General features: G+C 45.5%; 4 protein-coding genes across 11 annotated transcripts; 2 read left to right on the forward strand and 2 right to left on the reverse strand.

Annotated features, from left to right (window-relative positions):
• Positions 1-5,848: 5,848 nt before the first annotated feature.
• On the forward strand, positions 5,849-33,741 carry LOC108934552 (ras-related protein R-Ras2-like). Its single transcript, XM_029256236.1, has 6 exons — positions 5,849-6,096; positions 27,294-27,381; positions 27,808-27,910; positions 29,522-29,630; positions 32,710-32,828; positions 33,496-33,741. Exons 1-6 carry the CDS (start codon positions 5,995-5,997, stop codon positions 33,581-33,583), a joined length of 609 nt encoding a protein of 202 aa, XP_029112069.1. The 5' UTR covers positions 5,849-5,994; the 3' UTR covers positions 33,584-33,741.
• A 5,368-nt stretch (positions 33,742-39,109) lies between these two features.
• Positions 39,110-85,782, forward strand: LOC108934711 (tubby protein homolog). 6 transcript variants are annotated; one of them, XM_018752764.1, is made up of 13 exons: positions 39,114-39,148; positions 39,248-39,338; positions 71,100-71,151; positions 73,586-73,748; positions 78,115-78,240; positions 79,391-79,531; positions 80,014-80,135; positions 81,323-81,514; positions 81,952-82,064; positions 83,504-83,618; positions 85,074-85,172; positions 85,307-85,478; positions 85,632-85,782. In XM_018752764.1, exons 2-13 carry the CDS (start codon positions 39,280-39,282, stop codon positions 85,763-85,765), a joined length of 1,488 nt encoding a protein of 495 aa, XP_018608280.1. In that variant the 5' UTR covers positions 39,114-39,148; positions 39,248-39,279; the 3' UTR covers positions 85,766-85,782. The 6 variants fall into 6 exon arrangements, with proteins under 6 accessions (XP_018608279.1, XP_018608285.1, XP_018608280.1 ...); XM_018752763.1 differs by having other exon boundaries at positions 39,110-39,338; XM_018752765.2 differs by lacking the exons at positions 39,114-39,148; positions 39,248-39,338 and adding an exon at positions 69,197-69,341.
• Positions 85,783-88,089: 2,307 nt separating this feature from the next.
• Positions 88,090-93,674, reverse strand: ric3b (RIC3 acetylcholine receptor chaperone b). Of its 2 annotated transcripts, none has more exons than XM_018752771.2 (6): positions 93,554-93,674; positions 92,384-92,613; positions 91,519-91,597; positions 90,396-90,489; positions 89,350-89,495; positions 88,090-88,578 (listed from the first exon to the last, which is right to left on the reverse strand). In XM_018752771.2, exons 2-6 carry the CDS (start codon positions 92,585-92,587, stop codon positions 88,094-88,096), a joined length of 1,008 nt encoding a protein of 335 aa, XP_018608287.2. In that variant the 5' UTR covers positions 92,588-92,613; positions 93,554-93,674; the 3' UTR covers positions 88,090-88,093. The 2 variants fall into 2 exon arrangements, with proteins under 2 accessions (XP_018608287.2, XP_018608286.2); XM_018752770.2 differs by having other exon boundaries at positions 93,460-93,674.
• A 25,070-nt stretch (positions 93,675-118,744) lies between these two features.
• On the reverse strand, positions 118,745-139,430 carry LOC108934533 (rhombotin-1). Of its 2 annotated transcripts, none has more exons than XM_029255959.1 (4): positions 139,222-139,430; positions 126,593-126,806; positions 121,986-122,111; positions 118,745-119,499 (listed from the first exon to the last, which is right to left on the reverse strand). In XM_029255959.1, exons 1-4 carry the CDS (start codon positions 139,241-139,243, stop codon positions 119,394-119,396), a joined length of 468 nt encoding a protein of 155 aa, XP_029111792.1. In that variant the 5' UTR covers positions 139,244-139,430; the 3' UTR covers positions 118,745-119,393. The 2 variants fall into 2 exon arrangements, with proteins under 2 accessions (XP_029111792.1, XP_018607951.2); XM_018752435.2 differs by lacking the exon at positions 139,222-139,430 and adding an exon at positions 128,912-129,007.
• Positions 139,431-143,528: the final 4,098 nt, after the last annotated feature.

The following is a 143,528-nucleotide window of genomic DNA, read 5'->3' on the forward strand; positions in this document are numbered from 1 at the left end:
CCAAAAAAGGAGGGGACGGAGGTCTAAACTCCCATGTGCCACAATGTACATGAATGATGGCGTACAGACCCCCCCCTTAAAATAATGTAGATGTGTGTCGTCCGTTCCTCCCCCCCCCCCCCCCCCCCGGCTTTGGTCCCCATAAGTTTGGACTATGTGAGGGGGCACTATGTGTCAGAAGTGACAACAATTATAGCTACTTTATGTGAGTTGTGTGTCCGTGCCGGTTCTAATCCATAGCGCCCCCCATGTGCAGGACTCTTGTCAGAGCAGTGAGTCGCTAAGGGCTTTTAGCCCCATTATGGAGACAAATCTGGTTATAATGCAGAAATAGACGAGCACTTAATGGCAGCTCTGAGTGAGGGATTAATAAGAACTTAGATCCCCCACCCTGGGCTGCTAAGGGCTTGGGGGGGGTGAGATTGCTGATGTTGCACATGCTGAATTCTCCTTCACTTGGGCAGCTGCTAAAAAAGTTGATCTTTTATGATCGTAGCTGTGCCCAGAACAAAAAAAAAGCATTAAGAAATTAGTTCAGCATCTTATTGCAGGTAACAGCCCACAATCTTTCTCTTTTTGTGTGACAAATATGGCGAGAAATCACTGCTAATAAACCTAATAATGGGCTGGGAGGCTGTAGAGCAGGGCGTTAATATCGCTTTTGGTGCAGCGCTTTCCTGGTGAACACAATTATTCGGCGTCTTCGCAAAGCATACTGTACTACTATGAGTTTCATATATTGCCAGTAATAATATTTCATGTTTTTTACCGTTTATCCTCATCAGTTCATGTTTTGTCTGTAACGCTAAACAAAAGAATGACAGCGGTCTTGGTAACGCCACGCTGGCATACTTGACCCCACTCGGCGATTGTTGGCTGTCAACTGCTGTTGAGTGGAAACACAAACATTGAACGGTGTTTCCAGTCATGTGACACCACCGTGACACCCACACAAATGGTAAACATTTCCTGGTGCAACCCAAAAACCTACTGAACTTCAGTGAAAAAAGTAAGTTTTTCTGGGCTGCCCTTCCTTCCTTGGTGGTGGAGGACGCTACTCTCGTTGATACGAGCGGTGGCTTTGTACGCAACACGTCCAACCTTCTTTCGCTGAGTCTTTGCCGATGTTCGTGGTGCAAGCAGAGGAAAGTGGGTTCTGCTTCTGGCCTCAGAGAGCTCTCAGAAGGTGCTCGATTTCAACTTTGTCGTCGCTTCCACAACATGTTTGGAACATACTGTATATCGGAATGAAAGAGCATTTCTCCAGGACCACGGTGTCAACAAACACATGTCCCGAGTGGGGTCGCGGCGAGCCGGAGCCTAACCCGGCAACACGGGGCACAAGGCTGCAGGGGGAGGGGACGCACCCAGGACGGGACGCCAGTCCATCACAAGGCACCCCAAGCAGGGTTCGAATCCCAGACTCGGCACACAGCAGGCACCAGCGAATCCTGCCGCACCACCACACCCACAGCAGTATATTCACCCTACACTGCTACAATAAATAGAAATGTAACGCGATTTAAAAGCGATAGTACAAAAAGTGAGTTTTGGTGCAATAATTTTTTGGAAAAGGGTTAGTGTGACTCACATTTACATTTATTCATTTAGCAGACGCTTTTCTCCAAAGCGACGTACATCTCATAGAAAATACATTGTGTTCATTACATTAGGAAAAAGAGACATAGTTGCAGACGTGTGATTCTTAAGTACAGTTAGTTTCCTTCACCAAATGTACCGACGTTCATCACACCCGACCTAATGTAGGTCGATATTGAATGTATTAAAGAAATACAGCAGCCGTACCTGGGATGGACTCCAATTTAAGTGGGGTTTCAGTAGAGACTGTCCGGGACCCGAGAGGACAATCTCTGAAGACCATATAAAAGCAGCTGGTGTCCTTCTGGATGGTGAGGGTTCGGTTCCCGTGGTCAGATGTCAGGCTTCTGGTATGTATTGGGTGGATATGGGTGGTACAGAGAATCCAGGATCCTGACAGCTTGAGGGGAAAAAGGAGTTGCAGTCCGGTGGAGCTGCTCGTATGCTCCTGTATCTCTTCCCAGGAGGCTGAAGAGGGTGGGGGAGGGGTGTGTGGGGTCGCCCACAAGTTGGGAAGCTTTGCGGGCACAGTGGGCAGTGTAGATGTCCTGCAGGGAGCGGAGTACCAGTGATCTTCTCAGCTGTAGTCACTATATGCTGTATGGTTGTGCGGTCGGAGACTGCGCAGATCCCGTAACGTGCAATGATACGGCTGGTTAGGATGCTTTCAATGGCTCCCCATGAAAGGTGTCGTGGCACATTCTCCCTGCTCAGCCTCCGCAGGAAGTATAGGCACTGTCGGGCTTTCTTTGCCATTGATGCAGTGTTGGTGGTCCGGGAGAGGTCATCGGTGATGCGCAGCCCCAGGAATTTGGTGCTGCTCACTCTCTCTACGGCAGAAGCCCTCACTCCCTAACTCTTGCCGGCCTTGAACGTAGAACTCTTGAGAGGCTCAAGCCCCAACTAGTGTTTCCCTGAGCTAATTTTACACCAAAATTATGAAAAGATCGCGAGCAGAAGAAGATGGAAAGAAGGGCTCATCCACAACCTAATTAAAGGCCTTCTTAGGAACGTCGGGGTCTTCGTCTGATTAATGACGTGCCGTTACAGCTCCGCTGTCCTCTGAGCCGAGCCGGCACGCGGATCCGAATGTCGCCTTGATTAGGGGTTTCAAGCACAGCCGCCTTACACATCGCCATCACCTCTTTCAGATAAGCTTGCGCCATCGAGGAAATCCTCGTACGAGGGTGTCATTCCGCTTTTCCCCCTGCTCGTGGACATCTCAAACAGCCAAGTGGAGCACTTGAGATCGTAGATGCGGGTTCTTCTCGGGCTACCGATGCTTGCAGATGTTCAGTGCAGGAAGCCCTTTGTGCCTCCACTCCATAGGGCTATAACAGAGTGATGCTGAGTAGTCTTACATACATGTTCAGGGCAGTTGAGTCCAAGTCAGCTCTTCAAGACCTCATAGGTCAAGTGTCTCATGTCCTTCTTCAGTCCCTCCATCAGGTTGCTGCTCATCCTCTTCTTTCAGGTAAAGAGATTTAGACACAGATGTTTCCATCTATTCCTTCTTTTCTCCAAAGTAATTTACAACTATTTACACATCTAGGTAATTTCAGGGTAAATTTCTTGCTCAAGAGTATCACAGCTAGCCATGGGATTTGAACCCAAACCTTTCAAGGCTAAAGGCAACACCTCTAACCACTAAGCACTAAGCTACCAGCTGCTACTGACATAGAGTAGGATTAATGAAGCATTATCAGTCTCTCTGATTCTCCACAGTTCTTGCCAGCACACATTTTATGAGTAGTTGCATTTAGAATTTAAAGTCTGACAAATAATATGAAGGTGATGATGGATGGTATGATGCAAGTTTATGGAGATGTTAACTAAATTAGGAGATTAGCTGTAATGTAGTAAAAGTTTATGGCGCAGACAGGAGGTCAGGAGAGAAGTGGGTCTGAAATAGATGTGTTCTGTGACCCTTCTTGAATGTTTGGAGGGATTCAGCAGTTCTAAGGGACGGGGAGTTCGTTCCACCACGCTGGAGCCAGAACCGAGAACCTTTTGATTGTGTGGGATCATCCGTAGCTATGGAACATTTCCAAAGCGTGGTCCCACGAAGAAGGCAGAACACACACGCTCAGGAAATCGGATGGAAGCATGAGAGGGCACGAAACACAGGGTGGGAATATTAAAAAACGGCAGTAGTTAGACGCAGGCTCACTGGAAGTGGTGACTGGATTTTCCTTTTCCAGGTTCTGAAAGAACCTCCCTCAGGAGCTTGGTATTTTGAGCCCTCAAGAGCCCTTTTCTCTTCATATGGAAATGTATACCCTATCTGACAGATTTCCTTCCAAACCCCAGTATGTCTGCGTGAGGAATTTTTATCTCGACTCGGGCTGTGTTTAAAATTTTACATCATGAAGAATGTTTGATTTCTTCAAAGAAAACGAGAAGCATGCGGCAGTCGACAAAACCAGATGTTCATCGCTGCTCTAAGAGGATGTGATCTCTCTGTACCTTTTTTTTTGGAGTATATATATAAAGTATATTATTAGAGTCCACCATTGGGTATTTACTTTCCCCTCTATTCCTACATCGTACTGAGATTACCCTAAGAAAGCGCCACTGAAATACAGTTTCTTATGTGGGAATCAAAGGAGCTCAAGGGAGGGATTCATCACTGACACCTGTGCCTTTTTATTAGTCCTCACACATCTGGCAGATGTGATCGTGAATCTGATCACTGCTTTTATTCTCCTACCTGGGACATTCATGGTGCTCTCTGAGTCCTCAAAGAGCGTTCAGCTTTCACATGTTCCAGAGGATTGTTATTTATTATTATTTCTTTATTTATTGGGTACCTTTGTCCAAATCCACTTCCTTCCTTCCTTCCTTCCTTCCTTCCTTCCTTCCTTCCTTCCTTCCTTCCTTCCTTCCTTCCTTCCTTCCTTCCTTCCTTCCTTCCTTCCTTCCTTCCTTCCTTCCTTCCTTCCTTCCTTCCTTCCTTCCACCATAGTGGTTAGTGCTACTACTTTTCTCCTAAGGTCACAGGTTCGAATCTTACCTCTGGCTGTAGAGCTCTTGAGCAAGATACTTACCCTAAAATTGCTCCAATAAAAACTTACCCAGCTGTATAAATGGGAAAATAAGTGTAAGTAGATCAACATTGTAAGTCATTTTGGAAAAAAACATCAGGGTCATGGTGGTCTGGAGCCTATCCAGGAATCAGAGGGCGGTCACCCCGGATGGGACACCAATCCATTGCAGGGTGTGTATACAGTAGGGTATTCTTAAGGTGAGTAGCACTGCTACTTTACAGCACCTGGGTGGTGCGAGAGAATGTGGGTTCAATCCTCGCTCGGTCTGTGTGGAGTTTGCATGTTCTCCTTGTGTCTGTGTGGGTTTCCTCCTGGTGCTCTGGTTTCCTCCCGCAGTTCAGGTGAACTGGCGGCACGAAATATCCCTTAGTGTGTGAGAGTGTGTGTAGCTACTCTGCAATTGGAGTCTTATCCAGGCTGTAGCCCCTTAGCCTTGTGCTCTATGATTCTGGGATAGGCTCTGGATCATCATGACCCTGCTTGTTGGATGTGTGGATGGATACTTCTACTGGAGAGACACTGTAATTCACTTTTGATTGACAAAGGAGTTAGACATTAATTTGTATTTTCACAAAACATAAGTCCAGTCCAGGGTGACAGCAGTCTGTCCTGAGCACACAGGGTGTATAAGGCAGGGTACCGGGGTACAGGATGGGGCGTTAGTCCATCACAGTGTAATATCACACTCTCTCTCTCTCTCTCTCTCACACACACACACACACACACACACACACACACACAATGAACAGTTTAGAGTCATGAGTCCACCTCAAACTGAGACTGAGCCACACTCGAACCCACATCCAGCCCCCCAGCCCCTGAAGTGTGATTCACCTGCACTGCCTGCTGCACCACATACATACATTATGATTCTTTGCTTAGAATATTTTTTGGCAAGCAACCTTTTAAACCCTTCCTTCTATTAATTTTTCATTTCAAATCTTTTTACAGCCAAATATAATTAAATAGCTCCATACGGGTCAAAGGAGGTAAAGTGTAAAGGCTTTGCAGACTGAAGGCCCTGCAGAGAGTGGAGGAGGCCAACAGGAGAGACCCTGGTGATGACAGGTGACTGATGAGTGACTGATAAGCGGTGGCCGCTGAGCTCTCCGGTGAACCGCCACAGGGGGGCGTGATCCGCGAGAGGGGGGGGAGAGAGAGAGAGAGAGAGCGAGAGAGAGAGAGAGAAATCACTCCCCTCGGCTCTCTGCCTCCTGCTCTTTTTTGTTAAGCAAAGAACCCGCGTGCAGCTGCTCCTCCCGCTTCACTCCTCCCACGGGCAGCCCGTGCGCGCACACAGCGGCGCGGGGTTGGAACGGCAGCGGATCGGCGGCGCGCCGCGGCCCCGATGGCGGCGTGGAAGGACGGCGCGGCGCAGGAGAAGTACCGGCTGGTGGTGGTGGGCGGCGGCGGCGTGGGCAAGTCCGCGCTCACCATCCAGTTCATCCAGGTGGGTCGGGGGGGGGCCGAGCGCTGCTGCCGGACCTGGCTGGTCCTGGGTCCGAGGCCTGAGTGCGACTACACGGCTGCCAGCGCTGGGTTCCATTCTTTTAGGTGGGGTTTTGAAAAAAAAAAAAAAAAAAAAACATCACAAGTTCGCGGGGGTCTGTGCGCGGCCGCCGCGGTGTGGACGCGCGTGACGGACGAACTGGCGCGAGCAGAGAGAGAGAGAGAGGTGACAGCGCGACGCGACGGGCTCGTGGGCTCGCGCGAGGCGCGATTCGATTGTGCAGAAGCAGAGGCTGGATATTAACGGATAAGCGCGAAGTGCGGCGAACAAACTCCGCTGTGCGGGAATGTCGGGCTTCGGAGGGAGGGCGGGTTGAACCCGGGGTCGCGGCGCGCGCTCTTGTTGAAAACACGATTGCGTTGGAAACGTCGTGGACTTTACTGTCCGGTCAGGTTTATAACGGGAAACGGAGAGAAAGTGTGTGTGTGTGCGCGCGGGTGCGCTCGCTCGCTTTCGCTTTCCCCCCTCATTATTACTGTAGTAACACCAGGAGGAATAACTGCTGCGAGTCGCTTCTTTTTCTTCTCCAATGTAGCGAAGAAGCGCCGCACCTGAGTCTGAGTCTCTCCGCTGGGTGTCGGACACACTGGACGGTGTTAAAGTTTAAAAGACCTCCGTGAGCTACTAATAGTACTGTTTAGAAACGAGGTGCAGGTGAACGGGTTCGGGGACCTGATTTATGATGTGTGGAAACCTGAGCGCTCTGCATCTCCCGGAGGAACACCGGTCGAAGAGCACCATGGCTGTATTTTGGACACAGCGGTCGCCTGTGGCCTGAATGTCCACGGCGGAGCCACAGTTAACAGGTTGTCCCTTGTGGTTTGAATGTCCAAGATGCTTCGGTTTTTTTTTTCCCCTCTTGGTTTGACCCCGTTTCTCGGCCCGCTGAGAGCCGGCGTCGAACCCGCGGCGGTTGGTGAGGAAGAACTCGGTAATGAGCGTCGCCTCCTGGATGGTGATCGATGCGCATCGGCGACGAAGGGTCCTCCTCTCCCAGGCCACGTGCAAAGAGAGCGCAAAGGGGATGGCGGGGTCAGCGTTCCGTTGCCATGGAGACTCTCCAACATCAGGTCATGAGATGAAGATGAATAATGGGGCTCCTCTGACATCATCAGCACTGACTCCCCCCCCCCCCCCCCCCCTTCAAGATCATGAGATCATGAACCTGAAGGCCTCATTCTCGACTTCAGCTGCCCGCGTTCGTCTCAACCAACTGTGTTTAAGGTTCGAAGAGATTAGGAAATGGCATAATTTCAGCATCTCGAGAGTGAAGAATTTGGACATTCGTAGTTCTCCGGTTGCTTCATTGTAGCTGTTCTGTAACTGTAAGTGTCTCTGGAGCTCAGAGACAGACAGTCAGTGTGATTTGTAAGTGTTTTTGGTTGGAACGTATCCATGTGTTACCCAACCCCCCACGCCAGACCAGTTGCCATCCATGACCTTATAACTTTATAGCTTTCTCGTACCTTTCTCCTGCACCGCTCCCCCCCCCCCCCCCACCAGAAGCCTCTGTCGGGATTACTGCAGGTGGAGAGTGTTTTTGGAAAACGGGGTGATCACACAGCCTGTGCGCCAACACAACAGGGAGCACATCTAACGTACCTTCAGCATCGATTACTGCCGATAGTAAACATGGTACGTGTGTCTGTAAAGCCGTTAAACAAAGATAGATGATTGTTGGGGGGGTACGTCTGCTGTCGTTCCAGTGCCGGGAGGGTCGGGGGGGGCGACGGGCTCCCTACACCCTGAAACAAGTGACTCGACCAGGACCGGCAGCAGGATTCGTGTGAGCAGAGCATCTGAGCCAACAACCTAAAAACCTGCTGCTGCAACTCAGGCAGCGTGACCTCAATTCCAGGGTCACACGATGAGTAGAGTAAAGTGAATGAAGTCGGCAGGGTGTGCGTCAAACCTGCCTTTGGTGGCGGGGGGGGGTACTGTGGTCTCCCTTTAAAACCTGAAAAATGTTGCATTCTGCCTTCCCAGCGATGGTGTTCTGGTTATTTAGCCCTGAGGTTGGAGCTCGGGTTCGAGACCCCAGCTGTGTGTCGGGGTCTTCCTCTCTTGGTTTGCGTGGGCAATGTGTTGGATTGATGATGATGATGTGTTTTTTTTTTTTCTTTTTTTTCCCCCTCCCCCTTGGGGGGGGGGAAGTGTGCCAACGGCGAAATGTTCCGAGGTCGCGTTTCCAGCGATAAGGTAGCGAACAGCAGACGCCCTTTGAGAAAAGCTATTTTCAGGGTCGGGGGTGGTTCAGTGCCGCTCTTGCGTGCTCATCGCTCGAAAGGCCGTGCATTTCCCGCCATGGACGGCTCGATGTTTGGTGAACGTCACGCCCGATTTCTGCGGAACGTGTTTGATGAAACGCGGGCCTCGTCCCGCCTTGGCGCCTCGCCGCGGCGTCCTTGAAGCGTCCGCGGCGTCGCGTGGGGCTACTGCCTGGGCGCCGTTTGTTATAACACCTGTTGGTTTCTCGCGTCGCTCGCTGGCCGTCTCCTCGCCTCGTCGAAATAAACAAGTCAACGTTCCCGCCTCAAACGGAAAACCCGGTTGACCGCAGGGCTTCTGGAAGGTTCTTTAGGGCGACGCGGCCGATCGGCACCGAACCGCGTGCCGATACGGACGGAACGTACAGATTCGGTCCGAGTGCCGAGTTTTCAAAACCCCTTTAATCCCCTCGCAGACGACACAAACTCGCAGGCCTTGTTTTCCCAAAGCACCATTATCTGTCCTTGACGTTCATGTTTTTATGTCAAATGTCAGCTGCTCGCGTTGGACCTCGAGATCGGCGGGACGTCCTTTAGGCCTAGAGCTGCTGGCAGGAACATCCTGGGTTCCCTCTGCATTATGAGTTTATTTATAATTAATTCCCCCCCCATTATTGTTATAAATGTTACCGATTGGTGAAATATCACTATGCGCGACATTTTCGTTTATTCATGTAGCTGGTACATTCCTCCTAAGAGACTTGCGATGATTTAACCATTCATAGAGCCGGGTAATTTTTACCGTATCGGTCGAGGTAGGTACCTTGCTCAAAGGTACTAGAGCCGGTGGTAGGAGCGAAACCCGTGTCCTTCGAATCCAAGATGGCATAAGTCTCTAATCGCTGCGCCACCTGCTGGCCCTCTGTAGTACAGATTAGTCTGTCAGGTGCGGCGCGCTTTGAAACCCGCACCGCTGGTTTCCAGGGACACTTTTTGACAAGGCCCATGGCGCGAGTCCTTTAACTGGAGGGCAGTAGGTGGCGTAGCGGTTAGGGTTGCCGCCTTTCAGTCTGAAGGTTGGAGATTTAAATCGCTAGTGCTGCTGTAATACTCATCAAGCGGTTTAGTCTGAGCTGCTCCAGTCAACATTTCCCAGCTGTACAAATGGGTAAATCACTGTAAATCACTACGTCGTAAGTTACTTTGCGGACAAGCATCAGTTAAGCGAATACATGCAATTGCCGGGCTCTGCCGACAAACGGCGGAATCCGAATCCGCTGTGCTGATTTTATACCGCATTGGTTCGAAGTACTTTGATCGTGGGTGTTGCAGCAGGAGTAGGGATTTGAACCCAGGTCCTTCAGATTGCATAGACCCAAACCAAAGACTCCCGTGCTCCTCCGTGATGATCAAAATGACGTCCGTCGCTGCTGAGCTCTACGAGAGCGGTGTCTTCCAGTCCTGGCCCTGTGCGTTTCCACTCAGTACTGCAGTACAGTAACATCTTAATTTTTTGGTCATCTCATCTTCTCCTGTGCTTCCCTTCCTTCGGTTTTCTCCAGAGAAACGTACTCTGATTTACCTGTTTATACGACAGGGTAATTTTAACTGTATCAGTTCTGGTTAAGAGCCCTGATCGAGGGTACTGCGGCAGGAGGTAGGATTCGAACCCAGGTTCTTCAAGTGCAAGACGGTACCTCCACCTGCCGCTCACATTTTTTGTGCAAATAAATCTAAACTGCACGGTAATCTCCGTATTTTCCCTGTAATGCGCACAGATGAATTATGATCTGGGATATTAATTTTTTTTTTATTAGTGCATTGCACCTTTTGCATTTCTGCCATTCGCAGTGTTGCACAGCGAAGAGTTTGACCTGTTGAGAGTGTGAAGTGCGTAGTGAGCAGGCGGGTGTGTGTGTGTGTGTGTGTGTGTGTGTGTGTGTGTGTGTGTGTGTGGCTTTTCAAAGTCCTCGCCTTCGTTCGAGGCATCCTGTTTACGCGCACCCAGCGCAGGAAGACGCGCCGTCTGGAGGGGCCTCGCTCTTGCAGCAGCCCTTCACCTCTGGTGTGAAAAGGGCTTCGGCGGCGCTCGCCTTCTTCTCCCAGACTTGAAAAGAGGGCCTTGGCGGCAGACAGGAAGAGAGAGGCCTCGTACCCGGCACGGCAAAGCGTTCGCGCAACGGTTTCGCTCTGAGGGCGCGTCGTTTGTTTGTCTCCTGCGTGTGAGATTTTCTTCTTTTTCCCCTCTCGCGCGTCTTCGGGATGTTCGCTCCTTCTGGATTCGTGTCCGAAGCTGCCGGGTTTCTCTGCCCCTGTTGAGCATCCGCAGATGGCAACGCGACAGGGCTCCCGCACCTGTGTTTAGGCTACGATCGGATGGGGGGGCGCTCCTTCGGGATGCACCGTGCGGTGACCGCGGCTGAGCTACGCACCGCGCGGACCCCCTTGCTGAGAGTCGTCGGCGTGCGAGACGGATGGGGTCACGGCGCCGGACTGGAGACGATTGAAGGGAGGGCGGCACTCTGAGGGTTTGGAGCCCGAATTCCGTGAGGGGTTCTAGGCCCATCTGGAGATACCTTAGATCCTCCACCTCCTTAGCATCAAGCCAGCAGGTGGCGTAGCACCTGGAACTGCTCCCTTAACCTCATAGGACCTGGGTTTGAATCCCACCGCTGCTCTAGCGCCCTTGATCAAGATACTCGCCCTGAACGGACGCGGGAAGAACACCGTTAAGTTGAAGTTGACGAAGGCTGTAAGTTGCCTCGGACGCAGGAGTCTGATAAATAATAGTTATGATAATGGTAACGCTAATAACAAGGACAGTTCCATCCACCAGTTCCTTGTGGGCTGAAGAGTTCCACCAACTTGAATGTGTTCCCTCTAAGCCCCGCCCCCAGCACCCTGTCCTCCAATCACTGTGCTGAAGTACTACTAATTTGGGGGGAAAGGTGTGCGGCTGCATCCGCTGGACTGGTGGGATGTGTCCCCTTCGCCTACCTCCACCAGCTCCCCCCCGTTCCACACCTTGCTGAGGCATTTAGGCGACGGGACCCTGACCTTGTGCTCTCCGCCTTCGTACCATGTCAGCCCACGAATGCCATAGTAGAGCTGTAAGGAAAACGAGTCTAGAACCTGCAACTGTACCTGCAGCCTGCATAAAATGAGCTTTCCTTCTACCCGTCGTGCCAAGGGACCCTTTCAAGCCGGTGCCAACGTGCGCTTATTTATCGCCTTTATAAAGCAAGAATCGATGAGCAACTCAGTGTGTTTTTTTTTCCTTTTACATTGTAACGCTTATTTGCCGAATGAAAAAACTTGTATTTTCAGTTTTTTTTTTCGGTTATATTTCCACAACAGTGAACTGCTGAATCTCTAAGGGTCTTAAACTCACCTCTTTCGCACCTATTTCTCCCCTGATCTCGCGGCAGCGAAGGAAATGAGTCCAGCGGTTTCTGGTGTGACAGTGGCTGCGATGGGCGGCTATTTGAGGGATGTGAACCAACAACAGGATGGTATCGCAGACACAGCCTGTGCTTCAATAATCTAAACCGCTGTAGGATACATTTTCGGGCGATGAGGGGCACAGTGGTTACGGCTGCCACCCTTGGATCCCAGTTTGAATCCCACCAAGGTAATTACCCTGAATTAACACAGTAAAAATTCCACTGGTGCATAAATGGGTAAATCAGTGCAAGTTTCTTAACGTTGGTGGTTGGGGGGGGGGTCAGGTAAAGAATAATGTAAATGCAGCGCATTGCGGTCTGCTGTGCTGATTGCTGACAGGGGGTGGACTGTTGTTTTGATACAGTATGTGGAGATGATGGGCGCGCTTAGAAAGCGTGGCGCGGTCGACCGCGTCCTTTACCCTAGCGGAGCCTCCTCTCAGCTCTCCCGTCCGCTGGTGGTGTTAGGAGCTTTAGGCCAAAGCCCTGAATAAGCAAGTGCCATTGTTGAGCGGGATCCGTGCGCCGGCCGGCTCCGCTCGGCGAACGCGCGCGGGTGACCTCGGGTGACCCCGAGCGGCGCGCGGGCGCGTTTGTCGGGACACGCCGCGCCATTTGGGAGCGGATCCCGCGCAGCCTTTGCCGACGGTACCGGGGTAAAGTGCAAGAAGAGGGTTAGGAGTCCTCCTCCCGGAAGGCTTTGCTTGAGACGACCGGTTTACGAGTTTGACAAGGAAACGAGACGCCGCGTCTCCCCAGCGCTTCTGCAGCACTTCCCAGAGATGGAGGACACCCGCGCGTTGCTTTTCTCTCACGTTCCTGTACAGTCCCTCCCATATAGGTGTTGCCCAGGGTGTCCGCGCTTTACCCTGGTACCGTAGGACGAAAGCCGTTCGTGGCACTGAGGTCACCGGTCTGTTAGGCCTTTGCATTTGAGACCGAAAAGCAGAGGGTGAGTTGACTGGGCGGCACGGCGGCACAGCGAGTGGCGCTGCTGTCTGTGCGAGAGGATGTGGGTTCGACCCCCGCTCAGCCGGTGTGGAGTTTGCATATTCTTCCCGTGTCTGCATAGTGACCCCCCCCCCGGGTGCTCTGGTTTCCTCCCACACTTCAAAGACACGCTGTTCAGGTTCACCCCTAGTGTGTGTTCCACGGATGTATGGATGAGTGACCCAGCGTAAGCAGTGTATCTAGCGAATGAAACCTCATTTAACCCAGAAGGGAATTCTTCTCGGCCGCAGCAGCATCGGGTGTCGGCATCGCGTACAAAATATATGCTACCGCAGTTAATCTTTCTTCCGTTTGAAATTCTTTTTTGTTTTAATAACGTTTAAAAATCTGGTTTGTTAGTCCTCACCAGGCGTTATTGCTCCCCTGCACGCTTCCCCAAGTAATATGCAATGAGGTGAAAAGCACACCATGTTGTGATTTTAATAAAGAATAATTAAATGGTGAAATAAATTTTACTAATCATGATATAAGGGAATTACAAGTAAATTATGGTGTGATAAAAGGTACGTAATGAAGTGTAATATTAAGTAAATTGTAATACAGTGTAATAAAATAGTAAGAACGCTGGAAATGACCAAAACCCACCCACAACATGTATGCTAATTTTTTTTTTTTTGTAGAAAAGTTAATTTTGCGCACAGCCGCTTGTTTTCCCTTCACGCCCGGAGAGACACGTCGCAGTTTTTAGATTGAGGCCGAAACCCCCGAAATGCTTCGTTTTGTTTCCGTTACGCCTGTACTGCCCCATTAAAGCACTCTGGCTCCATCTTCGCTGTCCTCCTTCAAGTCTTTCACGCCCCATATTTTTATTGAAACGTATATATTCTTATAGCGAATTTGCGAGGATGGACTCGGAATGCGGGCGCTTTCTGCCGCACCCTTTACCTACCCTACTTAGTTTGCTTGACTAGCCTAACGGGAATTCCGCAGTGATTGGATTTTTATTATAGGGTCCGAGGGGTCCGCACTGGTTTTGTTCGGAATCCGTTTGCTTCGTGGTCGTCGGGATGTTCGGAGGCACTTGCTGAATTGAGTTTGGAGGATGCGTGTGGGCCTGCGATTTGCCACTTATAATAAAAAAAAAAAAAAAAAAAAAAAACCATTTTACTCAAGTTCCTTGAATTTTTTATTTTTTAAATGGTACAAAATGGTGTGGATGTGATGTGAAAGGAGTTGTGTGTCTTGAACGCGTTCTGATGGCTCACGTCGAAATATCGAGGTCTGTTTTAATTCCCCCTCGATTCGCTTCCCAAAGCTGTGATGCGAACACGAATGTCCTTTTCACATCGAGCTTGGAGATGAGGTGTAAGATGCCAGAGCTGGCAAACATGCACGAGGTGTGTGTGTGTGTGTGTGTGTGTGTGTGTGTGTGTGTGTGTGTGTGTGTGTGTGTGTGTGTGTGTGTGTTGGGGGGCCCGAAGGTTACATTTTGCGCTGCATTCGCATTCTTGGCTCTGTGTGCAGACTTCATCGAGTCAGAATGGTTATTTAACGCGAGATGTAAGACTGAATACCCACGTGGTGGTTGGGAAAATTGGATTAGTAGCAGTACAATGAAATGTGTCATTAATCTCTCTGCTGAATGTGAGCTGTTCCTTCGAGGTAAAATGTTGTTGTGCGTAATGAATGTCCGCGTTATGTGTATTAAAGTTTGCGCGCGCCCTGCGACGTGATGAAACGGCATCGAACGTGGTGCTGTGCGGTACGCCGATTTGTCAGCTGATCCCCCCCCCCCCCCTCCCCATCACCACCACCGCTCACTATGGGAAGTATAAAACGCAGCCTCCTTCGAACCCGACCCCAGGTTCCCGGCTGCTGACAGCTGTCTCCGCTTGGCTTGGTCAGGTGGGAAGCGCTCAACAGATGAAGAAGCAGAGCCATCGTTATGGCGGGGGGGGGGGGGTACACGCTGTCGCTCCTTCCCCTGACGCTGCTAATTTGACACAGTGCTGAAGTGACCGGCGTGCCCCCACCCGAGTAGAGAACCACAAACCATGAGAAATCTGCACAGTGAATTAAGGGGCACGCATCCATGTGGGGGGGTGCGGTGGCGCAGTGGGTTGGCCTGGGTCCTGCTCTCTGGTGGGTCTGGAGTTCAAGTCCCCCTTGGGGTGCCTTGCGATGGACTGGCGTCTCGTCCTGGGTGTGTTCCCTCCCCCCTCCAGCCTTACGCCCTGTGTTGCCAGGTTAGGCTCTGGCTCCCCGCGACCCCGTATGGGACAAGCGGTTCAGATAATGTGTGTGTGTGTGTGTGTGTGTGTGTGTGTGTGTGTGTGTGCGCGCACGCGCGCATCCATGTGGTAAAAGCTATGGTAACCACATGGTAAAAAGGAGGGAGTGGGGGTGTCCAGAGACTCATATTTGATGGCTGTTTGAAAAATCTGTGCGCGGATTTTCACTTTACATAAGATTCCATTGTAGCTGCTGTCTCGAATTTGAGTTGCACAAAGCCCAAGTAAAGCCGTGTGCCTGCTTTGGACTGGCTCAGACCCTTTACCTCCACCCTATACCTCCAGGGTAGGCTCTGCACCCCCCATCAGCTACCGATGATGCACGGATGCGGCAGGTTCGTGTCGGACTGGCTCTCGTGCGATGAAAAGTGCCGCGACGGCTTACGTTTATATAATCGTACCCGTCTCGGTACAACGGGCTTATGTTACGTGCTCACTTTACTACAGCAGTGGAGGTATCTTATTATTTCTAATGGCTTATATCAGATGTTTCGGGACAGAGATGCTTTGCCTGTTAGCGATTTTTAATTCCATAACAGGTGGAACTTGATTTCGGTGCTTGTGTTTCCCGAGTGTGTTTTTGCAGTACTTGCTTAGTTCGAACCCTCTTTAAAAAGAATAAATTTTTTTAAAAAAAAAGCACAGATGAAATGCAGGCTGCGCTCTTCCGGTAGCTCTGTTTTTGAGTCGGAAAAGGAGAGCGGAGCGCTCACCAGTGAAGCACTTTCACGAAACGGGAACGGCGTAAAACAAACCGTCGGAGGTTAAGCGGCGGCTTTCATCGGAGTGCAGTATGATATAAATAACAGAAAGAAAAGATACTTTAAAAAGACACCTCTTAGTGTGGGGTTTCCCCAAAAAGCAGAAGAGCCTGCATGATGTTGCTTCTCCGGCTGCCGTTCAAACCACGTTTAAAATATCTGAAGAATTTGGAGCAGCGCGACTCTGTTGGGCGACTGGATATTTGTGATGAATGAATAAAAATATAACACGACACTAGGAGTTGGTGAATTTTTGTTTGGGAACTAATGATCTCCCCCCCCCCCCCCAGGGACATGGGGTCCAATTGGACCCCCATGGAACAAATGAACTCCATCGTGCAGGCGTAGTTATGCGTTTACGAACTATGAAATAGACCTTTCTTTACCGTGCAGACGTCTGGCCGGTGAGAAGCGTGTCATAAACGCGTGGACGTCGTGACCCGCCGAGCCGCTCTTGCCCACCGTCGATGAATTTGTTAGTTTGCTCAGAAATACCGCGGGCTTTTCAATCAGAGCGCCTCTCACCTATGCCTGCGGGCCATAAGCGGCCCACGTGACGGTAATTTTCTCTATGCTCTTGTAAAGTCCTTTCGAAACGATCGTCTAGTTGTGAATAGCGGAGGTGGATTCCACTGCGAGCGTCTGCCTCTCTGCTTGTTGGGAGCGTCATACCAGAAAGTGACTATTTGGGTGATGCAGTCTGACTTTATCGTGTCTAAGCGTGACTGAGACGCGCGCGGTTCGGATTTAATTAGTTTCTGACTGGCAAAACAATAACCGATTTGGAAATGAGCGCCCCGTTTTTCCTCATGTACATGCGAGAGACTGACGCGTGGGGGATCTCATATAGGCCGAACGCTCATTTTTACCGGATGATGTCGGTGTCGCAGGCTAAGAAGGGCAGCGCGTTGTCACGTTATGGCCTCCTCTTCCTGGGCCCGTGATCTCGGCGAGATACGGCTGTTTTCGCTTCTTGATCGCGCCCCCAGGTTTGAGGAACCCGTTGCGAGACTGGTTAGAGCTCTTGGAAAAACAGGAGGTTTGCGGTGGTCTTCGCAGTCGGCTGCTGCGTTTGTCCGTCCGGTGCCCTAGGACCGAGACCCCGAGTTGCAATTCGGTGACCCGTGGCAGAGTCTCTGGCTCCTGTGGAAGGGGGGCCAGATCGCTGACGGCGGAGGTCTGGAATGACTCCCCTGCCCCTCGTTTGATGCGGGTGAGACATTTACGCTTATTTACCGAGCAGATGCTTTTCTCCAAAGCGGCTTCCAATGAACTCTATGTAGTGTTACCAGCCCACACACCTTATTCACCGCGGTGACTTACACTGCTAGATACACTACTTACACCGGGTCACTCATCCATACATCAGTGGAACACACACTGTCTCACACACACTAGGGGTGAACCTGAACAGCATGTGTTTGAAGTGTGGGAGGAAACCAGAGCACCCAGTGGGAACCCACAGGGAGAACATGCAAAGTCCACGCAGACTGAGCGGGGACTGAACCCACGTCCTCTCGCACCACCCAGGCGCCGTGAGACAGCAGCGCTACTCGCTGTGCCACCGTGCCGCCCGTCACGGAGACGTCGCTCCATAGGACAAGTTTTGAGTTCCGCTGGAGGAAATAAATCACTGCGACAGCATATTTAAAAACTAGCTTATCAGTGCAGACAATGTGGCGGTTAAGGAACTGGCTTTGCAACCTGGTGGTTATCGGTTTTTGTCCCCCTCGTGAGCCCTTCTGTTTTACCCTCATGCGGGGCACTTAACTGGCAAAGCCAAACAGTGTAAATGGGTGTAAACTGCAACTTTCCCTCAGGCTCACATAAATACTGGATGGGTGCGCTTGGTCATTACTTTCAGTACGAGTAATATAAAACTCGGACGCACACACACACGCAGCTTTTTACCATTTGTGCCATGATACTTTTAACATTTGCTTCCCTCTTCTCATCAGCACAAGTCCCACGAGGGCCAATTACGATCATTCCTGCGAAATGAGTTTAACAGGTATTCGTTCTAAATGAGCTCCGTGCGTTTGTTCCAGCGCGTTCCCGTAATTTGGGACACGACCTTTAGAGATCCCGCTCGGCTCACGGAAGCCGCTTTCCGCCGGAGGACGTTTTGACAGAAAACGGCGGCGACGCGTGGGGATCGGTAACCTTTCCTTTTTTCCGCGTAAAGCGCGCGAATGCGGAACGAGACCCCGCGGCTCTCGGCGGGACGGCAGGTGGTGGAGGCTCTGACGTGTCCGTCCGCGCCTTTCTTTCATGTCGGCTTTTGATGAGGCCGCCTGAAGGGGGCGAAGCGGCGCGGGGGTCGCCGGGCGGGGCTCATCTACAGCTGTCCGTTCGGATGCTCAAAGCGGTCGGCGGTGGGTGGATGGAGCGGCGCCCCTCACCCCCTTTCATCGCCGGTGGGGGACTCCGGGGGCCGTCGCGAGGAGGAGCAGGTGAACGTGCAGCAGGAGAGCCGGCGCAGCCAGATAAAAGAGCCTAATCCGGCCCGAGGCTCCCGCTGGAGCCGAGCGCATTCCGCTTTCTGCCGATGGGACTCGCAGAGGATCTGCTTCCCGTGCCGTAGACGGAGGGAACCGCCAGACGTCGGGTATCGCCGTGCGGAGACGCATCTGCTCACGCGGAGGAGCGTCGAGCTCCAGCGCGGGCCGGTCGGCGGACCATCGGCTCGCGCTCTACCCCAGACCCCATTTAAACGCCAAGGTCCAAATTGCGTGACCCTCTTTTTATTTGGTGTAAGTCGTGACACACACACACACACACACACACACACACACACACGCACATTTTCAGAACCGCTTGTCCTATACAGGGTCGCGGGGGAACCGGAGCCCACCCGGCAACACAGGGCGTAAGACCGGAGGGGGAGGGGACACACCCAGGACGGGACGCCAGGCCATCGCAAGGCACCCCCAGCGGGACTCGAACCCCAGACCCACCGGAGAGCAGGACTGTGGCCCAACCCACTGCGCCCCCGCGCCCCCTCCAAGTCGTGACAATGTTGAGAATATTCCTTTCCCAATAAGCGGCGTAGTGGTTGGTCCCGTCACTTTGCAGGAGTTCGAACCCCTGTCCCTGCAGCAGTACCTTTGATTGAGGTACTCGGCTTGAATCGATACAGTAAAAATTACCCAGTTGTGTAAATTTTACATTTATTCATTGCGCGGACGCTTTTCTCCGAAGCGACGTAAATCTCATGGAAAATAGTTTGTACGTTAGGAGAAAGGCATAGTTGCACATGTGTGATTAAGTAGTTTCTTCCTTCCACCATGTGCACCGATGTTCATCACACAAGTAGGTGCATAAACTCAGAATATCGATGATTCCTGATCACCTTCCTACTTCTTTAAAATTTTTTTTTTTTTAAAAAAATATACACAAACATGTTACAGTACAGGATGTAGCTGCGTAAAGGACTGATCCAGGCATGATCTTAAAGTTATGGTGCATGAATATTTCCAGCTTACACGAACTTAAGAGATGATGGGCGAAGTGAGTCTGGAAGAGGCGAGTTTTCAGACCCTTTTTAAATGCGGGCAGAGATTCGGCAGTTCCGAGTGAGAGGGGGAGGTCGTTCCACCACAACGGCGCCGGAACCGAGACCCTCCATGCTTTACCTATGCGTGGGACCACCAAGAGGGTAGAAGTAGAAGAGCGTAGCAGTCTGGTTGGGGTGTAGCGAATTATCAAGTCTTGTAGGTATCTGGGAGCAGTTCTATTGATGCATTTCTAGACAATAATCAGGGTCTTGAATTTGATCCGGGCAGCTGTAGGAAGCCAGTGCAGAGAAACGAGTAGAGGAGATACATGGGAACTCTTTGGCAAGTCAAACGCAACTTGAGCAGCAACGTTCTGTATCAGCCGTAGAGGTTCGCCCGCAGTAGCGGGAAGGCCGCACAGGAGAGAGTCGCGGTATCCGGACGGGATGTCTGGGGGGTTAAATGGGTTAAGTGCTTAACGAAGTGACTCGAGTCCAGCCGTCACATTGAGGGTGACCTCGGAGGAAAGTCTCGGGTAGGTTGATAATTAACGACGACGCCCGACAATGAAACTGTCGCCAGAGATGTGGACGTGGCTTCTGTCCAGCTGGAAGTCGCCTATGCAGGTGGTTCCAGGCGGGAGCCGGGGAGATGCGGAGGGTAGCGCGTCATTCTCCGGCTCTCCTCGGCGCGTGTTGGGCGCGCTTGGTCTGGCGCTCTTGTCCGCCGCGCTCCGTTATTTGATCCTCTCTGGTTCGTCGTTGGTCCCGCGCGCAAGAACTCCAAAAATCAAATCCCGTAGGTTCTTGGTTTCAGCTCTGACGTGGCGGCTTTCTCGGAACTGCCGAATACCTTTCCGCGTTCAAGAAGGACCTCAAAACGTCTTGTTCGGACCCGCTTCTCTCCTCGTTTCCTGTCTCCTCCCTAAACTAGAATCGCATCATATGTCACGAAAACCTTTGCGTTTCTTTCGAGTTCTGCACGGAGCCGCCCGTGTAATGTGCGTCGGCAAAAATGGCGATATTGAGCAAACTTGTTGTACGAAGAGAATCTTTAGTCTTTTTATCAGTCTAAATGCACCGTTTGCTCTTGAGTTGTCTGCTCGACAAATAAGCAAACGGTTCTGGAGGTTGGACGCGCACGTCGATTAATCGCTGACGAGACGGTTCCTCGTGGGTTATTACACCGCTTTCTGGACTCTGGCGGCTCGCTGTTCACGAAGATGCGTCCGAGCGCTTGTGTCGTCAGCCCGATGACCCTCGTGCCGGTTGTCGTCGAAAGGTCACGTGTCAGCCGGGAGAAATGTGCCTTCAGCAGCGGGGAGCTGACGCACCGCTTCCTGCAGCGTCCGCGCCCCCCGTCGTCCGGTTCTCGACTCGTCGCCCTTGGGGCGGTGACGTCTTGTATGTCTACGTGCCTCGATATGTGACTCGGAAGGAATAACAATTTATGGATAGCGGTTAGAGGTGTAGGGGGTGCGGTGGCACGGCGGGTTTGACCGGGTCCTGCTCTCCGCTGGGTCTGGGGTTCGAGTCCCACTTGGTGTGCCCTGCAATGGAGTGGCGTCCTGTCCTGGGTGTGTCCCCTCCCCCTCCAGCCTTGTGCCCTGTGTTGCTGGATTAGGCTCCGGTTCGCTGCGACCCCACTTGGGACAAGCCGTTTCAGACTGTGTGTGTGTGGGTTAGAGGCCTTCCCTTGCCATTGAAGGATTTGGGTTCAAATTCCGGCTAGCGCTGTAGTACACTTCATCCAGGTTCTTACCCTCAATTTGTACAGTAAAAACTATCGGCTTTTAAAGGGCTAAATCACTGCAAGTAGTTTAACCTACAAACAAACGCCGAAAGTCATCTTTTACAAATGTGTCAGATAAATAATGGATGATGAAGAGTTGCTCATGTCTCTTTTTTTTTTTTTAATATATATTTATTCATTTAAATGAGGCTCTTCTCCACAACCATTTGAAGAGTTAAGCTGCTTACAACTGTTTACCCATTCATACAGCGCGGTGATTTTTGGTGGTACCTGCCTACTTACTACAGCAGCGGGCGAGGTTGGAACCTGCAACTATCGGAGCCGAAAACAGCAGTCCTACCCACTATGCCACCTGCTACCCCCTTTTTAATTGGCGCAATCTGCGACAAGTTCCAGCACAGAGTACTACAGCAGGGCCGTTCCCTGTACGCTTGTAGCGCAGCCATCACGTTATGAGGCCGTGCTGAGTACGCGGTGCCCGGCAACACCAACAGGAGGCTCTAAATTGGAAAGTGACAGGCGCACGCGGGGGTGGCTTATGGTGTTTGCTTTTGCCTGCGTTGTGGACATTCGCTAATCTGATTTATCCTCCCTGCGGATCAGATGATGTCATGAGAAAAGAGGGCGTTGCCCCGGGAAGCGGAATCCTTTTGTTCGCCGCGGAGCGTGGGCCGTCGCTTGGCCGCGGCCCGGCGTCCCGAGCGAAAGAGAGGCGCGCGTGGCGGGCGGAAGCCGGTTCGAGCGCGGGTTCGGCCGAGGTCGGCGCGGTTAGAGCGCCGGAGGGCCGAGCTCGCAGCTGCGGCGAGTGGAAACGCCGTTTCCTCGGGTGCGGGGTGAGCCGGATCCCGGGGACTTCGCACAACTGTTGGTGATGGAGGAACTGCTGAGATTCATTTACCCTCCCCTTTTCTCCCAGGGCACTTTGGAAAGCTTGGGGGGGGGGGGGGGGGGTTAATGTCGAAAGTGTGTGTTTTAGAGGTTTTCCTAAACCTTGTGGGGGTGTTTATAAGAGGAATTACCCAACAAGGCTATTAAACCCTAAAAAAAAAAAAAAAAGTTGATGGGGATGTTAACGTAGTCCCCACGGTAATTGTGTGTGTGTGTGTGTGTGAGAGAGAGAGAGGGGCCCCGCGGATGAGCTCAGCGGTGAGGTCACCTGCCCTCTGGTTTGCGACTCTCCTTCCTGGAAACAAGCGGCCGGTTGGCATATCAGCCCCCGCCCCGCTGTCGATGCTTTGCTTGCTGCCCCACCCAGCGCAGGAAAGCGGTGCGGCGCGGCCCCGCATATGACGCCAGCGCGAGAACATCTGGAAGGGCTTAGCGGTGTTCTCCCGAAACTCGCAGCCCTGTGTTCGGCGCGGCGGCGATTCCTGTAAATGCGAAATCGCTGCAGTCTGCGCCGGGCTGGAGAGAGAGAGAGCGCGCGTGTCCTTGTGCCCCGACGGCCGTGCTGGAATGGACTCGATTTGCTCGCTTGTTCCACGGAGAACGCCCATTGTGACCGGAACCCTCCGTTGTCTGCAAGCTGCAGAAATGTGAATTTTGCATTCGTGTTTTAGCGCTTTTGTGAGAAAGACAGGTGAGAAATGCATTGAGTTCTGCAGGAGTGAACTCACTGAACCAGTTTTATGGGTGCGATGGGAACATACGCACTGGAAAAATTACATGAGGGAAAACGCAAAGGATGGAGAACGGGCTGTATGCGTGTTCTGAGCGTGTGTGTGTCTGTGTGTGTGCGTGTGTGTGGGTAGTTGTGGGTGAAGGAAAGACGTGGATCGTTCCAGCAACAATGGATTTATGAATGTGAACTAAGGAGCTTCAATTTCCCAACCAGGGTGGATGGATTCTTCTGCTGCCCTTATCTGAACCGGCGCCTGCTCCTCGTTACCATGGCAACATGGGAACTGGACTGCTGAGTCCAGAATCTGACTTTTTTTTTTTTTTTTCCCCCTCACCTGTCAGTCCACAGTAGTGCAGCACCACCTTGGAGAATCACATGACTGGATGAAGGCCTTTACACTCCTGTTTTAAATTAAGTTAAATACAAGTAAAAAGCCAATTTCCAGTAAAATCAAGAAAAAAAAAAAAGCATAACTCTTTTATGAGACTGCCTTTTCTAACTTTGTTAAATGCAAGTATGAAGACATAAGTTTCTTATCGAGTTAAAAATAAATACACCTCTCTCACTGCCTGAAGCCGCTTGCCCCAAGCGGGGTCGCGGCGAACCGAAGCCTAACCTGGCAACGCAGGGTGCAAGAAAGGGGGGGGTGGACACACTAAGGACAGGATGCCAGTCCACCACAAGGGACCCCAAGCAGGACTCGAACCCAAGACCCACCAGGGAGCAGGACCCGCCAAACCCACCTTGCACCGCCACCCCCCCCCCCCCTTACACCTCCTTACTTGTAAATATTTTTTCAGTTGACAAAGTTCTTACTGACACGTAGCACCCCTGAGTACATATGGAGACATGGTGGTGCAGCGAGAAGCACCGCTGTCTCGCGGTGTGAGAGGATGTGGGTTCGATCCCTGCTCAGTCTGTGGAGTTCGGATCTTCTCTCTGCGTCTATGTGGGTTTCCTCTGGGTGCTCTGGTTTCCTCCCACAGTTCAAAGACCTGCTGTTCGAGTTCCCCCCATAGTGTGAGTGACAGAGAGAGAGTGTGTTTCACTGATGTATGGATGAGAGACCCATTGTAAGTAGTGTATCTAGCAGTGTAAGTCACCGCGGTGAATAACGTGTGTGGGCTGGTAACACTACATAGAGTTCATTGGAAGTCATTTCGGAGAAAAGCTTCTGCTAAATAAATAAATAAATGTAATGTAAATGTAAGTACGGTGGGAACCGAAAGGTAACATGGCAACAGTGCACATCTTCGTGGTGGACAACCACACGTTACCAATAAATGTTCAAAATAATCCATCCAGCAACAAAAACAGTAAAATATTAATGTAGATATTAATACAGTACAGGAACAGCTCACTGAATGCAGTGTGTGGCAAGGGGTGATGGGAAGGCTCTGCCCACCCCACTGCTGCAATACATTCTGGAACTTTCACTCAAGCGGCCTGTGAACGTGTGTGTGTTTGTGTCTGTGTTTTCTTTGAGGTCCAACGATTATCTTCCATGGGTTGGGGTTTCTCGCCTAACGTGAAAGTTCAGTCCTTTTCAGTCGCTCTGCGAAGCAGATTCTGCTCATAGGTTACGCATCAGCGGAAGGCCCCCGGGGTTTACTTGAAGTAGGTGGTCTTGGAGGTGTTTTATAAGGTGATCTTTGGGTTTGCGGTTTGCTACGCATGAGCAACCTGCACCACTGGAAACGAGAAGCTCGCCGAAAGAGCGATCTGCGCATCACCCGCATCGTCCGTCTGCAAAATCCTCACATGGAGTATAAGCTTCACTTGTGAATATGGTGATGTACAATATTTTTTTTTTTTTTTTTATGGCCTGCAGTAATCGCAGGTATTTGCAAAATTGCTCTTCGGTAGAACCACCGAAGAGCAGAAATCTTACCAGCAGGTGGCGCAGTGGTTAGGGCTGCCCCCTTTGAGCTCATAGGAGCCAGGTTCAAATCCCTCCTGCTGCTGTAGTAGCCCTGCACTGATACAGTAGAATCCAGGTAAGTAACTGCAAAAACTGATTTAAGTAGCTTAACACTGTAAGCCGCTTTGGAAGCTAAAAGAAAAATTGTACATGTTACACTGACAGTCAAATATAATTTTTGCTGCTCCAGTACTGATATTGTTCCAAAAAGTCTAACTGCACACAGTGAACAAATGCAGTATTTCTGGTCAATGTCAAGGGGGGGGAACCTTCTAGATGTACTCTAGCAGTCTGAAAGGGGGCTGGAGGACTGAGAAGATTCAATTTATTTTATGGAGTATTCTCGCACAGTTACACACAGCGCTGAACAAAAGATCAGAGGCATAATACAGATAAGTGCTTGGCTATATGTTAAATTACTACAAAGCGATGTAATTATTAAAGCTGTAAGTAAGCCTATTGGCCATGGAGGACAAAAATAAAAAAATCTGAACCAAAAGGCAAGGGAGAAAAGAAGAAACCTCTGGGGGTCCTAGTGCCAGTGGCTGCCCACCCCTCCCGGGTATCCTAGATTAAAAAAGACTTTTTACTCTGATTTACAGCTATTTATAATGTTGTAGCTAAATGCTAATACCTAGATGTCCCCATTCATTTAGTCCCGTCTCATCCTCCATGGTAGGCAGTCTTCAGCTTCCGTCAGCGTGGGGTGCTGGTATCGCGGCCCACCTGCTCATGGGGAAACCGTGCTCAACAAGAAAGGATTAGCAAGTGATGACATAATGAGATAAGAGATTGAAACGGAATTTACAAAAAAAAAAATTAAAAAAAAAAAAAAAAAAAACAGCAAATGGGAATGACATCGGTCATGGATATGCCAGAATGAACAAATAAGCCTTAAGCTTGGATTTAAAGGCTGGGACTGTCAGGGAATTCCTGACAATAACTGACAGGCTGTTCCAAAGTTTAAGCACTTCATAGGTAAAGGGACTCCTCCTGGTGCGGTGGCGCAGTGGGTTTGACTGGGTCCTGCTCTCCGGTCGGTCTGGGGTTCGAGTCCTGCTTGGGGTGCCTGGTGACAGGCTGGTGTCCTATCCTGGGTGTGTCCCCTCCAGCCTTGCGCCCTGTGTTGCTGGGTTAGGCTGCGGTTTGCCGTGACCCCACTTGGGACAAGTGGCTTCAGACAGTGTGTGTGTGGGCACTCTTCCTTATTGAGTTCTTATCGATCAGAGGTACTTTAAGGTAACCCACATCCAGTGCACAAAGACATTGTCCTGGAACATAAGAATCAATAACGGCACTAATGTAAGCCAGAGCACTGCCATTCACTGCCTTATAGGTCAAAAGTAAGATTTTATGATCGACTCTAAACTGGAAGCCAAATGAACCCATGTCAAAAGATGCTTAGAAATGTATTAGTTGGTCCTCTCTAGGTTTCAGTTAATGGTTGTAATGACATTAAGACTCCGAGTCAGTCCCCCCCCCCCCCCCCCCCCTGTCCTGGAGGAGCACGGTGCGAGGAAGCCGCCCCCCCATTTCCCATGCTCTGTGTGCGGGGGCCTACCCTGCTCTGGGTCCAAGTGGGACAGCGTGGGAGGGGGTTGGGGGCTCTCTTCCCTGGACTGGTTGTATCTTGTTGCCTCCCGTGCTCGGTGCTCCTGGGCCAGGGCTCATTCCGACTGCCTCCCGTTTGTACGCCACTTTGAGAAAAGCGTCTGCTAATTAGCTGCAAATCTAGATGGTTGCGATCTCCGCGCTTTGGACGTGTCGGCCGGGGATCTCCGCATTCGCAGTGCTGCGGGGATACAGCGACCCTTTCTGAGAAGCAGGGCCCCTACAGCTTGCGTTTAATAAAACCTTGGCGCCGGCCGCCGGCTGCACAGGGCAAGCGTAGCGCAATGTCCTGGCAGACGACTGCTCCTCGCAGATCCTTGTTCCTTCTAAACGCCCACTTCCTTATATGTGTCGAGGCACCAGAATTCCTACTTTTACTCCCGAGCTGAACAGAAAGTCCTCCTTTCGAGCAGTTTAGAGGGAGCAGAGGGCTTTTTCCAGCTCGGGACGGAGCCTTGACCGCATCAGGGTGTGTGTCCCACAGAGGTGGTTCAGTAAACTAACCGTAGAAGCAACCGGTTTTATTCAGTTACTTTTATTTACTTAACAGACACTTTTCTCCAAAGCAGCTTCCAATGAACTCTATGTAGTGCTACCAGCCCACACACCTTATTCACCGCGGTGACTTACACTGCTAGATACACTACTTACACTGGGTCACTCATCCATACATCAGTGGAACACACACTCTCTCTGTCACTCACACACGCTATGGGTAAACCTCAGCAGCATGTTGTTGGAGTGTGGGAGGAAACCAGAGCACCCGGCGCGCAAACTCCACCCAGACCGAGCGGGGATCCCTATTCTTCCGACACAGACCCTTTCGGTTAAGAACTGACGTTAAAAGCGCATGGCAACGTTAAACACTGAACGGTTCAGCCGGCCCTGTAGGCCTCTATTTACTCCAGCCTTCAAGTGAAACTCTTCCGGTCACGCGTTTGCGTGCCGTGTGCTCCACAGGGCACCACTGTGAGACGGGGGCCATTCCCGGCCTGCGTACCCGTCGCGCCTCACCGGGCTGCGACCTGCTGCGTACCCTGAACTCACGTCCTTCCTCCTGTCCTTTCTGTTTCTCCCCCCAGTCTTACTTCGTGACGGACTACGACCCCACGATCGAGGACTCGTACACGAAGCAGTGCGTGATAGACGAGCGAGCCGCCCGTCTGGACAGTAAGTGAGCCGTCGCTCGGGAGAAGGGCGCCGCCGCGACTTCGCCCGCTCTAAATCGCCGCGCTTCTCGGGCAGCGGACGAAGACGCTTTCGAGTCAACGGCGCGGCACGCGTGCCAACGGCCCGTGGCTGGGCGGCAGCGCAGGGGGCGTACCGTAAGAAACGCGCGCTCCAACGCAACATTTATAACCCGAACGGCAGAACCACGTAGAGTGCGGCTCCGGTTTTGGGTTGATTTAAATTTGGCTCTCCGCCTCCCCAAATAAGAGCCGATACGCCACGTACGCGCAGCCAAAACTGTCGCGTGCCACGTTTTCTAATGGCGGGTTTGGGTCCGGGGGCCGGCGGCGGGCCCCGGGCTTCGCCCGCTCTCGCTCGGCCCTCTCCGGCCCGGCACTGACCGCGACCCTCTCTTTTCTGTGCTAGTCCTGGACACGGCAGGACAGGAGGAGTTCGGGGCCATGCGAGAACAATACATGCGAACGGGGGAGGGGTTCCTGCTGGTCTTCTCAGTCACCGACAGAGGAAGGTGAGCGAGCGAGCGACCAAACGTTGCCCGTCACGCCACGTCCGCGTCTCCGCCCACCTCCGCTCTTCCACCCTCTGCGACGCCCTCTTCGCAACACTCCGCCGACCCTTTACCTTCCATACACTTTTATTACACGCGTCCAACCTCGGTTTTACCCCCGAGTTGGAAACAGCAGGTAGTGCAATGGTTACAGGTCTCGCCTCGGGTTCGAATCCCACCTTCTGCCGCAGTACTCCCGATCAGGGTACTTACCCTGAATCGATGCAGTAAAAGGTACTCTGCTGTATAAATGGATAAATCTTTAAGTAGCTTAGTGTACAAACCGAACACTGCAAGTCAACTTGGACAAAGGATTCAGCTAAATAATGGATATGAATGAAATGATGCTATAATATTTTGGAAAATATAAATTTCTAGTTTATATTTAAATGTGAAGCTTTGGGGAATTTGGAGAAAAGTGCTGGACGAATGCATTTATATTTAGGTCGTATTTGTACTTTTATCGCATTGTATTTATGGGTAATAAAAATGAGTTATATTTACACTTAACTAGTGTACAGCTGACCCTTTATTCCAAGGTGACACTGGATAGAGTACGGTACACTAGTGATGTTCAGTAAACTGCTGTATACATGGGTGAATGACTCTGGGAAGTTTACTGTGCTAGATGCGGTACAGTAAACTTCCTAGAGTCAATAACCCACATATCTAGTGGAACAATGTGTGTATATACACACACACACAGGGCAGTTTTCCATCCTCCAGTCCACCTCCACCAATCCCCAGTCCAATAGCTGAGAGTGACCAGTGCTACCCGCTGAGCCGCTGTGCCACATGCTATTTAAATAATAAGAGAAGTAAGTTGTTCATGTGTAGCAGCGCGGTGGGGAGTCACGCGAGTGTAGGCACTCACTCGGCTGCCGCCGTCCACTGCGGCGCTCTGTCCACGCCGACGGGACCCGATGTCGGACTGTCGGTGCTCCTTCTAGGAGCTCCTCTCTCCACCGTCAACAGCCTTTCCTTCCTCCCTTTATGCTGCTCGGCTGCGAGCGTGGCCACGTTCGCCGCGCGCTCGCCAAGCTCTCGGGCCGCTGTTTGCTGGAATGCGTTGAGGGGAACATTTTGTTTACCCCGCTGGGGGGGCGGCGGAGGGGGGCCGCCCCTTCGCTGCGCCGGGTTCGACCCTGCTGCCGCAGCTCTGCGCAGGAAGCGGCGGATTTTCCTTCCGTGTAACAGCTGGCCAAGCTTCGGTGTGCCGATGTCCTTGATAGGGTTACGGTGTTTTACTTTTCCCCCCCCGGAATGTGCCGGAAGCGTCGAGTTCCCTACAGGTCCTCCCTACACAGCTGGGGCAGTTCCCAGGCTCATTCACAAAAAGTCCTCCAGCTGACCCCGAGTTGAGGAAAAGGCCTCGTTCGTGTGACCTGGAAGCTGCGATCTTCTCAGCTTCCCGCAAGAGGAAGAGTCTTTGCCCCGGGGGCACAAACACAGATTGTCCCGGAATTTTCCTCGACACCCCCTGGGCGGAGAGTCCACCTCCGCTCCGCTGCTCCGGAGTCGCGTCCGTCTGGCGTGTCTGACGTGACCCCCGATGCTGTTTGTGCCCCTCAGCTTTGAGGAAATCTACAAGTTCCAGAGGCAGATCCTCCGGGTGAAAGACCGTGACGAGTTTCCCATGATCCTCGTGGGCAACAAGGCCGACCTGGAGCTGCAGAGGCAGGTGAGCCCGTTCGCCTCGGAACCTCTCCAGAGCTCCCCAGCCCCCGGTACGAAGACCGAGCGGTAGAACGGTGTCATAACCCACCAAGCTGTGGCCCAGAGGAAGCGCTCATTACCCCCCAGGGAAAGACCACGTTTAACGCTCCGCAGCTCCAAGACTAATAGTGCGGTGAACGATGGGATGAGCGCGACGGAACTACAGAAAAGGTGAAAACCCACAAAAAAAAGCAGGTTGTGCAGCATTTATAGCAGCCCTCCTGTAATATCTTTGACTGATGTATTTACCCTGAATTGTTCCTTTAAAAATTACCCAGCTGTATAAATAGTAATAATAATAAATACACAATTTATATTACGATTGTGAAGTTCTATCTCTGAAATATGTAGGTAAGATTTGGAAAGTGACAGAGAAGAACAGATTTTTCTTATTATTATTGGGTGCGTGGTGGTGTGGCGGGTTTGGCTGGCGCCCATTGTGCAGCAGGTCTGGGGTTCGAGTCCCGCTTGGGGTGCCTTGCGATGGACTGACGCCCCGTCCTGGGGTGTGTCCCCCTCCCCACTCGGCTTTGCGCCAGGTGTTGCCAGGTAAAGCTCTGGTTTGCCACAACCCCACTCAGGACAAGTGGTTTTTCACTATTAAATATTATTATTATTATTATTATTATTATTATTAATGAACAGTGCTGATGCTGTTCTGTGGGAGCCCTGGCTATGTGTCGCCCCATTGAGTCCAGAATGCGCCCTTGTGGAGGAAAAGTGCATGTTCACTGAATGGGGTCTTCAGTGTATTCGAAGGCCTTCTTGAGACCCCCATCCGTGTGCTCATCATTCTCCATATAATAACTTGACCATATAATAACTGTGTGTATGGTAATAAGTGTTGCACCCCAAAGGATATTTTGTATATTTTGCCAGTGGGACAAGAGCAGTCGGGTCTTTCTAGTGCGTGTTTGTGACAGCTTGTCTTTGCCTTGAGCCGTTATTGTCTTGTTTTTAACTTTCATTAAATGATTGCGTCTATTCCAGTGTCGGGGTGATAATGGGTCACAGCTGCAACACGGTATTTCGCCCCGGTTCGTTGTCGTCTGATCATTTTGGAAGCCTGTAAACACTTCTAGTGGGTCCATAACGAACACTGTAAGCTGCCCTGGGTGAGGGTGTCACTGGAATAAAGGAGAATAATTAATTATTAATAATAATGCAGTTCATATGTGCTATACGAGGCAGATGGGTGCTCCTTTGTGGAGGAGCAGTGCTCACTGATTGAGGCGGTAGGTGTTGCTCTGCATTCACAAGGCGCCTGGTCGTTCAGCGTCTCGGTACGAGTCGGGCTGTGACTTTATGCGTGAAACGGAAGGATTGGGAGGGAGCCGGAACGAGATGAACGATTTTAATATTAGCGTCCGATTGTCTTTTTGTGGACTCTATTGACATGTCCAGGGGAAAAACTCTAGCTTGGTTTAGCTCTCCAACGGAAATCGAGTTGAGTCAGCTCTCTGTGCGTTCGAAGGCCCAGCTATGGCATGAAGGTCTATCCGTGAGTGTGTTCGCGTCCCAAAAGCTCTAAAAAGTGCAGGTCAGTTCCCACACCTTTCGAAGCGTTTGTCTGAAACACCTTCTTCACATTTTACATTATTCATTTAGCTGATGCTTTTCTCCAAAGCGACTTACAGTGTTAAGGTACTTAGTTATTTGCCCATTTATACAGCTGGGTAATTCTACTGGGGTAATTTAGGGTAAGTACCTTGCTCAAGGGTAGTACAGCCGGAGGTGGGATTCAAACCTATGACCTTTGGCCGGGTCCAACTGCTGTGCTACCAGCTGGCCCTTCCGTTGAGTTCTTGTGTTTGCTGCACTTTGTCTTTTTTGCAGAAGGGGCATTTACCCCATTCCCATGACTGAGCTCAAAGTCCTTTCTGGAATTTCTTTCTTCCCCACCAATATGTGTCCAGGAGGTCTTCGACTTACGACACGCGACCACCGTACCTGCGCTCGCAGTAGCCGCCCCGTTAATCTTCTTGTTATACCAGCTGGTAGGTAGCTGTTAGGTATTTTTTGGACCCAAAGGTTGCAGGTTCGAATCCCACCTCCAGCTGTAGTACTTACCCTAAAATTGCTCCAGTAAAATTACCCAGCTGTATAAATCATGGGTTAATAATTGTACTTTTATCCCTGTTAAATCGCTGTACGACTAACGAGCGCTCCATCTGCTGTACGCCGACGTCAACTGGCGTCATCATTGGCTCTCGGTCAGTCACTGTTTGGGGTGGTTGCCCAGTAGCAGTTGTGTTTTGTTTACAAATTATTTTTTTAATTCATCAAATGATTTCTTATTTAAGATGCAAAAGTGCAAGCGAGTGTTCTGGTGGTGCTGAAAGGGAAAAAAAATGATCGATTTAGAATGGAAGTGAAAATAAATCAGTGCAGCAAGAAAATATACCGTAAAATCCCTATTTAACGCCCCCACCCATTTTGAAAATACCCGGTATATTTTTTTCGAGTAATCAGAAAAGGATGAGGAAAAAAAACACTTAGTGGTACAAAGTTTTAAATCCAATTCTCTTCCGTAGTCCGTAACATGAAACAATCCACAAAGACATGAATAACTATCTGAACACGTCAAACTTCTGTGAAAAACGTCACGCATGAACTTTTTAGGGAGAGAAACGGTAATCGATTTCACTACCATATTACCTGTAATAAACGCCACCCCTTGGAAAAGTAACGCTCCGAGAGCGTGAAATAGGGATTTTACGGTAATTATATTTGCGTGTACTTATATTCTATATTAGTATTATTTTAACATGATTAATGTGTGACAAGTATTAGAAAGCGCTGTTATACAATGTAACATTACATTTACATTTATTAATTTAGCAGATGCTTTTTTCCAAAGCGACATACATGATCTCAGAGAATTAATGTGTGTCAGTGGTTTCTATGTCCTTACGGCCTCTATACGCAATAAGGGTGTTTTCGACTTACGGCAGGGTCGTCAGAAGGGAACCCCATTGGAAGCTGAGCACCGCTTTGTGTCTCGTTTCCCCTTGCTTGCAAGCGACTTGTCATCTCTTGGACAGGTGACCCAGGAGGAGGGCCAGCAGCTGGCCAGGCAGCTCAAAGTCACTTACATGGAGGCTTCAGCCAAGATCAGGATGAACGTCGACCAAGCCTTCCACGAGCTGGTCAGGGTGATCAGGTGCGCGGTCCACAGGACCCTTTGTGCTCCACGTTCGCGCTTCAGCAGACGGGTCCCTGGCAGGTTCTATGTTCTACTCAGGAGAGCAGGTTCCTGAGTTTAATTATCAGAATCTGCGTGGGGGAACTGGACAGCAGGGGACGTGCTGGTTAGCGCTGTCTCCTTCGAGTCAAAGCAGCGGGGCAGCTTCTGTAGTACCTTTAAAGAAAGTACTTGCCCTGAATTACTCTGGTTTAAATTACCCAGCTGTACAAACGAGTAAATCATTGGATGGAGCTTAGTGTGCAAAGTCAACTTGGATAAAGGATTCAGCTAAATAATGGGTAATAATATGATAAAATACAATAATATTTTGATAATATGCATTTTATAGATGCTTATAAATGTATAAGTTTGGAGAAAAGTGCTACATGAATATATAGCTGGTATTAGTGTTTTTATTGCATTGTATGTATGTACAATAGAAAAATCGAAGGGAAAATGTTTATTATTAGTCCAAGGTGACACTATATAAGGTACAGGATGCTAGAGATGTGTAGTGCTGCCCAAGTACAGGAAGCCCTTAGATGATGGTCACTGAGAGATCAGCTGCTGGTGGCGCTCTTGTATTGAACAGTTTGTGGTCCCTGTTTGCCTGCAAACCTGTTTTTGTTCTTCCATATAAAAGGAAATTTCAGGAGCAGGAGTGCCTGTCGTCCCCGGAGCCGCACCGCAGCGAGAGCGACAGCAGCGGCTGCCACTGCGTCATCGTCTGAGTTCCCGGAGCCCATCTCCAACTGGCTGCTGTCGCCAGTGTGTGCCCATGCCTTCTGACACCACGTCTCTGTGGATCACCGCTGCCTTCTTCTCTCTGTCTTTCTCTCTCTCTCTCACTTTCTCTCACACACACACACACACACACACACACACACACACACACACACACACACACACACACACACAGAGGGGCGAGCCAAGCAGCCGCAACACTTCCGACCGGAGACAGCGGCCCGGGACTGTGCTGACCGGCCGATTGAAGGGCAGACTGGAAAAAACGTTGAAAATCTTCATGTGAGAGAGACACACACAAACACCATACACACAAAACGTTCCCAACACTAAGCACTGCTTTGTAAACCACCAAACAATTCCGTTTTTTTTTTTTTTTTTTTGTACTTTGAAGGAGCCAATTTGCCTTGTGGTGACATTGTACCTCTGACAAAACGGCGCACGGGAGAGCAGCTCAAGTGTAAAGAGAAACAAACATTTCTGCCTTATGGAGTGATGTGTCCTAATGAAGCTTTCCATGCGTGGATGTCGTTTGTGCCATTTGTGCTTCTTCTCTTCATTCGCTAACTACTGTACAGGAGTGATTTTTTTTTTTTTTCTTTTCTTTTCCTCTCCCTGCCTTTGGAAATGTATTTGCAGCACATGGGCTGGTAGAAATACAGCTGAGATCGACACGCGTGAACACAGCTGCGTACCGGTCTTTGTCATATACTCTATGCGAACACGGCAGCGAGACGGGGACTCTCATCCGGAGAGCGAACGATCGGCATCCCTTTTCGGAGGCTGCCGTTCGGGGGGTCCGAGTCCAAGTCCTGCCGTCCTCCTGTGTCCTCATCTCACTTTGCCTCTATGGCTCAGCATCGCAGAACCTGTGACATAAAACTTTAATTTCGCCCCCCCCCTTTTTTTTTTTGCTCTCTGCTACTGTGCCTCCGCTTCCTCTTACTCCTCGTCCGCAGAGCTGGGAGTCTCATGCAGCTGGTACCCGGCCTCGGGCTGAAGACAAAGGGCAAAGAGAGAGGCATCAGGGCAGATACCGTACTGCTCATACCCTGCAGGGACGCTGGAAACGGCAAGGATCTTGGTTCCTGTGGTGTGGAAAAGCCCTTGTTTACACCGCTGAGTCGTAAATGCCTAAGGTCAAAGATGGAAAAACATTCAACACGCAAGAAGTCGTCGTCTTCATCTTTCGGGTCTTGGGTACACGTCATCGTTGGGTTCCTCGAACTCCAGTGACACCAGCGGTTTTTAATATCTAGCAGGAATGTTTTGTTTTGTTTTTTTAAAACGTCACTGTTCTACACACCTGCCATTCACTGGATGGTGGAAATCATAAACAGATTTTTTTTTTTAATTTAAAAAGATGACTAGCATGAGTGTAGGTGTACGCTTTCCACGTTGCAGGCGGAAAGGACTGAGGTGGACGCCAGGTGTGCGGCTGAGGATGACGGTTCGGTGGGGCTGATCCCCATCATCTCGTCGCCGGTTACCTGTCGTCCCGTCGTTGCGCGGCCGCACCTTCGTTTTATTCATCTTCCTTCGCGGTGCGAGTGCTTCGCCCTAAGGGATGAGAAGAAGCGGCGTGCCGTCGCTGTCGTGTGAGCGGGACGGACGGAGACGATTCCGCCGATGAGAGGAAATCACGCTTTTCTGCTACATCCTTTTATACATCATTTTCTTTCCTGACTTGTGAATAAGTATTTTTACATGTCTGTGAGCCAGTTTTCTGTGCCGACGCACTTGTGTACATGCGGCGACGGGATCACTTACCGTGCTTCGTTTTTAACCCAAGATTTAACTGTACTGTAGCTTTACTTTGCGGTTCGGTTGCGGGCCGTTTTCCTCCCCAAGGGTCTGCGTTACCCACAATGGAGTGCGCCTGCTCCATAAGTCATGCTGACTCGACCTTCTTCTACTTGGCCTTGCTGTGTACATCCTGCAGGTCCTCCTTGAGAAACCTGGGCCTGAGCACAACGTGGTACGGGAAGTGTGCTGGACCAGGTCCGAGGCCCCCAGGCTCTGTACCGCGGTGCGGAGGGTCCAAAAGCGCTTTACGGCTCTCTTTGCAGAACTGGTTTCTCTGAACCTCAATGTGTTTTATTTCTGCCCCCCCCCCCCTTGTGGCTTTTGGTGCTACAATAAAAGTGATTAAACCAATTTGTTGATTAACAAAACTTTTGTGATATTTTGAGTGCTTAACTTTTTCTTTTCAATTCATCTGCACCGTCAAGGCTGATTTACAAGCGGTTGTGGTGAAGCGTCTTGCGTTGCGTTTGATGTTTTAGTGAAAGCCTCTTTTCAACATTAATTTAGATTGTTGTAGGAAATACAGGATGAACAAATTAAATTGAATTCATAGAGCAGCGGCTGAGTAGCTGTAGCGGAGAGGGTGTCGAACCCGCGTCCGTTTTGTTGGACAAGAACGCGACAAATTTCAGTAACATTTGGAAGTTTTGTTGTGCGTTTCTTTGGCCTTCATTAGTGTTGTGTGTGGATGGGATGGGATGAGATGAGATGAGACTGACTGTCTTCAGATTCTGGCTCGGAGAGGGTTAAGAGGACAGCAGTAGGCCAGTGCTGTCGCGATAAGGAAGGCCTGACGTGTCCCTAATGCCAACCGTATCAGCCTCCGTCGCAGACGTTTCCATGGTACCCAAGAGAAGCCTTGTGAAGAATGAGCACTGTGTAAAAAATTTCCCCTTTGTCTCCTGTCTGTCCTTTGACTTTTTTCTTTTTGTGTGGCCATGAGCACATCTTTTCTAAATTAAGAATGATTTAACTAAAGAAATCAGAAATACGCCCTTACGTCAATTTCTAAGCCCTTTCTGATGCTCATAAATATAAGTGCTACAAATCAAGCTCTAAATAAAGTCTGTAGTATACTCCCTATGAACATTAATACAAATTAAAGTTGTGTATATTATTGTTTTATAGAAAGTTTAAAAAGATAAAGGGGAGGGGCAGCTGGTAGCATAGTAGTCAGAGCTGTTGCTTTTACACTCAAAGGTCGCAGGTTCAAATCTCACATCCAGCTACACTTGAGCAAAGTACTTACCCAGAACTGTATCAGTAAAGTTACCCAGCTGCATAAAGGAGTAAATCATTGTCAGTCGCTCTGGAGAAAAGCGTCAGATAAGGGGCTCAATGAAAATGTAAAGCGGGGATTTACTGCCATCTGGTGGTGAAAGATGGATTTGCAAAAGGAGCGTTCGGGCTTTGACCTGATCACCTGCTGCACTCCAACCGCGCTGTGCGCTCCTCCAGCTCTGCCTCCTTGGGGGTCCAAGCGCACGAAAGTTTTCGGTTCAGGCTCCGATGTGGTGGAATGAGCTCCCTCTCTCACTCAGAACTGCTGAATCTCTCACTCCGTGTGAAGGGTCTCAAAACGCATCTCTTTCGGACTCGCTTCTCCTTTCATCTCCTAGTGCTCCAGAAACGTGTGATTGTTTTACGTTTAATAATTCTTAATTTGTTTAATGTTGAATAACAGTTATGCAGCTGCTCGTGTGACGTACTCTGGTTTATACTGTGGTAAGAGACAAATGGACTGAAGTGTGGAATCACGTGTCTGAGTCCAAATCTCTGCTTCTGTTCATGTAACTTTTCGTGTTGTTCCCTGAGATGTGCGTCGCTTGGGGAAAACTATCTGCTAAATCAGTAAATGTAAAACACAGGGTAAATATCAAATTTTCTGTAATTAAAGCATAATTTTCTCACTAACGCAACTTCTCATGACTGGGTTAATGAACTCCCACAGTATAACCCAGTAAACGCCGGTCAGTGAGTTTTTTTTTCTTTTTTTTTTTTTACCGTTTATTTACACACGCGTATTTGTCCTCTGCTGTTAATTTGCAGCAGTAAATTCAATGACTCATTCAGCTAAAATGCCTTCTGTTACAGTATGACTATTTAATTTGTTTCCTAACCTTTTATTATTCTGCCCCGTAATTATGCTTTCATTCCAAGCTACGCCGTTACGGTTACGATTTTAACCGAGGCAATAACTAAATACTCACTTTTACAGCTGCGTGTTTTTACTGAACTGTACATTAACGGTCTTCCCTGGGGCTCCTACAGTAAAGCTCCACCCGGGGCTCAATCTGACAAATGTAAAAGTCAAACTAGGATCGGTTTCTTAACCACTGCGCCACCTGCCGACGTATAAAGTGCCCCTTTGGCGCTCTTTTCAATGGCATCTGAGCGCTGCTGATACTTTATGAGGGCTTTCTGTGTACAGTACCCTGTTATTTACACTGTTTGCCTTCTGATATCTGCTTACTGACACTCTCCATTTAGAGCTGTTTTTTTTTTAGGGTTAGTACATTGTGAAGGGCGATACAGCAGGAGGTGGGATCTGAACCCACGTCCTTCAGGTGCTCTACCCTGGCTGCTGCTACTAACTGGAGTAAAAGGCGCTCCACTGTGGCTTCCGCTGTGCTCCCTTTTCTCTGGAGAAAATCACAGCAGAGGCCGCTTCCACAAGAGCCCTTTTGCACGTGTGGCAGGGGCACTCACTCGCCGTTAGCCATTAGCCTTTTGCCGTTAGCCTTCAGCCTTTAGCCATTAGCCTTTAGCCGTTAGCCTTCGGCCGAAGAACATGTTTATTAAAGGCACAGGCGCAGTTTTGCACCTGGGAGGAGCCACTCGTCATCGCATCGCGGCCTCCATCCGCCTTCCCCATTCCCACCTGTCCATAGGGGAGAAAGAATCAGTTAATGGGAAATGAATAAATAATCTAAGTGCCACTGACTTCCGTATTCGGGAAGGCTTTTAAGTTATATATTAAGTGACATGTATTTACTACTAGTTGTATATTGTAAGTTGTGTCACTTATGGTGAGGAGTGAGCGCATGACTTACACTACTAGTTTCACCAAGAGCAGTGTTTTCTCTGCACTGCGCAAGGAAGGGAATAATTTATAATAAAGCAGATGTTTTAGCGCGTATGGACACTTGTTGTTACAAGGGTAGACCGAAACCGAGCAGCGCCCTGACGAGGCACGAACACACACCTCCGTGATCCTCGTGTGTCTCAAGGGAACGGTTGTATCATCTTTGTGGGCCTGAAATGTTATTGCAGGACAGAGGCGAAAGCTATTAAAAAGCATATAGAAATAAAAATGGACCCACTGACTCCTCAGTTTTGTCACTTACGTAGCCCGCTGCCACGAGATACTCGGTATACCGCACATAATTCTGTCATAATTGTGCCTTTTCAGGCCACAGCTGTCATTCTGGTGACGGGTAGGTGTGAGGAGGGCGGACTGCACTACGGTAAAGTGCTCAGAGTTGTGCCATTTTATCATGACCCACAGCGCAGAAAGACTCGTCTTCTACGGAACTCGATCAGAAACGGACCGCTTGCTCCTTCGGCGGGAACCCGTGATCTTGCAGCGCTGCGCACGTGCGGTGACTCGGGTCGCGCGCGCAGCTCTTCTCTTCCCGCCTCTACCCTACTCGTCCAGCGGTGGCGCGTGCGGCAGCGTCCGTCACGTCGCGAGACAGCGAAGCGAACCGGTTCCGAACCGCCACAGGGAGGGAACACGACGTTCGGTTCGCTTCCCACAGTGCGGCCGCCGTGGCCTCGTTGCGGTAAATGTGTTCTTAATAATGATAAGTCATAATGCATTTATTTATTTGTTTTATTTTAAGGTTTATTTAAGATCCTGAGAGAAAAAACGGACATGGATGGAGTGAGTAACAGCAGCAGGACCAGGTCTTATAGTCGTTGGAGTTACGACAGGTATGGTGCCTTTTTACCACCTTCGTTAACATTTCCTTTCGAAGTGTGACCGGTGTGTGGGAGAGAGCCTTAATCACATTACAGTGTTTTACGGAGTAAACGGGTCCTGTGTGTTTCTGCCGTACTCTGTGTATTAACCGAGCCGCGGTGCGCTTAGCCTAAGGCTTATGTGTCTCACCTCTCACAAAAAAAATCACCTACCTAGTATTTGCAGACAGTGAGTTGGTAAAATGTGTCTCCTCTGATACAGCAACCCTCAAGTGTCCATTTTTTATATGAATACAAGTGAAAGTTAAAGTTCTCTCGGTTCATCTGCTGGGAAATATAATTATGCGGATTCATACCTCCTGGGAATAACTTTTGAATGACCAACCTGTTCACAATGTTTATATCTTCTTCTGGCAAGTAAAATACCCAGCACTTGATTACCATGTTTAACATGAATGAGTGTACAGTATGGCAGAGCTACCCTGTAAACTATCTATTAACACTAATCTCTTGAGTGAGCTGTGAAATTCTGGTAAAAGTGTCTCTCTGCATTTCCTTTGCCATCAACTTTACTGTACAGTTTTCAGTTCTCAGTTCGCAGACTGCTGTCAAAGTACTTCCGAAAGCCACAGCACCTCAACCGTTTGCTAAAACATACAGCTGAAGACATACGGTATCGTGAATAAATTTCCAGAGCACTTAGTATGAAGAAATGACTGAGTTATACTCACCAATCCTGGCACTGTGTCACTTTGCCCCATCCCACCCCAGCAGAACACCAGAGGATTGTTTGTTTACTCCCCTGTGGATCCTTGATAAACTCTCGGCTTCTGTGTAATTGGTATTCTATGTTTGTACTCTGGTCCCAGGAGACACTGCTGAGGTCACTGCTTTTTATTGCTTCCCAAGACTTCTCACACACTGCTGTTGAAGTTTTCTCATCAACAGTCTCGGGAAAAGGGAGAAGTTATTTGTTTTTGTTTTTATGCTAGTTAAAGATATAAGTAGCGTGTGACACATGGGCAGTACTTTAGGTTTTGCTTTTCCGCTATGGTCTGGATGCAGGGTCAGTATTTGTGCATGACGTCTCTGCCGCTTTGTCTCCAACAATGGTACGCTAATTAGAGTGAGCTTTATAGTGTAGGTCATTGATTAAATGGATAGGTTGCCAGAATCCAGGACAGTCATAGTGACTGAATAAATCACTTTTCCCTTACAGCTCCGGATGTTAAATTACACTAATGATACTTGTGTTTTATTTGTATTTTTATTAATGTTAGATCTTAGGTTTATCTAAGGGGGGCGTGGTGACGCAGTGGCGTAGTGGGTTGGACCGGGTCCTGCTCTCCAGTTGGTCTGGGGTTCGAGTCCTGCTTGGGGTGCCTTGTGATGGATTGGCATCCTGTCCTGGGTGTGTCCCCTCCCCCCTCTAGCCTTATGCCCTGTGTTCCTGGGTTAGGCTCTGGCTCCCTGCAACCCTCTATGGGATGAGTGGTTCAGTCTGTGTATAGGTTTTAATTAATATATTTAGCAACACTGGGGGTGCGGTGGTGCAGCGGGCTTGGCCAGGTCCTGCTCTCCGGTGGGTCTGGGGCTCAAGTCCCTCTTGGGGTGCCTTATGACGGACTGGCATCCCATCCTGCTGTGTCCCCTCCCACCACCAGCCTTATGCCCTGCGATTCCAGGTTAGGCTCCAGTTCATCATGAAACTGCTTGGGACAAGCAGCTTCAGCCAATGTGCATGTGTTGCATTTGCCATTGGCAGTTAAGGTCATTTATGCTGATCATTCTCTTCTGACTATAATTCTTGCCTCAGAAGGTTCCAGTAAATTTCTGGTCATGTATTGAAGTTCAAGGGGGGTGCGGTGGCGCAGTGGGTTGGACCACGGTCCTGCTTTCCGGTGGGTCTGGGGTTCGAGTCCCGCTTGGGGTGCCTTGCGACGGACTGGCGTCCCGTCCTGGGTGTGTCCCCTCCCCCTCCGGCCTTGCGCCCTGTGTTACCGCGTAGGCTCCGGTTCCCCGTGACCCTGTATGGGACAAGCGGTTTTGAAAATGTGTGTGTGTATTTATTGAAGTTTTAGAAGGGGCAGAAAAGAAAGTCATGGAAGGTACGTGTGTACACAAGTAGGTTTTCATAATGTTTTGTCCAGTCAACATTAATTGGTTATTAAACTGGGAAAACACTCAAAACAGTTAACATGCCTGCATTTTTATTTTAAAAACAGAAATGCACAGTACAATAACAGTGTATATATAACTGACAAGCTAATTGCATTAAAAGCTAATAATATAATATTATATTGCTTAGCTATACAGTTAGCCAAAGGAATGTTTAGTACCCATTAAATCCAGCATATTTATAACAGAAAATCAAGGGAGGTACCAAATGCAAAAATAAGACAACAGAGGGAATAGAACCAGCAATCTTAAGATTTCAAGTCTGTAGCTGTTCTCACTAAACTACCTCCTGCCTACAAGCCTTAATATGTATGCATGGTTGAGGATGTGGCTAGGAACCTAGATTCATGACTAAAACGTCCCTGTTTTGAGTCACTAGAACATCATCTACCCTGGGAGATTAATTACATGGTTTCCTTGAAATGTTTGGTTGAAGAAGTCATGTCCGTCTCCTGAGTAAGGTGGGCAGGGACAGAGAAGAAAACTGTGACACAAAGAGTAAAGATTTCAGGTGACCTCATGCTCTTATTCTTAAATAAGGTGCTTCATTTGACTTGCTTGCATCATTAAACATTGAAAATACTAACTAAATTATTTGTTTTGGATAAAGCAAAGCAGTTTAAGATGTGAAAAAGAATAGTTATCTTATATCTATGGTTTTTTTGTCCAAAAAAAAAAATTCCAAAGTGCCGCAAGATTTCTGCTGTATAGCTAACATGATAATTAGAACAGAATTGTTTTCGTAACCAGACACTGCATGGTCAGATGTCACTAGACTGCTGTTCTATCTGTTTCACTTCCCATGGTACTTTCAATGCATTTAACTTGAAAAAATGTACTCTAACTAGGGTTTATTGTGTGCTTCTTTTCATTTTTGTTGAAATCCATTTTCATCAACTACTTTGCTCTGTGCAGGATTAATGTAGTCCAATGGCAGTTGCAGAGACAGTGTAGCATACAATTGCAGCATACAATCATGCATGTATACACTAAGGACAGCTTACAGTCTCCAATTCATCTGAAATATATGTTGTTGGATTGTAAGAGGGCACAGGGAAAGCACAAACCGCACACATACTGATTCAGATTTAAACCCATGTCTAAATGTATAGCACAGGAGCCTCAAAGCACCAGCAGTACTCTTTGTGCTACTGCGCCACCCATTTTTGTCAAATGATTGTATTTATCTGTGTCTTAGTTAACAGATTTTTTGCTACGTCTTGTGCATGTGTTGGCAGCTAAATTGTTATTCTTTATTGGTTTGGTTTTTGCTGCCATGTAGACCAACTCAGACAATTATTTTACTTTCAGACAGCAGCTATCAATTCCAGATTGCACACAGATATTTATTACTGCCTGGTGTCACCTTCACTGAAATGTGTTTTAATCATACAAGGCTCAGTGCTGATTTTTGAGGCCAGTGCCCCATCCTGGGGGTGTCTCACAGTTCCTGAAATGGAACAATGAACTCAACAGTTTGTTTTTTACTTCCATGTCTTCCTCTAAGCAGGCAGATATACTTGTTGCTTGGTAAATAGCAGCAGCTAGCTTTGTGTTGACACCAGGGAAGAAGGGATTTAATGTCTGATAGAAGCAAGGAAGTGATGGTTGTAAAAACTGTAACACTTTCAAAGCTCAAAACACAGGAATGTAGTTTTACTGAATTTTTCATTTTATTATTGTCTTGACCAAATTTATGCAGCTCTTCAAAAATAAAATGCTTTGGTATTTATTAAATATGTCCTGTTCACTGTGATGGACTGGCAACCCGTCTAGGGTGTACCCCTTTCTACCTTGTATTCAGTGATTCCAGGACAGGCGCTGGACCCCTGCAGTCCTGAACAGGAAAAGCAGCTGATGCAAACCAATGGTTAGTGGGACAGCTGGTGGCATAGTTAGAGGTGTTGTCTTTGGACCAAAAGGTTCTAGGTTCAAGTCTCACCTTCTGCTGTAGTATTCTTTTGGCAAGGTCCTTACCCTAAATTGCCCACCTGTATAAATGGGTTAATAATGGTAAGTAGGTTAACATTGTAAGTTTCTTTGGAAAAAAGCATCAGCTAAGTGACTATGTAAATGGATGCATGCCTTATATTCACAAAGTAATTGATATCAAATAAACAAAAGTGATGTTAATTAAATCCTTGTAATAAATGTGAATTGTCCTGTAGTTGAGAATGAACACTGACAATTATAAATAATTGGCCTCTCCATTAGCAGGCAATACAGCTCATCTCTCGTGGAAATTTAGCTATTACATGGCGTCTCAGCTGAGGTTTTAAATTTACTCTGAAACTGAGCTGCTTCGTTTTTTCTGTTGAGCTGCTTCCTAACCAAGATGTCCTTTCGGTGTAAGGAAGATGTGATGCAAGTGATTATTGATTTGTTGACTGTGTAGTCTTTTGGGTAACATGGCCATACTAGCAGCCCACCATCTCTGTCGACCTCCCGAGTCACAGGCTACCAGTGTCTCTAGTCAGCGCAAAGCAATAAACAGCAAAGACTGATGATCCTGTGAGTGACCAGCAGTAGCTGCTTATTTCTTTCCTGACATGAGACATCTGGTCTTTGCTAGAGTAACAGTTCATAGGTGATGTGTTTTTATAAATGAGATTGGTGCTCAGAATGGTGACAGTTTGAGACAAGTAATATGGACTTTTTATCTGTAAAGCAGAAACACCTTATGCTAAACCATTTAAATTTTTGTCATTATGAAAACGCTTGCATGGGTCAAAGATAGTTGCTCCAGAAGATCACGCCACTGTTTACTCCTTTTCATAAGAAATGTCCCCAGGACATTTGTTATTACAAGCTCATTTGCTTCCTCTACTGTGGCAAAGCAAGGTACTTTGTCAAATTCCATTTTTCCATTGTTCTTAGATTGTCAGGTTATGATTTGTGGATGAGCTTCTTTTCCATTTATCTATCAACTACAACCCCAATTCCAAAAAGGTTGGGACAGTATGGAAAATGCTGATAGAAACAAAAAAGGATTGATTTGTAAATTTACTTTGAGGTGCATTCAAACAGCAGGGTGTGGTGGCACAGCAGACTTGGCCTGTGCCTGCTCTTGCAAGGGTTTGGGGCTCGAGTCCTGCTTGGGGTGCCCTGCAGCAGACAGGCATCTCATCCTGGGTTGCTGTGACCCTGCTCAGGATAAGCGGCTTCTGACAATGCGCATGTGCGTGTGTGTATTCAAACAAAAACAGTAAAAAAGACAAGGTGGTTCATGTTTTAATATATACGTTTATTCCAAAATTGATGCCTGCAACGCATTCCAAAAAAGTCTAAACAGTCAAATATTTGTAATAATAATAATAATAATAATAGTAATAATACAGTATAGTACAACTGTGTAACATCACCATGTCTTTTAATAACACTTATTAAGATTTTGGGCACTGGAGACACCAGATGGTTAAGTTTAGCAAGTGGAATTTTCCTCCCATTAATTCATTATGCACATCTGCGCAATTGTACGGGGGCCTTCATTGGCGATTCATAATGTGCCATATATTCTCAATAGGATACAGGTCAGGACTGCAGGCAGGCCAGTTTAGTATCTGCTTTCTCTGCTTACGCAGCCATGCACTTGTAATCTGGGCAGAATGTGGTTTGGCGTTATCCTGTTGGAAAAGACAGTGTCTGGATGGCAGCTTATGGTGCTCCAAAATTTGTACATATCTTTCTGCATTATATGTGCCCTCACAGATGTGCAAGTTACCCATGCCATGGGTACTGGCACACCCCCGTACCATGACAGATGCTGGCTTTTTGACCTGATGCTGGTTACAGCTTGGATGGTCCTTTTCCTCTTTGGCCTGGAGAACACGATGGCCGTTTTTCTAAAATCTAATTGAAATGTTGACTCCTTGGACCACAACCCATGGTTCCACTGTGCTATTGTTCATCTCAGATGAGACTAACCCAGAGAACTTGACTGCTCTTCTGGACAGCGTTGATGTATGGCTTCTGCCTTGCATATTAAAGCCTTAACTTGCATCCGGGAATGCAGCGGCGAACGGTGTTGACTGACAAAGGTTTGCCACAGTATTCCCGTGTCCATGTCATGATATCCATTACAGACGCATGATAGTTTTTAAGACACGAACATCTGAGGGATCAAAGATCACACACATTCAGAAGTGGTTTTTGACCTTCCCCTTTACGCACCAAGATTTGACCAAATTTCTTCAGTCTTTTGATTATATTGTGCACTGTAGAGGATGATATGCACAAAATTCTACCGATTTATCATTGGGGAAAGTTGTTCTCAAAGTGCTGGATTATTCGCTGATACATCTATTGACAAATTGGTGAGTCTCAACCCTTTCTTGCTCTTGAAGGACTAGGCCTTTTTTGGAGGCTCCTTATATACTGTAATATGACTGCCTCACCTCTTTAACATTACGTGTTCCACATCAGCTTGTTATTTCAACTTGTCACATCATTATTAGTGTTAAACTACCCTGGCCCAACTTTTCTGAAACGTCTTGCAGGCATCTGTGTAGTTTTTGTTTAACTTGGGATTGCTAGTAACATAGTGGTTAGAGCTACTGCCTTTTGCTCTGAAGGTCACAGGTTCAATACCCACCTCTAGCTATAGTACTCTTGAGCAAGGTACATACTCTAAATTGCTCCAATGAAATTGTGCAGCTGTATAAATGGATAAATAATTGTAAGTTGCTTTGGAGAAGAGTGTCAGCTAAATGAAAAAATGTAACTGTACAATAAATGAATACATGTCAAGGTAAATTTGCAAGTCACTCCTTTTAGTTTTTATTAGCATTTTCCATACAGAATTTGCCTTTATGGGAGGTTTCATTTAATAGCCCTACTTATGATGTATTTCTTTGTGTTTATGAGGATTGAATTTGGATTTTTCGTGCCTAATGATGCAGATACTTTGGTTCAAGGTGCTTTACAATGATTAATATTTAGCTGACACCTTTATTTACAGTGACTTACAATGTTAGATACACAACAGTAAACTCCTTAGTCATTCACCCATCTATACAGTAGTTAAATTACCACACACACATATATTAGAGGCCATTTTGAGTCACCAGTTAACCTGAAACACATGTCTTCGATCTGTGGGATGAAACCACAAACACAGGTAGATGCATGGGGCTTTCTATGAATATATTTTCTAAAAATTCTGTTTATATTGTATTTTTATATTTATAAGAAATTTATAAGAGTTAATTCCACCACATCACCTGTAAGGACTGAGAACTAATAGACTTTATACTTATTTGTTACACACTGGCTTACAAATTGTTACTTTCTAGAATGCCCAGGAGGGGTGGGCAACCACTGGCCCGTGGACCCCCAGAGGTTTTTTTTCTCCCTCAACCTTCAGTTGGGAGTTTTTGTTCCTTTCCCCAGTGGCCAGTAGGTATACTTATAGCTCTATAATTTCTTCATTATGGTAGCCATTAGTTGACTGTCTTCTTTGTTTGTATCAATTTTTCTTGCTGTTTGCCTGTGTTAAAGCGCTCAGTGTCACTGCATGAGAAGAGCGCTCTATAAAAAATAAAAATAAAAAAAATAATAATAATAAGAAATGACAATATATTTTTAGAATATGTTTAGTATTATATTTTTAATTTTTAAGCACACCTTTTTGTTGCATAGCCCATAAGGTTTCTGGTGTGATGGTTTTTTTGCTGTACACACACACACACACACACACACACACACACACACACACACACACACATTTACACTCTATGGGTGATTTAGAGACACCCATCCATCAGAAACATAAAATCAGTGTGCTCCGAGGAAACTTATGCTTTAAGTGTACAGAACACTATAGCTGTGAAAGAGCTGATTAAGTGCAGGTAGACCTTCAGTATTACATAGTAAATTTTCCCTCTCCAGCCAGACATTGCAAATTAGCATCAGCTGGTACAGAATTTTCCTACTGATAGGATTAATTTGGCCCTGAGAGGGTTAACGAAGGGAAACTTCCTTGTGATGATAACTAATGCTACTACTGAATTTATTTTGTCCATTTTCCTGGGTTTTGGTGATATTTTAGAATAAATGGGTCTATCTTTTGGGGCTCAGGAATGCATGATTAGTATTGAAACTAAAGATAATTACATCTTTGAGTTATGAGAATTCATCTAATGAAGCTTTTTTTTTTTAGAGCAAATTACGATTGTACGATGGGACAAAGCTGTACTGCAAATGGAATAATGTGTGTAATTTTGCATCTGTATAATTTATCTCAGTTTTTGATAATGCAGGATCAGGTGCTATGGAGGTAGAGCAGGCAGTGCTGATGCCTCGCAACTCCTGGGCTTTGGTTCGAATCTGGCTCAGTTTGCATTCTCACATCAATATGCTTTCTGAATTTAATTGAACAGGCGTTCTGTCCGCAGGGAATGGGTAGCTCTCCATGGTTCTGAAATCACTAATGCTTGACATGGTGCTGACTGGACAGCTAAAAACATTAATTCAGTTTTATCCTCCAGTAGTGCATGCACTTTAAGCATCACAAAGGCCACATATTTGTTTTAAATTGTTGTTGCAAATTCTTAATTTAGGTATGTAAGAAATATGATTGTATATTATACCTTCTTTCTTGGCAAAATACCAAGCATGTGAGGTTTGTTTTTGTTTGTTCTTTCAGCGGGGGCATGAAGGAAGCCTCCTTAGGAGCTTACTATTACTGATCACTATGGCACGTGTTGTAATGAAAGTAAAGTGACTGACCAATGTTTGCATTGCACCTCAGATAGGAGCCAAAAGAAAAATGTAATTGTTTTTATTTAGGGGGGCGCGGTGGCATAGTGGTGCAGTGGGTTGGACCGGGTCCTGCTCTCCAGTGGGTCTGGGGTTCAAGTCCTGCTTGGGGTGCCTTGCGACGGACTGGTGTCCTGTCCTGGGTGTGTCCCCTCCCCCTCCCGCCTTATGCCCTGTGTTACCGGGTAGGCTCCTGTTCCCCGTGACCCTGTATGGGACTAGCGGTTCCAAAAATGGTGTGTGTGTGTGTGTGTGTGTGTGTGTGTGTGTGTGTGTTTATTTAGTTGCCTAGTAAGTTCCTTTATTTATTTACACACTTGCATGTGGCATATACTTTTCTCCAAGATTACATTTAGATTTATTAATTTTGCTGATGTTTTTCTCTTGGTGCACATATTCAAGAATCTACTTGTAGAAGTGACATACAAATTCAGAATAAGGAAGATTAAAATTAACAGGAGGTTAAGGACTAACAAAGATTTTGAAACCCTTCTTGTGTGCTGGAAGGGATTCTGCAGTTCTGTGGAACAGAGAGTTAATTCCACCACATCACCTGTAAGGACCGAGAACTGATAGGCTTTTGCTTTTGGACCCCTGTGCCAGATTAACTTATACATGTTATCAGTTCATTTTGCTGGGATTTTATTGATGCAGTTAAACACTTTTGTCTCTAGTATACTAGCAGGTCTCCTCCTGCGAGTTAAACTTGCAATTTTCAGGTTTCAAGTTACTGTCCTTAACCACCATGCTATCAGCTGCTTCGTATCTAGTGGGAAGACATGACACAAGGGACCTCCTGAGCAGCAGTAAATAACACCAAAGTTGTTTTTCATCAATTCATCCAAGAACAGGTGATGAGAGAGACATGAGAGCGCCACCCCCATTAATCATAGCATGATAATACACATGCTGACAGGATTTCATCATGGAGAGCCTTTGGTGGGGAATTAAAGATGTGAGGTGATTACTGAACTCCTCAGCATGTTTTTTCAGTTTCTATAAAGGAACTGTGCTCTGGTTAAACAGAGGGGGCAAGCTGCCATTTGTTCAACCCTCTGAACTACAGAAGTCTGTATACAGTATTGTATTCATATGGATTGTGGGAAGTTGAAAGGCTTCCCCCTTAGCATCACAGGCCTGTAGCATTTATTCCTTTAGCCTTTCAGTTCTACACTCAGAATGGTCAAGTGGACAGGCCTGTTGCATAACCTGGAGCTCTTCGGTCCTGCATGAGGTCAGGTAAGCCAGAATGCACTCTTCAGTGCTTTCTAAATTATTTCGGTAATATTTAACCAAGTCTGAGGGCATTTAACATCATCCTTAAATTGGGTTAAATGTTAGCTAAAGAAGAGGATGGTTTATGCTGCTCTACCTTTAGGATATTCACGAACAGTAGATTGTGTCTCTTGTTTTAAGATAGAAATGTCTTGTTACTTTTGCAATACAGTGATATATGGATCAAGCAATGGAACAAATTTTTTAAAACTCCATTAAAGGTCGATGTAGCGCTTAGGTGAGTGAGCTGAACATTTGTAGTATATTGTTATGTGATACATCTTTGGAATTATTGTTTTTATTGGTTTCATAACAAAGTCCTTGTTCAATAATTAACTGATAGCTAGGATCCAGATATGTACTTCAGGAGCTCTACTTTCTTACAATCCCAGCACTCAGTTTTTCTGTTATCCACATACTCATACTGTACTATATAATTTGCTTATATATTTAGTCAAGAAAACAGTCATTAAAGATGACAAAATTTCATGCCTCATTAGTCCGTTTTATTACACAGTTTTTTTACTTTCCTGAATGTTTGCCCGGAACTGTGTGCCAGTGTAACACACAGTTAGCACAGCCACATTTGTGGACGTGATGGATGAGCAAACACATCAGCCTTTCCCAAACCACAGCACTTTAGAGGATTAAAGACATAATCTTTCACTTAGTCACCATGCAATAAGGTCCCTTGAGATATTTCTGAATCATCAGATTATTTTTTTGAAAAAACAAGATGTGTGCAGCTACGCAGTTTGTTTTTAAGGGATACTGCGACAAAAATGATTTATTAAAGTTCTTGCTGTAAGTCCCGTTATCCATAGATCAGAATGAGTGGAAGGATGACACTGAAGATGATTCTTAAAGCAACAGGGGCTTCTCTCTGCTTTTCTCTAAAAAAAAATGCTATTATCATTTTGGATGATGTACAATAAAGTTTGTACTTTTGGTACTAGAATGTTCTTTGTGGTATTGTATGTAATTTTCTATTAGTCTCATGGGTGCAGTTTACAGCATCCCCCTTTTACACAAGGAGACATCTGATACACACATGTGTTAGTCAGTGAGCAGTGCGTGATGATAAAAATGCTGGACTTTCTCACATAAACATACAAAGAGGGCAATAAATTGCACTGGAGTATCTCAGTTCTGTTCAGTCCTGATTCAATGTTACACATTTTGCAAGAGGTCTTCGGGAGAATAGTTGTGTGAGTTTGCTGCAGAAAACTACTGAGTCTAGTCATGACTGTATTAAAAAAGACTATTAAAAAAGCAACACCTGTTATCATTCCATTTTCTTTTTCCTTATTTTGTTAAGAGCTGATAAGTGTACCTTCCCGTGGTTACAACTTTCACCATTGTGAACATATGATTCATCTGATGCAAAGTCAGTTGCTGGGACATAATTTAACTACACTGTTGAAAATGGGGGAGCGTCCACAGACATTTCCAAAGAGAGTCCACAAAGTTCCCTCAGATATGATGTGTAGTTTAAAGACACTGACACAGTGTAGTGGCTGTGAACAGTGGCAGGAATACACAGGTGGTTGCTACTTGTACTGGGCTGAACACATGCTGAGCACAGAGACATTGTGTGAGGCAACGTATTCCTTTTACATGATGGTAACTATGGTGGCAGCTCCATGTTGCCACCTGGAAAATGAATATGTTAGCCTGGAGACCATGAGAGCACTCTGACTGGACGCTAGTAAAATGTCATCTTTAGCTCACACTTCCAAGTCAGCCAATGTGAGCCAAAAAGCATTGATTAAAAAAAATATATTTCTTGGTGATGTCCTTGGCGTGCCTGTATTTGCCTTACTGGAATGTGGAACATGCTGTCAGTCTGAAAACAAAGACACAGGCACACCGATTCAGATGTTTCTGAGAAGAGTAAATTCACTTTGCTTTGATTGAACTGACCAGACAAGAGTATGTTTTTTTTGTTGGGTGGCTAAACAGAAGAAAATCACTGAAGGTGCTTGTTGCCATGCCGGTGTGTAGGCGAGGACGGATCGGACACAGGCACAGAGCTCAGGTTCCGGGTTTCTTTATTGTATCTGGGGTCAGGCGGAAGAGGAGTCAGAGGACAGGCAAAAGGTCAGGCGATGAGCGAACGTCGTACTAGGGAAAACACGAACTCGTAGTCAGGAAAACAGGCACAGGTCAGGAAATCCAAAACAATCACAAGACAAGGGAAAGCACTCTCGGTGAAAGACGGCGGTTGCTCCTTGCAGAGGTTCCGCGATAGGGGAGCTTCCGGAGAAGCCTTTTATTGGTGAGTAGCCTACATGGCACCAGGTGTCGCTGCTGGACTCGTTAATGGGGGTGTGACACTTGTATCATTCCGCATCTCTTCATTGATTTGTTTTAAGGTCAGACCATATTTAGAGCTCTTATTTTGTTTAAATGTATAGGGTTGTCATTCAAAGGTCAGGTTCCTGCAAGAAGTTTATTTTCTCAAAACATTTTTGCATTTGTTATACCTTGCTAAAACTTCATTTTTTTAGGAAAAGTACAAGAGACCTTCATTTCACTTCAACCTTTGACAGTCAGCAGTGTAGTCTGGTAGCCACTATGCTACATGCTGCTTAGTGTACCTGGGTGAAAGAATAATATATACATTCAGTTTACCCAATATTTACACATTGTCTGTGCAGCCTGAGACTCATTAGAGTAGACCCCATAGGAATGAAGAGCTTCCGGATTACCTTCTCTCTGCCACGCCCACACCTCCGGGCCAACACGGAACACCTGTGACGCAACGCAGACTACAGCATAAAAGGCTGCGTCAGCCTCCTCATTAGCGACCTTCTCCAGCCATTTCCTGTTCCTGAACGCCTTCCCCGAACCCGTCCCTTGTTCCCCCGATCTGCTGCCTCTTTCTGATCATCGACCTCTTGCCTGTGTACTGACCTCGCCTTTTGGATCCTCCCTGTTACGACGTTCGCACCTCAAAGACCCTTTGCCCGTCCTCTGACCTCCTCTCTCGCATTTCCCCGAAGACACCACCATGATTACCGCTCTGCACTTGGGTCCGCCACTTCCCTCAGACCCGGCCATGACAGAAGGTTCCGCCTCGTATACGGATCCAGCGGAGCTGAACCATCTCCAGGCGGAGTTGGACTCGCATGAAGCGCGCTTGGCCGGTATGGAACAGACGCTCCACAACCTCATCGCCTCTTAAAACCAGGTGGTAAGCGTGCTGAATACGTCACGTTCGCCCACACAGCCCATTGAGAAACGTGCAGCCGGTCCTGCAGCGCCTGACTTGTCGAACGCAACTCCTTCTCTATCACGCGGTTTCCACTTGTCTCCCCCGACCCGCTTTGACGGGACCCCAGCGCAATGTGAAGGTTTCTTATTTCAATGTGAGCTTGTTTTTTCCAGTATGCCCCTTGTTTACAGCACAGAACAGAGCCGGATCACCTACGCTCTCTCTCTGCTCACGGGCAGAGCACTTGAGTGCGCGACAGCAGTCTGGACAAATGACTTCCCCAGCACTTGGCACAGTTCAAGAGCCGGTTCCTCGCCATTTTCGGACTGGCTCACCCAGAAGAACAGCTGAGTGAAAGACTCATGAATCTACAGCAAGGTGGCAGATTACGCCATAGAATTTCGTGTCCTTGCAGAACGCAGCGATTGGGGAGAGAGAACTTTGTTGGCTAGTTTTCGCTGTGGTCTAAACCCACACATCCGCAGTGAAATGGTGTTCCGAGGAGAAAGATGGACCCTTGATCGGTTCATAGAAACCGCTGTTACCTTAGATCACCAGATCAGAACCCAGGGACCAGCCTCAGAACCGGCTCCAGAAAGATGCTGTCCCGCACAGGAGGAAGCAAAGCCAATGCAGCTGGGGCTGGGGCGCCTGCCCTTCACCGAACGGCAGCGAAGACTACGAAAACGCCTCTGTCTTTACTGTGGTGACCCTAGTCGCTTCCGTCTTCAGTGCCCTGTCCGCCCTGAGGCCAAGGTGAGTGGCACCCTCTGTTGTAACCGCCTCGCTGTACCCGTTATGTTATCCTGGGGCGCAGGACAGGTACAGACGCAAGCAATGGTGGATTCGGGAGCAGCAGGGTGCTTCATGGACATTGGGTTTGCTCGGTCTCATAGTATCCCTTCCAAACCCATTGGGGGGCGTCTCAAAGTGACCGCTCTAGATGGCCAGCCCCTCGGGAAGGGTTTTGTGGACCACCAGACAGCCCCTGTAACTGTGAGAGTAGGTGTATGTCACCAGGAGATGTTGAGTTTCTATTTGATTTCTTCTCCGGAGTTGCCCCTGATTCTAGGGTTCCCTTGGCTCTCCAAGCATGACCCGGTTTTTCAGTGGAGTACTGGGGAGTTGGTGGCTTGGGGACCCCAATGTGAGAGAACCTGCTTAAAGCTACCCTGTCGAGCTACGTCTATAGAAGGCTCAGAATCTGCACTGCAGGTGCCAGTTCCTCCCGAGTATCAGGATCTTGCGGAGGTTTTTAGCAAAAGACACGCATCCGAGCTCCCACTGCATCGCCCGTGGGACTGTGCAGTTGATCTCTTGCCGGGTACCACGCCTCCGCGTAGTTGCATTTACCCGTTGTCCAGACCCGAGCAATCAGCCCTCCAGACTTATATCACCGAAGCCTTAGAAACAGGAATTATACGACCATCCACGTCCCCCGCGTCTGCCGGGTTTTTTTTCATCGAGAAAAAAGGTGGGGGGTTACGCCCCTGTATTGACTATCGGGGGCTGAATAGTATTTGTGTGAAATACCCACATCCTCTGCCTTTGATCACAGCCACCCTTGAGAACATTCAGCAGGCGCAATGGTTCATGAAGCTCGACCTGAGAAGTGCGTACAATCTAGTCCGTATCCGGCAGGGTGACGAATGGAAGACTGCTTTCAGTACCACCCTGGGTCATTACGAATACCTGGTTATGCCTTTTGGTCTTGCGAACGCACCCAGCGTATTCCAGGCGTTTGTGAATCATGTGCTCGGGGACATGATCCACAAAGGCGTCCTGGTATATCTTGACGATATCCTGATTTATTCTGATACGTTGGCCAGGCATGTACTGACTGTCCGACAGGTGCTCCAGAGACTGTTGCAAAGAGATTATATGTGAAGTTGGAGAAATGTGAATTCCACAAGCAGAAAGCCTCCTTCTTGGGGTTCATACTTACCCGAGACGGCATTGCTATGGATCCAGGTAAGGTCCAGACCATCCAGCAATGGCCTCGCCCAACCAGAACTAAGGCTCTCCAGCGATTTTTGGGGTTCTCCAATTTTTACCGCCGGTTCATCAGGAACTTCAGCATGATCGTCGCACCACTGACAGCGCTTACAGCGAGTAAAACCCCTCGTCTCCCGTGGAACCCAGAAGCCCAACGAGCCTTCGAGAACCTCAAATTCAAGTTCTCTACAGCCCCCATCCTGCATCAACCCGACCCTGAGTTGCCATTCGTGGTGGAGGTGGACGCCTCAGAGTCAGGGGTAGGCGCTGTTCTTTCACAGAGGCAAGGTAAGCCCGTGAAATTATATCCTTGTGCATTTTTTTCCAGGAAACTGTCTGAGGCCGATCGAAACTACGACATAGGGAATAGAGAGCTCCTAGCAATTAAGTTAGCCCTAGAAGAGTGGAGACATTGGCTGGAAGGGGCACAACACCTTTTTTTGGTGCTCACTGATCATAAGAATTACAATATCTGCAGACAGCCCGGCGCCTCAACACGCGTCAGGCCAGGTGGGCGCTGTTCTTTTCTCGGTTCAACTTTACTGTCACTTACAGACCAGGTCCAAAGAACATCGAAGCGGACGCCCTTTCCCGGCTGCATGACGAAACGCAGGAGGTACCGTAATCAGACTACATCCTGCCCAGATCCTGCTTTGTGGCACCCGTTCAGTGGGACTTCACCCAGGACCTGGCCCAAGCCCAACAAGCGAACCCCGAACCACCAGGTAAACCTTCTGGAAAACAATACGTTCCACCAGGTCTGAGGACCGCTCTCCTACAATGGGCCCATGACCATCCAGCGGCGGGGCACCCGGGGTTTGGGAAGACTCAGGCTAGGATCCAGCAGCTCTACTGGTGGCCGTCCCTCCGGGAGGACGTACAGGACTACATCCGGGCGTGTCCAGTCTGTGCTCAGACCAAGGCTTCAAATCAGAGTCCAGCAGGGCTCCTGAAACCCCTGCTGGTACCCAACTGTCCCTGGACGCACCTAGCGTTAGATTTCTTAGTGGACCTCCCACTGTCAGATGGTAAGACCACCATTTTGACCATGATCAATCGCTTTTCCAAGGGCTGTCGCTTGATTCCTTTGCCCAAGCTCCCCTCTGCCTTGGAGACAGCAGAGTTGCTGTTTCAGCATGTATTCCGGCTCTACGGTATACCCGAAGACATAGTGTCCGACAGGGGTCCTCAGTTCACATCGCGTGTGTGGAGGGCTTTTTGGAAAAAAACTCGAGGTCACGGTGAGTATGACATCGGGATACCACCCTCAAGCCAATGGGCAGGTAGAACGGCTACAGCAAGATATCGGTCGGTACCTCAGAAGCTACTGTCTTGAACACCCAACTCACTGGGTTCGATACCTTCCGTGGGCAGAGTATGCCCACAATACTCTCACCCATACCTCTACAGGTGTCTCTCCATTCCAGTGCATCTTGGGGTACCAGCCACCATTGTTCCCATGGCAACCGGGATCCAGCGATGTGCCTGCTGTGGACTCTTGGTACCGAACCAGCAGCGAGGTATGGGCAGCTGTCAGACGACATCTCCAAGAATCGCAAACCCGTATCAAACACCAAGCCGATCGACATCGGCGGCACCTCTCCCTTACACCCGGACAGAGGGTATGGCTATCAACCCGGGGTCTCCAAGGACCATATATGTCAAAGAAACTCAGCCCAAGGTACATTGGACCCTTTAAGATTATCCGCAGAGTTACCCCGGTCTCGTATCGCCTGCACCTGCCCCAACATCTACGCACACACCCGACGTTCCATGTATCCTTCCTCAAACCCTTGGCCACCTCCCTACACCAGCCCGCAACCACGCCTCCAGACCCGATTCTCCTGCCTGACGGTGGTGCACCAGCGTATGCGGTACGGGCGCTCCTGGATTCCCGCCGTCGTGGAGGGGTACTCCAGTATCTGGTAGATTGGGAAGGATACGGACCTGAGGAACGGTGCTGGGTAGCGGCACGAGACATCCTAGATCCGAGCCTCATCGCCAACTTCCACAGGAGTCATCCGGATCGGCCCGCACCTCGGCCTCGAGGCCGTCCCCCTGGTCGCCCTTGAGTGTTCGGGACCGCTCCTCGGGGGGGGTACTGCCACGCCCAAACCTCCGGGCCAACACGGAACACCTGGGACGCAACGCAGACTACAGCATAAAAGGCTGCGTCAGACCACCAGCTGATGCGGAACCTTGATCTGCCTCCTCGTTAGCGACCTTCTCCAGCCATTTCCTGTTCCCGAACGCCTTCCCCGAACCCGTCCCTTGTTCCCCCGATCTGCTGCCTCTTTCTGATCATCGACCTCTTGCCTGTGTACTGACCTCGCCTTTTGGATCCTCCCTGTTACGACATTCGCACCTCGAAGACCCTTTGCCCGTCCTCTGACCTCCTCTCTTGGATTTCCCCGAAGAAACCACCACGATTACCGCTCTGCACTTGGGTCCGCCGCTTCCCTCAGACCCGGCCATGACACTCTCCTTTACTTCTGGAAATGATCTGTACAGTCCTATGTCTGATGCTGCCACTTCATACATCAGCAATGCTATCGGTAATGCATCAGTAAAATTTTCAGCATAGTAATGCAGAGGTTATGGGTGTAGCTGGGCAAATGTGAATCCTCTGAATAAATAAACGGTGTTGTGTTGCATCCTTGTCCAGAATCCTTACCCAGAATCCCACCCCACCAGGGGATCTGCTATGGCTGGCCAACTGAGTGTGTTGCTATGGTGAGCAACCTTGCTGGAAATGGAAGTTGACAGGAATATCCATGTTGCTGACGAGTAAAATTGTTTATGTAATTACTCCCTTTCTCAGATGCAACAGAGTCCATGTTGGCTCTATCATTAAAACACCAGTAGTAAATTTTATGAGAAAGCCCTCCTCTCAGAGGACTGCTGTTATGGAAAGATGCAGGGCTGTCATCCAGATGTTCTTGTACCTTCCTTATTCATACTGTATGAATGGACTTAGGAAATACAGAAGTTGCTGGCTTCCAAGAATTACTTCATTGATTTAAAAGGACACACACCACTTTTGTAATGTGTAGGAGAGTATCTAGTGCACATGAAAATTTGTGTAGAGTGATGAAAAGAAAACTGTCAAATTGCATAAGGGAATGGTAGTTTCTTTACGTTTGGCTAATGATATACCAGACCTGGAAACAATAAACACACAAAAGTTTGTAATTTTACATGACAAAGAAGTATGGTGAATGAAAATGCAGTTAAGCTTACTTTTTGATGTGTGTACTCCCTCAAGTGGTAAAGGAGTTAAAACACAGATAGTATTGCAGGATGGAGCAAAGATTCTTCAGTGTATTTTGCAGTACAGATTAAGTACTTGTTAGTCCAAGAATGTATAAGTGTGAATTTCTGACTTATTTGAGACCTAGTATTTTTAAAGAGAAGATAAACAACAAAACATATTAAATAAGTTACCTAAATTTGTATAATACTCTTCATATTTTTTAACTGATTCAAGGAATTCATGGTGTGCCGATCCTATCTACATGAGGTCTTAGGAAATTTAAAATATGTCTGAGGGAGTATGTTACCTTCTGAGTCCAGCTGAATGCATACTATGCAGGTAAAGTTTTGCAAAAATATTAGTTGCCCATACAAGAATGCATTTGGCTCGAACTATACAGCAGGGGGTAGTTTGGGAATCAAGATACTTGTATTTTCAATTTTTGGCCTGTACCTACTAGGGACTAAAATTGATGGGACCAATTGATTGAATGAAAGACCAATCCATCTTAACCTTTGCTTGGGACACAGTGACACTTGAGGTGACATTTGTACAGCCATGAAGCTCCAGTTTAAATTATATCAAATGTGTGTGACTGACTCAGAGACTGTATACTAGGCGCTCAATGTGTGCACTGAGCCTCTGCAGGTACTGTCAGTCTTACACTGTTCTGAGAAGTACCCCCCTGAGCTTCAGTAACAGCCACTTAACAGCCCCTCAGCTGGTAATGATGCTATTATTATTGCAGCATCCTAACCAGGAGAGTAAATCAAGCTCCTGTGTTCAGTGCTGCTTTCCATGCCCTTGTTAACCTTCCCTCTTCTTTACAGCTTCAGGGTGTTCCCTTGTAATCTGATGACCAATGAACCTTTGCTGAGGGATTGTTTTTGGGTGGGGTGGGGTGGGGTGGGTTTGGTTGGCCCAGGCTCCTTCTGTAATCTGGTATTACAGCTCAACAGGCAGCACATTTCTAGGGCTAGTGGGTTTACCTTTGTCTTTCAGAAGGGGCCCCTTACTGACAGAATACCCAGAAGTGGACATCTAGGTGGCTCAGAGAACCTACTCCTCTGTGGAAGCTTTTATGATGCCACTACACATGTCAATAAACAGATCCAGGGGGAATTAATTGTGCCTTTTCCTCATTTGAGCAGTGCCTCATCTCAGGAACTCAAGATTCACTTTATGAAGAGTACCACTTTAACAAGCAAATGAAGTTTGAATTTCACCCTCAAAAGGGACTATTAAAAGCCTAACATTGCATCAAACAGAATCAATACTGAGCATCCACTGAGACCACCACCCGCTTTCTCTCAGACTAGAGCTGGCGATGTGAGTTGCAGGACTGGAGGAGCACCGATAAGAGGGGATATATTTGATTGGGGTGGTCACTGCTGTGTGTGTGTATGTGTGTGTGTGTACAAAGACACACACACATACTGTATCTGTATAAAGGCTCCAGTTACAATACTAAAACATGAATGCTGGTTGACCAGTCACAACACAGCCATCTACTGTATCAATCTGTTCATCTTCAGTAACTGCTTATCCCACAAGCATAGAGCATAAGCCACCCTACACCCATTAAATCATTAAGGACAACTAAGAGTCACTGTCATGTCCACGCCTGCATCACAGTCGGCAGCACCTGACACCAATCAGTACACGCACCCTTAAAAAACCGTCCTCAGCTCCCGTTCCCTTGTGGAGACTCGCTGAGTCAACCGTCCCATCTGCGCTATGGCCTGTTCTGCCTTGTTCCTTGTTCCTTGCTCCCTGTCTCTGTTCCCCGGCCTCGTCCCTTGACCACCTCCATGGATTCTCGCTCTGACTCTGACTGCCGATCGACCGACTCTTTGCCTGTCCCCGACACCAAGAACTTACCTGATCCCTTGGTTCCTGACGACCGATCCTGCACTTGGGTCCAGCCGCCCCCTCACCTTCGTCTCCGCATGACAGTCACCAGTTGACATGGAAACACATTCATTTTGACTGTGGAAGTAAACAGGTGAACCCAGAAGAACCGCACATGAATGAACATGGGGAGAATATACAAATTGCAGAGGCTAAGTTAGACTTGAACCCAGTTTAGCTAAGATGGCAGAGAGGAAAAATAAATTCCTTTGATGCTCCATTAGAATTGCTATTTTGTTTCAACATCTGCTGGACATTTAGCTTTATAAATGGTCAATGATTTCATATTGAATGCAGCTCCTTCAGAGAGACAAGGTTTTTTTTTTAGTAGGAAAGGAGTCTTGCTTTGATGCAAGACTACCTGGAGATACATTTCTGACATGTTCAGCAGGGAATTTATGTCCCATATATATTTTTAGAGCTATTGAGAATTTACTCCATGCTTGCAAAACACACACACACACACACACACACACACACAAACAGTCTGCTGCTAATACTCTGACTCATTATCTCACTTAGGGGAAACTGGGAGACCACAACCAGCAGTGGGAAACAAAGTATTCCTCCCTGATTACAAGAGCCCTTGACTAAAATGTGATTAATAAGTGATCATCATTGAAAATCCCTGGGTTTTAAAATAGAAAAAGAATAGAACTAACAATCACTGAAACAGTGAGCTGCTAACAGGTGTTTGAAGAGATATTCAGATTTTTTGTGGTCATTGGTAAAACATGGGCAGTATGTATTTATTTACCGCATGATTTGAGTTATCTTATTGACCTCTAATTTACATTGATAGTTATTCATTTATCATACACTTCTTGACAAAGCAACATACAGAGTAAACAAAAGTGCACGAAATAGGGAGAACAGAGGACACACACTCCTGTGTGTTCATTTAGTTTTAATCACAGTCTGAACCCTGATACCAAATGTCTGACTTAAGTGTAACTGCTAGGAAAGCAATACCACAATGAGGAATCACAAACGCAAATATGAATGTAGTCTGACAACAAGTAAAGTGCATCAACAAGGATAGTGCATGTGGCTGTTTGTTGCAGGCACCCCGTTTCTTATTCGTTCTGCAACACAGCCTTTGCTACTTCTCTAGACACACTGGAACCTCAAAGAGGTCCTTATCCTTATCGGAGAATATAAAAAGACTCTGCTGGTGTTTTGAGTGTGAATTTTCTGATAAAGTTTCGTTGATCTTTACCGACAAACTCAGGGATCTGAAATAGAACTCAGTACCAACATTGCTACTGTGTTTTACACAGAAGTTCTGAGATGAAGCAAAGTCTGGAAAGATCTGCTTTTTTCATATTTTGTCCCCAACTATTTCTAGGGACATAATTCCCATGTTAATGTCGTGGTAACTAGCAGAGAGAGCAGTCTGAAGTCTTGTAATGCTAATCTTTGAAGTTGGCTTGCCATGTCTATCTGTTCAGTCTAAACTGTTTCCAATGAGTAAATACAGGAATTTTTGCTTTTGCACCAAGTGATAAATATTTGACGGGATTTTTAGCATGCGATAAGTGCATTTAAATTGCACCTAAAATCAGTTAACACTTCCACTTTTGATTTTTTAAAACATAAACACCAAGCAACAGCACATACTGGACTTTCACACGTATTTCACGCCTAGTTTTATTCCAGTCACTCTACACAGCAAAGTGAGGATTTTGTGGCTCATTTGAGCATTTACTTTGAAGGGTGAGTCTTATGTTCAGTACTGCATGTTTCTTGTTTGCATCTCTAAGCTGAGCTTTATGTGGTTCTCAGAAAGGACTCAGCCACTGCGGAGAAAGATGAAAACGTATTCACCCGGTGCTGAGAATATATACAGATGTCTAATATTAATGATACATGTTTGAGGTTAGTAGACAGTCCAAATGCAAGACAGGATATGCAGAGGAAAACACCACAGGCAAGAGTAGTGCAAAAGTAAAAACAAAGATTAAACCTGTTACGGGGACATTGGCATAACACGGTATCTTTTATCTTGTATCTTTTTTCATCTAGAGACATATTAAGACAAGAAATTTGATATGATGGATTAAAAGCGTGCCAATTAACACAAATTGTTGTGTTCTGTAAACTGTAAACTTTGTTTTTATTATAACGTTTTGTGATGGAGGGGTGCGGTGGCACAGAGGCGCAGCGGGCTTTCCTAGGTCCTGCTCTCTGAGGGGTCTGGGGTTCAAGTCCCACTTGGGGTGCCTTGTGACAGACTGGCATCCCATCCTGGGTGTGTCTCCTCCCCCTCCAGCCTTACACCCTGTGTTGCCGGGTTAGGCTCCGGTTTGCCGTGACCCGACTTGGGACGAGCAGCTTCAGTCAATGTGTGTGTGTTTTGTGGTGGTTTTACTTATTTCCTTTTTCTGTTTGTCGTTATTGATGTCTGCAGCTGTACTGAAATGAAATAATGTCATGGACGAGACTGGGAAACAGAGGGAGAGGCGGACCCAATTGTGGGAACTTTTAATGAAGAACACCAAAAGGGCAAACCGGAATTGTAGTCATGGGGCAGGCAAGGGTCACTCGAGGGGCAAACGTTGTTCCGGGGACAAAACAGGAGCCAAGGTCGATTTAGCGAAGCCGAGGTCTGGAACTGAAGACGTGGAGCCAGGGGGATCAGGAATGAAGGGGCGAAGAGGATCAAGAGAGACGGGGAAGGTATCCATATGCTCTGTGGGCGCGTAGTCGAAGCGGTGGTTCCGAAGAGGTTCCGCAACCCGGTGAATCGACGTGGTGCTTTTATACCCTGCTGTTTTGATTCGGTGCTGTTGCTTGGGCTGATGGCGCGGCTGTGACAAATAGCATTTGACATATTTACACAGATAATTGTAAAAAGAGCAGCGAGACCTCTGTCTGATCTGTTTTCTTTACCCCCTTATCCTGTTCTGGGTCACGGGGGTTTGGATCCAATCCCAGAATTACTGGGTGCAGAGCAGAGGCGGGTAGACCCTGGCCTGGATGCCAGTCAATCACAGCGTAGCGGGACACACGCTCACCCATTCACACACTACAGGCAATTTAGCATCACCAATGCACCTGGACTGCATGACTTTGCAAAGAAACAGAGAACATGCAAACTCCACACAGACTGAGCCGGGTTCAAACACACACCCCCGAACAGCCCATGCGCTGTGAGATGACAATGCTACATGCTGCACCACCATGCCACAACAGGGAGACTCGATTCGTTTAAATTTCTCCTGAAGTGTTACTGTTAAGGGAGCTGTAGATGTGTGCAAAAGACACAGAGTTCTGGGACATTATTCCAGCCTTTGTTTGGGCAGAACATGAAAAAAATCAATTATCACATCTCCCTGAAATCCCATACTAATGAATTATGTGTTAAGGAGTGATGAATAAATCATGGAGTACTCCATCTCTATCCACAATTTCTTCTTTGCTGAATCACTTTAAAGTGTTGAATGTGGCAGTACAGGGCAAACGGGTGTGAAAGGGCTACTGTGGCTACATAAAAGTGTTGAGAAATTAAACGCAGTCGCCTGTTTTTTCTCCTTTACGGGTACATGTAAACTATACAATTAATTATAATTAACTAGCTGATGTCTTTTGTGCAAAGTGACTTACAATTCTGGATATACTATACTAAAATACCAAAAATAATGTATTTATGTAGCAGAGCAGGATACCAACACAGTCACGCATTAAACGCATGTAAGTGTTTAAGGTATTAATTCATGTTCATTTCCTATTTAATAACCTGCCAATTCAGGTGTAAGTCTGAGCACAGGTCTTTGAAAGACCTCCAAATGCCCACCCAGAGCATATCAATAATCCAGACTGAGCATTTGTTGCTATGAGGCCGTGTTGTTGGATTTTCCTTTAGACAGCTGCAAAGGTACCTTAAAACAACTGCAAAACATCATTGTGATCAACAAGCTTGATATTTTGTAAGACAGGTGTTGCAAAAAAGAGGTTATTATATCAAATCAACTCAAAATAGTTTTTGTAAAGAGAAGCAATCATATGAACTGTGCAAGTTAAAATATGTCACGTTAAGCTCCTAACAATTTCACCGATAAATTCCCTGAAACACTCATCAGAACATACTGACTAAAATTGTCAGCCTCAAGTTTTCCCTCACAGATCATATGTCAAATTTACATTAAAAAAAAAAATCTATCTCTATCCATCCATCCATCCATCTTCCTCCGCTTTTATCCGGGGCCGGGTCGCGGGGGCAGCAGTCCGAGCAGAGTACTCCAGACCTCCCTCTCCCCGCACACCTCCTCCAGTTCCTCTGGGGGAACCCCAAGGCGTTCCCAGGCCAGCCGGGAGACATAGTCTCTCCAACGTGTCCTGGGTCTGCCCCGAGGCCTCCTCCCAGTGGGACAAGCCCGGAGCACCTCCCCAGGGAGGCGTCCAGGAGGCATCCGGAACAGATGCCCGAGCCACCTCAACTGGCTCCTCTCGATGCGGAGGAGCAGCGGCTCTACTCCGAGCTCCTCCCGGGTGACTGAGCTCCTCACCCTATCCCTAAGGGTGCGCCCAGCCACTCTGCGGAGGAAACTCATTTCTGCCGCTTGTATCCGCGATCTCATTCTTTCGGTCATGATCCAGAGTTCATGACCATAGGTGAGGGTAGGAACGTAGATCGACCGGTAAATTGAGAGCTTCGCCTTACGACTCAGCTCCCTCTTCACCACAACAGACCGGTACAATGACCGCATTACTGCAGACGCCGCACCGATCCGTCTGTCGACCTGCCGCTCCATTTTTCCCTCACTCGTGAACAAGACCCCAAGATACTTAAACTCCTCCACTTGAGGGAGCAACTCCCCCCTAACCCGGAGGGAGCAATCCACCTTTTTCCGACTGAGAACCATGGCCTCGGATTTGGAGGTGCTGATTCTCATCCCCGCCGCTTCGCACTCGGCTGCAAACCTCCCCAGTGCACGCTGCAAGTCTTGACTTGATGAAGCCAACAGGACCACATCGTCCGCAAAAAGCAGAGACGAGATCTCGCGGCCACCAAAACAGACACCCTCCGTTCCCTGACTGCGCCTAGAAATTCTGTCCATAAAAATAATGAACAGAATCGGTGACAAAGGGCAGCCCTGGCGGAGTCCAACATGCACCGGGAACAGGTCTGACTTACTGCCGGCAATGCGAACCAAGCTCCTGCTCCGGTCATACAGGGAACGAACAGCCCGTAGCAACGAGCCCCGAACCCCATAATCCCGAAGCACCCCCCACAGGATGCCACGAGGGACACGGTCGAATGCCTTCTCCAGGTCCACAAAACACATATGGACTGGTTGGGCAAACTCCCACGAACCCTCCAACACCCTAGTGAGGGTATAGAGCTGGTCCAGTGTTCCACGGCCAGGGCGAAAACCGCATTGCTCCTCCTGAATCCGAGGTTCGACTATCGGTCGGATTCTCCTTTCCAGTACCCTGGCATAGACTTTCCCAGGGAGGCTAAGGAGTGTGATCCCCCTGTAGTTGGAACACAATCTCCGGTCCCCCTTCTTAAAAAGAGGGACCACCACCCCGGTCTGCCAGTCCAGAGGCACCGTTCCCGAACTCCACGCGATGCTGCAGAGGCGTGTCAGCCAAGACAGCCCCACAACATCCAGAGACTTGAGAAACTCGGGGCGGATCTCATCCACCCCCGGAGCCTTGCCACCGAGGAGTTTTTTAACTACCTCAGCAACTTCAGCCAGGGTAATGGACGAGTCCCCCTCCGAGTCCCCAGCCTCAGCTTCCTCTACGGAAGGCGTGTCGGAGGGATTGAGGAGATCCTCAAAGTACTCCTTCCACCGCCCGAGAACATCCTCAGCTGAGGTCAGCAGCGCACCACTTCCACTGTAAACAGTGTTCGTGGAACACCGCTTCCCCCCTCTGAGTCGCCGGACAGTTTGCCAGAATCTCTTTGAGGCCGACCGAAAGTCTTCCTCCATGGCCTCACCGAACTCCTCCCAAGCCCGAGTTTTTGCCGCGGCGACTGCCAGAGCCGCGCTCCGTTTGGCCCGTCGGTACCTGTCAGCTGCTTCAGGAGTCCCATGAGCCAGCCAGGCCCAATAGAACTCCTTCTTCAGCTTGACGGCATCCCTTACTTCCGGTGTCCACCACCGTGTTCGGGGATTGCCGCCGCGACAGGCACCGGAGACCTTATGGCCGCAGCTCCGAACAGCCGCACCGACAATGGAGGAGCGGAACATAGTCCATTCAGACTCAATGTCCCCCACCTCCCTCGGGACCTGGTTGAAGCTCTGTCGGAGGTGGGAGTTGAAGACCTCTCTGACAGGGGCCTCCGCCAAACGTTCCCAACAGACCCTCACTATGCGTTTGGGCCTGCCAGGTCTGTCCAGCTTTTTCCCCCGCCATCGAATCCAACTCACCACCAGGTGGTGATCAGTTGACAGCTCAGCCCCTCTCTTCACCCGAGTGTCCAAGACATATGGCCGAAGGTCAGAAGAAACGACTACAAAGTCGATCATCGACCTCCGACCTAGGGTGTCCTGGTGCCAAGTGCACTGGTGGACACCCTTATGCATGAACATGGTGTTCGTTATGGATAAACCGCGACTAGCACAGAAATCCAATAACAACTCACCGCTCGGGTTCAGATCAGGGAGGCCGTTCCTCCCAATCACGCCCCTCCAGGTATCACTGTCGCTGCCCACGTGGGCGTTAAAGTCCCCCAGTAGAACGACAGAGTCCCCAGTGGGAGCGCTTTCCAGCACGCCCCCCAGGGACTCTAAAAAGGCCGGGTACTCTACACTGCCGCTAGGCGCATAAGCACAAACGACAGTGAGAGACCGTTCCCTGACCCGAAGGCGTAGGGAGATGACCCTCTCATTCACCGGGGTAGACTCCAACACATGGCGGCTGAACTGGGGGGCTATTAATAAGCCCACACCAGCCCGCCGCCTCTCACCTTGGGCAACGCCAGAATAGTGGAGAGTCCACCCTCGATCGAGTAGAGTGGTTCCAGAACCCAAGCTGTGAGTGGAAGTGAGCCCGACTATATCTAGACGGTATCTCTCAACTTCCCGCATCAGCTCAGGCTCCTTCCCCGCCAGTGAGGTGACATTCCAAGTCCCAAAAACCAGAGTTGGCGCCCGAGGTTTGGGTCGGCCGGGCACTCGGCCCCGACCACCGCCCAAATCACAACGCACCGGCCCCTTATGGTTTCTCCGGCAGGTGGTGAGCCCACCGAAGAGCGGCTCCACGTTGTGGCTTCGGGCTGAGCCCGGCCAGGCCCCGTGGGCATAGACCTGGCCACCAGGCGCTCGCGTGCGAGCCCCCCCCCCAGGCCTGGCTCCAGGGTGGGGCCCCGGTGACCCCATACCGGGCGGAGTAAACGGACGCCTTGATTTTTTTGTCATAAGGGGTTTTTGAACCGCGCTTTGTCTCGTCTGTCATCCAGGACCTGTCTGCCATGGGAGACCCTACCAGGGGCATGTAGCCCCAGACAACATAGCTCCTGGACTCATTCAGGCACTCAAACCCCTCCACCACGATAAGGTGGCGGTTCACGGAGGAGAAAAAATCTATCTCTAGAAGAGCGATAAAACCTTTTTTGAGTTTAGTTCCATATGGCACTTAACCTTTACAGTTCTAAGAAGGATTGGAGGAATATGACCAGCTAAAATTACTGTGCAATCATATATGTTTATTAATAAAAATAAACATGGATACTTCAGAGGAAGCATGGTGGGGGAGTGAGTAGCGCTGCTACTTCACAGTGCCTGGATGGTGTGAGAAAACTTGGTTTCGATCCCTGTGTGGAGTTTGCATGTTCTCCCTGTGTCTGCCTTGGTTTGCTCCTCGTGCTCTGGTTTCCTCATGCAGTTCAGGTGACCTGGTGTTTCTAAATCGCCCACGGTGTATGAATGGATGAGTGGCTGTATGTAAGCAGCAGGCCTGTGACGGACGGGTGTCCCATCCAGAGTGTACCCTCCTTAGTCTTGCTCCGAATGATTCCGAGACAGGCTCTGGATCTCGGCACCCTTGCTCGGGACAAGTGGTTGCTGAAATTGGATGGATGCTTCAGGCAAAGTTGGTTTGCTACAGGGCTGGATGAATGTGCATTTAGCAGTCCCCCCCCATCTATGTTTACCATACTGACATGAAAATACTACTGAAAACAAATGATCTGGGATCTGGTTCTTCTTTCATCCATGGAACATAGGTTGGAGCACATGCGGCTTTGGGCTCTGTTAGGGAAAGCAAAGGCACGAAGTAGCTGTGTCTATAACACAGAAGTGATTGGAAAATTTTGTGATGATAAGAGGTAGGTGACAGGGACTGCATTCAGAAATATTGCTTTTTTGGCCCAAGGGCTTTTTCCCTGTAGAACCAGTAGTCTCTGTCAGTTTCTCCAGTGATGCAACACGCAGTCACCCCAAGTCCTCGTACTCCCCACAACAGCATCACAACTATTTATATTACGCAGCATCTCCGTATGTTAGTGACAGCCATTTGCAGTAAATAACTATTTCTTGCACGTAAAGGCGCTTGTCAGTAGCGTGGGACTCTAAAATATGAAAAAAGATCCAAAAAAAAAGTTTCCGATAGCGCCATTGTCCTTTAAACGAACTCGCTTTAAAAACAACACAGGAGTTGTAGAATATGCTGAAACAACTAAGGGATGAAATGAAAAAAGAGCCTTTGAATGTGTTTACCAACAAGGTTTGAGAAAAGAGATTCTGATTTCTTTCATATGTAAGTAATTTCTAGCCTGTAAACAGCTGCTTAGACATAAACCTATGGAGGTAAGGAACCAATCAAAAATAGTTTACTGCACGTCTTAGAATGATTCCTCATTTATTAAATACTCCCTAGTTGTAGCGCACTGATTGTTTCTACTTCATGGGGAGGGGCAGTTGCGGTAGGTCAGTCCAAGTAATATCATATGTGTACATGCTCTTTCTCAAAAACTCGTGTAACATTACAGTAACATTAGTCTAGTGTTTCGAGGGTAGAAGACAGTGTTTCTTTTTAAGAAATGTAGCATTTCGCCTTTTCACATGTGGCTTACAATACAGTACAGTCACGTTTACAATTACACTGACTGAGATGGAACGCGAGAAAGCGGTAGAAAAGGCGGACAGCACAGAAGTGAGAGGAGAAGGAAAGGGGAAAAGAGGGAGGAGACGGAGGAGGGACAAAGAGGAAGGAGAGGGAAGCGTCCAGTCAGTTTCCACCAGCCAGGTGCGGCGGAGCCACCAGCAAAGGTCTCCGCTGCGGTGCTCGGGTCGAGAAGGGGGGGAAGCGGGGGAAGCGGGGCGGGGGGGCATTCGCAGGTGTCCGAGCCGCTGGCGGACGATGGTGGGGCTCTGCTGCCTCTCTGCGTGGGCATGTCCTCGGATCTGCGGATACCGGCGTTACCCGATCCCGCGTGAGACATGAGCTCCAAACACTCGGATCGCATCCCGTACAGGTACCGTCACCGTGTCGTGTGGCGCTGGTTCACGAGCCGCAGGGAAGCGCGGGGGGTGAGAACCATCGCGTGGGTGAAGTTCACGCGGACGGACAGAGAAGAAGTAGATTCCTGCCGTCCTTCACTGACGATCTCCGCGGTGATGAATCATCTGTTAGAAGAGCTCGTGTTTCCGTAAAACGACGTGTATCATCATGTGTGGAAGAACTTAACTTAACGTGTGTGATGTAGTCAGCACAGTAGTCTGAGTAGTGCGAATGCTGGCATTCGAGTCATTCATTGCAGATGGATTCATGTTCTGCTCATAAGGCGTTATTATATTTATTGATACTCTTTCTGAGGCGAGACAGAGCAACAGAACGATTCTCTTCTTTTTGGGGACTGATGATGAGCGACGTGGAAAGACGAAGACGGCTGCTTGCCGTCGGTGAACCGCCGCTCCCGCGGTTGTCGCTAGAAGCCGTGGTTGCCATGGTTGCGCTTCTGGCTGCCTTTTCATTGGCCTCTGGTTGTCATAAGTGACGGAGGCTGAACGCAGCCGCGCGCGCTGGGGGGGGGGGGGGCGCGACACGAGCTGGACATCAGACAAAACCTGAAAATGAATTAGGTGTGAAAACAAGAGCTAATGGCATATACGTTTCATAAATACTTTTTATGTGTTTAAAATATTAAACCATATCAGTACTAGTGTATATATGTATATAGATCATATACAGCACTATTGTATTATATATAATGCTTATGTGTCTGTATTAACTGAACTGAATTAGTCATTTCAATATATATTTTTCTTTTCAAAGCCAGCACTGTATACAATAGAAGGATTGCCATGCTCTAAGATTAAGATTATAATGAAAGGCATGTTCTGACAACCAGCGACTGATCTTTTAAATCGAAACAATTGCCTATACATACAAGTATATTTACATATAGGTAAGTATTAGGGTTTAGTCAAGCTTTTGTTATATGTGTGCTCTCCAGTGAAATACCTCATGTATTATTCAGATCTTGGGGGAGTGCAAAGTTTTTTTTAGCACTTTTTTTATTTAAAAAAAAAAAAAAAAGACAGTATCAAAAGTAGGTCATTCAATAAATCTTTCTGTGCTGCAGGTAACACCTCTTGTGTGACAAGAAACAAAGTATGTTCTTCCGGTTTTAAAGAAATCTACAACTTTGGCTTTAAAGGCAGAACGCACAACCTCCATGCAATCCACACCACCCCCACCCCCACTCTCCCTTCGCACACATGCAGGGCACCTTTGGGTTTTAACTGTGTACAATGTTCCTTCTGACTGTCACGGTTTGTCCCGAATGCATCATTAGCAAACCACCCCTTTTCCCCTCACAGTCCTGCCTTTATTTCAGTTCAAAGAGCTGACTTTCCCAGCTGCAAGCACTATTGGCGATGTTCTCTGATGTGCTCTATTTGCTGGCCTCTGCCAGCCCATTGCAGACAGAGAGGTAGTGTGTTAAGAAGACAGTTGCCTTGTCTAGTTGCGCACAAGTGGGGCGTCTGATGCGCAGACATTACAGAAATAGTTGCACACCCACGGATAGTTCTCGTTCACGCTCAGGTGATTTCATGGCTGTTATGGGGCTTGAAAGGGTGACTTTGTGGTCTGTTCATGACACAGATTTATCTACCATTTTTTTCAAGGTTAAAATATGAATACATGCTGAAACTGGCCTCTCTCCTTCTCTCTGTCTGACTTTTTGACCCCCCCCCACCCCACCCCAACTATCTCCACACACCTGCAGCACGCTGGACGATGAGGGCGGCAGCCTCCGGCAGCAGAAGCTGGACCGACAGGTAAGAGAAGGCTCCTCTTCCACAGCCAGTACTGCTGCGTTTTCTGCGTGACTCTTGTATGTAGAGAGAGACGGCCCAAAGGGAGCTCTTCCTCTGGGATGATCTTTTTTTCATGGCGCGACAAAGTTCATGGGCTTCTTTTCTGTGGGCGGCAAGTAGTGTGGTCAGAAGTTAGAACACAACTCTCTAGTCTCTAGTTTCAGGAGGATCCCTGCTGTGGTACCCTTGAGCAGTTACTTAATGTGCGTATCTTCAGTAAAGTATCCAGCAAGTAAGAGGTGTACTACTCTTACTGCTACTACTAGTAGTAATGGATGTAGTATGGATTAAGTATAGTATTTGGCTGTGCATCACCTATACCACATATGTATCATTTCCACTGAGGCACATTAATGACACTAATTATGTGTTTGTAGCTGTACGGAGAGGAAGGCTGGCACGTTTGCGTTCTTCTCCTGAAGCTCAGCTTTCATGATCAAAGAACGACTTGTGTATAATCCTCAATACAAAATATTATTTCAGCATATTATGATTCAAATGGCAGGGGTCATCGTTTGGGTGATTTTTTTAAGTCACGGAGATTGTCATTTGAGTTTTAAAGCAGAAAAAAATTGAATGAATGCCACAATCAATGCCAGCATGTCTAATCAGTTCACATTTTATTATAATTTTAGCAGCTCCCTGTTTCTTTTGGAGGACACGAGTTGATGGGGAAAAAATAGGTTTGATTTTAGCTCCTAGCGACTCAATCACTTCAGTTCTTCAGTAACTGCTTTCAGAAGATGGGAAATTGTAGTGGATTTATTGCAGATTGAATCTAATGTTTCGGGAGCAGTTCCAATTTTTTTTGTTGTTAGAGCAATGTACCTTACACCCCTTTCACATCAAACTGCACACATCATGTGCTTGGTATAAATGGGTGCTCCTGCTAAACTGGAATCGTCTGTTCCGAGTTTTATGCAACTACTCGTACGATGAACGTCGGTGCATAAAGTGGAAAGAAACAAACTAAATTTACTTAAGAATCACATGCCTGCAACTATGTTTCTCTTTCTCCTGATGTAATGTACGCATTGTTTTCTCTGAGATGTACGTCGCTTCGGAGGAAAGCGTCTGCTAAATGAATAAATATAAACGTAATAAATGTAAATTCTTACCCCAGAATTCTCCGCACTTATACTACTATTGGTGTGGTGTGATGTAAATATGTGAAAAATAAAAAAAAAATTCATAGCTATTACAGACTTAGCTCAGTGAAGCAAAGTGTGCAGTCATTGTAAAGATTACCCGGCGTCATCATATTAGCTGTAACTATGGAAGAAATTTACATGAGCCATTGATCTGTTCAAAACAGTTGTTCTAAACTAGTTACTGAGGATGACAAATCAGATTGTTTGCCCACATATGAATTAGTGTTTTTTTTATTAAGGGAAATTAAAAAAAAAAAACCTTGGTCCGATCAGGAAATCAGGAAAGGACTCTTTTCTTCAAAGTGACCGACAACGTTAAATTTGTGCGCTAACCTGCTCGCAACGATTCACACGTTTATACAGCTGGGAAATTCTTACTGTGCAAGTTCAGGGTACGTACCTCGATCAAGGGTACTGCAGCGGAAGGTGTGGTTCACATGTGTGTTTCAATGAGATTTTCAGGAATAAAGCTCTTCTGTGCTCAAGAACTGGATCTGAAATTAGGTACAAGATGACTCTGCGGTAGCTAACAGCTGTGCTGGCTGGGTTTTGTTAAAACTCCGATTGCTGACAAAAAGAATGCCGTGTATAATTAGCCCTGTTATTTGCCTAATCTGTAACGAAAGCTCTGGCACGGTTTCGTTGATGTCGCTGCATTTTCACAGAGAACACGGTGTCCTTGGTTGAGGGGACTCACACACAGCTGCACTCTCTAACCTGAGTGTTAATTTTACCCCCCGCTTACATATGACTTCATTGTCCTTCTGACTCTCTCCTGTTTCCTAGGACCTCATTCTCTCCTTTGAAAGGTGGTCATTCGCGTAAACCGCAAAGGACTACAAGGGGGTCTTATGCACCTCGGCTTCAGTGTTACTGAAGGCGGTCGCTGTCGGTTAAGTGGTGTTCCAAAAAAAGACACTGAATCCAGCCAAACAGGAGAGGAGAGGAGAGGAGGAGAAAGAAAATCGTTTATGAGTTCTAACCAAGATAATGTTCCGGTCTGACAGTCTGCAGTGAGCCAGTGAGAAAACCTGTGGCTCTCATGTCTCAGTGCTGAATATGCAACGTGTAGAAATGGTGATTAAATGTGCCATAGTATTGCTCCGCACTCTTCATATTGTCATCTAGAGAATTCGGTCCAAAAAATGTCTGTGCACTTGTGTATGAACATCGGTGAACGTAGTAGCGGCATCTATGTTACGTTTGCATGTGTGTGTGTGTGTGTGTGTGTGTGTGTGTCACAGCGTGCGCTGCTAGAACAGAAGCAGAAGAAGAAGCGACAGGAGCCTCTCATGGTGCAATCCAGCGTGGACAGTCGCTCACGCACCCGCAGGATCAAGCAGTCGGAGGAACAGGCACCGCTGGTCGAGTCCTACCTCAGTAGCAACAGCAGCACCCTTTACCATGGTAATATGCATCCCTTGGCTGTCCTTTGGCTGATCCTGGACATCATTATGGTGTGACACTTTAATGATCTCCCATAGTCTGAAGAAAAACACAACAGGAAGGGGTTCCAAGAGTCTTATCCAGCTTTTCTCAAAGCTTCCTTAATGAAAATACTGTTCAGATCCTGTTATCCAATTGATTTTTTTTTCAATTCATAATGAAAGCTTAAAACAAAAGATACAGTAACTTAGCCTTACTAAAGCTTTGTATTGTGCAGTAGAGAAACAGGACTTATAATCTAATCCATCACTACTCGAACCCACTTTGGGGAAAGAAATAAAAAAAACCACAAATCCAACCACAGCGAATTAAGTTCGATGACCATTGTGGCTGAAATTCATCATATTTGTAAAATACTCCCAAGTATCTAATTGTATTGACTTGGTTTTTGCTTTCAGAGAATGTGATGGTCTAGTTATACATCCAATAATTCCCTAGTACTGACCACTTGGTGACTATAAGGCTAATCTGCACACAAGGTGTAATCCTGCATGGTCCTTGACTCCCAGACCCTCAGTGAGTTTCAGGAATATGTGTGGATAGCAAAATCTGCACAGCAGTTTGTTCTCCCTGTGACTTTCAGAAACTGGTCTCAAGTGATTGTGACCTGTATCCCAGTTAGGCCTTTGAGGTCATTCCCCTTCTGTCTGTCACAAAGACCTTGTTTACCACTTATATGCCAGTCAATTTTGAGGCTGGTTGCTCCGAAGGATGATTGCTTCCTCAGGAGAGGGACTTGAGTTGCACCCCATAGGTTTCTTCGATGTGCTCTGGTTTCCTCCCATAGTCCAGAGACATGTGTTTCAGGTGGAATGGTTGCTAAAAAAACACTGTGAAGCTACTCATGTAATGTTTACTGGTTCACATGGTGGTAAGAGGCGAATGGACTGTACTCAAGAATTACGTGTCTGCATCCAAATCTCTCCTTCTGTTGATGTGATGCACTTTTTGTATTGTTCTCTGAGATGTAGGTCACTTTGGAGAAAAGTGTCTGCTAAATCAATAAATGTAAATGTAAATAAACAGCCCTTAGTGCATGTATATGAGTGTTACATTGATTCGGTGTATAAATGGGTGAACGATTGTTGGGAGTTTAGTGTTGTATATCCAACACTGTGAAGTCACTTTGGATAAAGGAGTTAGGTAAATACTATACAGTAATCATTATACGTTGCTATGGAGAAAAGCATCTGTTAAATGAATAAATGTAAACATACGCTGAAAACAATGGATTGGTCTCCCGAGCGATCATATTATAATTTCTTCTATCAGTGATTGTGCAATGATTGCCAATGGATTTGAGGTGGAACATGAATAATTGATACATACATGCTTTTGGCTAGAAAGGCTTGAGTTCGTATAGTTCAACTGAAATATAAAGCTCAGCAAAAGCATATGATAATTTTGCCTTGCTAGCTATAGAACTTTAGTTCAACACCTAACGCCTTTTCCAAGCCTTCTTTGCATGATGTACGACTTGAGTGAGATTGCTTTCAAAAATGATTTTGCGTGAGGACAATTTTCCAAGATTAAATACATTTGTACACCAAGAATAATTTATTTTCTGATATACAGAAACATACAGAATTTTTTTTGTGTGTGAAAAAGTTAAGTATTGATTTACATTACTTGATGGAACTCCCCCTACCTCCTCCTAGGGGCCTGAAGATGAATGGTGGGCGATCGCTAGGTCTCGCTTCAGGCATTTACATTTTTTCATTTAGCCAATGATACCCTCAAAGGCAGCGTAAAATTCAGAGTAAAACGTATATTTCACTAATAGGTGGATGCAGACATGCCATTCTTCAAGTACAGTCAATTAATCCAATAACATGTTTTTGCTGACATAAATTATACAAGTATCTGCTTGTAGAATTAATAGGGAATATGATTTTTATTTTAAACAGATTATGTTGTGCAAATTGGAGAAGATTTGAAATTAGGATAGAAGGGAGTCTGAAATAGATGTATTCTGAAATCCTTCTTGAATGCTGAGAGAGATTCAGCAGTTCTGGGGAGAGAAGGAGATCATTCCACCACACTAGAGCCAGAACCAAGGACCTTTTGATTTTGGATCTCTTGTTCGTGGGACCACCAAGTGGCCAGAGGTGAAGGAGCACAACGTTCTGGTTGGGCTGTAGAGAACGATCGGGTCGGGAGGGAGTGGGGAGCAAATCCATTTATGGTCTTATAGGCCATAACCAGAGCCTTGTTTTTGATATGGGCGATTACAGGAACCAAGCGGAGAGAGACGAAGAGGGAAGATACATGGGAACGTTTTGGCAGGTGGAGCACAAATCATGATGTGGCATTCTGTTTAAGGTGAAGAGGCTTGATGGCAGAGGCTGGAGGACCATGCAAGAGGGAGCTGCAGTTGTCCTGGCAGGATATTACCATGGCTTGGGCGAGAAGTTGTGTAGAGTGTGTTGAGAGATAAGGGCAGATCCTGAAGATGTTATGTGGAAAGTATCTGCAGTATTTGGTGGGGCTTCAGTGTCTTGGGATACTGAGACTTGAATCAATCATAACTCCAAGGCTCTTGACTGATGAAGCAGATAAAATTAGCAAATTGTCCAGTTTGACAGAGAATTCCCGACAGGAGGATGGACCTGCCGGTGGATTAGATGTACTTCAGGTGCCCTTTTGTTTTTGAAAGGTATGAGTTACTATTTGTGAAGATATAAAGAGAGATATTAGGGTGTTCAGCATTTAATTTTTTAAATCTGGGGATGTTGACATTTTACAAATCAGGAAAACACACTGTTATTGTATAAATTCTAGAATTTAGGGAAATATGAAGATATGAATAGAGGGAATCAAGAATAAAAAATTAAGGTTTACAAGTTTAACAAATACTAAAGTCTAAATCCTGCTTCAGAGAAATTCTCCATTCACTGCATAATATATATCAATATCCTCACCCTAGAGGCCTGAAACATAGTCAGCGCCACAGGTGGTAAGGGTGCACGGACAGGTCGTTGCACAGTAAATCCAGGTAGAGATCGCTACCGGAGAGCCTCAGACTGAAACAAAGTGATAAAGCAGCACATGGGGGAAATCCAATGAGTGGCAACATTGTCCCTGACAGTCATAAAGCAGCTTTTTTCAGTCTTTTCATCTGCTTTCGCTTTACTCTCTTGTTCCTGCTTTATCATGATGAATTGATGACTCTTTCCCTCTGCCTGTTGTCTAATATAATTGCCTGCGAAATGGACTTTCACAATAAGGCACTTGGGATCTCTGAGACGCGCTTCCAATATGAATGGCGTGATTCTTGGTACAGCTGGAGGCCAAGTCCAAGAGCAGCCTCAGCACGTGGCTGCTGAACGACGTGCTTGTTATCAGAACTGAAATTAGTTCTCAGCATCCCTGTCTGAACAAAAGCGCTGGGTGGGAAGTGATAGAGGAGAGATTAGGAAACACATTGCCAGTAAATGGGCTGATTTTACAGTGTGCTAATGAGGAAACATTTAACATGTTGCAGATGAAAAGTACTTTTACAATTTAGTTTGTCTTTTTCACAAGTAGCTGATTCTCGCTTGCGTCACTCGCATAAAATTAAGAGGTGGAGGAATACTTCAAAGCACATGAATACATATACGGTGCTACTTGAAAGTATTTGAAGCCCCTGTGTCCCTTAGTTTACCGCAAAACCATTATTTAGTCATAGTAAGTCTTTATCATCTGATACAATAGATATGTAATTTGATAATTCCATGTTCCATAGAAAAATGAAAGTAGTGCAGGTGCTAAAATAAGCGAACCACAAGTCGCATTGGTTAAACCAAGTAGGTAAGTAAAATCAGGTGTGTCAATCATGATTTATCATTTTGTAAGTTTATTTTAAGATGTAAGGTTTAGATTTTATGTTTGTGCTAATATTTTGTACAAGAATAATGAGCATCACTATAAGGTTCGCATGCTTTCAAGCAGCACTGTAGGACACATACACATTTTCTGAACCGCTAGTCCCATACAGGGTCACGGGGAACCGGAGCCTACCCGGTAACACAGGGCGTAAGGCCGGAGGGGGAGGGGACACACCCAGGACGGGACGCCAGTCCGTCGCAAGGCACCCCAAGCGGGACTCGAACCCCAGACCCACCGGAGAGCAGGACCGTGGTTCAACCCACTGCGCCACTGCACCCCCCGCACTGTAGGAGTATACAGTATATATAGTTGTATTGTAGCTCCTCCGGACTGTGTGATAGAAATCTGTAAGCTCTGTCTCTTTTCCTGTTTTGCCCAGTAATTATATTACTTTGTTGTGTCACTCTTTCTACCTTTTGTGATTTGCCTCCACTTTTGATCCCTGTGCTCCTTCCAGTGCAAGACGCAGAACTGGAGGAAGTAAAGGAGGTAGCGGACCAACAGGCTCCTCGCTCTGCCAAGAAGACTAAAGCTGCAGCATCCACTCCACAAGGTGGCAGTGGGAAAAAGGGGAAACTCAAAGGTAAGTCACGGTAAGAAGATTATATACCAGAAAGACAGACAAGAGTTCTCTAAGGAAATTTAGCTCCTGACTGTAACATGCAAGGTTATCACAGCATATTCATATAGACCCTATGTAACTCCTCTACATTCCTCCCCCTGTGAATACCCCTTAGCAACCACATCCTTCCAATAGCCATCAGTCTAAGGTGTCCAAATCATGGCACCAACACCCCTAGTGTGGCACAAACCACAGACCACAGATTGTCCCTCATCCTCAGTAAACTGTGCAACTAACAGAGTGGAGGATTAGCCCACTAAGACCCAAGTCCAGCTATGGGAACTGGGTGAACTTTTGCCTCCGCTCCAGTGGGCAACATAACTTGATTTACTAGCTTATGAAGATTTTTTTTAAATTGCTGTTTGTTTGGGAGACAACTGGAGAACACGTGTGACACATCAGTTGAACCTTACAGAGTCATCCTAGGAAACGGGTGTAAATGCTAACAGATAGTTATGCTGCATCCCTGGATTGCACAATGACCCTTTAGAATGCTCATTACTTCATACAGCCAACCTTATTTCAGTTTATTCTTAAAGATGGTAAAAAAAGAACAATGCGTCATTGACTCTTAACAACTTGATCACCCGATTTTTGTGGATAGGAGCAGTTACTTGCATGTTGTGGATACAGACGACAGCAGTGGGGACATTGTGTTCTGTTCTGCTCTGTGCTGAGGCTGGTTAATAGAGACTTTGGACAGGAAGTCGTGAAGACTAACATGCAGTGGTAAAACTGAGCTTCAAATGAGGCTACTGTTCCGAAATTGAGAGTCAAATACCGTTTGTAGGAGTAGTGTTCGTGGTGTTATGTGGTGATGACTACAACACTGAAGAGCTGTGGTTCAAAGGGATGAAGTATGTACTATGTACAGGTTTGATTGTTTGTGTAAATTGCATAAATGTGAGTGTGCCTTCTTCTTATTGGTTATTATGTGTCTGACCACAACTGTTTGCAGCCCTTTACTGCTTGTAAAATGTGATTGCATGCATAAGCACTTGTATATATTTTACTGGGACAGGCATACATATGATTGTAAGCTCAGCTTGATCACACACCAGGCACTTGTGCAGCAGTGCCAGCTAACGCTAAGGATCTCTGTGTCTGGCAGCGGTCGATGGCTTGGCTGCTTTCCAGGATGAGGCACATGACCTGAGCAGTCAGATCCAAGTCCTGTCTGCAGCAGATGAGATCAAGTGTTGTGGACAGCTGCAGACCAAGCAGGACCTCAGGGTGGCCATGTTTAAGAAAGGTAATGTTCATCTGTAACCCTGTAGTCAAGTAAGGCTTGAAACCATGCGGGGTTTCCAACATCTGTTAGGGAACGAGTGATTTGGATGTATCTTCTGAAAGTAATATCACACACTGATGCCGAGCTTTGGACGAGCCTGGAAGCCTTTTCTGCTCCCTGCCTGCACTAGTAATCTTTCTCTGATCAAAACAAACAGCTGCACACCCATTTCTTGCCCACTGCATTACGTCATGTGCTATGCGGGAACAGATACCATATACATATATACCGTTCTCTAAATATAGGCTCAACATTTTAAAACCAAGGGTGCTGGTTGATTCCAAGGTGTCTACATGCCATATGTCTCCTTACTGGTCTCTCTGATCTCTGTAGATATCTAAATGTTTATAAAATGTGTAAAATTATTTTGTATATGGTTGGAAAGATATCAGGTTTATTATACTGTCATGAACAGTTGTAAAGATGCACCCTTGGCTCTGCAGGAATTTCCAGTAGTTTGAATTTTGATGAAGAGGAGGATGATGCAGAAGAAGACAGCTCCTGTTCTTCCCAGCTTAACAGTAACACTCCACCAAGTTCTGCCACGAGCAAGAAGTCCAGTAAGGTACTGAAGAGACTAGCTTCACAGTTAAATACGTATTTATTTCAAATCTGTAAATCTTTTTAGGCGATTAACTATGTGGATCTCCAGAATACACCAGAATGCAGAAAGCACTAGGCAACTTATAGCTTTGTTGTAAGCAAGTGTGAACTGGTGGGGTGGGGGTAATTTGATGGACAGCTCCCCACTGCCCGCCGCCACCCTGCCATAAGGGCATAATAAGGACTGGCTGCTGGTCTGATGGCATGGAGGAGGAAAGATGCCCCCATCCTCATCAGCATTTGTGCTTAATCTTGATGCATTCTGAAATCTGTTCTGTGGGTCCTTGATATGCCAAAACACTGATTGGAGTTGAGAAATCACACAAAAGGTCCTGCTATGCACTGTTTCCACTTTCTGTTTGTGCCACGGTAAGAGAAAGACTGAAGAGTAGACTTTTGGTCCGCCAGCAGGGAAACATCAACATTAAAAGCTGAAATTACAGTTTAACAAGAAGAAAGAACTGAACAAAAAAAAAAACCCCTGTCACTGTAGGGATTAAAATAATTCCAGATGTCATTAATTTCTGTTGCTTGCTCTTAAAATGTCTGTCCAATATACTCTCTATAACAAATGACAAACTGATTATCCTCCGTGTTGAAAATTAAGGTCCTCTGTGTTGTAGCCTCAAGGAGTAGAGGAATAATTGTGTGGTCAAAAGCCGCCTGTGGTTGTGAAGGTCTCGGCAGTGCCTTCTTCACGTACAATCAGACAAGTTCCTCTGCAAGGGCCAAGAAGATGACCTGAGGAAGATTATTGTCAGATTTTAAAATAACATAACAATACACATTTTTCCCTCTCTGCTATGTAGGGATTATACTGTATACCATATGGATACAGGATCTCAAAGGAAATATGTCACATAGTGTCTGCTGTTTGGTGCTCTAAGGTTTGTAGGCCTGTTGTAAGGATGCTGTGCGTCGTGTGTTTGTTGTATACTTTGAAATCCACTCTTCAGAATTAATCTACATTGTGTATCTTTTTTTGAAGTTATGAATGAATGTTTAGTAGTAGCAGAGGGAACACTTTACTTCCATTTTTGTGTTTATTCCGATCAATCAGTTTCTGGGAAATTTCGAATATCTACACACCAGCATGATTTGCTTGCAGATCTACAGTTATTTCCTCTTTCTCCGTGTGTCTCCCCTTAGGAGGCTGCTTCAGTCTCTACACCTCCATCCAGCCAACCTGCCATAGATGTGGGGGACCTGCAGGAGTTCTCCCTGAGACCAGCACCCCAAGCGGTCACCGTGAAGTGCAGGATCACTCGGGACAAGAAGGGCATGGACCGGGGAATGTACCCCACCTACTACCTCCACCTCGAAAAGGAAGATGGGAAGAAGGTCCTAATATTGCTGTTATTCTTAATAGGAGAACCTTTGTCCTTTAAACTGCACAGGCCAGTCTCAAAGGTCTCAATACATTATGGTTTGTCAAGAATTCAATAGTGCACCGATGCCTCTTTAGCCCCATTTAATGATCCCGTTAGATAACAAATTAACTCCTGCCATTCAATAAATTTCCTCATTCTGCAAAGTCCATCTCAGAAAAAGCTGAAACAAGATAAGATGTTTTAGGCATCATATTTGAAATTCAGCACACATAAACGGGTATAAGTGCTTCCGATTTTTCTGTGTACTAGATGTTTCCTGCCCACTTTTTTTCTGAAGAGATCCTCTATGTCCTTGTTGAGTGCTTTACGGTGAATCTTTGAATATATTGGTGGTTCCTTGTATTCCATGTTTAATGTGGGATCTTGTGAGGTCTTTGTCTTCCGCAGGTGTTCCTCTTGGCAGGACGGAAGCGAAAGAAGAGCAAAACATCCAATTACCTCATCTCCATCGACCCAACCAATTTGTCTCGAGACGGAGAGAGTTTCATCGGCAAGCTGCGGTTCGTCTCAGGTTTTCGCTTTCCGAACTAGAAATCTCGCCTCGCGGCGTGATGAAATATGGCTACGTGTATGGACGTGGTAATCAGAACTCTATCTACTATACATGTCAAACAGAAGGGTGGCTGGTGGCATTGTGGTTGAAGCAGCTGCCTTTGGCTCTGCTGGTTGCCGGTTTGATCCCTGCTTCTGGCTGTAGTGCCCTTGAGCAAGGTGCTTGCCTTGCAATTGCTCCAGTACCTTTGCTGGGCTGTGTGCCTGGGTACATAGTGGTGGCCCTGAGATGGACTGGTGTCCTGTCTGGGGTGTGCCCCCCCCAGCATTGCATCCAGTGTTTCCTGGATAGGCTCCGGCTCGTCGGGACAAGCAGTTATTGAAATCGGTTGATTGGTCTCAAGTGGAGAAGAGCTTTTAGGAAATGGACTATAACGCCATTCCCAAGGGAGCCGGGGACAGACATTCTCCTGTGAAAACTGTATCTATTCATGTTTTTGTCTTCAATTAGAAACCAAATTGCTTTGAACCTCTGTTTTAGGTTAATGGAGTCTCACTAAGCCGTCAACTCTCAAAGGGATTATTAAAATGTCACCGAACATATTTTATTGCATTTAGATCAGTAAAATGTTTTAGCTTTATAGACAGGCAGAAGGAGTGCTAGTAAATAACCTCAAGACAGCAGGTGGCATTGTGTTTAGACCTCCTGGCTTTGGCCCCAAAGGGCATGGATTTGAATCCCACCTATGGCTGTAGTACCCTTGAGTAAAGTATTTAGCCTGCATTGCTCCAGTGAAAAAAATGATCCAGTTGTATAAATGGGTACATTATTGTAGGTAGCTTCACATTGTAAGTCAGTTTGGAGAAAAGCATTAGCTAAATGAGTGAAGATACACACACACAGTCTGAAACTGCTTGTCCCAAGCGGGGTTGCGACAAACCAGAGCCTAACCTGGCAACACAGGGTGCAAGGCTGGAGGGGGAGGGGACACACTCAGGATGAGATGCCAGTCTGCCGCAAGGCACTCCAAGCGGGACTTGAACCCCAGACCTGCCAGAGAGCAGGACCTGGTCAAACCTGCTGCGTCACCGCACCCCCTGAGTAAAGATAATTAATAGCTTTATTGCTACACATATATTTTTTTACTTTTCTGTAAGTCGTAGCAGACAGCTCTCAAAACGAATAGTGGTCTTGAAGAATAGTGGTCGTTTGGGGCTGTTTCACGCTAAATGGCGAGTGTATTTCTAGATGGTAATACATTCCATAATTGAATTAAAATACCTCTGAAGTCATCATAGCACCAGACTTGTTCCGTTCGCAGGCCATGTACCTGTAGCAGGTCGATCATGTAACATGTGCTGCAGGTCACGTATATGTTGCAGGTCATGGTGTTTTGCAGGCGATGTAATGTACATTTTTAGCATTTTAGCATTTTGTACTTTGCAGGTCAAACCTGATGGGTACCAAGTTTACAGTGTATGACAGTGGCACAAATCCTGCGAAAGCCGCCTCCGGTCTAGAGTCAAGCAAGCTGCGTCAGGAGCTGGCTGCTATCTGCTACGTGAGCCCCCTTTCCAACAAGTTGTTGCCTTGCTTTGGTGTCTCTTCTCCTCATTATGATGGGTGGCAGCTCATAGCTTTGCAGGCTGGTGTCTCTTTATCACATACAGAAAAAAACCAGCAAGGCTGACAAAGTACATAGCCATTGCCTTTAATATGCAAGTAGCACTATGCAATATCCCTATTTGACCTTGAGAGCAAAGTAAAATTGTTTTGTTACCTGATCATTCTCTTCCTAACAATTTGCATATTCGGCATCTTTCCCATAAATAATAAATGAAATATCCAACACATTCACTTTACTGAAGGACAATCAAAAAATCCAGAGTGCAGGTTGTAACTGTGCAGTTTGTACTGCAGTTGTAAGAATATTTCACTTGCAACAAATTACACTTACAAGAAGTTTTTATGTTGGGTACATTTTGTACTGTTGTACAATGCATTATTTGGCAGAATAGTTGGTAGTGAGGCTGTTAACTTCAGTGAACTGTATTACTGATATATTAGTGTAACAATACAGTACAGTAGCAATACTGCACAGTACAGTTCAGTGTCATACATGGTTGCTGATCATACAGTATATGGTACTGTGGAAGGTAGTGGTACAGTCTGGGTAGTGGGATGCATTGTTGAAGAGATAAATTGCCCGTAGTGTGTGAGTAGCTGCCCTGCAATGGATTTGTGTCCTGTCCAGGGCATACCCCTCTGTGTTGCACCCAGTGATTGTGATTGTGCTCTTGACCCATGTGACCCTGCTCAGGATAAGTGGTAATCTATTATTGAAAATTAATGGATGGATTATTATTATTCAGCCTGGTCTCATGAATAAAGGATTGAAGGGAAATCACAGTACTGTGAATATGAGGCACTCAGACATCTATTGTCCACAAAGGAAGTGGCAGGAGGCCAACTTAATACCCTTTTGACTACCATACCTCATTTACATTAGCAGATGCTTTTCTGCAAAGCAACTTCCGATGGATACTATGTGGTGTTATCAACCCACACACCTTATTCACCATGGTGACTTACACTGCTAGGTACACTACTTACAAGGGGTAACTCATCCATAGATCAGTGGAACACAGTCTCTCTCCATCACTCACACACTCTGGGGGAACCTGAACAGCATCTCTTTGGACTGTGGGAGGAAACCCACTCAGACTGAGTGGGGATTGAACCCATGTTCTCTCATACAACCCAGGCACTGTGAGACAGCAGCACTACTCACTGTGCCACCCATTACCTCCTGCTCCTTAGTGCAGAATTTAGATCACTATGGTAAATAAATGCAAAGAATGTAAATTTCAGCTTAACGTATCAGACGATTTTGGCTCATTCAAGGCAAAATGCACCACATTTCCATTATTATCGTTGTTTTTTGCACCTTAGCTTAAAAGCTAACTTAATAAGAGGTTGGTGCCTTACTTCATTTAATTACAAGTTTTTATTTCAGGAAACAAATGTTTTAGGTTTCAAAGGACCTCGTAAAATGATTGTTATTATTCCTGGAATGAACATGGACCATGAAAGAGTGTCTCTCCGACCACAAAATGTGAGTACAGATCTGTTCTGAGGTTGGAGGTTTTTTAGCATAGTTCTGCTAGCGTTGTGTGAAATGTAATGGTGTATAGAGCCCGTCCACGTGTGTCCCAACCCCTGAGACCACTTTCTGCTGTGATCTGCCAGGACCATGACACTCTGCTGGCACAGTGGCAGAACAAGAACACAGAGAGTGTGATTGAACTCCACAACAAGACACCTGTGTGGAATGACGACACGCAGTCCTATGTGCTCAACTTCCATGGCAGGGTCACCCAGGCCTCCGTCAAGAACTTCCAGATCATTCATGATAACGATCGTAAGTGCACAATAGGGTTACGTTCTAAAAAACTCCATCAGTCAGGTTTATGCGCCTGTTGTTTCCTTTTTTCTTTGCAGACAAAATCCAGATCTCATTAAATCTCTGCTCTAAAAGTTGTCTAATTGGTCTAACACTTCCTTCACCCCCCAGCTGACTACATTGTGATGCAGTTTGGCCGTGTGGCTGAAGATATCTTCACCATGGACTACAACTACCCCATGTGCGCCCTGCAGGCCTTCGCCATTGCCCTCTCCAGCTTTGACAGCAAGTTGGCCTGCGAGTAGCAAACCCCTGTCCAGAGCTTCTGTGATGTCCAGAGCGATCCCCCCCTTCCCTCGCTGAGGAAACCTCTGGACACGTGGAAGAACAACAAGCACACGTTCCCTTTGCGTGCTGCCTGGCTTCTCTGGACTCAGCTGATATCAGCGACATTTCAGTTTGACCCCTATCTGAGGTAAACACAGGGACAAAGCACTTCAGTCTTAAACACTAAGCTTTTTTTCACAGTTCCACTGTCAAATGAAATTACAGTAACAAACACAGCTCTATATAGCACAGTGGCATGCTGACAATGTATTGAATATACAGATGTGTTGTCAGCAACACTTGTTAACACACATTTTTCAAGACCAGAAGCACATTTGTTATGTTAATTTTTAGTGGTGACATTGGTTGATATTATGCGAACAAATACCTGAATCCTTATTTCTGTGCTTAAGCCACTCACCTATTGCTCTGAATCTCACATATAGTTTGTCATTATACATATATTCTAACACTTGTGAAACTTCTTGTACTGTTATGTATGAATTTATGGAATTGTTTACTTCTAGATTTTGTATACAACCAGGGATTTCTATGTCATATGCTGAATTCTCATAGCACCATGGTCCTTTCACTTTGTCAGATCCTTTCACATATAATGGCAATGAAATTTGCAGAAATGCAAAAGATAGAGCACTTTAAGTTATATAAATATGTCAATACAGTGCCTTTGCAGAGGGGTGTTATAAATTGTCTAATTTTAGGCCTGTTTTCATTTCCTCCTCTGACCTGATATGCCTGCACTGTTACCAATAAGGGGGTCTTGTCTTTATGATTCTAAGTGTATTATGTTGATTTTATCTGGATGTGCATACAGTGTACACTGCATTTTTATATAGCAGTGAACTGAAGAATATTATCAGCTATTCACTAGATATACATACCTAACTGGAACTAGGCTTTTCGGTGTTGTCCGTAAATCGGAATTGTGTCACCAGTTTTGGACACCTTTGCGGAAGCATATACATATTTCTATTTGCTTTAGAAAAACAGCAGGAGAATATTTATTGGAAAATATCTGATTAAACTTTGCTTCAGTTTTTCCCCATTTCTGAGAACTGACACAATCTGTCTGTGTGTATAATAAATACACCAGGATTTCTATTTTATGTTTCATTTCAGGAGTGAAGCTAGTCGGTCTCTTTTATATGTTTTTTAAGAACTTGTCTGTTCTTATCTGTTGATTGATAATGTTCTCTGTGGAATATGAACATCAGATTTTACTAAGAGAATTTTCAAACTCTTGCTGTCAGCTAGTGTGGAATTCTGTTTGAGGTCAAGGACTGCAGAAACCCACAGCTCCAGCCCCCAGCAAACTCCCCACCCTATGGGGCATCTTGATGGAGGAATAAACAGTAAAAACTAGTTTCGTGCCCAATTTCCGTACAAGTTACGTCCCACATTCTGATACCAACACATCTACAGCTAACTTTTTAAGTCTATTAATGTAGTCTATTATCGATATACAGTATTAACTACTCTAACAGTACATGGAAGATATTTTACAAAAGGTATGCAAAAGTTTCAGTTCCTTTTCATTTAGCACATAAGTAAAAGGCAAAGCAAAGAATAACTCACAAGGAAACTTACTGTCACTATAAATACTGTATGTAAGACAGTCTTTTTATGTTACTTCTGATCTTTTACATTAGTTGAGGTGTCGTGAATTGTTTATATGGTTTTGTTTCTAGAGATAAACTTTTGGGAGTTGTAGCAAAACCTCATATCAGTCCTTCTGCGTCAAAGAGCAAAACAGTCTTTTAGTGTCCGTTATCTGTGTGTGCTGTTCGTTTACCTGTATCACTATGGAAATAAACTATTCTGTCAATCAGGCAAATTGTTCTTGAGTTTAAAGTTAATGTAAGACCAATCAGTTCATATTGAGCATGTCATTTATTTTAAATTATCAGACTATTTTAAAATGTATAATTTTTTTTCCACACTACAGCAAATATTTGTTTTGCATTGTGTTACAGTTTAGTATCTTCAACTGAGATTCTTCAGTTACTCACAGTACCATTGTAGTTACAGCATATTTGCTAAGATTCTTGATAAGCCAAAAATATATTAGGCAGAAGAATATGTAAAGAGCAGTGTCTTCTGTAACTTTGTACCATATACAGTATTAGATTTCAGAAGGTAGTGGCAGACAGGCCCAGCATGAACAGGGGGCTTAGAATGAATAGCTTGAAGTTTCCGTGCTTAAATATTAGGTAACAGACTCAGGTTCCACTTGGTAAACTTGTGTAAATCGGTCTGGAATCTGTCACATAGAATATTCTGTGCTATTATGATTTATTGGGGTGCTGCATCCCTCTCTTGCTGCGATTCCTGAGCCCACCCAACCCCAGTTCTGCGGTGATCTCTGCCTCAGCAAGGTTCTCTTTGTCAGCAGAACCAGCTATAAGAAGGACCTCGTCCATGTCCTCCTGAGTACTGGTGTCACCGTGGTCTTCCCAGCTCAAGCTCAGACTCTCTGCTTTCAGTGCAGCATCCTCTTCCTTCTCGCGACATTGTCTTCCTTCTTCTTTTTCTCGCTGACCCCGTAGTTCTGCCCTTTCTGTCTCCAGCCATTCAGCATCCCTGCGTTGGGGTGGGCCTGTGGGCAGGTGGAGCTTCCCATCCAGACCCACTTTCTCTACCATATCCCTCACCCCCTCATCAAGCTCTTTGGCTGTGGCCAGTGTGCTATCGCGCTCCACAGGGGCATCGGTGTCACGTGTCGGCTGACAGTGAGGTCCGGTGTGCCGAGGGTGGGTCTCTTTGGGATCGTCTGCATAGTCCAGGAACAGTGTGGTCAGCCACTTATATCACATACGGTGAAATGGTGTTTTATCTCAAGGATGGAAGAGTAAGATGAGCATTTTAGCACAAGCCATTTAATTGTTGCTATACTTGTCTTGTTACTGTCTTGGAAAACTGCTTTCCACCTCAACACACAACTGTTATTTATTCATTTAGCTTTTCTTCTATAGTGACTTACAGTGTTGAGCTACTTAGACTGACTTAACCATTTATAAAACATCTATAAAAGATCTTTACTGGAGGAAATCAGGGTAAGTACCCTGATCAACGGCACTGAAGCAGGAGGCAGGACTCAAACTCAGATCCTTTGAATCTAAGCCAGAAGCTCTATCACTACCCCACCTGCCACATGAGGTGTGAGGTCGTCTACTTGTTTCTGGCACCTCCTTGCACTCAAAGGGCCCACGTTCAAATCCCGCTTCTTGTGAAGTAAGTAAAATGTCTGCCATGTGGTGCCTCATGTCAGTAATGTGTTGCTGTCCATTCCCTGCTCATGTCAACCTTTCACCTTTGGCATTTTATAAGCAAAACACAATGGACATTACATCTCATTACTGTCATTTCCTGTCACAGTAATAATGTGTGATCACTCTTTTTGATAAAATATTTTCAGAAAGAATTGTTGTAACCTTTCTGTAAATGTCATTGCTGAAGCATAATTATTAGAATTAATTATGAACCTGAGGATATACAGTATATGTGGAAAAAAATTGTATTTTGTCTGGCAGCAGATCCATACCTTCCCAGTTCTCTGCATATGAGGGCTCTTGAGTCTCCACTCCTAGCGAGGCTCCTTCCACCAGGTTGCCCTCCTGCATCACACGGGTTATCTCCTTCAGCTGTTGCAGGAGCTTCTCCTCGTGCTCCGCAGCAACTCTTCTGATGCTAGAGCCAAGGTGCAGAGGATAGTGAAATGAGGTGTGGAGGGAAAAAGGTGGCGAGAAAAGCTAGGGAAATAATGGGAGCAGACAAAGGCAAGGTACAGGGTATGCTGGGGGTCTACAGTGCATTAAGGCTGCTTGAGGTACTAGGATGAAGGGGCTTCAGGGTGGACAAGAGGTGAGGGGGGACCTGGGTTACAACTGGGAACCTGTAGGGTACCAGGGAGTACTTTGGTTGTGCTATGAATGCTGGGAGTGCGAGGGCTACTGGGATGAGTGTTGGTCTCTGGCTCTTAACTTGGCATCAGAAACTCCCATTCGCATCTTCCTCACTTTATTTACTTGTCATACCTCCTCAGAAAAGTAAATTAAGGTGACAGGTCTGAAAACAATAAGATATTTTAAATCTGAGCTTGTGCACAACGTACTTTTAACTAGAGACCGAAAACCTGTCTTATTACAATGCAATTTTAATAATGGGATACAGAAACTAGTAGAAACGGACTAACCTGTGTATGTAAAACTTACATTTATACAGGTGGTCTGAGCCAACAAATTCAGCATTGTTAATATACACTTTACTAATGAGGTGCCAATGCATGCCTCAGCTGGTTTTATAAAATATATTAAAAACACATCAAAATTTGTTATAGATTTTGTGTTTTTCTGGCACGATAACAAATGGCGCCAAGCCTTCAATCTGGAGACCAAATATTTACTTTTCAGGGAGTAAATCATATAGAAACATAAAATCATAAGTACTCCAACTAACTATAGTGAATAAGGAATACAGGACTCAAGATGACTTCCTGCGCTTTCACAAGAAGACTTTACTACTCCGGTTTTTCCACTTCCCGTATCTCCAGGGGAAGATGGAGTGAAGTTGTGAAAACAGACTGCGTACCTGTCAGGGCTCTGTCCCGCCTTTGACACAATGCTCTCCATCACCTCCTCTGTTTCCTTCAGCTTCTCCTGAAGCTGTGCGAGCTCATAATCAGCTGAAAATCAAACAGAGTCAAGCGCCGCTGAGTCTCCTTGGGGGAAACGTGAACGTTTTCACTGCCGTCCCACCGGCCAGATGGGGCCAAACCCACAGGCTGCAGTAAATGTACTCGGCTCACACCGAACATCCAGGCAAATATTTAGAATTAACTCTCCGAGTACAATCACATGGACTGCCAAGTCATAAATTTATGATCAATTAATGAGCTTAGACTAGAATTAGGAATCAGGGTCACAGAGAAGGGCGGGAAGTTTGATAATTAAATAGAATAAAACATTAAGTTCAATCCCAATGTTATTAATTTCTTTCTGTATACAGTATATACTTAATACTCTATACAGTGCTATGACAGCATGAAAGGCCCACATTTTGATCTATTTTCCACTATTTTTTTTCCCTCTAAATCCTTTCAGTTACTGTCACGTTTGCGCTTCTCATGCACTGGCATCCATTTGATGAATGGAAGAGAACTAAACCTCTTTGTGCTGATCCAATAGACACAAGATAATTGGTATTGGACGCTGCTGGGCTGAAATGACATTACTTAGAGAACTAATCCAGGTCTAACAAAGGAGTGAAACAAAGCTCCCAGAGAATTAGACAGGATCTTAATCTACCCTATCAGGGGGACTCTCATGTCGGAGCCCCAGATACGGATATGTGCAGTGGGGGTCTGACAGGGAAGGAAATTAGAACGGCTGCACTGAGGACAAATAGATTAGAACAATGGCCAGAAAATCACAATAGAAGAGATGGCGAGCGGAAGGCAGCTGTCGGCTGAAACGCTATTGCTCTTCATTAGAGGACTTGCTCATGTGTGCATGTTCTGTTTGATGCCGTGGAGTACCCCACGGTGTGCGCTCAATTACAGCCCTCATTATATTCCCAGTTGTCATTAGCTGTGCTCAACCTGCGAAGCTCAGGTCAGTGAAATCGTTGTCTAACAGGACTGTAAATGCCACAAATGGCCACTCTCAGAAGGGACTTGATGCATGGCTTTTACTTACTCATTTATTGTACTTACTTATTTTTCTCTTCAGGTTTTCTGATTTCGAGGCGGGGAACCTGTTGTCCGATTTCACATTTCTTCCCTTAGATGTGATCTGTGAAAGATTTTTTCATTATTGATGTGCACAGAACAAGTGATATACTTGTCCACATCGCAAAAATGTAGTGCTGCTTACAAACCTCTGTAAATTTATTAATACCTCTTTGGTATGTTGTAACTTCTTGTGTTTATTTTATACAGGTAATTTAAAATGCCCTGAAAATTTGTATTGTATTTGCACTATTAGCAAGATACTTACAATAACTTCCTGATTGTAAGTTTTACAAGTTTTCTGCAACTGGGGACCAACATTTTAATATGCATTCCAAGAGAGCATGACCTTGTAAATATATGTGGCTTAGTTTTTTAAATGAATATACATTTCTTGTTATTGTTAAGCGAGTCACTGTTCCCCCTAAAATCATACTGTCCACAACATTGTCTAAAATCACTTGTTTATATTATAAGACTGCAATTTACTGATAAAAGTTGTTTTGAAAAAAACATCATTATAGTGACAAAAACAAGTGAGGTAGAATTTTAAAAAATGTACAGTAGAAATGTAACACCTACGCATTACCTGGTTCTCCCATGATCTCACATATATAATATATATATATCTGTATGTAGTCTTTTGAGTGAAATATTACCATACTCATGTACTCTTATCTCTTATTTTTGAGGAACTCCTGCATTCCGCACCCGAATGAACAATTCTGTTCAAAGGACACAAACAGCTCATAATAGTTCCAGTGATAAAACCTACGTCGAAAGTAAAGACACATTTATCTGGGAAAGTTCACGCTGACGCATGCTTGTACCAGGCAGCAGCGGTGCTCACCTTGAACAGGATGTAGACGATATAGAGGATGATCCCGAACCCATAAATAGGAATGATCTGCCCCATGAGGTTGGTCTTGCCCCCTCCCCTGCCTCCCACACCCCCACCCTTGGTCTTGGCTACAGCCTCTGGGTTGTAAGCCTTGGAGTTCAACAACTTCGCCCCCCTACGGGCCTGACCTTCTAACAACGGCTGCCGGTGCATCACGGGAGGAAAACGTCCAGGACCAACTACCAACGAGAACAAACAGCTGGCATTCAACACTCAGCTCAGGACAAGTACGCTTTACACACATTCTAAGTATACATTCCACAGACCTGTGCCTAGCCCACCCCCTGTATATATACATGATTCCTGAAGTTAGTTAAATTGTTTTAAATGTGTATCTTCCACACCAATTTCCATCAACATAATAAAATCAGTGCTGTTAAAAATAACTGTTCACATTAAATAAAAGTGGTTTACACTGACATAATAAAAACTGTATCCATGAAGATACAAAATGATACAGTAAATGGTGACAAGTGGACAGCAGGGCTTTGCTATGGTATGATAGAATTGCTCAAGGTTTGTATTTACAAATTCAAGAGATGCAAATCATGGGCACAGCCATGTACATGATCTTCGAAGTGTCTGGTATGAAGATGAAGTATATTGTATATGGGGGAAATGAACACAGGGAAACTGAAGCAGGGCAGACAAAACGGAAACAAACCGACAAATATAAGTGTTTATTGTAAATGAGGGCTGACAAAATTTGACAACGTAGGTTTGGATGAAAATACAAGGTGGTTAGGAAAACAGGAGTTCACAAGAACAAAATAAAATAAAAAGCACCACGTTCCACGGTGAAACCACGATTCAACCAGCTTGAAGCAAAATATTATGTTGTATCAATACGTGCACGACTGTTACAATGAGAAAATAAAGAGCAGCACGCCGGGAGTCGCCATTTGAAAGGAAAACACAGATAAGAGTCACTTGCAAAGCTAAGATATCTCTGCAGTACAAATTAATCGGCACCGATCGGTCACCATGGAGATCCTGAGGGGGGTCCGGACCCCTCGGCGCCTTACCCTCCGCGTGCCCCACTTCCTTTTTGCCTCTAGACAACAGAATTTTAGGAAGCAGAAGAGAAACACACAGGACGAGACAGGAGAAGAGCGTCACCTTCTGAAAAGTGGACAACGACATATTGTCGTGTACGTTTTTTAAAAAATAAATAAATAAATATAACAGTGAAACGCCAACGCAAACACGGCAGCACCAAACCCCGACCGGACTTTTATTTTATGACTTCCTGCTTTGGCCGGAAGCGGAAGTGACCGGAGACCGGCCTTTCTCGCTGAGTTTGAGTCCGCGAGCAGGTGGCGCCCAGGCCGCGAGGGGCCGCCGCTGTTGAGCGCGCGATAGGTGCAAACGAGCGACTGAGGTAAAAAATTTTAGTTTTAGTCATTTGTTTTTCCACACAAATAAACACCTTCAAACACATAAAAAGTCGCAAAAATCACCATATCGATATTTATAACCCCAGAATGTTTTAGGAGTTAAGCTTCTCTGCTGGAAAGTCTGTTCAGAACTTCAGGTAAATCAATGATTACGAACTTACAGTTACGGGGCTAAACGGATTTTCCCTGGGAACAGCGGAAGCCGTTCTTGTTTTTCGACGTCAAGACTGTGACCAGATGAAGGTTTTCAAAAGTTTTAGTTTTTTGTAGTATAGTAGTATTGTATAGCATAGGGTTAGTGATTGTCGGTTGTAATTTCAGTGCGTCCTGTTCGTGCAGCTCCAGCAGATGGCGCTGCAGGTCAGGCGGTAAAGCAGCAGCAGCAGCAGCCGTTCACGAGAGAGGCGGTGGCAGTGTGGTGTCACTGACTGGGGGCTGTGTGCAAATGTAAAAAGACGAGTTATGTTTGCGGAACAACTGCAGCGTGGACCTTTCTAGAAAGAATGGTATAAAATCTCAGCTGAAGTCCAGACATGTCCTTGTCCAATGTGCTTATTAAAAGTGCTGGACACGTTTTGCAGGGCCTTTGTGTTCATTTAGCAGATTTTCTCTGGAGTGTCTTCCAATGAATGAACACTATGATATGTGTTATCAGCATGCCGCTATTCACCAGGGTAACTTACACTGCTAGACTACTTAGAATGAGTCACTCATCCAAGTGAAGTGAAGTACATTTTCTGATTTTTAGAGTCACCAGTCCACCTGAACAGTATGTCTTTGGAATGTGGGAGGAAACCAGAGCACCCTGAGGAAACCCTCAGAGACACGAGGAAAACATGCAAACTCCACACAGACTGAGTGAGGATCAAACCCCCGTCCTCTCGCACCACCCAGTTGCTGGGAGACAGCAGTGCATACTGTCTCTGGCATTTTGGGCTTCATCGGTCCAAACAGAATTTCTGCTTGCCTGCTTCTTGGGCCATAAATAATAATAACACAAATAGCTTGTCTCTTGGAATAAAGTTGAGGGTGCGTGGTGGCACAATGGGTAGCCCTGGTGTATCACAGCTCCTGGGATGTGGGTTCGAATCCAGCTCAGTGTGTTGGCGGTTCTCTCCGTGTTTTTATGGGTTTCCTTCTAGCGATCTGGTTTCCTCCGTGTTTCGGTTGAACTGGTGACTCTAAATTCCTCTTTGTATGTGTGTTGCTAGGTGATATTCCATCCAGGGTGTATTCTACCTGTGTTTCTGGGATAGGCTCTGGACCACCGTATCCCTGCATTGGACAAGGTGATACTGAAATTGGACCGATAGCCACATTATAAGAACCTGTTAGAGATCATGGCCATATCTGACTGAGCTGCATGGTGTGGATGTGGCCTGGTGGCCTGGTGTCCACGTGGGGACTGAACCAGGCATTTAAAAACATCTTGCCTTCTGATGCAGAACAGCAAATGACAAAACTGCTGCAAAAAATCTGGGGAAATTTAAGAAGGGTAGAATTAAATCTTCTGACCAATCTTGAGCCATCTGTTTTTAGCTTGTTTTCACTCACGCTGTCATAATATTTTTTTTTGTGTCTCCGCATTGAAAGTAATGTACCTAATTTTTCAGTTGGCAGTAATCCTTGTAATGAAAAAACAAAATAGTTTGTTGAGCACACCTGAAAGTTGATATTTGTAATATTTGTCAGGTCCCAAAAAGCGCTTTGCTGCTGCTGTTTTTCTTTGGTTAATGAGTCTGGGTACTCGTGTGGGCTTGTAAACAGAAGGATGAGATCATTGCTTCTTCCCCCCTGCTGTGCAATATTTCAGAAGTCATTACGAGAGAAAGCAAGAGATCTGAAGGACTGGCACTGTGACCTGTGTGTGCCGCAAACTTCTCCCAGAAGTTTATCACTGACCTGGGACATCATTGGCATGTGTTTAGTGAGGCAGCAGCCTTAAATTATTAATGGAATGTACCCCTCTGCCCCATACCAAAAAAGAAGATTTTGATGCAGCAAGCCTGTTTGTCTGTCTGTTAGTTGGACCTCAGAAAGTGCCACATCCCTGACTTTACATGCTCTACTCTACCAGTTTGAATAGTGAGTCCACTTACTGGAAACTGGGTTTTTCCTTTGGGTGAACATGTTCGATGAGGAATTGAGACACCATGTCTTCCCGGCTCTTCTGGAGCAGTATCCAGAGATGTGGGACACCTGCGTGTTGCTTTTCTCTCGCTCTTTTTGTCCAGTTTGTCCAACACAAGTGTTGCCCCGATGTACTCACGCTGTTCAGTGGTACTGTATGTATGTGGGATTAGTGTACATCCATCCCTCAGTAATGTTTAAATTATCAGCACCATACAGAATACTTTGTCTTTAAATATTACCACTTGTATTGCACTGAGCAGATTATTTTGGCACCTCAGTCGAACATGTAACACAAATGCGGCTTTGTTTCATGATTCTGGTTGTAATAAGGATTTGCTGTGTGCTGTCAAAAGAATTTGAAGTTCAGTAACTCCTTGTTCACTTTCTTTTTCCACGATTGATAATGAGAAACTTATGATCAATCAAAAGTTAATCATGGTCGATTATGAGAACAAATTTCAGTCTTCAATTGGAGTATGGTATCCAGCTTTCAATTCATAATTAGTAACTTTGTCCAGTGCAGGGTCCTGGTGGTCCAAAGCCATCTCAGAAGCAAAAGGCATGAGGGAGGGTACACCCCGGTCAGGATGCCGGTCCACCACAGTCGCACGCTCAAACATGCACAAACACACTCCAGGTTACTCGGAGTACTAAATTTACTTGAAAAACACCTCTTTCGACAGTGGGAAGAAATCTGCGTGAACGTGGGGAGAACATGCAAACTCCATACAGACTGAAGTGGATTCAAACCCACAGCCCCGGAGCTGCAAGGCACCAGCACCACCTGCTGTGCCACCATACCTCCAGACGGTATGATATTAAGGCAAATATTACAGTTGTCACGGATGTACTAATCCGCATTTTCTGTTCAGTCATAAATAGCATTGCAATGACTCCCCAATTAAATGTTCTGCTATGAAAATCTAAAATAGAATTGAAATTAGTTTCACATGCTACAAAAGTGGAAACTGAAGCTGTGTGGTAGATGGCAGCTCCATGTTGACGTTTGTAAATGAATGACAGATCCGTGGAAGCAGATGCGGAGAAAGTTTTGGCACGTGAGCAGAGTAATCAGGGCTGACCATTTGGGGCATCATATTCATTCTTCAGAAGCACCTGCTTCTCTTTCCTACCAAGTCTTTAATCATTTAATTATCCTTTATTAGCCCAGCGCTAAATTACTGCACACCTGCTTTAAGGGGACTTGAGCTGTGCAGAAAGCACAAGACCGCCACCATTCAGTTCTCATGTAAATTCTTGGAGAAATTGTCTTTTTATGATCATTTTGTACAAGACAGCTCTCACTTATTGTTATGCCAGCAGCAACATATGGTATCGACGTTGACTAAAGTGTTCACTCTCCTCTGTGTCTTGTGAGCAATAGATTCACATATATGGCAATCAACATGCCTTCACCAAACAAAATTGCTTTCAGAAATAGAAATCGTTTTCTTTCTCTACATTCATGCAAGTGATTTGTTGTGCAATGTCACCTTACTCGGTGGTAGTGAACCAGGCTTACATCAAGCTTTTTTTTTTACCCTCCTCTCTGCCTCTGTCTGAATCAGTCAATTTATTTCCAAATTGCAAGTTCAGTGTAGGAGCAAAAGCTTTTTTTTTTTTTTTTTTTTTTTTAGTCATGGTGAAATATGAAATCGATGCACCTCTATATATTGAATAGGTTTAATTTTCGGTTGATATTGATGGGACGAAGCAGGCTGGGAGTGTCACGGAGGACATACTGTTAACAGGTCATAGGACCCTTCTAGCTGGAGAACAAAGGAGACTCTTGAAATGTGAATGAGATGGATTAATGCATCCCAAGAATCTGTGCAACACATGCTGGGTGCCGAGTGGCTTTATTACTTCTGTTGTCAGGGTGTCCCTCTTAGATATTAGCATTACTCAAAGACGCAAGCGTAAGGCTCTGAATAACTCTGGGGGGGGTTGACGTAGTTCACTGCTGCGTTTCTGATTATTCTTCAAAATATCAATTTTAATTTAAAATGTCAGACGGTGAGGTTAGCGTGGGCTGCTGTGGACGTGATTGGACGACAGTGTTAAATGAGGACACGCAGAGCTGGTGTGATGGTACGATAGGACAGTAGTGGTAGTGGCAACCAAGTATGTGGTGGTTGTGCAGGTGGGGGAGAGGATGAGGTTCTTCACTCAGGCCCCTGGTACTCCACCCAGCCAGAGTCAGGTCTGCTTGGGCTGTACAGTCTGCACTTTATAGCACAGCAGAAATGAATAATTATATTTTTTAATTATATGTGATCCTTGTATATTGTCTCTGATGGACAGAGTGCTCACCTGCAATAACCAATGCTCAGTTTAGGTTCAGGTGCTGGGTGGATAATAGAAATAATGAAAGAACAGAACTCACAAAGGTAGACTTATTTTAAATTTATTGTGCAGGTACATGTTTATTCACTTTTTTAAAATTTATTCAATTTACTGGTCAAAGGCAGGGGAATGTACACAAAATAGGACCACAACAATTTTCTGACAGGGTTAATTTCTCCTTTTTAATAACTTAATAATTTGTTGCTCTCCTCCAGAAGTTGAGTTGGGTTTACTGGCAGTCCCCGGATTATGAACGAGTTCCATTCCTAAGTCTATCTGTAAGACGGATTTGTACGTATGTCAGAACAGTTAGGTATGGTTCGTGTCTAATGTCAGTTAGTCAAATGTTTGTCTTGGTGTATAGAATATCGTGTACCTATTATGCATAAAACCATTAAAGAAACACTTCTGGATACACTAAAAAATCTTTAATATAAAAATACAGTAATAATAATAATAATACAATGTAATCATGTCATAATAATAAACGTAACGTATTTATCATAGAGACACAGAGATAATAATGGAGAGGGAGGAGGAGAGGGAATGTGTGTGTGTAGGTATAAAATGAACATTGAACTTTAATGATCGTTTTTCCAGTGTTTGCGTTTTGCTTTTTCCGATCGCTTTAATATCTCCCCTTTAGTTTCAGTCATGATCGTTTTCCTTCTCTTTGATGCATCATCATCACTTGCATCATATTTATGCTTTGGTGCCATGGGTAGGAGGGTAAAAAATACAAAATTAAAGCCAAATACAGTAACACACACGAGACACTGCTAACTTCAATGTGCTCCAACTGAAAAGAACCAAGTATTTGTCTTACCTCAGGCCCACGCACCCACGAGCCGACAAACTGCTGTAGATGAGCAATGTTTTGATGCGCGTCGAAAAGTAGCGCCTATTTGTTATTATGAATACGTGTATGTAATTCAGATTTTTAATATAGTAGGCTTTACCGGGGGTGGTTCGTAACTTCGGATTATACATAAGTCAGACTTTCATAACCCGTGTTCTGCCTGTATATAAATCGTGTACAAAAAGGAGCAAAAACAAAGGTCTTTTACAGAAGCAAAAACCAGGGGCCCTGAGTATATTCCCTTGACACCGTATTGACTGCATCCACCTGTCGCAGTCTGCGAGCAGCAGCTCCTCGAGGGCACTTAGCTCAACTCTGTCCAGCAGCCGAACACCCTGCGCATCAACGTACCAAGTCCTCTTTTCTGGATCAGATAAAGCATGCTGTAAAGCATGGAAATAACTTACTGCGTATCATACGCATGTGGTCTTCAACTTACAACATATGCGACTTACATCCATCTGGATTTACGACAGCCTTTCCATTATTCTTAGTATGTTGCTGTTTAGTTACCATGTTTGCTCGTAAGTTTAGTTGATGACCACTTCACCTGCTGCATGACAACAAGGGCTGGACGTGCTGCCATAAGGCATGGTAATTTTTTATTGTCTGGGTCTCAGTCAGAGTTTCAGTGTCCAGCACTAATAGCATTTTGCTTACACAACTTTAACTTCAGGTTGCTTTTCATTTAAAATGGCGAACAAGCAACAAAGTGAGTGCTGTGGTGGTGCTGAAAAGCAAAAGCGGAGGACAGTAGATTTTAGAAAATATTCACTATTGCAGGATGGAAATATACTGTATTGTGTTATGTAATTCTATATTAGCATTATTTTAATGTGAATATTGTGTGAAATTAATGAAAACATTGAACAAAGCCTTATTATACAACACAGCATTCATGTGCATTAATTGTTTATATATCCTCATGGCTCATATGACGCAGTATAAGGGAATTTTGGACTTACAACAGGGTCGTTAGAACAGAACCAAGTTATAAAATGAGGACTATCAGTATAATTGAACTTTGTACCCATTTCTACACTAACACATGCTGTACAACAGTGTTCGTCTTTTCATGTGGTGGGGCTTGTTTTGGTTTAACAGTATTCAGTTCACTTTATACATCCTATATGGGTGCTAAATTACATTTTATTAGTCTGTGTACTCATTCCTAGATCTGCGGTCCCCTGCAGTGGTCCTGCAGGAGCAGGTTAGTGACACGACCATAGACTGGCCTGTCTTATTGGCACCAAATCCCTTTCCACAGTAGTCACTGGTGTTTCCAAATCAAATAGCTGATCAGTTGGAGAACTTTATTGTGCATATCAGTGTCCATTATTTGAGGAACATTGAATGAATATTCCAGCGGGCGTAGGGTATAGCGGGTGGTTCAGAGCATCTATGCTGATCCAGCTCATTATGCGTTTCATTATCATCACGATGTCTTTCGTTTGGCGTGTCTGACAGCTGGCAGGATTTTATGGGTTAAATTGCCTGTTTTCCAAGCAATTTCTACAAGTAAAACTAGGAAACTACTAGAAGAGCCCTGGTGCTTCAAACTGTTACTAATGGGGTGTTTACCATATGGGCTTTATGTTTTAAGGAAAACAAGCTACTGATAAACACCAGCACATCTCCAGTATGTACACAAAGCTCCTTGAATGCCCTTAACCAGCACTAATAAGAGATAACGATTAGTGTTGTGCAAAAAGGCGAGATTCTTTTTGAATTATTAACAAGTTAACTTTGTAGTGGAAACACTTCATCCCAAAGGACAAACAGCCCAAATGTTTGGGAAATATAATTAAGCGGAAGCATCTTTAAATGTCACTGCAGCCTGTGCCATGTTTCAAATTGTTCTTCATCAACAGAATTTAACGAGATGGCGAAGGAATCCATTTCCTGCAAGCATGTGATAAGCCACAAATACAGTGAAGCACTTTCATTGATTGCCAAACTAAAGCATTTTGTATGCAAATCGGGGGATGGAGTGGCTAAGCTGATTCAGCCTCATGGACACCAAATAATGGCCTTTACAATTAATACTTTTGCGTGCTACCCATTGAAAATTCCAGCTCCCATTTAATGGTTATAAAACATGTACACAAGCATTAAAAAACGCTCAACGTGCAGCTCCAGCGGATTATTGGGAAGCCAACAAACAAACAAAACCCCAAACAGCCCTCCGCCCATCCCAGCCCCTCCCCCTTTATATTTTTGCCCCTTTGTTTTTGTTTCATGTTGCAGCACATTTTGGATTAACTGATAATCTCTGCAAAATAAAGAAGCTCTTCCAACCTCCAGGGTGTTAAGGCAGGAGTAGAGAGGGGTGGAGGGGAAAGATTGATGGGGGGAAAGGGGTTTGGTCACACCGTTCGGTAATGATGTGCCTGTGCCGTGCTTGTCAGACACGTTTCTCTCTTTGTCGTGTTCGATCGGTGCCTGTGGTACACGAGTTTGCACATAGGTAGCAGATGGATGCAGGCACACAAAGGTGCTGAGAGATCATGATTTTGGGGGGGGTCTCACTGCTGCAAGGTGACCTCTACGCAGGGGTGCAAGTGGTAACACAGTGGATACACTGCCACTTGCAGAAGGAGGTCTTCTAAGGCTTGGGGGAACTGTCAGCGATGAAAAGCATCCTGTATGATCTGAGGAGTTTTCGGTAGCTGTGCGCCTTTAGAAGATGGCAAGATCTTTGACTTAAAAAGGAGGACGGATGATTATTCAGATTACTTAAATTCCGTAGCCTCAATATGTCATTAAAGCATCCTAAAACCTGCATAAAGACTTACTATAAAGGGGAGAAGGAACACAGCGTTGTTTCAGGCATTGCTGTATGACTTTATTTAGTGTGAAGCTTTAGCCCACCAACCTGTGTGTGGTGCAGTCTGTTAACTCATCGCAGGTCTGCATGCTCACTCCTTCTCTGTCCAAAAAAGAAGCGCATGCTGCATGTCAAAGCTCCGCACGCATCTGAGAGGAAGCAAAAAGGGATTGTCACTCGTGTTGACAGTGTCTCAACAGGTCTGGATTTGTAGCATAAGCATGTTGGGAGGCTTTAGCATTGAAGGTGACACTAAGCTCTCCACTTCCCCAAGGCAGGAAGGAACGCGAGTGACAGCAGCTGTCTGCAGCAGCGGGCCTAAATCACCATCGACGCACGGCATAATTGTTTCCGCAGATTGTTTTGTTTGGTGGTGTTGGCTGTACCCAGCCAACCATACAGGGAGACCTAGCCTCTGCTACGCTGTCGAGGGGCCGAAAAGCGTCTGTCAACTTAAATGCCGCACTTTCTCTCTTTGCAGAGCTGCTCCGCATGTTTCCAAATGTCAGAGAAGGGGAAGTAATTGAATCGTCCTTCATTCTTCCTGGAATGCCATCACTGGCCTTGGATGAAATGGTCCAAGCTCCAGAAACATGGTAAAAAAGCAGGGAAGGCCACAAGAGGACATGTTGCATGCATCGTACTGTTGTCTGTGGGCTCAACTTTGACCTGCATTGTGTTGTAAATGAATGTTGAATGTTTGTCAGGAAAGACAAAGTTGTGAACAACTGCCTTCTATTAGTGTAACCATGGTATTTAAGACTGTTTGTCATTTTTGCATTACATTATCTGATGTCTGCATGATTGGCTGACATCCCATCCAGGGTTTTCTGTGTCTTGTGCCCTGTGATTCCAGGATGGGCTTCAGACCTCCACAACATTTATCGATAATAAATTAATCTGATATTTTATCAGATTCATTTATGTCCAAAGACAAGCTGTTCATGTTCACCTGTAGTGTGTGACACAGAGAGAGTGTGTTCCGCTGATGTATGGATGAGTAACCCAGTGTAAGTAGTGTATCTAGCAGTGTAAGTCACCTTGGTGAATAAGGTGTGTGGGCTGATAACACTACATAGTGTTCATTGGAAGTCGCTTTGGAGAAAAGTGTCTGCTAAATAAGTAAATGTAAATATCGTATGCATTGTCCCTACTATTCATTTTGCCAGTTTTTTTCATTTCATGTTGTTGCTTTTTTAAGGACTAAAACAATTCAAAGAACAGATAAAGGAAGTTAACTGCTGTCAGAGAACTTCTGGCTGCAGAGTTTGAGAAGAGCGAGAGGTGAACCGCTGTGCAGGAGTTGTGCTGATGGAGCCCACCCCCCAACTGGGAGCGCTGGGAGCGTTGGAGAGAGGAGAATGGCCTGCTCACAGACCAGGCTGGAGCTTGTGCTGCCGAAGTGTGTGTTAACGATATTAAACCCCAGTGGCTCTCAGTGGGAGCTCTCCTCTGGCTTTCTGCTGCTGGGGGCTTTTTTGTCTCAGTGCTGAGAGAGAGCTGAGATGCTGAAGGGGGTGGTTGGGTGTCTAGATGAGGGGGTAGGGTTCTGGTAGGCCTGCAGCTCATGCTGGACACTTGATATCACGGAGGATTTACTGTAAAAAAAAAAAAAGAATAGATGCTGTGACAGTTGTGTCTTTAGGGGCTTTCAGACAAACTAAGAAACAAATGAACAGTATCGACTTGCCTTGGTCTGGTTCACAGTCCTGCTGTGAAAGCAAAAGTGTATTGACTTTGGTGTTAAGGTGTATGGGATGGACATAAAAAGTACCTTTGGGAAAGGAGCTAGGTTCAGACTACTTGATTTGTGCATGGCATCATGGGTAGTTACATTATTAAACACAGTGACTGAATTACAGTGTTGAACTCTGAACTATGATGATTGCGCCTAGGGCAGTGGTTTCTTTTCATGAGATACTCCATGAAGTTTTGCTTAAACTACTGTAACGAGCAGAAAACAGCAAGGGAGGCATAAAAATCTGAAAATAACAACTAGCCAAATCTGGTCACTCTTTGTGCTTGTTTGCAGCTCCAATGCCTGTGTGCATATTGCTGTGTCTGTTTGTTCTACCAGGACCATCCTTCCTCTCGTTCACAATGAACGTAAAAGAAAAGTAACAAGAAAAAAACCAGGTCACCACCTGGATCAGCCAACTGGCTTTGATGAGAATATGCTTTCTGAATAGTCATATTTCACATATAATGCACTGATCAAAATTAACATAGCATTGCCCAGAGTGTGTTAAATAAACCAAAAAATGGTCCCTTATCATTAGTTGTCATTTTTATAATTTAAAAATCAAATTTTAGGCTTGTAAGTATAATTAAAGCTATGAGTGCTAATAGTGTGTTTCACGTATATTTTATAGGTAACAGCATTTAAAGAAGTGTCTCAGTGAATGTCCTCAGTGTTAGACGGTCCTGTTCCCCTCAAACATGTGAGTAATGTGAGACGTCACTGTATGTTTCATGACTACTGGACTATCACTGCAGCTAAAAATTGCTGTACTCAAGCGCAGCAGAGCATCAGTAACAAACAAACTTATTGTCTCCCATTTTCCTGCCGTCTGTCAGTTCTAACAGCAGGATGATACCATTAGCTAGCTGGTGTCTGAGGCAGCTTTCTGGCTACAAAATTAAACTGTTTAGCTACTGTAGCATAGGTGACACTGTTCTGGACATTCCAGCTCATGAATTTGCTTTTTCCCACCTTCAAAAAACTCAAAATGCCATTAAAAAAAAAAAAAAAAGAGGTTTACTTGCACTGTAGCAGTACTGGGATCTTGATATGGCAATGACCAAGCCAGTATGTTCATGAAGTGTAACTCAACCAAGTATATTATTAACCAAAGATTATATGGCTGTATTTTTTTTATTTAGACAATAAAAAAAAAAACTACTGAGATTAACAAAGTGTTAACAAGTGGCTAAATTTGGCCATCACATTCATATTTTAGGGTAGTGTGCTTTTTGTTCACTTTGTTACCCACGCGTGGTAACGGTAACAGTCACTCAGATTGCACAGATGAACCTGGGGTACTCGAGTATGCTACCTTTGTACTTGACGTCAGAGTGCGAGGTGTTTTAATGAGGTACTTTGCCTGAATTCTTGAGTCGTTTAATCTTTGTGATGTAACTGGCTACACAGTGCTCTTAAATAGTCTATCAAGAAGTGTGTACTGCTGTTATATTTGTTACACTGAATATCCTCACTCATATTTTTGTAGTATTTTAACATAAATTAGACTGTATTTAAGTAAAATGTTACATATGTGATGTATCCTGTTTAAATTTAAACAAAGGGCGAGGATTTGTATCTTCTACTTTGTTGGATAAGCTTTGATGGTACATGTCAGTTGTCACACGCCAGCTACAGAAGCACAAGTCCTGCTTGTGTTTGAGATGTGAGCTCCTTCAAGGGTTTTGCCTCCTAATGCCAGTTTCACCGAACCAGAATTTATCTTATTATTGATAAATTCATAGCACTTTCATTTGACAAACCTACTAGTTCCTTGAGGACAGTTTTATTTGTGAACAGTTTCAGATCCCAGTAAAGATCATTCAATCTGCTTTTTCCTTTGATAGTAAAGCTAGTGTATATGTGGTTGGTTGAAAAAGCTACAGATGTGGTTATTGATAATTGGTGAAAAATGGAGTAGTACATACTCTTAAAGCTCTGGTTCTACTGATTTCCAAATAAAAAAAACAGTTGTGCCTCTTTGTAGGTTCCACTTTTTTGTTCAGTAGGTTAGAAGGCTTTACATTTCCATGCAGTGGTTGGGAGGTGTTGCATCTGCACGTGTGTTGTGTGTACCTTTCGTCTTCATAATCTTTTCTTGTCAGTCCTTTTTTACAGCACCAGTTTTGTGCCCATATGTGTTATGATGAGATGATGCGATATGCAGGGCCAAACTGTTCAAAACAGTCTGATCTTAATCTTTATAAAGACATTGTAAATGAAAAGGAAGTCAGAGATCCCTGTGAGTTCCTGAAACTTGAATGATGAGGAGAGCAGATTAATGAAATACTGGGCGCTGCCCACGGTTTTTGGTGCCATCACTGAAGGGTTTGCAGTTGAGCCTGTTGACTCAGAGATAAGACGACTGAGATAGAGCAGAGAAGCTAACACAGAGGCCTCGTTGCACAATAAGCAGTAAGTGTGTCAAAGAGGAGGTTCTTATGTAAGATTCACTTTAATGAAATACATGATGTCTGCACCACAGGGCGAAACAGGAGAACCAACCTTAATGTAGTCATGATAGGCTTTTTAAAAGCAATCATAAAAATATGCACAATGTACTGCACTTTAATGCTGATGATGCAGCAAACCCTGCTTCTAGGAAGAGTTTGCTTTTTATACCTTACCATGAATATCAAGTCTAAATTCATACGCACCACTCTGTGATCTGGGAAAAATCTTTCACATTTAATGTTCTTTACAAAATGAAGAAGGTGCCTGTTATTGCTCCTGGGTGTCGATCAACTGGTTTTCATTGGTTTGATCAGCCTTCTGCGGCTTAGTAATACTTAACAACCCTTCAGCAACTTGGTAACACTGGAATGATTTAGATTATGCATTGCTGTGATTTGTGTTTTTTTAAAAAAAAAAAAAAAAAATCTGGTCTTTGGCTGCTCGAAAAGTAGGCAATCTTTTTCTGGTATAATAAGGGAACACATCACTTTTTAATGATTTTTTTTTTTTTTTTTTTTTTTTTTTAAAACCATGATTGGCTCATGATTCAAATCAGTTTTACTACTGTTTTATTTATTTCATGCTTTATTCTTTTTGGTTAGACAAACCTGAGAAATATACAGGACTCCAAAACAACTAAACTCCCCCCAACCTGTTGAATAAAACATCTGTTTCTGAGCTGAAGGTAATGGCAAACGGTGAGCTTGTGTTTCCAGAGATGAAATGACCTTCTCTCTGGCATTCGTGGGAATGTAACCTTGCAGTTTGTTCTGGTCTAAAACCTGCATTGACCCAAGTTATCCTTGAGCTATGCACAGAGCGTAAATGGCACCTGTAAAATCAGTTGCCTCCCATGAAAACAAACAGACCTAAAACAATATGATATAGACCACATATCAATTACACTAAACGCTTCAGCATCTATGCTTTACTGTCTGAGACTCACGGCAGCTACCAGACACACAGGCTGCATTGGGATGATAATCCAGTTGTATTGTTCACCACCATCTGGAACCTAGATAAGCCTTGCCTGTACACAACTGATAATAGGAATAAGCACAGGAAAAGCTTGGTGTTAAATATTTCTTTGGCCCATGAAAAAGGTTCCATTAAGCCCACTGATCCCAATTGAATATTAATGAGCTAATTAACAGATTTATTGTTCTACGCAATTTCTAGAGGGGCTGTTTTTTGAGTGCTATTATTTTTTCTAATTATTTTTTGCACTTTGTATAATTGAATCTTTGTAGCTGTCAGCATACCAAGCGTGTCTTGGCACCATGGAAGAGAATTTTGTGTGCACGCGTGCCTGTGCATTTTTCTTTCTGTTTGCCACTAACAACAAAACCAGCATTTGTACCTGTGTGTGTGCTTTACAGCCATCTGTAATTAGGGGTTCTTTTGTCTGCCATCATATGTTTGTATGTATAAATAGTTCTGAAAATATACAGGTGGAGAGTGTATGTATATTATAGGTTATAATAGTTCAGTCAGCCGAATACCACGTATCACTCCTTAAAAAGCGACTGAAGGGTGGAAGGGGAACATGGCATTATTACAGGATAAGTTGTAAGAACATAGTACTGTCCTTCTATGTTAGTTTGTCTAGGTATGTATACTATATAATTTCTGTTTGATCTTTGATAGATGATTTGATAGCTTCAAATAGCTTGACAGAATTCGGTTAAAACAGTGTTGTGGAAGTTAACAGGAAGACCACCTTTTTAAATATGTAATTCCCAAAATGTTTTAGATGTAGAAACTGTATGGCTCTGGAACCAAATATCCAAATGCAAGTCACATAATTATGTGTACATTTACAAAAAATATTGTTAACAGCGAGATTTTTTCTGGGGATATATAAAAACATTCCTCTTCAATTCCTGTACAAGCATCAATTAATCTAATGTATGATTGTGTAATTTGCAGTAAATCCTCCGTGCACCATTAGAACTGATTAGAGCTCCACCAATTAAATTGTACAAGAATTGAATTAATCGATCTTAATCAACTAGTTCAGGAAGTGGGGGACAATTAATCAATGACCAGATGATGGAAGTTGTGTATAATCATTGCTACATTATCGATGCAATAACATGCCATGAGAAGCAGTATGACAGTTTTGTATATTAACTGAATTCTGCTTTACCATAAGAGGAAATAACCTGCACAAGTAGGATCGCGATGTGGCTGCATTTGACTGTTTTCAGAAAAAGAAGAAAACACACAATCAGCCAGGTGTGTGTGTTCACATGGATGCCTGCCCTGTAAAACAACAAAAAAGCCTTATTTCTTTAAAAAATATATAAAATCACACAAAAAACCAACAAGATAGTGCATACAGAAAACATAAGTGTGTCTTTTGTTGTCATCTTTTTCCGTGTTGAAATAGAAAGAGTGGTTTTAGTATCATAGTGAACATCTCAGCTCAGGAAAATTGGACTTGTGAGGTTTGAACACACACTTTGCAAATTAAAGCATTTTCAGATACCTCCTTTGCTGTCAGAGTCCGTTTCAGCGGTAATCGCTGTGCCATGTTCGTCTCAGCATTGTACTATTAGCAGGCTATTCGAGTGAGATATAAGGCTTTGTAACAAACAAGTATTTATCCCACTCTGTTAAGTGGAAGAAAATGGCAAAGTCAAACAATAGCAACATTCCGACACCGAGGAGCTGGATCCCTAAGAGGTGTAACTTCACTTCAGCCTGCTGTGGAATTCGTCAAATTGCATAGGTAAAAAAATATGAATTGCTTCAGAATCCACCACTGCTGTGTGGTGCTGCCTTTCACAAGCAGATGAGGAAAAGCAGGGAGAAAAAAAACAGTTATTACATTTTTTAGATAACCAAATTGTAATTATTTCATTTTGCTATCTGCAAGGTACCTTGATTTGATTTATGTCTGAAATACCACTACTTTCGAATAAAAGCACCCATTCCTGTGGTTACTTTACCAGTATGACTTATTAATTCATTTTGCTGTTGTATGGAAATGTTTGGCTCATTACAATAATTTTGCCTGATACACCAGCCTCACAATATTAAGAGCAGGGCCCTGCAGTCATGGACTGTGTTATTACGCTATACATCACAAACTGCATTAGGCTCATAAAACCTGTCACTGAAAGGTTGGGAAGTTTCAGTGTGTGGCCCACTGGGTTGCGATATTTTCTTCAGACAAGGAATAACAATGTCTCAGCCATATTGCAACTGAATACTCATTTTCTGCCAGTTAAGTATTGCAGAGGTTCTCCATTTCCCACGTTTTGTGCTTTTATATCAACCTTGTGCAGTCCAGAAGTCCTCTCGCATAAAATCCATGTTTTTAATGTTTTTCTTACTGGGTTATTTATTTAATCTATTGCTTAATTATTTATTTTGTGGTTTGGAACAAAGGCACTCAGGGAAATTCTTTGGATAATCAACAGCAGCCACGGTACTGGGTAGATTGTCTTACTCGTGTTTTTTTTTTTTTTTGAAAGAAATCCTCATTTATATTACCTCCATAAATACAATACAGGTGCAAATTCAACATATATCTATATATGAACCTTCTCCGAAGGACAGACTGAATTTAGTTCAGACGTTCAAGCTAATGCACAGCACTTGTCATCAGTGTTTGTAAAAGTACATTTAACATGAACTTTAAAGTTATGCATTTGCTTTTTGTGTGGACTATTATTTAGTCCATTTTAACAACTTGTCCAATGTAGGGGCTCACATTTACAGATGGTTTTGTGTAAAATAACATCTCAGAGAACAACACAAAAAGTGCATTACATCAATAGTAGGGGAGATTTGGATGCAGACACCTGATTGTTGACCATACAGTCCATTTCTCATAAACCACCATATGAACCAGTATGCATTACTCAAATAGCTGCATATAGGCTTTTCCATTATTAGACAAACATTTACACATTTATTGAGCACTTACAAGATCAGGGGAGAAGTGAGTCCAAAATAGACGAGTTTCGAAATATAGAGCGATATTGAGCAGTTTTGAGTGAAAGCGGGAGGTCATTTCACATCGGAGCCAAAAATCAAACGTTTGTGCTGTTGATTTTGGACCGCTTGTGTGTCGGACCCCAAAGTGAACAGAGGTTGGGGAGCGTAGGAGTCTGGTTGGTGTGTAGCAAGTAATCAGGTCTTGTAGGTAATGGGGAGCAGATCCGTTGATGGTTCTGTAGGCTGTAGCAAGATCTTGAATTTGATCCAGGCAACTATAGGAAGCCAGTGCAGAGAGACGAGGAGGGAGGATACGTGGGAACACTTTGGCAGGTCAAACGTGACTCGTGCAACAGCATTCTGTATGAGCTAGAGAGTTTTGATGGCAGAGGCCAGAAGGCCAGACAAGAGAGAGCTGCTGTAGTCCAGGTGGGATCCAGTAATCCAGTCATAATTCTTCTGTTCTTGAACTGCAGAACATGAGGCAAGGAACATTGTGGTTTGTACAGCATTCCAGCTACAGCACTTTTATTATTGTATATTAACTTGAAGCAACATTAAAGTCTACTTTAAAGTGACTGAAAATAACAAATGTAATCTCCAAACCGTGTATTCAATGTACTGTTTTTTGCTTTATACATACACAGCAGTGCTATTTTCCCCCTGCGCATTAGACAGCAGAGGAATGTAATTTAGGACACCATTGGGACAATAAATTATAAGGTGTTTGACCTTAAATACCAACTATGTCTGTCGTTTTTTTGGCTGAGGACACAATAACAGTGGACTGATTCATCACATAAGCAACATTCTTTGGTATCATAATTAGTTGCCCATCAAAAAAGTAATAATAGACACATATGTCTTTATTTCGTGGGAAGTTTCTCGGATATAGCTGTAATGAGTGAAAATATATATATATATATATATATATATGCTGAATGGCACAACTTGGTTTCTATTCTGAGCACATTTTGCTGCCAACTAATGGCATCAAGCAGAAATGTGAGCTGTTTTTGCTCTGCAGAAGAGGAAAATTTAAAAAATAGAAGTCAAGAAAATGTTTAAATAAAGTGGGAAATGTTGTATCTTTGAAAACTCATAACTCAGGTGTTTTTGACATGGGATTCAGGTGTATTAATTAACATTTTTTCCTTTGCATAAATGTTTATGCAGTGAATGTTTTTTAAAGGCTGGCTATATAATGCTAAGTTGTACTGTATCAGCTGTTATTAGGACTTGTTATTCAAAGCAAATAATTATGGAATTTAAACATTAAAAGAGAAGCCAAATTTCAAATGCACACCTTAAAAACATATGTTGTGATTTTCCATATTTTCACAGTGCTATAGCGACAGAGGGCTTTTGGAATCCAAACGGCCTGATTGATAACTGAAGCGACAGAAGTGATCCCATGAAACCATTGACTATTAATGACGTTTAGAACAGTTTCCCCAAGCTGCATTAATTCTGAGGGTTGGTGCGTTGCCTTTTGTCAGTCATATGTCTTTAACGTAATGTTTATGAACTGACGTGAAGATGAATAGTAGACTCAGCTGAAGCCTTGAGTGAAGACCTTTGTCACATAATCCTGTAATTCAGCACATAATTCACAAACAGCTATGAACACATTAGCGATAGCTTTATCTCTTTGTGAGTCTTCAAATTAACAAAAGAAAAAAACCAATCATCAAATGCAGGCAGAACAGCTTTAGATTTCAGCTGTGAATGAAATCAAGAATGGAAGACCTATTCAAAATAATTAACAGCAAATGGTAATATATTGTAATAAAATGATACGTTACTAATTGAATCGGTCTAATGTTGGTTTAATTGGATATCAGGCTTATTTCCATACAGAATCCAAATTAAAAATTAATACATTGCCGCATTAAGAGGAAGTAATTTCCAGTAAAAAGGAACTTATCATTTGCACAGTACTGGAAAGCCTTTCTTTTCCTTACTTGCTCTTGATCTGAAATGCTGCCACCATCTTGTGTGGAAGCCTGTAAATGTCATTGATCCTGAGTGCTGTTCGATGGGGTAGAATGAGGCTCCAATGGGGTGATCCACTCCCATTATTGTTAGGAAACTCACCAATGCAACCAAGGTGTTCTTCCTTGCTCTGCAGACTTACCAGCCAGCATCAGTGCTGAATTGGATGGTCTACGGATTACTCAATTATTTCTGTGTACGGGCCCATTTTCAGGGCGACTGAGACCATCTCAACATATTATATGTGTGACCTTTAAAAACCTTTCACGGTGATGGATCTCAGGTGAGAATTTACTGGGATCAATTTTTATCTTGAAGTTGCGGTACTCATCCGACAAACATTCGGTTAAAAAAAAAAAAAAAAAAAACTGGAAAACGTACTGTCAGATAGGCAGGATTATAAAACACCTGAAATGTCTTTGTGTCCTTTACTTTCAAATTAGACTTTGAAACAGGGGAGTGGGGGGTGTGGGGCGCTAGGGGGTGTACCTCATCATGGTAAAGACACCAAGTGTGTGTGCTTGCCTCAAAGGTTCACATCAAAAGGAGCGTTCCACTTTGTGTGCTTAAAGACACAGATGGCTGGTTACCGTAATTACCCCGTCATATACTGTATAGGTATGCTGTGATTGGCCGTGAGAAACGTCCCAATATTGTCGCGATACTGCTTGGACTTTGTTGTTGGTAACGGACCCAGAATAGTAAGACAGAAGTGTACTCGTGGTGCTGGCATCTCCGAAGTGTAGCCTTCGCAGGTCCTGTGAAGATCCGCGGTTCTACTTGCTTTACTGCGGTGATGTACGTGCATCTAAGAGTTTCCGGTGCCGGCCATTGAGTTACCGTTACTGCATGCGCCAAACTGATGAAGTGTTCCTGAGAAATGTTGTAAAACGTGCAAATTGCCCAGTCTCTTCAGGTTTTTTCTTTAAAATTGCTTCGTTACTTCATTTGAGAGCTAGTAAACCCAGGCATAGGGGGGGTGCTGCTTTATAACAGAGTCCCAGGAAAGCCTGTTAACCGTTTCACATCAACAGACCCGGGGAAGTCTGACTTCAGGCGGCCTCGCTGTGCACGCTGGTGGTCTTCCACGCTGTTTGTTGGCCCGGGCAGCTACCGTACCACACGGAAAGCACAGCGGAGACCTGTTCGTTCGGCTTGGGCTGGACTGTAGGTCTTTTCACATGGCTTGGCATACTCTTTTCCCCGAAGTTCACTTGGGGAGGTCCATCTGAGGGGGATTTGGATTTGGCTCAGTGGCTCGGTCGTGACGACCGCAGGGAGGCGGCCGTCCGGACCCGACCCTGCAGTGACGAACAGAACAAGATGCATCGCTGTCAGCTGGCGCAATTACTGTGCTGCACTTGCTTAGTGCAGCTCTGGTCACTTGGGTAATCAAACAACTTTGGAAAGTCTTGCCACCTTATAAATGAAATTACATTTCCAGGAAAGCTGTGTGAGGCATGTTTAAAGGATTAAAAAGAATAAGGGAATAATGAGTGTGGGCAGGAAGCCCAAAGCCACAGCTGTATGAAGTTAGGACTTGAGCTTCGGGGCCTTGGTCCTTGGCCCTCCGGCCTCTTCGCAGCTCAAGATTCAAGGGCTGCGGACACAACCTCGGCTCACAGGGCCGTGGAGCAGGCGTCACAGCGATCCTGTAGCCTCTCTGCACCGTGCAGCAAATTCAACAGGCAATTCCTACGTATCTGACAAGAAATGTACGAGGGAATTCCTTGTACAGGTAGTCCTCGTCTTTGACGTGTGATTTACAACGGCCTGGACTTACGACGACTGTTCCATTAACCTTGGACAACCCTTTTCCCTAAACGCAGCTGCCTTCCTAAAACAAAAAGCAGAGATACATGCATGTTTGTTTCCATTTTTTTGCGCAAGTTTTCATGTTCGGATTGTGGAGTTGGAGTTGTTTTTCTCTCTCTCAGGGACAGAATTGAGTGCATGAAGTTGGAAAAATTAAATTGCAAAAGACGATTTAAAGACAATATAGTTTTTCACAGATGTAGGCCATCTCGTTTTTAATTAAATCAGCCTACTTGGTAATAGTTTGCAAAACTAGTTTCCTTATGTTGTGCTATCTGGAAACTTTTGGATTAAATAAATTATTTGGATGCTGTATGTTTTAAAAAAAAAAAAATTAAGTGATGCGCTGACATCCTCTTTAAGACTTCTCCAAGCTCTTAGTGAGGTCTTTACATTCAAGAGACCCATTTAGGAAAGTGTGCATATTCCTCTCCAGGGATGCCGATAATGACTGAAACTTCAGCAAAATGGAGACCCGGGAGACTCGAACCTCCGGAACGAACACGGTCTCAGATGTTGCATAACACGTCTATGATTGAGTACATCGTTTGTGCATTAGTTAAGTACAGCTGCTGTTAAATGGATGTCTCATCAAAGCCCTCTGCAATTTGGCAGCAAGCAGGCAATCTTACTGTGTAAATGTGTTCACACAGACAGATATATGTGCTGCTTCCTCTATCAAGCAGTGACATCTCTTGTCAGAGCACAACCTTTAAATACTCAGTCTCCATAGTCACTAGGATCTACATGCAGTAGGTTGGCTTTACATTAATGTGCAGTAAGGAGAAACACAGATTGGACATCAACCACTCTGTTAAGAATAGTGTGCTTCTTTTCCTCGCTTCCCTTTCCATTACAAAATGAAGAAATTGCACTTCTAATGAAATCCAGTTTTATAATTCATTCTGAGAATCTCAATAAACGCAGAACAAGCAGCAAATAAGCTTTTCAAAAAGCTGATTACCAAAACAATTTATTGCCAAGTCCAGGGTCATGGCATAATAAAGAGAACTAGAGATTGTTTGTGTGTGTGTGTTTGTGGATTTTTGAGGGGGTGTGGACAGAGAGTGTTCATCCCAAATCTTTTTATCTGGCCCAGCTCTTTGCTTGCTCTGATATTAGCTTGCTGGTTTCATAAAAACCAATCTAATCAACTTATTTAAACATATAAAGCCCCATCTTTTGGAAGAAATAGAAGAAAAAATAGTGATTGAGGTCATCCGCACATCCATTAGTGTAGCAAATGAAGTGGAATTCAAGGTTCCTCCATTATCAAGGTTAATTTGCACTATTTAGACCCTTCTTCTGTCCTCAGGGCATTCTCATCCAAGGATGGACCAGCGCTGTTCTCCAACAATAACAGTACAAATGTTTTCAACAGTCAAGAACTGCACAGGCCCCTCAAGTGTCAGTGAATAATTTTTGTTTTGTTAAACGTGGCCTTTCAGCGAAGGCGTCTTCTTGGAGTGACCCGACATTCGTGCCATTACCGCTGAATCAACTTACTGCTTGAAGCTTCCTCATTGGAATGGAAAAAAAAAAGTGATTTCAATGTGCTGTTTGCCTACTTGAGCTCTTTGAAATGGTCTGGCTCTACAAGGAAATTCATGGCTGGAAATATTTTAGCTATCCACTTACCACTGATGCTCTGTACTTAATTTTCTGTAGAACTATTACACTTTAATCGTCTGAGAACTTATAATGCATCTTTGTGTGTTCTCAATTGGTTCTCTGTCTTTGGTCTTCCAATGTATAAAACCATACGGTACACTTTGTTGTCATTAGAAGAGGTCATTCAGTACAAATATATGCGTAACACCGGGTTTCTGTTTTCCCCTCCCCAGACCTTTGTGATCAGATTTGATGGCTTCTTCCATCTAACATCAACTTTCACAGAAATAATTTTCATCTATATGTACTTTCTTAAGCAATGCTGCTACAGTCCTATATTAAATAACAGACTTGCCATGTTTTTGTAGCTACAGACAAATCTTGAGTCTGTTTTGTTTTTTTAAAAAAAAAAAAACCCAAAACATATATAAATTACATCAGAATAACAGAACTCTAGGTTTAATATAAGATTTAACAGTTCTTTTTAGTCTCATCATTTTTCAAACACTGTCACAACAACTTGATTTTATGGAAATAGACTTTTTTTGTTAGCCTTGATGTTACTTTTTGCAAACTATCTGTTGATACTAATTTGACGATTACCTATAGATTTCATGGACCTGCTGGCAATATTTGCTATGATTTGAATTAATAAGGGTCATACTTAATTAGAGCTGTTTAACAAATAATTAAATCTGCATATGTGTTTCTGTGATAAGAGTGCATTCAGTGCTGATTCCAAGCCTTCTGTTAAAACTTAGTTTCCTCTACTGTTAGGCTTTTCTCATTAACTACTAAATGCTTTTTGGCATGTATGGTTATAAACCTGCTGCAGCCAGAAGGCTCACATACTGGACCATATAATCAAGCCCTGTTTTTCACTGAAGCAAAACATTTAAGCTTTTCATATTCCTTTCTCAGGCAAGTGCAAAAAATGCATGGTAAGTGAGAAGTATTAGAAAGACCTACTTTTTGCCTTTAACTTAATGAAGACCTGCAGAGGTACATATTTTGTCAGGATTGCATAGAAATGTTTTCCTTTGGGAGCATCAGTGCCGTATTTCCCATTAGGCACTCAGTCCCTACAGTCTACAAAGTAGGGAAAAAATTAAGAAGCGGAAAAAGACTGCGAGACAGAAATTTCATGCAACTAAAACTTCAAATTACATTTCAGAAACACAATTCCAGAATTTCTAGAACATCCCCCAACCTTGGATTCTTCATCAGTCACATGGCTAGGATTAGAATGAAGTGCATCATGTCAGTTGACCCAGTTCAGATGGCATTTACCCCTCTTTTTGCATATTTTGAGGGAAAGTGTCCAGGGCATAAGAATACCAAAATCCAGCCCTGGGGCAGCATATCAATAGGGTCCAGGTATTCTTTGACTTTCTGCTTTAGTGTTCACATTCTTTCTGTGAATGAACCCTGTGGCTGTGGAAATGCTCACGTACAACCGATGTTGTGATGGGAGATGAAAATGAGGAGTGTGCTCGGGGGGGTAGGGAAGAAGGCAACAAGCTTCCGCAGATAGCTCTTGCGTAGATGCTTGGGCTCACTAGCAGAAATGTACTAATTGCATTTGTTAAACTTTACTTTGTACATCGCAAGTCCTTAATGTGTCTCTAGACTACAGACCCCATTAATAATCTGATGGGAACAAAGGATTTCTCCTTGAAAAATCTCCATGAATTGGTGGAAAAGTTCTACTGAATTTATTGCACTGAAAATTGTTTTCACAGAGAAGTGTCATGGATTGTAATAGCATATTACCATTTTTATTTTAAAGACTTATTCAGTGTTTATTTTAAAAACAAAGCTATGCTTCACTGACTTCTAAGTGATCCATGAACCCCAGGTTAAGAGCCCCTGCTATAGTTTAACTTCATTTAGAATTTGATAATTACAGATTTAGAACGAAAGTCATGAAACCTGAGAACTATACATCACGCTTGCTTGGTTACTGCCCTGAGTGGTAACAAAGAACAGCCCTATTAAGAAGCAATGCGGTAATTAGCTTTTGGTTGAATGCTTTTTCTGGTTGTATCTTTTGTCCATATCACTGACGATATATAGTGTTGTCTCACTACTCGTTTGTATGTGTTTCCCTATGTATCTGAGGCCCTAGCTAGTAACAGATTGGCCCGTGGTGTTGTTTTCCACTTTATTTATCCAGAAAATGAGCAGTCTACAGCTTTGCACTGGGCCTGATTGTCTGTCTCCATAAATCAATCCCAGAGCTGCAATTAAAACACCCTCTGATGTGGTGTAATTCCTGTCCCACTAATCCTTTATTTGAACACCTGCTGGTCAGGCAGGAAATGTAATGAATTTCCAATTAATGCACACTGCACTCCAGGTTCATTTGTTAGCAGACTGCATCATGGGTGTGCCCAAGATCAGGATGGGCACCCAGGTTCACTCAGCGCAAAATGTCAGTAAAAAGCTGCATGTCTGCTACCATGGTGTTGACAGCTGCTGTTTTTGGGACTGCGAATTGCTTCATTTCTCGTTTTTCTGCTCGCGACAGAAGAACAGCATTGGCGTTGCCTAAACCTGCCGTCACCCCTTCAAACGGCAACATCACGGCACACGATGCTTATACATCAGATATGCAAACAATGGGTTAACTGGGTAACCTGTACATGCACACATCCTAAAAGTCAAAGCAGTGCCGTATCAGGTTATGGGTCTGTTCTACAAATTGACACAGGTGACTTTCTTCAGCTCAGTTTTTGTGGGACAAACAAGTGCTACTGCAGCAGCTTGTAAAGTCACTGAAATACTGCACATGCATTTTGTTATTTTTCGAGGTTGTTTGTAAGAAATGTTTTAAAAAATAAAAAATTAGTGCTTCTTTCAACTGAAGTTTATTTGAAAGATTTTTAAAACAAAGTGCTGAAAAGTTCTGTAGTAAACACACAAAAGGCTTCATTTTAGGAAAAAACTACAAAGTGATCATTTGGTTTAGCAAAATCTTAGATATCCTTTAAGAAGCCCAAAAACCAATTTGTTTTCTGCTCATACTTCCATTATAACATATGAGACTAGATGCCAAAAGTTCTAATAAAACAGGAAATGGCACCCAGTACTCAATCTGGACTCATTGGAGTTGTAAGTCACTCGATGTAGAATAGATTTTCAAAGCTTGTGTGGGAAGAGAACCAACAAGCTACTTTGGGTGGGAAGGCTGTGGGGGAAAAAAAAAAAAAAATCCTAAATCTGAGATTCAAGAGCCTGCATAATACCAGTGTCCTGCATAATGCTCTTCATATTAGCACCAGCTTGGTAAGTAACCTTCTGAGCATTGTTACCATACTTATGATGTATTCAAATAATGCCTGTATTTATAAGCACACAAGTAATTGCTGGTTTGCCACTGTATGGCTTGTTATGAAACAGGACCTGCTTTCTCCAAAGGTGTATATAAGGGGACCAAAAAAAAAAAAAAAAAAAAAGACTGAACATTTAAGAATTTTTAATTCACAATGGTAATAAAATTGCATTACATTTTCATAAAATAAATGTTCCGGTTTATATATACACAGAAAAACATACTGTACAGACCCTCCATAGAACCATACCGAAAAAAGGGGGGGCGAACATCACAAACATACAGGCAATACAGTGCTCAGCTAAGCAGGAACAACTGTACATCAAAAACCGGTAACTGCTCAGTGTTGGGGAGGGCAGAGCCAGAAGTATCACATTTACAAGAGTCCTTGGGGACCAATGAGAATCAAAAAGTATTGCAGGCAAGCAGAGGAGATGCCCTTCACTGGGACTGCGGCTGGGCATCTGTCCCGTGCGAGAAGGCCGTACGGTAGCGGCAGCTATTGAACCTGTGTCTCGAAGCTCCCGTTCAGCTGCCCCTCCTCATAGTCCATCTGGCACAGAATCATGTTGTTCTTCAGGAAAAACTTATCCCCCACGCAGAACCTGCAGGCACAAAATACAAAGCGTACACACACACACACACACACACACCAGCTTTAACATGGAGCAGTGGCATGGCAATGGACTGGAAAGCAAAACAAGAAGCAATTCTGTATTTTTTGCTCATTTATTTACTTTTTCTCATGGTGCTCAAACTACTGACAGAAATAGCTGTGGCTCTTACTGCAGCAATTAAAGCCTTTTTATTTTCTCCACTATAATTGGTGTTCTTTGCACAACGATTTGATCCCTTTGGCTCAACGCTCCCTGCCTCCAGACACTGCATTGTTGGTGTGTGAAGGCCATTGATGTGAGCATGAAGGTGCTTCTTTGAATTAAAAACAAAAAAAAAAAAAAAAATGGTTGGGAAAGATTATGGTGCGTCCAAGCTCGTAAACAAGAGGCCTGGCACCCATTGAAAACATGCCCACTCTCTTCAGCCTGGCACGCATCGCACCAGTTGCCTAGGAAACCCTGCCACGGGGCCAGCCCTCCACACAACATTTTGGTGCCAAATGTTTAAAATGTCTCTCCGTTGCCTTTCTGCGTCAAACCTGCGAGAGAGATTTCAAGAAATAATGCAAAGTACTAATAACTCCATGACGCCGAGTTTTACATACACAGCAGTGGTGTGCTATAGCCGTAGCAGAGCGAGTGACACGTGGCAGTGGTGATGGTTATACCACTGCAGGCCTTTTGTGTTGGTCCTGCAGTGGCACTAAGAGGTTAGGGAAACCGAGAGACTTTGCTGACTGTGTGGCATTGTAGCTGTACTGCACATTCTTTACAGTTTTTAAAATGATAATTATTCAAGGGTAGCATGGTGTCTCAGAACCTGGGGTAAGGGTTTGAACATAGCTGAGACTCTGGCAAGATGGCAGCGCGGCAGCACGCAGCAGCCACTTCGGGTCACGCTAAAAACTGCCTACAGTTCACAGCCCATGTCCGCATCCATGTACCGTGTCTTCATTTACCGTCTTGTACTCCTGTTCTGTGCTGCACCATGGTCTCCGGAGAAACGACATTTCGTTCCACTATATACAAGCTACAAAGAGGAACTGAGGAATTTGCATGCATGTAATCCTCATGTTTATGTGGGTTTCCTCCCACAGTCTAAAGGCATGCGTTTCAGTCGATTGGTGACTCAGAATTGGCCTTTGTGTATGTTTGAGTGCCTTGTGATGGACTGGCATCCTGTCCGTGGCATACCCTGTCTCAAGCCCTCTGCTTCCAGGATAAGATCCAGAACATCAGAATCCTACACTGGACAAACGGTTATTAATAATGGATGGATGGAATTATTGGTTTATTGCTTAGTGGATGCAATCAGCCAAAGCACTTATATACATTTGTAAACCTGGATTTCTATCTTTAACCACCAGTCTACCTTGTTGCATTTACACAAGGTGTAAATCAGCAAGGCTCGAGCAGGAGACGCAAGTGAGCAAGTGCTACCTAGGATTAGGTTCCGGTAGCTCATTGCTAATGCAGCTTATTAGTGACAGAGTTAAAGATGCTGGTTAGCGGGACAGGTGCACGCGAGCTGGCTGTTCAGGAAGGCTGATGGATAGGCCAGGGGGCTGAGGGATCAGAAGTCATTCATCTGCCTTGACTTATAATTTTCTTTCCATGTTTGGGCAAGATGTGCTTTTAATCCCCGTGTGTATAAGCGTGCACGGACTGTTGAGCACACGATGTTCGAAAACCCAAAATTCACCGTCTCAGCTGGGTCAGAGTCCTTAAAAGCCTCTCTAACGCCATGCCTTATTGTATGCGCTCTAAACCCCTCCAATGATTTGGAGGGATATTTTGAAGGATGATCTCACAAAAACTTAATTTTGTCGGCTGTAATTCCTCCACCTTGTGCTTTCAAAGGGAAACATCTAGAGTGTTTTGAAGTGCTCATGCTGGATTTATTTTCCTGCTGTAGCTTACAGACACCCTTTAAAATAAAGTCTTCAACATTTCATCAGTCTTGACATTGGCCTGACAGCTGTATCACTGTAGATACACAAACTTAAAATTGTTTTTTCTCAATCTTATAATCCTGCACTGCAAAAAAAAAAAAAAAAAAAAGGTTTTGTATTTTAAAATGTAACATGTAAGACTACTTTTAAAGGCTTTTCTCACTATAATAAATGGGCGTCCTATTGCCTGATCGTCGTTGCCATTCAAAAATTTTGCGAGCTATTAAACTATTTGAAAAATATTCCAGAACATTTAAGAGAAAGCACAGATGATATCCCTGTGGGTTGATTGTAGAAATGCAAAAGATGTTGTGAAAGATAAGCACATGGGTTCTATGGAGTGGAAATTGATCATCGCTGGGAACAAAGCTGCTTGAGAGATAAACTGAATGTAACGGGACAGGTCGAGCTGAAGAATCGGACCAGGGAACACGTGAAAGGTGGCCACGGTCGGAGCTTGCCGTCCTTTTTCGCTGGGGCACCGGCACACATTTGGAGAAGGGATGTCTCTTCCTGCCTTACCTCTGGTTGCAGAGCTGACAAGCGAAGCAGTCCAAATGGTAAACATTGTCTCTGGCTCTCATCACCATTTCAAAGGCTGGGATCAGTTTACTGCAGGCTGCGCAGTTTCCCGTCGTACCGAAGAGCCTGCGACACAAAGCGGAGGAAAAGCATGAGGCGCAGAAGTACTGGCAGAAAGAGCCCAGCGTGCAAATATTCACGGCGGACGCGAATCTGTCTTGGCACATGCTTTGTATTTTTTTCCTGTTTTTTTTCCGTTAGCGAAGATACAAACACTGATGCGGATTCTTTACTAATGATCTAATTAGAATGATCACATGGTTCTAATCCTGCACTTCAAAGAGTTTCCCCGAGCGTGGAAAGGGAGGACTGAGGCTTCCCATTTAACCGTTGAAAGCATTCCCTCCGTAAACCAACATTGCTAATGAGGCTTGGTTCCTGCCAGACGTGATGCGCAATTCTGTAATATAGTCAAAAGATAGATGCACCCAAGCAGACCGCGCTTGTCCCACCACCCACCCCGCAAGAAACGTACAGCTTCAAGAATGTATGGAAGTGCACCTACAAAGATAACCGTGACATTAGCGTACGGGACAGAACGAAGAGCGAAGGCTTCCATCGCCGATGCTCCTGGACCGTTGTGGCTTCCACCACAACAGGGTCAGTCTGTAACCAGTCTTTCCTCTTCTGAGCATGACTTAAGCACCTTGATCTTGCATCAGATTTACGGTTTAATTTTCCAAGTGCCCAATCTCATGTTTCATTTGGGATATTCTGAATGTACAACATCGTATGCATTTGGCGGTGCAGGCAAGCAGGCTGGGCGGGAGATATATTTGGGATTAAGGAAGGCGAGGCTGGCACGATGGGCTGAACGCCACAAGTTTGTACCGCACCGGGACCTTGGTTTCTCTCTGATGCTCACTGCTTGTCGCTGGAAGAGCCTCTCCAGTGGACCATGCTTTAAATTACCAGAGGCTTCCCCTGCAGAGTAGGGGCTTATGAGAGCACGGGTAGCTACCCGCCTGTTTATTTAAGACGTATTAATTTAAGTAATGTTATCTAGAGAGACTTACAGTACATGGCCACACTGGCTAAGTATTAAAAGTGACGAAAATATGCAGCGGTACCACAACATCACTCGTGTCCTCATTAATTGGACGAGTGCTTTGGGGCCTTTAGAGGTGCAAAGTGGCATAACTGCATGTTCCAGGGAAGGCAGTGATGTTGACACAAAGTGCTGTGACAAAGGCACGTGGAACACAGAGCATTTCAGTAATGCAGTTTAGTGAAAACTGATGTCAGATTTTGGATTCATTGTGCCGTCAGTGACGGTTGTATTTGAAAAAAACTCAGACAAAAGAGCCATTAACTAGATAAACATCAGTCAGTCTCTGCTTGCAGTTCCCACTCAGTGTCATTTTTGGTTATTTTCTCAACAGTGCAATGTATAATTTCACCCCAATATTAATTACTCACTTGAAACACAAGCCCATACAAAGCCTTAGAAGGTAGAGGGTTAGGGTTGTATTCAAAGGATTTACACCTCCTCCACCAAGATGAAGCCCCTCCTATTAGAAGCCGGTTCTTCTGCGCACGTGCTGGAGGTCTCCCACGGAGGCCGAACATTGCCAGCGCAGCAGCCGAGCACGTTCTTTTCCAGCATAAGTGTGCACTAAGCGACCAGTTAAGGTGACATGCCGTTACAAGTAACACTAAACAGGTCACACACATACAGGATTCCATTCCCCCCCCCCCCACCAGTTCCCATCTGCCGTGGTGTACTTTCCCTCCCAAAAGTGCATGACACACTGCATGCCACAGCAAAAGCGATACTTGAAACTGGAAGGTTGCATTAAAAACCTCTTTGGCCACAAAGGTTTTGTGAGAATGTCTTAGGACAGCTACTGTACCTATCACCAGTTCTCAGCAAATGATATAGCGTAACAGATGAGTTCAGTGCTGTGCTAAAGTACCAGGAGGTCAAAGGTCTCTGAAGGGTTTTAAAAGATTTGCATCACCTAGGCTGCTACAAAAAGGTCCACCTGAACCTTTTTGTAGCAGCCCAGGTGATGCAACTCTTAAAACCCTTATGATTTATGATTCAGATGGAGATTTTTTTAAGCAGTGGAAAGCAACAAATGCAACACAGCAAGGGGGGGGTTAGGGTTTAGCCTTGCAGTTTCAGGATTGTGTGGCCCTCGCTGGCAGCAGTGCTGGTTCAGAGTACTGACCACAACCAAACCTAGTAAAGGATGTACTACAGACTTCCAACAATTAGATCACCGATCCTGGAAGTTTAAAATAAAATAAAGGATTCGGGCTTATCGATACATCTCAACCTCTATTACAGCAAATCTTGTCACCTGTGAATTTCAGACCTACATTTCTTCTCGCACAGGAGGAAATCCAAACTCTCCCCAAACGTGAAGACGGACATCCTAACTAAGACTTCAATTAGCTGCACAAAGGAAGCCAAGCCTTTTGCAGTGAAAAAAAAAGTATGTACACACCTGTCCTACTTTCTTGCAAATCCAGCAATGACAAGTGTGTGGATTAGCAGAGACAGATGTTCCTTAAAAACTGTTTGAACAAATAGACTGAAGAACTTCAAACTCTCAGGATGCTTCTGTCGCCTCCTTGTCTTCCCGAACGTTTCCCTCTAAACGGGTTCCAGCCATTCATGTCCAAGGCCTGCTCCTCCATTCGTCTGAGGATTACTTTTTTCTCTGTGTATAGGTTTCTTAAATTAAATTAACTCAGAGGGAGGAGGGGGAAAAAAAAAATAAAAAATTTGTTCCTCACTTTTAGGCTTAATTCTTCATTTTCTTTTTAGAAAAACAGAGTTAAAAGCATTGTGGTTTTATACTTGCTCATTTATATTACATTAAAAGGCGTTAAAGATTAAAATACATCAAATTGATACAGGCATGAAAAGAAAACCGTCTTCCTGGATACATTTATTGGCAACAAGGATATACAAAAATAAAAGCACGCCTGGTTATTCCACCTTTCATAGCAAGGTCACCAGATCTTCAGCACCAGGAGAGCGAAGCAACTAATTAATCCATTGTTCTGTGCAATAATGAAAGTGAATAGTAAAGACCACCAATGAACTCAGCCTATTTATGGAATGAATTGAATGTCAAGTGGATTCAGAAACTCGTGACGGCAGCGTCGAGGCAGCACCGGTGAAGGAGGTTCAATACGCCGCACCCTCCGACCCCCCCGTTCCGAAGGCTGAATACCGATGGAGCAGCTCTCATAATTAATATTGTGTGGCAGAACTCCAAAAAACACAGAAATGAAGGTACGTCTGATCCTTTCGCCTGCTCTTAATGAACTGCCACAGAATAGATGGTGGTGGGGGCTGGGTAAGGCTACACAAGTATGCTGCTTCATTATGGAGGTGAGCAGATGCATTCTTGTGCTAGTGTGGTGGGGAGGGGGGCAGGATCTTTGTGAAGCCAGCATCACCTGCTCTTAAACCTTCAACTCCAAACAGCCTCTTTTTAGTGTGAGTAGGAAAGTTTTTAATTTGATTCATAATAGAATTCATCTCGAGTGTCCTCAGGCGCTAAGTGGCGTGCATTTGTCTCCGGCGCAGGAGCAGATGAGTGAGCTAGATTTCATTAGGCCATTAGGGCTGAAGCAGGAAGCCAGAAGAGCTAGAGTCTGCTCTGCTCCCAGCCCTGCCGTCCTGAAAGACACTTAATCCACTGCTCGCTGCATTGCCCTCATTTTTGGGCTGAGACACTCCTAACTCCACACTACTGCAGTGTAAGCATCTCAACCAAATTATGTATATCGCCACTTGATTGATTTCTTCTAAGAGGAAAATGAATCACTTGGTGATGACGGCAGGCCCCTTAAGCCATCCCCCTGAGGTGTAGCCATTTGGGGGATCATGTTTTAATTCAGCCAAATGTACTGCTTCAGGCTAAATAATTTCATCTTCCTCTCATTACGTGCATTTTATTATTACCTCATCCTTACCATCTGCCCCTTTCTGGGGCACAAAGACAGCATCGTTGTTAACCAATCCAAGCTCACCTTGACAGCATCACCTCTCTGTAAGGACTAGGAGAAATAATGGCTCCTCCCAACATACTCATTCCTCCTAGATGGTCATCCAGGCAAGTGTGTTTCTGACCAGTGGGGGCAGATGATGCCAAGTCAACGAGCAGGGGAAAGCTAGGGCCCCCCAGGTAATCGCCTCCTGGATAAATAATAGCACGTGTGCAGGATGCCCCAGGGACTGCGACTCAACACCCACAAAATAATCATGTTTAATTTAGGAAGCAAACGATCCATGCGTGGGGACACGAAACCCAACGGAAGCAGGGGTCGTACCCAGGTGGGGCCCTCACAGTCTACTCCCTGCTACTGATGCTCACTGCCCTTAGACACAGATCTTACAAGGCCACAGTACCCGAGTTCGCTTGTGCGGTTCCTGAATACATCGCTCTGGAAACAACTGGAACACGTTCTTCCTTGTGCACAAGCACATGCGTGTATCTTCAGCTTTTAGGGACAAAAATCTGAGGTTGCAAGAAATAAAAGATATAGCTGGTGCTATGAATCTGAACGGTGGTGGTAGGTCTTACCTCAGGTAGTCCCTGCGACAGAGGATGAGGTTGGCTTTCGTGTAGAGGGTGGAGCCAACCTCCCCCAACCGGCAGTCGCAGCAGGCGCATTTGAGGCAGTCCTCGTGCCAGTACTTGTCCAAAGCCTTCAGCAGGTAGCGGTCCTTGATCTTGCGGTTGCAGCCGGCGCAGCCCTTCTGCTTGCCCTTGGGCTGCACAGAGAGCATCGGCACACCTGCGACGGCGGGAAAACATGTGGACCCCAACGTTAGTCATTGGCCAGGTGCACGGGGTGTCTTGGGGCCCATTTCTAGGCATCCCAGTGCTTCATAGTAGTCACTGGATTTTGTCATCTTATGTGAACCTTCTCACCTTAAGGGATTTTCCCTTAGCCATTTGCTTTGTAAAAAGCATCAGTTCATATCGGAAAATAAGCTATTTAGTGATTGATGCTCTTAAATATATACTGTGCTCACCGCCACGGTTTCTGCACCGATCTGTGCACGATGCTACACTATTGATGTTTCAAGCTGGGCTTTGCGCTCGGCCAGCGATTCAACAAGCATTTATGTTGCAAGTCATTACTTGTCATCATAATATTTATCCATTCTGCTGAATTTAGCCTAGCAGCAAGTGCCCTACATGGGTGCGTTTGCCATTTACGGATGTCGACCTTTACGCGATGGTGGCCGTCAGCTCGACGTCGTCATCGCGTCCACCGAGCTCGCGATACGTACTACCCTCTCTGCGGTGTCACTTAAGTTGACTCATGCGCCCGCAACTGACTGGGAGTAAGTAAGTAAACCTGCAAATTGCCCCACTGTCACCCAGGGCCCCCACTTTAAGTGCGCCTTTTAGGCTCCTAAAGGACAAATAAAGTCCATTTAATAACTGCTGTAAACACTAATAGTCTATCTGCGGTTGACATTTGCGTTTGGGCTAAAAGCCACCCCCCGGCCGGCGCTGGTAACACATCCTCTCTCTCTCTCTCCGCGCACTAACGGGTTGGAGCGCAGCGGAGAGCACAGCGCAGCGCCTCTTAAGACAGTCATACACACTGAGCTATCGATCCGCCGGGCAGAACACGCGGCGCCGGGTCTCTGCTCCCAGAAACCTATTTCTCTGAAGGACGGAGCTGGCGCTGGCAACACGGTCTCCTGCTCGTAACAAGGAGGGAAAGGGGGGAAAAAAAAAACCCTTCCACTTTGAAATTAGAAATGGTCAAAGTGCAGCACACAGTTTAAAATCTCACCTGCCTTGTAAAACACAGGAGGGGCGGAGGTGAATTGCTGTAGGTTGTCATTTTTTTACTACTTTTTTCATTTTTTTTTTTTTTTTTTTTTAAAACCAAAGCTTTACTTTTTCTTCAGCTAATGGGCACAGAGCAGTCCCCCCCCCCCGGTGACCCTTTTCCCTCTCCCACACACCTCCAGATTTGTACTGCAAACTTTGGACAAACTATACATCAGCATGTCTGTGTTGCACAATTAGCATTTCCCCTTGAAAAAGGGTACATTGTACAAGCGTGGGGGGGGGGGCAGTAGATGGGTGAGAGTGGAAAGCTTGTTAGTCAAATTTATAGCTCAGGTTTGGGAGTGAAAGCCAGTGCCGGCACTCTTCAGCCATCTTTATTCAGAGTTCTTTATCAGAAGCGGAACAGGGGAGGCTAATTGGTACGGCGCAGCTGATGGGAGCCATTAATTAGCGGCGCGGCGGCCCTCCGGCGCCCTCACCTCCTTCCTCTCCAAACGGGCCTCCTCGAGGCCGCCGCGGAAGGATCACAAACCAGGCTATAAATACCAATGTTCGGCGTAAATGAAGCTAAAAAGCTTCAAATTGAAGCGGAGCCAGCTGAAGGCGGTCGGCTCTACCTGCATTTCATGGCTTGTTAGAGCATCTGTGCAGGTGCACCGGGAGGGAGAGCTCGCCTGTCAGACTAGCGCGGAACTATAAAAAAAAAAAAAGCTAATGAGCGGTGTCGGCGCGAGAGCGTGTAGCTGGGGGCAAAAATAAAATAAAACTGGGTCCTTCCAATTCCCTCCAGGACCCCGCCAAAATATTTAATTTTCCATTTGACGACAGCTAATTACCTATTCTGTTTGCTTTAAGTAAGAGAACTAATTATACACAAAGGTCAGCGTTCCTGCGAACAATGAGCTACACGAGCATCTTTCGCACCGCTCGTTCCGTTGAAGAAACGGAGCTCCTTCTCTGACTGGCTCCATGCTACATCTTGTTATTCCAGTCCCTTTGGAGCGGTTCTCACGTGCGCCTACCTGGACGAACCAAAGTTTTGAGGGGGGGGGGAGGGCGAAAAAGCAAAAAAAAAAGCTGACCTACATTTTAGGCTGCTCGAAAGTCGGAAACTATAGCTCCTGGCAGCGCTGCTCCGCTACGAGGGTCTAGGGCGCGTTGCTCAAAGAAGGCAACGAAGTTTCTCGCGTTCTTTCTCGCCATCTCGCACACACTTTAACGTGCAGCCTCTGCGATCGCTGTCGTCACGCCACGTGGAGCAAGAGAGCTTCACCCTCGAAAGCCGGCAGGAGGGCAGTCCGCTTTAGGAAGCTTCAGAACAATAGTTGTGAAACTAAAGGGCCAGGTGGGCGGCGTGATGCTGTGGAAGTAGTTGAAGAGGAGGTCGTTTTCGCTGGAGCGCACGCATCGCCACACTGTGCTCCCCGGGAGATCCCATAGCTAGATCTGTAGCTCCCGCCCAGAGCTCCGGTTCGCCGCCTCCGAGAGCAGCGAGGAGCTACGATATAAACAGAAAGAGGAGCCAGGAGCACCCCGACCATTTAATCCGATCCATTTAACAAATGCCGCTGACCTTCCGGTGTCATTTAGTGTCACGGAAAAGCACACTGTCACCATTGATTTGTATTCCACAGCAAGAGCATTTTCTGTTAAAAGAAAAGGACTTTACCATGCCCAACACCTTTGCCATTAAGAGTCTGGACAAGCCCCTGTTGTCTGCCTGCTTCCCCCCCCACCGTTTATCTTGTTCGAAAAAGATGAGTTTTCATTATGGAGATAGCATTTGCTTCCCCACTTTAGCTCATTTCAAGTAGCATTCCTATAGTGATCAGAAATCATATCAACATAGTGACCTTTTTTGATGTGCGAGATCAACAGAAAAAGATTTGAGAAAATGCCTCCAAGCTTTCCAAAGTGCTCATCACATTTAATGGTTTAATCTAATTAGAGAAAGGGAGGGAAAAGCCCTTTGATCAAAATCCTTGTACATCTTTTACAAGAGCAAAGGAAAATTGATATATTACACTAGATGACTAGCTAACACTGATAGTGACTGAAGTGACTTATGCAAATTAGATGTACATATTTCCAAAATATGAATTTATCTGGAGCACATACACAGTACATTTACTCATTTAGAGAATGCTTTTCTCCCAAAAAAAAAAAAAAAAAAAAACACATCTCAGAGAAATACAATTTGTACACTATTAGGAGAGAGACATGGTTGCAGACGTGTGATTAAATAAACCGTTTTTCATTTCGTGCACAGATGTTCATCGCACAAGTAGGCATGTAAAAGTCATAGACGAATCCTAATCACCTTCCTACAATTTTTTTTTTTTTTTTAAAAAAAGGTACACAAACATTTACAGGATTAGCAGCTGTTTAAAGGCTTATCCGGGCATGATCATAAAGAAACGGTGCATGAACATTTACACAATACATGAGCTTGAGAGATGATGGGCGAAGTGAGTCCGGAAGAGGTGAGTTTTCAGACCCTTCTTGAATATAGGCAGTTTCAGCAGTTCTGAGTGGGAAGCCATTCCACCACAATGGAGCCAGAACTGAGAACCCCCATGCTTGTGATAGTTGCACAGCAGGTAGCTCCGGTGCCTCACAGCTGTCCGGCTGTGTGTAGTTTCCATCTTCTCCCCCGAGTTTCCTTCAGGTGCTCTGGTTTCCTTCCGGTCAAAAAGATCATGCGAACTCTAAATGGCCTAGAATATGTTCAAGTGAATGACTGTGTGATGGCCTCTTGTGTAGGGTACACCCTGGGCTTTTGGGATAGGCTCACGACCATGGTGATCCTGCATTGGCTAAGCAGTTATTGACTAGGGGTAGATTACTTAAGGATGTAAACAACCCCCCCCGTGAAACTCTTTTTTACATCACAATTCCCAGGCCTCAGCCTCCCCGCACAGTAACAACCTTGCTTTTTTTTTTTTTAATCCTAAAGCAGGACAAACTTTATAATGGTATAATCTCTCCAGTTGGTAAACTGCTGAAGGTAGCAAACTGATCTGTGTTAAGTTTTGAACTAGAGCTTTTAGGGGTAGTGGGAAGTACAGGAGTCCTCATTAGTGTAAATGCTGGGTCTGAGTGGTGCTATAGGAGGGGTCTCTTCAGCAGGCCTGGGGTGTAGAATAGTGACAAGAGCAACTGCCCCTGCCATCAGAGCATGCAGGTTTAAATCCCCACTCCTACCCAACGCGCTTACCCTCAAACTGCACCAGTACGAACTATCCTCTTGTATAAATGAGTAAATTGTTGTAAGTCACTTTGGAGAAAAGAATCAGCCAGACAAATGTAAATGGAATTGGGATATAGGGCAGGCACCTGTAGCTGCTAGACTAAATGAGGGCCACACTGAAAAGCATTTTATTGTTTTTGTCGTCGGGGGGGGGGGGGGGGTCCAGCTTGTTCACAGGTGGACATAACTGCCGCAGTGGGAAAACTTGTGGGGTTGAGGGAAATCGCATTTAGCATGTCCACGCGGTGCGAGTGCATCGCTATAAAGGCAGCGCAAAAGTTGTTCTCCAACACTACTTTGCTTATATTCTTCAAGTGGCCAAGTCCACTTCTGTTCCAGCAGGCAGCGCAGAACCAGCATACCAAAAGGGAAGTGGCTCATTAACAAGGCCCGGGGCCTATTTTTTTTGCAAAACCACGTAGCCTGGCGGCTCTAACAAGCCCTGGTGCGGCGTCCCAGGCCCCGACCCCGGCTGCGCTCAGGATAAGGGAGGGTTTTGTCTTGAGGAATAATTGCCCTTTTCACATGTTACAAGTGTCCTGACCCCTGCAGACGGGAGACGCTTCCCCCTCCTCGCTGTAATTACGGCTGATCCCCTCCAAATGAGAGCGCTGCACACGGCGTGCGCAAACGGCGGCCAAACGTGCGGATCGGAGGAGAAAGGGGAAACGGTGCAGCCGACAGAACGGTCTGGAACACGGCTGCCTTTCTTTAGCGGCTGCTCATTTCCATCGCGTCGGACTAGCGTCTCTTTCTCCCCGAAGTCAGCGCTAAGACCCATCCCCTTTCTAAGGTGTGTGGGGTGCACAGCATTACATTTTTTTTGGTGCGGTTTGGTCTCCAGCACGGTCCCAATTAACGTACATCTTCATTAGGACTGCCTTCTCCCTCTTTGTGCCGACCAGTTTAGTCCCCCCCCTGCATTTTCAGACAAGGTTAATTAAAGGAGCACATAAGAGACATGCAACAGCTTTCCAACTAAATTCATTACAGCTTATTTTGGGAAGTGAAAGTTGGCAGTGTCCCCCCCCATAGTTACACAGAATACATCGTGTTCCAGCACATGTTGTCCCATGGGCCTGCCAAGATCACAGGTTCTGCAAGGTGTGCCATGGACAGCTGTGTCCCTCAAGCAGCCCTTGCTTCCCTCCTTTCTATATCATTCTTACAGTAAGCGTTGGGGTGGGGGGATCTGTAACAAGGACTTTGTCAGACAGTGGCCGAATGTAGGACATGGAACAACGCATGACCCAGTATCCGAGAAAGCTGTCGTGTCCCCCGCCCCCAAAACATCCTCTTATCTGAGAAAGAGGGAAGTCAAAAGCAATGCGAAAGACGGGAGCTCTTCCGAAACAAAGAAATGCTTCTTGAAGGCCACAAAATTTGGATTGTCTTTGCCAGTGCACTCACGGTTTACCTGGAAGCCCCCCCCCCCCTCAAAGTGATGGAAGTCTGTTGCCAGAAGGATCTGCTTTGTGATTTTTTTTTGGTTTTGTTAAGGCTGATCTGGCAACAGAAGAGAGGTTGATGTTTTGCTACAGATCTATTTTAGAGGGATACAAGCCAAGTTGTTAACATTCCCACTGACTAAAGTTTCCAAATTATTTTTAAGCATTGCACACAGATGAGGGGGAAAAAAAAACCCATTTGAAAGCTTGTCTGCTTAGAGTGTGGAAAGATTTCATCATGGGTTGGTACCCGATTCCTAACAATCAGTGGTGCTGCATCTGTCTGCCATGAAGTGCTGAATATAGCGCAGAAACTCTTTCATAGTAAAAAGCACAGTAAATAAGCACAAATGAAAAATGCATGCAGGAGGCATAAAGAAAAGCCCTTCAGCCAGTCGAAGTGCCGAAGATGAAACGGGAGAATTTGCTCCTCCCTGGCAATTATGGCATATTTTCCCATTCCAGAGGGGTAGATGGGGTGGCGTTGCAACTGATGCTGAGGAACAAAGGGCAGGATACCATGTGAGTCAAATAATGAGTTCTCTGCAGGGTGGTGTTTGCTCTAAAGCAGAAGGAACCTAATTCTACATGTAACGTAGAATGTATAACACCACTGTGCAAGGGTAAAGAAACTCTGAAGCAAATTCCCTGCAATAGTGTTTGCATCAGTAAAATCTAACAATACTAAATAGCAGAAAGTGTTACAGTGGTGCAGCAGGTAGCATAAGTTCTACTACAGTGGATAAGTCCTTGGAGTTTCCTCCTACCTGCCAAAGACATTTCAAGTGAACTGGTGACTAAATTGCTCTTATGTGCGAGAGAAGAGTATGATTGTCCTGGGGTGGACTGGCATCCTGTCAAGGGTGTACCCAGCCTTCCGACATATGCTTCTGTGATAGGTTCTGGTCGGCCACAATCCTGCACTGGAGAAGCAGTCATAATGGATTCATAGATGGAGCCTTGAAACAGTTCCCATATCTGAAGAAGCATTCTCCAATGTTAAGGTAGTAGTTTCTTCAACTCTGTCTGCTAAAATAAATGTGAGACATGAAGTAGGACCCCCGAAAAATTCGATGAAAGGATCACGAAAGCAGAGCAGTTCAGACAACAGACAAGTCGTTGCTCGTTTGCCTCCCTTCTCAGCCATTTTCAGTGGCTCTTTAAGGGTATAATGCTGTCAATGTACTCTATTTGACCCTTGAAAGAAAGGGCAGAAACTCTTTGGCCCCATCAAACATCCAGAGGGTAGAACTGCAGGCTGAAACTGTACTCCATTCCATGATAGTAATGCATCATTCTAGCTGCCCATGTCCAAGCATGATAACTTGTATGCCATCAGTGGTAGGGGGTGCTTGATGGGTTGGTTCCAGTTTGGGCTCTAAACTGAAAACTGAATAAGTTTAGTTTATGGGAAACTGATAAATCTATGAGGAACATATGAAGGATTAAGCCAGTTGTACTGATCAGCCCATAGATAGAAGAGTTCTGTTGAACAATCATGACTACAAAATTAGCAACAGCCTTGACTTATTCCACTTTTTACTTTTACATAAATCAACTGCATCTCTGCATCAAAATCTCTCCCATTGATGTAATGCACTTTCAGTATTGCTCTCAGATATGGTGCTTTGGAGAAGTGTCTGCTAAAAGAATGTAAGAAGCTGCCATCTTACCAATGTATTAGGCATTATACTGGGTGGTCTGCACAACCATTCTATCTATGCATTTTTGTTGATTAAAAGGATTTTCTCCATGACGACTTGGGGGCACCTGAACATCTCATTGTCAGGTTGCATTTTTAGCAAGTAGCCTGAAGACCAGTGCTCTCCGACACCGAGAAAGAAAAGGGAGTACTGTACATGTAAATTGACTTTGTGACAAGATCATTAGTAAGTAAATTTAAATAGCATTTAAAGCTATTAGCCTGATTACTTTGTATTAAGTTGCCCACTGGCCAGAACTCATTATGGCTTGACTACTGTAAAGCATTTAACCAAGCGTGTCTACTAGAGCACGTTGGGATGTGGCTGCACTATCCAAAAACATTAACACACTAGAAGACAAATCCCCCCCTCCCCAACACCTTTTTGGAATAGTAAATTGAAATTGCATGTTGAGCTAGAAAGCATTACCTGCATCATAATTCAGCTGTGCGACACCCTGACCGGGTTTCACTAATTCCTACCAGCTCTCCTAGAAATGGAGGAAAGCAATGGAAAAAAGTTGCAGTGAGTTTTTAAACCAGAGTAAAATTAACAAGCCTTCCATCTTTAACAAGTAAAGATCAAAAAATAATATCTGTATCTGGAGGCTATTTTGGGAAGGATTTAGCAAGGTCATCATCTGTTAACAAGCTCAACGGTAGATCAATTTTGTTCCAGAATGAAACTCAAAGGCATAAACTGATACATTGCAGAGCAATTGCACTTACGGTTCGATTTTCACATAAATTATTCATTACAATGATTACCAGCTAGCAAACATTGTAAAGCACACAAAGGATTTACTTTGCGTGCGTAAATACCTTTCGGATAATATTTGTTTTCCCTTCCTTGCGCTCAGCTTCTTCACTGGGCTGATGTAGCAGAGGAGGTGTCGAAAAAGGGTTGGCTTTAGACAAGGGCAAAAATGGCAACTGATGAATAAGAGTCATTAAAAAAATGAACAACTCTATAAGCAATAAAATCCTGTCGTTGAAGGACCTGAAAAGAAACTGGAACTTGACCATGCTTTAGTGTGTACCCTAATTTTACAATCAAAGGACTATCCCAACTAGGTTAGTGTAATCTTTGTCACAGCACACTAAGGCAGGAAGGAAAGTAAGCCATCACAACTGATTTTTCTTATATAGGCCCACTTAAGGTAGTTGGACCAGATGAGAATACACAATTTGCAACACCTACTTGAAACGCCAGCAGTTCTGGCAACTGATCGCGTGAAAAATGACTACTGTGGGGAATTGGAACGGGGGTGGGGGCACCCAATCCGCTGAACATGGTAGTCGAAGGGTTGCGATCCAACAAAGGTGCGTCCGATGACCTGCTGTATACCTGCGTTGAGCACGTGCTTCAGCAGTTGCAGGGACTAAGCCCTGCGGCATGAAAGAGCTTGCGAGCGTGCTGCAACAAGGCAGCCCAGGGGAACAACATGTGGTTAAAAGACCAAAAGGAAAGTAAATTAAAAACCACATACTGTAAAGCCATCAATATGTAGCTGTATACCCTCTTTCAGCAGAGCATGTGTACCATTACCGGGAGCAACTCCACCGAGACGGCCATCACCGCGTTTTCTGCCGAGCTACTCGCGGCCGGGTGAAAGGGCTCAGCCTTTAAAAGACTGATATAACAATACATTCCTACATCCATTTTTAAATTGAAGTATTGCTTTCCAGAACACCGTTGCTCCGCTGCAAACGTGGTACAAGCCCCATCAAGCCGCCGATTTTAGCGTTTACCCACTAAAAGGGCAGATCGGAAACAGCCCCTTGGACATCTGGGACCACGTGCCATATCGCGAACCATAAATCAAAGCTTTGTTTCAGAAGAATTGGAAAGTTATAATCTATAAGGAGCGTCACATGAAGGGGCAGGTACATTGGCCTAGGCTTGTCCCACTTTGCCTGCAGTTTAAAACAGGAAACAGCGCTAACAGTACTAAATCGCAGTCCTCCTCCTGGAATCAAACCATTTCGGTGTCAAAAAGGAACTTGAGGCCTCCTGCTCAGTGCACTTGGACAGTCTCTCTGGCAGCTGTCACGAAAGATGACGAGATTCACACAAGTGACCGTTTCCTGCCTTTGTACTATTTTTTTGACGACTTGTGCTCTGCTCCTCGAAGGGTTAGAAGCGACCAAACAGCTGCCACCATTGCAAATCTAATTTAATATAAAAACTGAGTTTAAGTACGCAATTTAAGAGTTCCAACTGCCTCTAGATGGTTACTATTAGTTTTAGACAAAAGAAACAAGGTATTAGGCAGCAGGCAACATTGATGCACTTTCAGTGTTTGGAATTGGCAAGTTTAATTTAGGGTAAGGGCAAGCCAATAAGCTTGGAAAATAGCAAAGAAAATTACTTTGCAGCAGAAAAACTACAGATTCAAGAAATGTATAAAAGTAATCTCCAAGTGGAAATTAGAAATCAAGTTGCTGAAACAGAACAATATTAATGTCCGCTTTCTAAATCAATATAACATTGCTACAAGACAGAATTACTATGGTAACTGTGAAAAGAAATAAGTTGAAAGGATAAAAATTTGTGCCTGAAGCCTAAGTTATATTACAGCAGCTGACAGATTACAAGGTTATACTCATTTGAGACACTGCTTCAGTCACTTCATGAATGTATTTTTCTGGACTACCAGCTGCAAAGATAATACACTAGAAGTACCTCAATAAGGAGAAATTTAGTATAGGTCCTAGAAAATTATGTTCCTTAGAAGCGAACACCCCCCCCCCACCAATCCCAAATCTCTAGTGAGGATACAATCCATCTGCTTCATTGATCGTGTGTGTTCCAAATTGCTTTTCATTAGAATTCAACATGACCATTTTCTTTTAACTTCCTTGGTTATTAACCATCGTGAACCTTCTTGAAATAATGCATAAATTCCACAAGATTTTGAAGGAAAAAAAAAGAGATTTTGTATCAGTGTGATAAATTGCAGCAGCAGTTCCATTGTGCTCATGTATGAAATCACTGGTCACCCCAACAGCTAAGGGTGCAAATGTTGCTGATGTGTGAGATTCAGTAATTAAAGTACTTGTTTCAGTACAATGTGTGTTCAGTGGTCACGTTGCCATCCAGATCGAATTACCAAATAGACTTGTTATTCAATGCGTAATCCTTTTGTTTGTTTAATTATACCAAAAAGATGAAGACCACTTAAGTATGCTCCGTGCTAAGTGTAGAGAAGAAAACATGTGGATTTAAACGCACACTAAAGCGGAAGAATTTGCATACAACTTGAGAGGTGTCTCCAGGAAGAGGCCCGATGGCCAAGAGCCATTTCGGACAATAATTTTGTCACTTCGGAAACATTTCCGTCAACGTCCAGGTTGCTCATTTCAGATGGCAACGCTCATAATCGCACTCAATTCGGATTTCTCCGCAACAAGCCATTCCGCGACCAAAATAAAAAAAAAAAAAAAAAAAAAAAAAAAAAAAAAAAAAAAATGGACAAATGACAGACAGTTCTGGTAAATGGCCACATAAAAGAAAATAAACCTGGATAAAAGGGAAAAGTGGGACAAATGGCTCAATAACCCAGCATAACAAGGAGGTATTCATTCATGCCTGCCCTCCTCCCCCAAATGAGAGGGACATTAAGAGGCCTGTCTGTGAAAGCAGCCCCCGCCCCCCCCCCCACCAGCACTCCACATCTGTGCCAAAATGCCAGCGCAGTCAGTCGGCCGCACCGAGCAAAAGGGTGAAGCTTTTAGGCAATGAGCAGCAGGTGAGCTCAGCTCTTCTGCAAGTCCTAATGCTCCTAAAAGCCACTCTGCCTGCTCCTGTAATTGGGCATCAGTAGTTAATGTACTATTGACTGCATTACATGCTCCCGTGCATCCTCTCCCGCTAATGCCATTTACAGCATCGCTGCAGCGCGCAGCACACGGCTGATAAAAGGCGTCCGAAGCGGGAGCCGCGCGGGCAACTTTCAGCAAGACGGACATCCAGAGGAGACTATTTACACTCGAGTTAATCTGGGCACATTAGCGAAGACGCGGGGTTCGGAGAGGAGGAGGAGAGGAAAGGGGAGCGGAGCGGCATCACTCCCTCCCTGGCTTTATTGCTTTTTACAAGCCGACTAAGTGAAAGGATGGTCCGCAAAAAAAAAAAAACCACACCATTTTCAAAGCATTAATAATCTGTGCCTTTCAAATGCAAGCTACTAGGTTTTTTTTTTTTTTTTTTTTGGGGGGGGGGTGGGCAATTGCCAAAACTCTGGGCGATGACACAGGAATAAGTTAAATCGGGTCCGTGGGAGAAAAGCAGAATCTGGATACCCTTTTAGAAATTAGCACTTTAAAAAAAGGTCAAAATAGGGTTAGATACACACCCAAGTTTACCACACCGGCCAGAATCATGGGTTTCCGATTTAATACCATTTCAAATTTAAACATACCGCGTTCGTGACCTGCGGCGTGTGTCCTCAGTGACAACCGCGGTGTGAGAAAGTGGAGCTCGTGTGCGTAGGACACTGAGCAGCTCCGAAGTGCGCGCGCACACAGCTGGAATCAGTGACGCCGCCGGGACTCCGCACACAAAGGACCCAAACAAGGACCCAAACCGAGGGGTCAAAGACTCGGCGCGATCGGGGCCCTTGGTTGGTGCACCACTAGTTACTTGAGAGCCGCACTCCGCTCCGTCTCTGTGCCGGAGCGACACCACCTGTGAGCCGCCGACAGCGGTGAACATCGCGGCCGCGCAGTCGCGCGCTGAGGAGCCAGGCTGTTTACACACTCAACTCTTGCTCAAAGTTGGAATCCACACTCGAATCGAACGAGCGAGGCGAGAGTCAGAGGGGAGTGTGTGCGGAAAGAGAGCGCGCGCGACGAGGGGGAGACGGGACGCGACGGAGTGCGCGGCTGCTCCACACACACACGACGAAACCCGCGTCCGGCGCTCCACGCCCACTCTCACACGGGGCTCGCGCGCCGCCGCTCGTCTTTCCGATCCCAGTCCCGGTGCTCCTACCTTCCTCCTTGTCCAGCACCATGGTCCTCAGGAGCGAGGCGTCCGGCTGCGTCTCCGCCCGCGCCTCCAGGCGCTCCGTCCTCGGCTCGAGCAGCCGCTGCTCCCGCTCCGGCCGCTCGGGGTCCCTCTCGGCGGCTGTACGGCGCGCACGGAGCGCTGCTCCCGCCTCGGGCTGCGGAGGCGGCGGCGGATCTGCGCTCCAGCGGAACACGGTCGCGGTCTAGAGACGGAGCGCCATGCGCGGCACCGGCGCGACCCTTTACTTGTTCTACTACTGTTCGTGCGAACGCGTAAAATGTAGAAAGAGAGCGCGCCGCGGGGTCTGCGGGGAAATCCGGCGGCTCTCCCTCCCCCTTCACTCGGCGCTCCGTCCTCCGCTACCAGCAGCCGCAGCGGTGAGCGAACCGAGCCGGCAGCCGGAGCGCGTCTCCATCATCATGTCGTCCGCACGTAGCAACGCTACGGATAGAGAGAAGCCGGAGGGAGGAAAAGAGAATCGCTCGCTCGCTCGCCCAGCTGTGGGAACGTGTTCGCAGCTTTCAGTCCGTCTCTCCCGCTCGCGCACGCTCTCTCTCTCCCTTTTTTTTTTTTTTTTTTTACATTCTTGTGTGTGTAGTGCGCGCGCGCGCACACACACACCGAGGCGCTGCGGTTCGGTGCTCCGCTCGGCGCACTGCGCTCTTAACCGCCTTTACTCGCCCCGCTACCGTCGGATACTTAATTCACACACAGGAGCCCCGACAAGTACTCTACACGCTCCTTGTCTGTCTCACACACACTCCCTCTCTGGCTCTGTGTGTGTATATTTATATATGCGTGTGCGTGTGTGCGCGCGCACGCGCGCCGCCCTCTCTCGAGCTCCTCAGTAAGCGCGCGCGGCTCCCGGAGCCCCTCAGATTCCCCTGTTAATTAAATCAATTCATTATGCTCAGATCTGATTAGCGGCCCTCCCCCCCTCTTTGAATCAATTATTCAATACACAAACATAATTGCTTGTGCCAGAGGTGTCTAAGTATTAGCTTATTTAACTCCAAGGACACTAATTACCCCTAGGGCACGAGAACTTTTCTCATTAATTCTGAGGCAACACAAAAGCGCAGCGAAGGGAGAGTGTGTGTGTATATATATATATATATGTACACACACACCCTAATTTATTTAGCTGATGCTTCTCTATGAAGCGACTTACCATTTTAAGATACTTATTAATTCCTCATTTTTACGGGATTAATTGAGCGTAAATATTTTGTTCAAGACTACTAGAAGAGGGAGTGGGATTCGAACCTGCAACCTTTGCATCTAAAGGCAGAGGGCTAACCACTAGGTTACCAGGTCTCATTGCTATGGGTGTACATACATATTTGTACATACATATACATGCAGATGTATTTGTGCATGTGTTCCTGTCTATTTTTGAGGGTGTATGAGTGCATCTTCACCATAAGAGGAAACAGTGATGTAAGTGTCCTTACACACTGCTGCTGCTGCACACACTACATGTTCGCATGTCTCCTATGTGTCCCTGTGTCACACTGAGCTGAGGGCTGGACACAAACACACACACACATTTTCAGAACCGCTTGTCCCACACGGGGTCACGGGGAACCGGAGCCTACCCGGTAACACAGGGCGTAAGGCCAGAGGGGGAGGGGACACACCCAGGACGGGACGCCAGTCCGTCGCGAAGCGCCCCAAGCGGGACTCGAACCCCAGACCCACTGGAAAGCAGGACTGTGGCCCAACCCACTGCTCCACTGCACCCCCTGGACACAAACAAACACCTGGAATATATCACACACACACACACACCATCTAAAACCACTTGTCCTATACGGTGAGCCGGAGCCTAACCTGGCAACACAAGGCAAAAAGGGGCACACCCAGGGCAGGACACCAGTCCATTGCAAGACACCCCAAGTGGGACTCGAATCCCAGATCCACCAGAGAACAAGACCCAGGTTGATGTGGGCCAACCCACTGCACTCCCCCTCCCAGAATGATATTTACTCCCTTATTTACTGGTATTCACCATTTAGGGAGCTCCAGGTCCACTGTTCAAAGAAAGATGTTTTAACAGAAGAGAGCACAGTAAATGGGATGCATTTTCATGATAGATATGGTCACATAGCTGCTGTCTGTCATATGCAATGAGAGTGTCAGTTAAGAGGGTGGAGATACACCCCATATTCCCGGTTCACAAGCGCCGAGTGTGTTGCTGTCTGCCAGCAATGGGCCATCGAAAGCATATCTTGTGTGGTTTTGTTATCACTGCAGATATGTTAATCATAACCGATGGAAAACTGCTTGGTGGTGAACCTAAGTGTTTGGCGACTCGCCGATACAGCTGCATAATGAGACGGGATGTCGTATGAGCACCATGTGACTCAGCAGATGGTAATTGATCACAAATATCTCAGGTCCTATCACTGCATTTGGCCTTCAGAGAAATCAATATAGTCCATTGTGAACCTTTCATTTCATGTTAGAAACGTAATACATTCCTTCTTTCCAATATCCTGACTGTCCAATTTTATATTGCAAGTTAGTTTTATATGATCTGTAGAATTCACCAATCATGGTTATATCCACATTTAAGCAGGCTGCCACGATCATAGAGAAACAATTTGCCCCCAGTGAAATCAATTGTACGCTCCTCTGCCACTGGCTTTTCTGCTTGACATCCCTGACTTTCCATTTCTGCGCTCGGACAGATTGATGACTTATGACCAAGAATGTATGTTCGCTGACCTCCAGTAAAAGTAAGAGGCCCATAATTAATCTGGTCACATACAAAGAAAAGGTGGTAGAATGTCATCAACCTTGGACTTCAGATATCTATTTGAAAGTGAATGTAGAAACATTTTTCAGGGGCTCATTGCAGGAAGAGAAATGCACATAGATGACCGCGTGTGTTTGCACACCATATGAAAGAAAGCCATGTTAAATCAGTGTAGCTGATTTTTTTTTTTTTGCCATGAATAGCTAAAAAAGTAAAAAAAAAAACATTGAAAAATTTCTACGTTATAAAACTATGCATTGCGTTCCACTCGATTTAGACATTTTCTGTTCTGTTCACTGCACTTTAGATACAATATTTACGCAACTTCCTGAGTATTAGTATTTATTCATTTATCTGACACTTTTCTCCAATGGAACTTACAGTGGTAGGTTTCGCTATTAAGCTACATTCATAGATCTGTGTAATTTCTACTGCATCAATTCAGAGCAAACACCTTGCTCAGGAGTGCTACAGCAGGGACAGGGATTGAAGCCTAGGTCATTAGATTGGAGGGCTCTGATCGCTGGTACTCTAATACTTTATCGTCGTGTATGGAGGACTGTTCAGCCGTTCAGCTCGTTCATCTGGCCAGGCTGTGCCGGGTGCTGTGGGCTGCACGCCGTGTCTTCCGGCTCCGGCCCTTCCGTAGTTAGGTGGCCTCCACCGTGTCGCCGTGGACGGCGCGATCCGGAGGCCTCTCCATCCATGAGCGCACTGTGGAGTGGAGCTGAGACACGGAGCGCGGTCCCACAGCGGCTCCTCGGCTGAACACTTAATTAAAATTCACGTGCGATTGCGTGTTAACCAGGGCCCGCCTGTGCAGCGGCTCCGCAGCATCGCTCTGTAATTAACCCCAGCTAATCTGATGGCAGCGCAATTGTTGTGTTGCTCCTCTTCAGCACACGGGGAGTTTATGGACTCATTGCCTGCTTGAGTGAGACGACCAACAGGCTTCTTCTCTTCTTCATAAAGGGGAGCCGGTTAAAAAGGCTCTGTCACATGTGGTATTCAGCACGTACTCAACACGATGTGCTGCTGTCTTGTTCAGGGCCAGTCATATAGCACATCCTTTCTTTAGATCTTTAACTGCGATAGATGAAAGCGCACACAAGTGCCATTTCTCTTTGTGTTTTACAGAAGCCCCCACCATGTATATGTTTGGTTTTTTCCCCCTTTACATGTAAGATCTAAAGACATACACATTCTACCTGTTAGCGGAACGATTCCAGTAACATTGTAATGTGTAAAATTTCAGTGACTCAGTATTTCAGTATTGTTTTTTTTCCCGCAGTGCCATAACTCCTGTGATAAGACAGACAATTAAGAGGTACGAGATTCCTAAGTTACCTTCTAAACGTGGTCTTTTCATGCCAGAACATGTGTACACGCAACAGCTGTGCATTCGAACATAAACCAGAGCGCATGTTAAATCTGTGGGGTGTGGAATTGACTAATATCACCATATTTGATGCAGTGTGTATGACACTTGCCTAACCAGTAAAGAATGTTGTTGGACTTGGAGGTGCTG

The sequence above is a fragment of the Scleropages formosus genome, chromosome 11 (assembly GCF_900964775.1).
Source record: "Scleropages formosus chromosome 11, fSclFor1.1, whole genome shotgun sequence".
Lineage (NCBI taxonomy): Eukaryota > Metazoa > Chordata > Actinopteri > Osteoglossiformes > Osteoglossidae > Scleropages > Scleropages formosus.

Excerpts from the sequence above, each read along its gene's own strand:
- ric3b (XM_018752770.2), bottom strand. The coding sequence starts at position 93,577 with ATGTCGTTGTCCACTTTTCAGAAGGTGACGCTCTTCTCCTGTCTCGTC. Across the intron at positions 92,614-93,459 it reads GGAAGTGGGGCACGCGGAGG|TTGGTCCTGGACGTTTTCCT; the intron begins GTAAGGCGCCGA and ends TCTCGTTGGTAG. Across the intron at positions 89,496-90,395 it reads GCGGGACAGAGCCCTGACAG|CATCAGAAGAGTTGCTGCGG; the intron begins GTACGCAGTCTG and ends CCTTGGCTCTAG.
- LOC108934552 (XM_029256236.1), top strand. The coding sequence starts at position 5,995 with ATGGCGGCGTGGAAGGACGGCGCGGCGCAGGAGAAGTACCGGCTGGTG. Across the intron at positions 27,911-29,521 it reads TCAGTCACCGACAGAGGAAG|CTTTGAGGAAATCTACAAGT; the intron begins GTGAGCGAGCGA and ends TGTGCCCCTCAG. Across the intron at positions 29,631-32,709 it reads ACCTGGAGCTGCAGAGGCAG|GTGACCCAGGAGGAGGGCCA; the intron begins GTGAGCCCGTTC and ends TCTCTTGGACAG.
- LOC108934533 (XM_029255959.1), bottom strand. The coding sequence starts at position 139,243 with ATGGTGCTGGACAAGGAGGAAG. Across the intron at positions 126,807-139,221 it reads GGTGCTGGACAAGGAGGAAG|GTGTGCCGATGCTCTCTGTG; the intron begins GTAGGAGCACCG and ends CCGCCGTCGCAG. Across the intron at positions 119,500-121,985 it reads TGTCAGCTCTGCAACCAGAG|GTTCTGCGTGGGGGATAAGT; the intron begins GTAAGGCAGGAA and ends TTGTGCCTGCAG.
- LOC108934711 (XM_018752763.1), top strand. The coding sequence starts at position 39,280 with ATGGATGGAGTGAGTAACAGCAGCAGGACCAGGTCTTATAGTCGTTGG. Across the intron at positions 80,136-81,322 it reads CGAGCAAGAAGTCCAGTAAG|GAGGCTGCTTCAGTCTCTAC; the intron begins GTACTGAAGAGA and ends GTCTCCCCTTAG. Across the intron at positions 83,619-85,073 it reads AGCTGGCTGCTATCTGCTAC|GAAACAAATGTTTTAGGTTT; the intron begins GTGAGCCCCCTT and ends TTTTTATTTCAG.